Raw genomic sequence first — 128,516 nt, 5'->3', positions numbered from 1 at the left:
AATTATTGTTAACAGGTGAGGTTCCATGATTACTATAAATATAGGTAGCATAGGCACAAGGTTGTCATTCCTGAATGTAAGGGAGGAGAAAATGGCAAAATCCGCTCAGTTAAGTTTGTAATTACTTTAAGAAATGAAGGTCAATCTTTGACAAATTGCAAGAACTTTGCAAGTGTCTGTAACTGCTGTGGCCAAGACCATCAAACAATTTGAATAAATTGGCACGCATGAAAATGCTACTAGAAGTACAGATGTTTCAACATCAACTATTCAGAGGAGATTGCGTGAAGCTGGCCTAACTGGAAGAATTGCTGCAAAGAAACCATTGTTAAGAGTGCAGAATAAGAGGAAGAGACTTGCCTGGGCCAAAATACACAGAAACTGGACGTTTGAGGCATGGTAGTCGGTCTTATGGACCGATGATTCAGAATCTGAAATATTTGAAATAATTCTTCTTATCATTAAGCTTCTCTATTTGGCTGCAGGAGCTCCAACATTAGTCTTTCCTGCTCCATCCAGTTTCCAGCCCAGCAACATCACCTTTCAAAGCGCAGCTTCATTACTCAACTTTCTCCCATCTTCATTAGAAAGACTGGCCCTCCGCTAAACTTTCAAAGCTTTGCCAACATTCCCTAGTCAGTGATTGCCTTGCCTTAGCTGTATTTAAATCCACCACAAAGCTTTGTCTGTTGAATCTGTCTTTACTCCTGGCCTGCAATCAGGCACCCACTCCCACAGAGCCACCATAATTTACCGTTCAATCAGAAGATCCTGTCCAGGACCTCCATCAGATATGTTCAGCATTTTAAAGACCTATCCAGTTCATTACAAATGCTATTTAACCAGTGGCAGCTTGTGACTTTGATGGGTCTCATAACATACTGTAACGACACTGCTCTGTCACCGGTGCCTTACAGACCATGGTTCACACCACAATGCCCTCATCGAGTGTCTATAGGGAATGGTACTTGCCATGGTGACCAGGAAGCTTCGTCATGCAATGCGAGCCTGTGCCTGAGTACTGCAATCTTCTGACTCCTGCTGCTGTGCTTTTGCAACTTGAGAGCGAGTTCGACGAATTGTGAGGCTCGTCACAATAACCAAATATATTCTACCCTGCTTCACTGAAGCCAATAGTTTCAATTCCAACCAGAACCTTTAGATGGCAGCATAACACCACATGCTCTACATAATTTAAGCTGGTTTGCTATCACTGTGAATCTCGCATACTCCAACCTTTCTATCCATTCCTGCAGTTCGTCATCACTCCGAGGGATTCTTAACCTTTTGCCTACCTATATTACCTGAAATTCTTCAATTTCTACCTATATTACCTGAAATTCTTCAATTCTAACAAACTTTGATAGAGACAGGAGCTCCTGTATACTGCAGAGAAACAGACCTTAATGGAGTTAGAGCCAACAGTTAATCAGAACAATTGAAGCATCTTGCCATGTTGAGTGGGTGCCTTCTTGGATGCCCTTGTTGGTCATGTAACAGACTGTGAACAGTGCCGTGGTGCTTTTTGGAAGGAACCAGATTCATCCTATTCCTTCAATCAAAATCCGATCCTGGCATCCACGTTAGGAATTCTCTCCATCTCGCCTCAGTATGTATTAAATCTAACATTTCCATGATCCAATATCATGTCTATGCCTTCTCTCTCCATTCTCTGCATACTGGCAGTTCATCTGCACCTCCGTGGTATTCTTAACAGCCTTCCCTATGCCTCACTCTGCCACTGTCTATATCAACAGATATTCTCCATTTGCTCATTTCTACTCTTCAGAAAGGCTGCTTCTCCCCTTTAAGGATCTTCTTCTGGAGATCTGTCCCTCTACCTTCTTCGATCCTCTACGAAGCTAGCTTCCCCGTGGCAGGTATTTGTTTCTGTAACCTTCCATTACAGACGCCGTCATCATTTGGTTACGTACCTCCAATAAGGATTAACTTCGTCATGGTCAGTTCATTCAGCCGCTAAGTATCAAGTTCCCTGTCACCTTTCTTTTCAATGGCAAAGTATCTCTCCACCGTCATGTCCAGAGCAGGCCTCCCTCCTCGGCTTTACACCCCCATTCATTTTGTATAGGGCCAGAATCAATCATAGCCTGATCAAGAGTATGGGGCGCTGGTCCTCTTCTGTGGTGGATTCTTACAGTCATTCATCCTCCTCCGATATAGTTGCAGCACATTCTAAAATTGTTAGTATGCCCAGAGTGGGGGCTTCCTGTCTGCCGGGACCACCAGAGGTTTTCCCCTAATCAGACTAAAGGGGTTTTTCCTCTCCACTGAGCGGCAAGTATTCACAGTCACACCTACTAATAATTCCTAACCACCTTTATTCATCCTGTTTGTCCTTCTTGTCTTTTGTATATGTTATGCATCGGCATGTGTTCTTTGTTATTGTCTCACGGTGCAGGTGTTTCGTGGAGAGCCGGGGGTCCATACTTTGGGGTGCAAGTGAATCTCACTGCTCTGTGCTAGCCATCCCTCTCTTCGGGATGTGGCCACTTTACGCTTCCAGTGCTCGAGTCCCATACTAACCTACATGTTTTCTCTTTACTTCAGGTCCCAGGCAGCATGGAGTCTCAGCTGGTCAATCACAGGGTTTAACGAGCACCCCTTTACAGAAGCCTAATATGCTGGGTACTCTTCCCTCATAGTTCTATTTCGCGTCCTGGCGACCAGGACCGATTTTCTCTCCCAAGGTTTCAAGTATTTAACCCTTGTATATGTTTTGCCCCTGGGATGCGTTGGCTACGCCACTCTTAATCAGCAACCACCTTTCTATTCTAATTTCCAACCAGGGCCATCGGCCCGCTACTAAATCTGGGCTTTGCCCGCTCCCCTGTCCTAAGTCTGTTCCTTCAGCGGCACTCTCTCCTACTAACTGCTCTTTCTGCTTCCTCTGCTCTATTCTATATATACCCAGCTCACGCCCCTGTGAAATGCATGTTAAAGTTATGTGTGTAAAAGTATGTATGTTTAATGAAAGTGTCATTCATATCAACTCAATTTTTTCACATTAAAAATGAGTTTGTTACAGATAAATAAAATACATTTACTTTAAGTTTGCAAAATAAACCATGTGTGGGAATCAAACCCAAGACATGGGTCCAATGTAGTTTGCAATGCAGACACCCTAGCTTTCACACCACAAAGATTGCCCTTTCAATTTCTAACATTTGCAAATAGGACAGCTACAGTTACAGTTTTTAACACGTAAGATGAACAAGATTTTATAAATAATGATTATGTTTTATCTGGACGGTATTGAAAGCTTTCATCTGATTTTGCAAACTATAATTATAAGGTTGATCTGTTCATTTGGTATAGTGTAACATTTTCATGTTTAGGAAGTAGTACTCAGGTAGATGGTGTTGAATTCTCAAAATATTAGTTTTATTTGAAACTACAGAGAATTCCTGTCAGGGGCCGGAATTCACGGCACCAAAATAATAAGCCTACGTTTTAGACTTGGCACTTTCACTGCATATTCTCTCTGGTCACAGCTCACACACTCACTCAATCGCACTGACAGTTTCTTATTCAATCTCAGCTCTGGACTGTCTCCAGTCCCCAGGCTCATGCACTCCCTTATTATATAACCTCCCGTCATTTCCTGCCTCTGTCCAGCTCATCAACCAGTCACATCCATGCTCTGCAACCCCCGAAAACAGCAACATACATTCTCCCCATTCATTCACTGACTCCCCCTTCCCATGCTAAGTAATGGCATGACCCGTTCCACTTACAATACATGTAACATAAAAAACAGACAAGACAAACTGAACAGACAACAAGTCCTGCAACAAAGCATTTGTCCGGGTCACTACAATATATTTTTTAATTTTAAAGTATGACGACCTTTATGTACAAAAATCTTTACTAATATACAATTGAACAAGAACTGTTGAGTATTTATTTTCATCTCATACAGTATTAAATGGCAGTGTTTATATCACATAGTGAACAATAAATAAATAAATTTCTATGTATTGAGTTATGTATTAATTTATTTCTATATTTATTAATGTATTTATTTTTTATTTATGTTTCACTTTTACGAAATATGTAGGCTATCCTTCAGCGTAGCTAATTCACAGAAATTAACGTTGCTTTTTTGTCCAGTGGGGACCACAAATAGTGTTACTCTCACCAACCAGTAACAAGAGGAAACCTTACTTACTTGGGCCAATAGGGACCACAATGACTGTTACAATGACAGGAAACCAAAATCAAAATCAGAATCAGCTGAGAATAAAAACCTCCAAAAAAATCAGCAGAATGTAGGCCTGAGTATTCTCAGTTGGCTGACTTCATCTTTCAAAATACTGCTTTTTGAGTAAGTCCCTCTTACTCTTAATAGTGGGGGGGCAGTACATTTATTTGCCCCTCGATCACTACCACACACGCGCACACACACTTTTACGACCCCTTAACAATATTTTTAAACTGTTTTATCATTCAGAATGGTTAACTTGTTTTGTTGGGACTGGAACCCACCAGATTATCCAGCCCTCCTTATTTTACACAATGACCTAGTCCGAGCCTGTGAACCTGACACGCATTATTGCACACGTGTCATTCATGAAGTTCATGCATATAATAATGTTTTTGATTTTAGAAATGGAAATTCATTTCAAGGTAATCGCTGAGACTAATGTAATTTCGACCTGATACACAATTTCTTTCCAATTTGTATTATCTAGCTAGCTACAACACATATGAAACCAATGCAGAGATAGTGCTGATAAACTGTTTAACATGTAAAGCAAGAGACAGAGTAGATGTATTTATTTTAATACAGGGTCGGCTATATCGACTTCTTAGAAACCTGCTGCTGATAGATGCAAGTAATGAATTCGTTTGTAGCAAAGGGAATTTAAGCATCACTTTGCTGCAAAATCTAAAACAGCCTGTGCTATTTACAAGTATTCTACCGATTTTTAGCAATACAACAGTGTTTTCAAGCCGACAGTTTTCACAGGTTATCTCTGGTTACACTGGGAGGAGTCAATTAAGGGAGTACAGTACTGTGCTTTTTCTGTGCAAAGGCATGATAAATTAAACTAATATACAGTATACTGTAGCTGTCGTTTAACATTATGTACATTAAGAACATTTGTTATCGCTACCGTTTCAATACTCACCATCTGTGTGTAGAAGAATTTGTCGTGACGTCACACCTTATTTTCCTAAATTGCCACAGGTTTCGTCCCCCCCACCTTACAGTAGAGATCGGCGCAGTGGCGCAGGAACTATTTTTGTGGTGGGGGTGCTGAAAGTCCTCCAGTAGCCATGTGTACAGTATATGAGGGATGCATCCTATCGGTTAAAAAAGTGCGAAAATAAGCTAATAAATTACATTTTTGACTACAATGCATTGTTTATAACATCCTTACCATAACTGTTAAGAAACATAGCATATTATTATCCTGTTAAATACATTGAACATAGAAAATGTCTTGTTTACTTAACACAAAAAAAGATGGTAGCACTGTATTAACTTACTGTAGCCGGCACTCTAGACAGTTAAAAGGCTCCAAAGGTGGACTTGCGCTCCAGTGTCATGGTGACATATTTTTTCATCAAAGAATTGACATCTAGTGCATCGAGAATGTCATTGTGTACATGCATTAGGACCGCTCTGATCCTGCAACTGACACCGGTAAACACAAGCAGAGTTTTATTAAGTTTTCAGCATCTTTAAAGAGTCCCCTTGTTTGTGGCTGTAGAGTTATGAAAAATCCAGCGATCTCTTGAACAGTGTTGAATGATTTTTCTTTGGTGAGATCACCCAGCATTGTTAATTGCTTTGAAGTTTGGAGTTATCAAATTGTTGTGGAAGGTGAAATTGAGAGTTTTCCTCGAAATCTGAATGGTTTATCTTTCCCCGTGCTGTATCAATGAGAATTTGCTCCCTATGTTCTGCAGTTTTCATTCCATCCTGGTTGAAACGTCGTTGTAGTTCAGAATTTACCAGATCCACGACTTTGAAAAATTCCTGTTTCCATAGCATTTTGTTTGTTCTTTGGCAACAAGATCTGGCAGAAGAACATTAATGGATGTACAACCCAGCAATCTTTTGTAAGACGTCGGTGTGAAAGTGTGATCTTTCATGCTCTCCAAATTTTTTTCGGATGCTTTCCTCCAGTTGGAAAACCCATCCTTGATAAAAATAAACTCATGCCTTACACTGCCACTAATAAGTCTTTTCTCAGTCGCTTTCAAACAGGTAAAACAAACAACACGCTCACTCTCCTTTAGATAATGTAGCCACGGCCATTTTACAAGCCGACTTGCCTTATATGACCGGACGAATTTTTTGGTGCCCAAGTGCCGTCCAGGAAAATTGTAGTCTGTTGTCAATTGAAAAGGCTGATCCAGTGGGCTCAGTGTGGCTACTGCGGCCCCCGATTGAGGGCCGGGCAAACTGCTGCAAGCAGGATTCTCGGCCTACTTGACATCAGGAGTCGAAGGGATTGTGCTGCCACTGCTCGATTTGTTGCTCAAACCAACACCCTCAGTAAGAAGAATCAGCTGAAGAATTAAAAAAAAAATTCTGAAATTCTTTTTTGGGACATTTTCAACTTTAATATTCACACAGCCAAGTTCAACAGCTGTCTCGCAAGATTGCAACGCGTCATCTTTATAATGTCCAGCCCTGTTGTGACAGAGAGCATTGATTGGTCTATAAGAATATAAGAAAATAAGAAAGTTTACAAACGAGAGGAGGCCATTCAGCCAATCTTGTTCATTTGGTTGTTAGTAGCTTATTGATCCCAGAATCTCATCAAGCAGCTTCACCATCTATGTCTGTTCTAGTGTGTAAAAAACAAACAGTATGAAAAAGCGCTCACACCACATTTCTGCCTACTGTAGAGTTCAGCTTTGTGATTTTCAACCATTTAAAAACAAGTGGAATTTATCACAATGTCGGCTCATTCTGACACAGCAGCACCAGCAACCTTTCTTAGTTCCTGTGCCTATCAGTCGGCGCCCTTGGAAAAATGACATATTTATTTTACTGAATGAAAATAAAATGGTAAACAAAAACAAATCTTGCACACAAAAACCATGCTTCCTATAGGCATGTGTGGCAATGTTGCTCGCCCCTGTGTGTATTTCAGTGTTATATGTTGCGTGTTGTGTGTTAATGTTGGTGTATAGTCATTGGTACACAGGATATAAATGGGTCTGTGGAACACGAGTTGTTTAAAATGCATTTAGGCATGAGGATTGCACAGCATTTCACGTGCAGGTAAAATGTAATAATATGTGGGCACGGGGAATTGCACTTTATTAATTCACGTGCAGTTGTTCTGTGACTCCAATTGAATGATTGATTAGCAATCGAGTCTCGGTACAGCTGCATAAAAGCAGTACGTTTTCATTCACTTGGGGTTGTGTGTTCGGTGAGTGGAGAACGAGATTGCAGACTGAGGTAATAATCATAGTAATAGTTAAAATATCAGCTCACCGTGTTTGTCTGTGTAGTCCATTTTGTTTGTGTCTTTATTTTGGCGAAAGTACCATGTCCTGTGTTTTGTTTGTCTTTGCAACCTTTTATTTTCTGTCTGTTAATTATTAAATGCTGAGCGAAACCAATCCCTCAGCTCCACCCAACTTCACCTCTCTGTTGTTTATTTCCTGGTTCCTGTTTCTGGTCTGATGTCACCCACTACAGCCGTCTTTGTGACACGTGGTGTCATCATGGGATTACTAGCGCCTCCTAGACGCAGACCAGATTAGGAACCGCAGTTTTTGGGAAAATAAATAAATAAATAATTGGATTACAAAAAAATAAAAAAATAAATAAAATGGGATGGAAGGAGGATTATGTCAGAGCAGAGCTCTGCCCTTTATAGATTGGCAGGGATGGGGTTAAATTCCCCTACCTGCCTGGGTTTATTGTGTTCAAGTGGCTGGGGTTGATTGGAGTAATTAACAATCAATCAGCACCCAGCCATCTGACATAAAAGGAGGACTCATCTTCCCATTAGGGAGAGAAGGGAGCTGAGGAAGCAAGCAAATGGTTGTGCTTGCTGTTTTTTTGGTTTGCTGTTTTGTGTTTTTTGAATTTCTGATCCAGTGAAGGCATCGTCTAGCCTGTTTTTGTAAGTTTTGCTTGGTGTTTGGTGTTTTTGTGTATAAATACCTTTGTTTTGGCCCATGTGCCCTTTTATTTTGTGCTTACTTGTTAATAAAAGTATTATTTTTTTGAACTGCAGTCTGTCTCTGGGCCTCTATCCACTCGCCAGCCTGTCACAAGGATAAAGAGGTGAAGGACAGGGAGGAGGAGTGTCGTCTAATGGCCAGACATCCATGGCGATATAACAAGCCATCGCCGGGGTGCCTCCACTGTGACCAGGACCATCTGTTTGCCAACTGTCCCTTCCGCTACTATGAGGAGGAGGAGGAACCAAGGAATAGAGGAAGGTGGGGAGAAGGAGAAGGGGGAGAGGAAAGCTGCAACAGCAAGAGGAGGTCGGGGACGATGGCTTGAAAGCCTTTTTCCGGTACCTCGCGGCGGAGTTGTGCCCCGGCTGTGGGGTATATGGGCATACGTTGGCCCTATGCCCCAAGCAATATGCAGTGGGGGAACTAATGCCTAAGTGGGAGGAGCCCATGCGTCCAGCGCCCAGATGGGGGGACTGTGAGCGTCCAGTGCCCAGACTGGGGGACTGAGGGAATCCAAAGGCCGAGGGCCTGCTGTCCCCATCTCCACCAGCAGGGGAAGAATGCCTGCTGGTTTCGCCCCAAGAGTGAGAGGGAGAGCCACACCAGTCCCCTGCAAGAGAGGGAGAGCCACACCTGTCCTCTGCAAATGAGAGAGAGCTGCACCAGTCCCCGAAACAAGGGTAGACTACACGCCGCTCCCACCTCCGTTGCCAGGAGACTACACGCCGCTCCCACCTCCGTCACCAGGAGACTACACGCAGGGGCGACTACACATGCTGCCTCTGCCACCTCCACCGGCAGGAGCAGAGCAGCTGGAGCTGCCTCTGCCTCCACCACCTCCACCGGCAGGAGCAGAGTAGCGTCTCCGTCCACCACCCTCCACCGGCAGGATGCAAGGTGCTGTAGTTGCTGCCTCTACGTCCACCACATCAACCCCAGTGAGACTGGAGGTGGTGGGAGCTCACTCTGTCCACCAACTCCACCCAGGAGTCAGCAGGATCTGCCTCTGCCACCTCCACCGGCAGGAGCAGAGCAGCTGGAGCTGCCTCTGCCTCCACCACCTCCACCGGCAGGAGCAGAGCACCTGTTGGGTCCCTTTCCACCAGCAGAGGATGAATGTCTGCTCATATCACTTCCCCCACCATCATGAGGAGAGGAGCTGGAGCTGCCTCTGCCTCCATCACCGTCAGGGCATTGGCTGCTGAGGGAAGCATGGGGAAGAACCGCCCGGCTGCAGTGGCCGAGAAGAGAGCCAAAACCCGCAACCTAGCTTGTCCTGACTCCCCCACATCATCGCTCAGGGATGCCTGCATGACACCACCCAAGGATGCCTGCCTGGCATCGCCTGAGGTTGCCTGCCGCTCCGCATCACCTGGGGTTGCCTGTCGCTCCACATTGCCTGGGGTTGCAGCCGCTCCACATCGCCTGGTGCTGCCTGTTGCTCCGCATCGCCTGGGGCTGCCGGCTCTGCTTCACCTGGGGTCGCCGGAACTGCTTCGCCAGGGGTCGCCGTCAGCTCTGCTTGGCCGTAGGGGTCAGTGTGGCCGGATCCCCACCAGAGGGAGCTGCCAGCTATGAAGAAGGGGGGGGAGAGGTCAGGAGACCACCTTCCACCGCAGCAATTTCGCTGCAGGAGTTCTTGTGGCTGGAATCCCATAGGAGGGAGCTGCCGGCTGAGAAGGCGGGAAAGGTCAGGAGACCACCTTCCTCAGCAGCCTTTCCGCTGCTGGAATTGCCTGGCTGAAGAAGTCAGTCTGGGAACTGTCAGCACGCTTGCTGACAGCCTCACTATTGGCAGCATTTCTGTTGCCAGTGGTACAGCGGGAGGAGAGACTCGCCCCACTGTCAGCACGTCTGCTGACAGCATGGCCAGTAGCAGCCTGGCTACTGGCAACATTGCCGCCCATGAGCCCCTTAAAGTCCCCGTTCTTGGCCTGGGACTTTGAGCGAGACTTTTGGGATTTTAAGGGTGGATGTGGCCATTGAGGCCATGTGTGCTAAGCACAAGGGGGGGGATATCTGGCAATGTCGCCCCTGTGTGTATTTCAGTGTTATATGTTGCATGTTGTGTGTTAATGTTGGTGTATAGTCATTAGTCTATATGGGTCTGTGGAACACAAGTTGTTTAAAATGTATATTTGTATTTAGGCACGAGGATTGCACAGCACTTCACGTGCAGGTAAAATGTAATAATATGCGAACACGGGGAATTGCACTTTATTAATTCACGTGTACCGAAAGTACCGTGTCCTGTGTTTAGTTTGTCTTTACAACCTTTTATTTTCTGTCTTTTCATTATTAAATGCTGAGCGAAACCAATCGCTCAGCTCCACCCAACTCCACCTCGCTGATGTTTATTTCCTGGTTCCTGTTTCTGGTCTTCGTGACAGCATGGCAATTGTTTTTAGTTTTATTTTCATTTCTTTTTTACTCCCATCTCTCATGTTCGCTCCTCTTAAACACCCACCCCAAACAAAGAGAGCTGCAACCTTTATACATTCTGCACGAGTTTTAGTGATGTGTTTCTAATCCCATCCACGCTGCCATACACAATAACAAACTGTTGTGTTTTTAAATTAACCCACAATGCATTTAAATATACACCAATAACAAAACATACTTGTTTTCAATAAACACAACCCCATACATTTGTACATTGTAATACATTGTGTTTTACCTAAACACAAAATACTTTTTAAACACCACATAATACAAACACTCATTTTAGAAATAAACCATATGTTTTCCCATCACCAAACAATATATTTATTTACACGCAGGGCTTTGCCACGCCCCCCTTTAATTACTTGCAGGGCTTTTCTCCTGCCGTGCTGCACAGGTATTGACTTTCTTTCTACAGAGTTAGGAACTACAAATTAAAAGTGAAATAGTACTTTTGGCCGATTTACTTTTGCTGCGGGAAAACCCTGAAAACACGTAAACTATCCTTGCTGTAGAGTCTGGCAGTTCTCACTGATAACTTTGCCCGAAGAACTACCTGTCCTCTCAATTTTGTACTTTAAAGGGAACGGTCCAGGTCATAGAATGTATTGTGTGTGTCAGGTGTACCCTATTTTATAAAAGCTAAATTATGGTAATACTGTGTTTAAATATTTCTTCTAATTGAATTTTATACACTTTTAAAATTTACCTCATACATGGATTAAAACAAGCTTGGCATATTTCATAAAATTCTAGTCTATCATGATGATGGATTAAAACAGAGGCAAATCTGCTGAACACTTTTCAAATATTAAAAGCTGCTGTTTTGAGTTACGGGCCTGTAATAAATCAGTCTGTGCTGAGGGTGAGTCAATACACATTGTTCTAACTGGCCAAACCTTGGATAAACGTATTTCTGCAGACACATATGAGGTGAAATTCTTTATTCGCCTCCTTTATGTTTAGATAACCTTACTGATTTGAGAAGTACAATGAAACAGCTTCTAGTTTAATCTATAAAGAAGTTCACAAAGCATTGCTTTCCTGTCTGTAAACAGAAAATGGTTTCCAGTATTGTAATCGCCATCAATATAAATTCAATTTGACAAAGGGAGGAAAAGTGTCACATCCTCCAAAACTGTTGAAACTGTTCACTAAATGCACAGGGTTCACTGAAAACTGATTTTATACAGAATTGTGAAAGTTTCCCATGACAAATATTTGCCATAAAAACACAATCAAACATGTACATTCATAGGTCACCTTGTGGTAATTAATATCAGGAAGGGAAGCATATGTTTACGTCGTATTCCCAGAGGCCTCCATTGAGCTTGCAACCTTGAGCATTTCCAAAGAAGGAAATAAGATTATAAAGAAGTGTGTGTTCATGTAACATTTATTTACATCAATAGAAAGATAATGATCACATCTATAATGGGAAGGTATAAAAAAATGTTTTTTTTCTTAAGAATAATAATTAAGAATAGAGGGTCTAGTATAGAGTGTTGGTTATGCTAAGTAAATTAATAAAACATAGAGACTGTCTAACAGTGTAACTTGACACTGAACACTAGGACACGTTACTGTGAAATGAAAAATATTATTTTTAAAATATGCTTGCTCTTGAATGCACAGTACTTGAGACACATGTTAAAACAATATTGAGTTTCCTGATTACTCTGAGCCTCTGCTATCCCTTTAGACACCGCAATAGAAACATCTCCTGTGCAATGTGAGGGGGTATGGCAAAGTGCCCGCCCCTGTGTGTATTTTGTGTTGTATGTTGTGTCGTGGAACTTTTCAGGTCCGCAACTAAAAGAGCCAACTGCACCAGGTGTTCAGAGATATAAAGCTTTATTAGTTTGCACAAACGAGAACAGCTCAGCACATCAGTGTTAGGAAACCTGAGCAGTGTTCTGCCATACAGAGTTAGCATACATTTATTATACCTTTACAGAGAGACAGGGTTGTTTCCCTTTCAACCAATAAGCTAAAGCCAACTCAGTAGGGGTAGCAAAAGTAAGGGAGACAGGTATTTACGAGGTAGTATAATACAGATAAACCGATAAGCTGGAGTCAGCTCAGTTGGGGTAATTAACAACAGGGGGGACAGGTATTTACAAGGTAGTGAGAAGTCAACTCAGTAGGTGGTAATGCAATAAAAGTTTAGGTGGAATGTCATGTTCCTTTTGTCCCACCACCTACAGTTTGGTTGCCAGCAACATGTATCTCCAGTTTAATACATTTATTTTTTTTCTATAAACTTAATAGATCACAAACTCAGAATATTTTAAAACATATAACTCAGTGAATAAATGTAGTACAGGGTGGCAACAAACAGGTACAGGAATGGTTCTGTGCAATTATTCCCCTACATTTGTGTGTTAATGTTGGTGTATAGTCATTGGTACACGGGATATAAACGGGTCTGTGTAACACGAGTGTTTAAAATGTATATTTGTATTTAGGCATGAGGATTGCACAGCACTTCATGTGCAAGTAAAATGTAATAATATGTGAGCACGGGGAATTGCACTTTATTAATCCACGTGCAGTTGTACCGCGACTCCAATACAATGATTGATCAGCAATCGAGTCTCGATACAACTGCATAAAAGCAACGTGTTTTCACTCACTCGGTGTTGTGTGTTCACTGAATGGAGAACGGGATTGGAGATGGAGGTAATAATAATAATAATAGTTAAAATATCAGCTCACCATGTTTGTCTGTGTAGCCCATTTTGTTTTTCTCTTTATTTCGGCGAAAGTGCCGTGTCCTGTGTTGTTGTTTGTTGCAACCTTTTTATTTACTGTTCTGTTCATTCATTCATTCATTAAATGCTGAGCGAAACCAATCGCTCAGCTCCACCCATCTCCACCTCTATGTTGTTTATTTCCATCTTCCAGTTTCTGGTCTGACGTCACCCACTACAGCCGTCTTTGTGACAGGGGGTCACAGTTCCACTGCCCATTCACTGTACCGCTGAATCTATAATATTCAAGATGAATTGTGTTTATTTACAATGCCAAGTCCTTTTCCTATAAAATCAATCAATGACGAAACATTTGGGTGGCTCCCCTTTAATGGAATCATTGCACTGAATGTTGTAGTCTAACTTTTCAGCAAGGTGCTAGAGATACTGGGGACACACAGAAAAAATGTAACGCAGTGGTTTAAAGCTACACAAGATACTGCTGATTATATTTAGTAGTTTTGCTAATACTGACACGGGATTGCATGTATAGCATGGTAAACAAGTAAACAGGGAGTCTTCAATTGCATCCGCTGTACCTGTGCTTTGTTCAAGAGAACCTTCTTACATTTGTTCTAAACAAGTTGGGTTTTAGACCAAACATAGGGCTCTATGAAATCTGTTTTATTATTTTGAATTTTCAGATACATATTTTTCCTGATTTTGGATTTTTTCGGTTTTAAAAATCAATAATTTGTTAGTTTGTTTTTCATAACCACAAGTGTCTGATACATTGACAGCAATGATGAAGCTGAAAATGCATGAAAAAATATGACCAAAAAAACCCCCAAAAACTTTCAAAATAGTTTAAATCAAAGTACTTTCAGAAACAATGTAATAGAAACAAACTAGGAAAATTTATATATATATATATATATATATATATATATATATATATATATATATATATATATATATATATATATATTTAAATGTAGGCTTTTTTAGTAGTTTTCTTTTTCAACACAAGCTGAACTATAGCATTTCAAAATAGATTTAATATTTTCATTAATAATTAATGACAATGTAAATAAAAGCCCAGATATTTTGATTTATTCTAATGTAATAAAAAGGCACTTAGAAATATCTCCATGCAGCAACTAGACACTACATTCTGCAGTAGTCATTACAGTACTATCTGCTCAGAACAGCTTATAGGTAATCATTTTCCCGCAAGCGATAATGGTAGCTAGCAGTGAAGTGGCACGAGAGGCAGTGCTTTTTTTACAGTTAAAATTATGGTCGTGTATGGTGGCTAAGAAGTGCAAAAACTGTTTTTTCATGCGTTGCCATGACGTGTGTTTCTTGAAGCCTATGTGCATTTTATTTGATTCCAAAAATCCACAGTCCAATCTCTTGAGATCCAACATTATTTGCCTTTAATGGACAGATCAAATCTAGTGCACACAGTCATTGTTCTTGTCTGGTCATATCATTATCTCAATGCAAAACCCAATAAGAAATTTGACTCCTTATATTGCAGTTTTACTATACTATCTTTATTCCATGAGTGTACAAAGTTTAAATGGGGTTAGACCAGGGGTATCAAACTCAAGGCCCGCAGGCCCAATACGGCCTTTGCATTACAGTGTAATTTGGCCTGACCCAGTTTGAGTCTATTGGGTTATTACATGTAAGAACTCCAAATCCCATCAGTCATCAGAGCAAGAAGCTCAGGGCTAAAGAAACAGAAGATAGCGAGCAATCATATCTCGTGCTTGGAGCTTAAGGCGTATTTTACGACATTGTAGCCTACCTATTGGCCGTCAAAAACGATAATATAACCCTCAAAATGTCCAAGAAAAGAAAGATCGATAAGAAAGGCAGATTGTTTCAGGAAAGGTGGGAGTTTGAATATTTATTTGTAGAACAGCAAGAAAACCCCATTTGCTTGGTACGTAAGGGAAGTATTGCGGTGATGAAATAATTCAATTTAAGGTGCCACTATGAAACGAAACATAAAGAAAAATATGGCATGCTTGAAGGAAAGCAAAGGCAAGAAAAGCTGGACAAATTAAATTGATTTGATTTTTGATTTTCAGCAGAACGTGTTTAAAAAGGCAAAAAGTGAAAGTGATGCGGCAGTAAAAGCAAGTTACCTTGTGTCAGAGCTAATCGCAAAGTTGTCAAATCACTTTTCTGAGGGTGCTTTTGTAAAAGACTGCATGCTTAAAGTCATAGAAATAGTCGTTTCTGAGAAAAAGTGTGTGTTTTCCAATGTCAGTCTTTCAAGAAATATTGTGGCTGAAAGAGTGGATGACCTGGCTACCGATCTTCAAGAGAGCTCACTGAAAAAACAAGCTATTTCGTAGTCTTTTCTCTTGCTGTTGACGAGAGCACAGATATTACAGATAACGCTGCGTTATGTATTTTTATCCGTCGTGTTGATGCAGACTTCACTATTAGCTTTTGGATGTTGCAGCTATGCATCTCACTACCACAGCAAATTATATATTTCAACAGCTTGAAGTGTGCGCGCAACATGAAATTACAGTGGGAGAAATTAGTTGGATTGACAACAACAGACGGATCACCGCCCATGTGTGGTGAAAAAAATGGGCTTGTAGCTAAGTTTGACTCCCTTTCAAGTCGAAAATAACCATCTAGGTATGGGATATTGCCGTCAGGCAGTAGAATTGGCTGAGCTTTATAGCAAAGCTGCCGATAGGCCTCTACGTGAGCTGCTGTGTAAGCCTGTCCCCGTGGGAGCTTACAATACACAGTGTGCAGAGACTCTTCCTCTTTTGCCTTCAGCCTTTGTAGGACATTGAGCTGGTAAGTTCTCTCTGTGAGATTTACTTCCACTGGTTGTACTCGACAGCCTTGAGCTTGAGAAGCTGGCTACCGCCCCTTCTCTGAGTTTATTTCAGTGTTCGCTCTTTTGAGCATTATATATATTTATATATATATATATATATATATATATATATATATTAGAGAAAGTGAAAGTCTCTATACTTTAATAGATAAATTTCTCTTTGAACTTTAATTGAATTCTTTCCGCACTTCTGCATTGCATTCTTTCCGCGTTAATATTTTATATATATATATATATATATATATATATATATATATATATATATATATATATATATATATATATATATAAAATTTATATTTGGGTTTTTGTATTGTATATTCTTCACCCAGGTATAGAATAGTTTAGAGGACACGTTGCGCGCCTGTAAGGCCAAGCAATTTTTTGCAGCCTCGGTCTCACCTCCGCCAGACCCAGAGTTCAGTCTGCTACTAGCAGCCTCTCCTATAATACCACACGCGGATTGTAACTTCACACCGCGTGGTTGCTGTTTTCTGCAGCTACGCTACGAATATCTGCACTTTAGTGCAGCTGCAGTTCCTCTAAAACAACAAAAAAGGATTTCTTTTCCTATACAATATACTAGGAAGAACGACACTTTCATTGCCCCTTATTAAACAGGTAAGTATAGCACAACACCATCTTTTTAGACTAAGAGACTGTACTAGCACTTAGCGTCTCTGCTCTGTGGGTCAGCTGACATTTCGGCGTCTAGTGCATAGCGTCTTCACGCTCAGTACACGCACTCTGGCGCACAGCACTTTGGCGCATGCACCTCGACGCTTGATGCTTGACGCTTCGTCGCTCGATGCTCGGCGCATCGACGCCTCGACCCTCGGTGCACACACCTCGACGCTTCAGCGCTCGACGCTTGGTGGACGCACCTCGATGCTCGACGCTTTCAATGCTCGGTGCATCAACGCCTCGACCCTTGGTGCACGCACCTCGACGCTTCGGTGCTCGATGCTTGGCGCACGCACCTCGATGCTCGACGCTTTCGACGCTCGGCGCTTCAACGTCTCGACGCCCGGAGCACACACCTCGACGCTCGATGCTTTGGTGCTTGATGCTCGGTGCATCTACGCCTCGAATCTCGACACTTTTGCGCTCTACGCTCAGTACATTGACGACTCGACGCTCAGTGCATGCACCTCGACGCTCAGCGCCTCGATGCTCGGTGCATGCAACTCGATGCTTGACGCTTTGGCGCTAGATGCTCGGTGCATCGACGCCTCGTCCCTCGGTGCACGCACCTTGGCACTTCGGCACTTGACGCTCAGTGCAGGCACCTCGATGCTCGACGCTTTCGACACTCGGCGCACACACCTCGACGCTCAACGCTTTACGAATGGCCGGCAGGGTGCCTATATGCGTTTCCACCGATTCCGATGCTCCCAGTCTTCTTAGAGAAGGTCAGGGTAGAGCAAGCGACAGTGATCCTGGCCGCTCCTCGGTGGCCTCGGAGGATATGGTTTCGAGCTTGGTGCAGTTGCTCCATGGTCAACCGTGGGAGCTTCCCCTGTGAGCAGACCTATTTTCCCAGGCTGAAGGATGGCTTTGGCACCCGAACCCCAAGCTCATGCAGCTATGGGCTTGGCCCCTGAGCGGGAGCGCCTGTCAGCCTTAGGGCTCTCGACGGCGGTGATTTCAACCATTCAGAGCGCTTGAGTGCCCACTACTAGGTCGCAGTACACGTACAAGTGGCAGTTGTTCCAAGATTGGTGTCTGGCGGGAGGCCATGACCCAATATCTTGTCCTATGACAGTGATATTACAGTTTCTACAAAAACTGTTAGATGAAGGGAAATCTCTCTCTACACTTAAAGTGTATTTAGCCACCATATCAGCTTGCCATTTACGCATTGACGGGTTATCACCAGGTTGCCATTTTCTGGCATCACAGTTCCTTGAGTGCACAAGACCTTTGGGACGTCCAAGAACGACCAGTTTACCGTCATGGAGCCTTGACGTGGTGCTAGAAGCACTTACCAAGGCATCATTTGAGCCTCTCCACACTGTGGATATGAAGCCGTGTCTATTAAAACTGTGTTTCTGCTGCCAGTGGTGTCAGCTAAACGTGTCAGCGAGTTACATGCACTGTCAGTGCATCCATCATGTACTCGTTTCGCAAGAGACGGTTCTAAGGTCTCCATGCGCCCAAATCCAGCCTTTTTACCAAAGGTCATATCCCCGTTTCACATGAACCAGCCAGTCGAGTTGATGGAGGTCCATCCTCCTCCTTTTTCTTCCCCAGAGGAAGAACGGTTACACATGCTCTGCCCCGTGCCGGCATTGAGGTGCAATATTGACCGTACAATGACCGTGAGGCAAACAGAACAATTGTTCATATGCCATGGTTCTAAGACCTTGGGTCAGCCGTTGTCTAAACAACGCCTTTCCCATTGGATAGTGGATGCTATTAAATTAGCTTATGAATCTGCAGGCCTTCCACCACCAGGGCAGTTGAAGGTGCATTCCACTAAGGGTATGGCGACATCCTGGGCCCTCTTTAGAGGGGTGCCGGTGTCTGACATTTACGCGGCAGCCAGTTGGGCTACACCGCATACGTTTATGAGGTTTTACCGGTTAAACGTACTGGATTCCTCTGCTCCACTATTTGGAGCATCGGTATTACACTATATGGCACCTCAGGATGCCAATATGGTGTTCACTATTCCACCATAGGACAGGTGTCATTGTGAGCATAGACGCTGAGGCGCAGCTACATATGCCTAGATGTATTGCCTACGCAGTTGCGTTATGACGTAAGTCTGTCCTACTGCCGAGAATCTTCCCTCACGACGGCTTGGGTACACTGTTCCCATACGTTGATGGTTATTTTCAAATTGAAAGGGAACGATAGGTTGCGGATGCAACCCTGGTTCCCTGAAAGAGAAAATAACCATCAAGCCTTGAGGTCGCTCCGGAAGCCTTCACGGCCTGAAGAGCAAAAGAAGAAGAGAGTCTCCACACGCTGCGTGAAGTAAGCTCCCAGGGGGGGGCGGGCTTACACAGCAGCTCGCACAGAGGCCTATTGGTAGCTTTGCTATAAAGCGCACCCATTCCTACTGCCTGACGGCAATATCCCATACCTTGATGGTTATTTTCTTTTTTCAGGGAACTGGGGTTCTGTCTCGGCTGAGCAGTTTTACCCATTCCTTCCAGCCACATTCCCACAGCTCTGCATTCAAGCTTCACGCGTCATGTCAATGTTTGGCAGTACGTACTTCTGCGACAAGCTATTTTCACTGATGAAGATTAATAAAATCCGCTCAAAGACCTTGCCTGAATGACAGGCATCTGCACTCCGTGATAAAGATCGCTTCAGCACAAAACATGAATCCCGATACTGACAAGCTTGGCTCACGAGAAATGTGCCAGACTCTTCAGTAAATGAGAACGCAGAGGGCAGCAACTAGGTAAGACAGATAACGTGTTTTAAATTAATAAGTCATATATAAAATACATGTGTATGTATTAAAAACTGTGAATATAAACATGCGTTTTCTAAGTCATCTATTAAAATGCATGTGCATATGTAAAAGGTGTGCATTTATTGGCCCGCGAAACAAACGTTAAATAACTTGGTAAAACTGAGTTTGACTCCCCTGGGTTAGACCAACAGAACACAACGTGAATTCACTTCCATTGAACTGTCGACTGCAGAGTTTGCTGAATATTTCCGGCCCCCGGTATGTTTAAAAAGTTTAGAATTGTCAAATAAAATTCATAACAAAACAGCACATGTAATCATGTATAATATCTTTAGTATCTCAAAGGATAAGTGTCAATCTGTATCTTACACCCTATTCATACTACCTAAACAATTATCAGTGGCGAAATTTCCATTTGTTTCATTCACCATCACGTTGATCATGATGCTACAGGTAGTGTGAATAGTATATTGACAAGTGACCACGAAATTGGATATAAATAGACTTGTTGGGTACCAATGCAATCTCATCTAGGCGTCACATTCCTGTCAATATTATTGATTTCGTAACATCAGTACTTCCAGTCCAGGTCTTTATTCCAACCATGTCCTTAAGTATTAAAACAAACCAATGAAGCCCCTAATAAAATCCCAATGCATGTAATCATTTAACTATACATAACAGACAAAGAGAAGGAGAAGTGATACCTTTTATTGGACTAACTAAATAATAATTATTCACAAGTTTTCAAGACCTCAAAGGTCTCTTCTTCAGGTGAAAATAGGAAAGAGAGATTGATGTTTACATTCAAAGGTTGCATCAGAACTTTAACAAAAATAACCCATTTTGAATCACTACAATTCTAATATAAGGAAAAAAAGCTGCATATCGACGTACAGTATATGTGTGTATATTCTTATAATATATATATATATATATATATATATATATATATATATATATATATATATATATATATATATATATATACAGTGCCTTGCAAAAGTATTCAGACCCCTGACCAATTCTCTCATATTACTGAATTACAAATGGTACATTGAAATTTCGTTCTGTTCGATATTTTATTTTAAAACACTTAAACTCAAAATCAATTATTGTAAGGTGACATTGGTTTTATGTTGGGAAATATTTTTTAAGAAAAATAAAAAAACTGAAATATCTTGCTTGCATAAGTATTCAACCCCCACACATTAATATTTGGTAGAGCCACCTTTTGCTGCAATAACAGCTTTAAGTCTTTTGGGGTAAGTATGTACCAGCTTTGCACACAGTGTCGGAGTGATTTTGGCCCATTCTTCTTGGCAGATTTGCTCCAGGTTGTTCAGGTTGGTTGGACGACGCTTGTGGACCGCAATTTTCAAATAGTGCCACAGATTCTCAATGGGATTGAGATCAGGACTTTGACTGGGCCACTGTAGGACATTCAATTTTTTGTTCTTGAGCCACTCCAATGTTGCTTTGGCCTTGTGCTTGGGATTATTGTCCTGCTGAAAGGTGAATTTCCTCCCAAGCTTCAGTTTTTTAGTGGACTGAAGCAGATTCTCTTGCAGTATTTTCCTGTATTTTGCTCCATCCATTCTTCCTTCAATTGTAACAAGATGCCCAGTCCCTGCTGATGAGAAGCATCCCCACAGCATGATGCTGCCACCACCATACTTCACTGTAGGGATGGTGTGTCTTGAGGCATGGGCAGTGTTAGGTTTGCGCCACACATAGCGCTTTGAGTTTTGGCCAAAAAGCTCTATCTTGGTCTCATCTGACCACAAAACCTTTTCCCACATTGCAGCTGGGTCACTCTCATGCTTTCTGGCAAACTCCAGACGTGCTTTCAGATGGTACTTTTTGAGTAACGGCTTCTTTCTTGCCACCCTCCTATACAGGCCAGTGTTATGCAGAGCTCTTGATATGGTTGACTGGTGCACCATTACTCCACTCCCAGTCACTGAACCCTGTAGCTCCTTCAGAGTGATTGTTGGCCTCTCTGTGGCTTCTCTCACAAGTCCTTCTTGTTTGAGCACTGAGTTTTGAGGGGCAGCCTTTTGTTGGCAGTGCCTGGGTGATGTGATGCAGCTTCCACTTCCTGATTATTGATCCAACTGTGCTCACTGGGATATCCAAACACTTGGACATTATTTTGTACCCTTACCCTAATCTATGCATTTGTATTACTTTATCTCTAATTTCTGTAGAATGCTCTTTGGTCTTCATTTTCCTTCAGATTCACAGCCTTACCAATGATCCTTCAACAGTGGGGTTTTTATCCAGAAAATGTGACAGCAACTTTAATGGTTCACAGGTGGAGGCCAATGGTAAGGTAATTGTGTCCTTGTTAGGGCAATTTCTTTCATCGGTACAAACTGGGAGCTTCCACAGCACAGGGGTTGAATACTTATGCAAGCAAGATATTTCAGTTTTTTATTTTTCTTAAAAATATTTCCCAACATAAAACTAATGTCACCTTACAATAACTGATTCTGAGTTTCAATGTTTAAAAATAAAATATCAAACAGAACAAAATTTTAATGTACCATTTGTAATTCGGTAATTAATTAATATGAGAGAATTGGTCAGGGGTCTGAATACTTTGGTTAACAATCAGGCCTGATTTGGGAGTGAAGTTGTCACACACAGGTTCTAGAGGCACATCATGCCACCATCAAAAGAAATTCCTGAAGACCTCCGGAAAAAAAGTTGTTGATGCCTATCAGTCTGGAAAGGGTTACAAAGCCATTTCTAAGGCTCTGGGTCTCCACCAAACCAGTCAGAGCCATATTGTCCAAATGGAGAAAGTTTGCGACAGTAGTGAATCTTCCCAGGAGTGGCTGTCCTGCCAAAATCATTCTGCAGACCTCTCTTGCCTCGGCTAAGGTCAGTGCTCATGACTCCACCATCAGAAAGACACTGGGCAAAAATGGGATTCATGGCAGACTAGCAACTCGGAAACCACTGCTCAGTAAGAAGAACATGAATGCTCGTCTCAAGTTTGCCAAAAACCACATGGATGATCCTCAAGAATTCTGGAACAATGTTCTATGGACAGATGAGTCAAAAGTGGAACTTTTTGGCCAACATGAGCCTTGTTATGTCTGGCAAAAACCAAACACTGCATTCCAAAGCAAGAACCTCATACCAACGGTCAAGCATGGTGGTGATAGTGTCATGATTTGGGGATGCGTTGCTGCATCAGGACCCGGACGACTTGCCATCATTGAAGGAACCATGAATTCTGCTCTGTATCAGAGAATTCTACAGGAGAATGTCAGGCCAGCCGTCCGTGAGCTTAAGTTGAAGCAGTTGGGTCATGCAGCAAGACAATGACCCAAAACACACAAGCAAGTCTACATCAGAATGGTTGAACAAGAAGAGGTTTAAAGTTTTGGAATGGCCTAATCAAAGTCCAGCCCTAAACCCCATTGAGATGTTGTGGCAGGACCTGAAATTAGCAGTTTATGCTGGAAAACCCGCAAATGTCACTGAGCTGAAGCAGTTCTGCATGAAGGAGTGGGCCAAAATTCCTCTACAGCGGTGTGAGAGACTGATCAATAACTACAGGAAGTGTTTAGTTGCAATTACTGATGCTAAAGGTGGCGTAACCAGTTATTGAATCTAAGGGGGTGATTACTTTTTCACACGGGGGCCTTGGGTGTTGCGTAACTTTAATAAATAAATGAAATAAATTTCAAAATTTTGTATTATATGTTCACTCAGGGTCTCTTATCTAATATTAGATTTTGGTTGAAGATCTGATAATATTCAGTGTCAAAAATATGCAAAAATGCAGAAACTATAGACACACACACACACACACACACAAAGTATTTAGAAAGGATGAAAATTAGTTGAACACATTCCATTTTTGGTATGCTGGATTTAGCCTCAATTAGCGCACAAATAGAATCATAGGAGTAGTTATTTACTACTTAAAAAAGAGTACTAGCTTTGATCCCACAGGATTGTTTCGACATGATACAGTACAAATCAGATGTGGAGTTACCATTGTTGGACATAGTGTAGCTATTGTGCTGTCTATTTGAAAAAAATCTATTTATTAAATAAAAAGATATTATATGACAGTGAACTCTCTCTGGCATTCACTTTCACTGGGATTCCAAGTGATAATACATAAGAACATAAGAAGAACATAAGAAAGTTTAAACGAGAGGAAGCCATTCGGCCCATCTTGCTCGTTTGGTTGTTAGTAGCTTATTGGTCCCAGAATCTCATCAAGCAGCTTCTTGAAGGATCCCAGGGTGTCAGCTTCAACAACATTACTGGGGAGTTGATTCCAGACCCTCACAATTCTCTGTGTAAAAAAAGTGCCTCCTATTTTCTGTTCTGAATGCCCCTTTGTCTAATCTCCATTTGTGACCCCTGGTCCTTGTTTCTTTTTTCAGGTCAAAAAAGTCCCTTGGGTCGACATTGTCAATACCTTTTAGAATTTTGAATGCTTGAATTAGGTCGTCGCGTAGTCTTCTTTGTTCAAGACTGAACAGATTCAATTATTTTAGCCTGTCCGCATATGACATGCCTTTTAAGCCCGGAATAATTCTGGTCGCTCTTCTTTGCACTCTTTCTAGAGCAGCAATATCTTTTTTTATAGCGAGGTGACCAGAACTGAACACAATATTCAAGATGAGGTCTTACTAGTGCAGTGTACAGTTTTAACATTACTTCCCTTGATTTAAATTCAACTTTTCACAATGTATCCGAGCATCTTGTTAGCCTTTTTTATAGCTTCCCCACATTGTTTAGATGAAGACATTTCTGAGTCAACAAAAACTCCTAGGTCTTTTTCATAGATTCCTTCTCCAATTTCAGTATCTCCCATATGATATTTATAATGTACATTTTTATTTCTTGCGTGCAGTACCTTACACTTTTCTCTATTAAATGTCATTTGCCATGTGTCTGCCCAGTTTTGAATCTTGTCTATATCATTTTGAATGACCTTTGCTGCTGCAACAGTGTTTGCCACGCCTCCTATTTTTGTGTCGTCTGCAAATTTAACAAGTTTGCTTATTATACCAGAATCTAAATCATTAATGTTGATTAGGAATAGCAGAGGACCTAATACTGATCCCTGTGGTACACCACTGGTTACCACACTCCATTCTGAGGTTTTTCCTCTAATCAGTACTTTCTATTTTCTACATGTTAACCACTCCCTAATCCATGTACATGCGTTTCCTTGAATCCCAACTGCGTTCAGTTTGAGAATTCATCTTTTGTGAGGGACTTTGTCAAAAGCTTTCTGGAAATCTAAATAAACCATGTCATATGCTTTGCAATTATCCATTATCAATGTTGCATCCTCAAAAAAATCAAGCTAGTTAGACACGATTCCTAAAACCATGTTGACTGTCTCATAGGACCCTGTTACCATATAGGTAATTTTCCATTTTGGATCTTATTATAGTTTCCATAAGTTTGCATATAATAGAAGTCAGGCTTACTGGTCTGTAGTTACCTGGTTCAGTTTTGTTTCCCTTTTTGTGGATCGGTATTACGTTTGCAATTTTCCAGTCTGTCGGTACCACCTGTGTCAAGAGACTGCTGCATGATCTTCGTTAGCGGTTTGTAAAGTAAGTACTATTGGGAGGATCTCATCCAGCCCAGGGGATTTGTTTACTTTAAGAGCTCCTAGTCCCTTTAACACTTCTGCCTCAGTTATGCTAAAGTTATTTAAAACTGGATAGGAACTGGATGACATGTGGGGCATGTTGTCCGTATCTTCCTTTGTAAAAACTTGTGAAAAGTAATCATTTAATATATTTGCTATTTTTTTTTCTTCATCTACCTGTGATAACACAGGTAGATAAACACATAAATAGTTCATATTGACAACAGCCAGCTGGCAAGCTAAATAACCAATTGGGTTGAAGTCAAACATAGTGCAGAAACAACATAAATTAAGTTTAGTTAGTCTGGGAGGGACTGACCCCTGCACACATCACATCATCAACAGCTGGTTTATCTGAGCAATATAAATACTCGTAAGTTACTCCTCTATTGCGTTTGATTCAGTCACATGCCTCTGCCTCCTCCAACTCAACCCTTGCCACCCCTTGGTACTATCATTTAGGCCAGGTGATGGACCTTCAAACCAAGCAGGTGTAAGGCAATTGATAACACCGTGTAACAATTTTTTTTTTTTTTTTTTTTTTTTGTTCCTGGGTAGTAAGTGTTATTTCCTAATTGCTTATGCCTCAAAAGTATAGAACATGGCTATTATTCCCCACAAACTCTGCTTTTGTGACCAGGACAGTGATATTTCAAAATATCACCATTTCCAATGGGAAAACGGGCAAATGTGTGTCTTTTCGTTCACATAAAGTCAGAAAAAAACAACATATGAATCCAAATTAACATGTATTTATACTAAAGTAATACAAAAATGACTACAAAAGATTTAGAAGTGAGTAGTTTTTCAAGATTTACGATTCAGGCTGTATTTACACTATAATCGTAAATCTCGAAAAACTACTCACTTGGATCACATTACTGAGGAGTTTGGTGATCAGGAGATGATTTATCAGTATGCAAGACTATGAAAAGGTATGTGATAAACAAAGCGAACAAGGGGTGGGGCGGGGCTGGAGATGCATTACTGAGTGTCCTGTTGATATGCAGTGCCATTTAAACCTTTTTTACTGTGAAAGAAATAAACAGCGCATGTGAAAATAAATTGGACCTGGCATGCCTCACAGGTGCTGAATAAATGGACTGCAAAGGGTTAAGGGGAAATGTAACTTTAGATTGTCTTAGGCAAATGGTTCACAGGACCTTAAAAGAAATGCCAAAACTTGTCATTTAATAGTGTACATGGAGACAAAAGTCACCCCTGCAAGTGTAAAATCCTCAACGACTATCTGCTCAGACTTCCCGTACAGTTGATGCATTCTGTAGTTATCTTTTACATACATGCTTAACAAGATTTTAGAAAAGATGTATTAAGAATTAGTGTGGGTTCTTCCAAGTACACATGGGAAAACTGTGTCCTACTCTTTTAGCAAGATGATTTATAATGTCACGATTCATAATATCAGTAACATACTTTACACGCCATATAAGTTCTTGTATGCAGTGGACAAAGTCTATTTTCTTGCTTGAGCTATGTAATAAAGCATACACTTTATTACAATACATTAATGGCACTGTAGAGCATCCCTACCCTTAATGTCAAACAATGACAACCCAAAGGTGAAGGTAAATGATTGTGTTATTTATTTAAAGTATCTAATAAAAAAAAAAAAAAAAAAAGCTACTTTACTGCAAGATTTTCTTTATCTATTCATTTAACTGAAAATGTATGGCTGACAAGATGGCTGGCACCCTCAGTATGTGGATCTAAGGAGAGCATTTACAAGACATTGAGTACACATGCTTAGACAAAAAATCAAAATACAATAAAATGAAGAAAATTGCTTTTATTAACTTACCAGGTTTCTTACAAATCAAATTTTGTATACTGCATTTTAAAATAAATAGTATGTTCAAAACAGAATCTAATAAAAGTGAATGCCAAAGCCTCAAAAATCTAAACAGTGTACGTGTTTAAAGTTACAAAAAAAATACATACATTTATTATATAAATAGGGAGTTGAATTGATTTGCTCCAATCTGATAGTTGCAGAGAAATAAGTATCAGCTCATAGATCAGGGCTTCTTCACATTTTAATTGTACAGAACATAGTGTACTGAATCTTATGAAGTAAGAGCCAGTAGGCCAATATCAATACAGTCAATACCATCTCACATATATGAAGAATGCATCCTGCCGTGGTAACAAGCAAAGCCAAACCTGATGCCTGTATCACCTACAGGGAAACATAATCATTGGAATTAAGGAACACAGGAACTTGCTTTAATTATCTTGGTCCCCATTTGATATCACCAATACCTTGAAACTGCTTTTTTAAAGAATGCTTGTCAGCCCATTCAGAGTCAAGGTAAGAGTCATCGTCAGCTTTTTGCAGCTTCTGTAAACCAAAAGAGTTGTATTTAGATCATGAGCTTTAACCTTAATTAAACAGCTAATGGATCAGGTTCCGAGTACAGCAGTCACTGTCACACCTGTAAATGCCCTCTAAAGCCAACAAGTTAGGAACTTGCTTAAAAAACTGACGAATTTAAACAGCCATAAGCGATTCAGTCCAAAATATAACCATAAAACACATTTATATATATATATATATATATATATATATATATATATATATATATATATATATATATATATATATAATATACATTTTCTAATAGCATTCATTTCCTGCAGCTCAGGACTCAAGAGACACCACAGTCAATGATCTAGCAGGTAATGAATACTGTGTTGGACATTATACAAATAATAAGTAGCAGTCTTTGACAATATATTGAAAAAGTGCAAAAGCAGGTTAACTATACAAATAAACAGTGTGTCATCACCAAGGGTTGCCCCTTTTTTTTGGAGAGATAGAGATGTACCTTAAGTTCCTCCTGACGCCTGGAGTAATACATCATCATCTGCTTCTGTTCCTCGGGGCTGATTACTGGCTCACGAGCTGGTGCCCCTTGTCCTCGCTTGGTTACGAGAAACATGTATAATTATATTTGTAATTGTAACAAGCAATGACATTATATTTCTTTTTTTTTTTTAAAGCAGGTTTTGCAGATGAAAAAACTACTTTGCATAAATACAACCATGGATAACTATAGAATACTACTAGAGCAGTCTGTAGTTTTGAGAAAAGATGCCCTCAATTTACAAGTAAATCAAATGTTTTTTCTGGGTGTGTGTGACAGGGATGGCTTTGTGGTGATGTCAGGCCAGAAGCAGAAAGAAAAACCAAAAGATGCGGCATGCACGGTTTATTTAAATAACAAAAATAAAATAAACATTTAAACAAAAACACACTGATCACAGAGCAAATAAAACAGATATACAAAAACATTAACACAAAACACCAAGCGCACAGGTCAGGTTGGGCAGATCGCTTTCACTGATCCTATGTTTGTGTTTTTATTTTCCTTTTCCTCCTCGTCTCTCTCATTCACTCCTCCGAACACCCACTCAGACTGCAGAGCGCTGCAAGCTTTTATGCAGGTGACCATTTCCCAATTAGCAACAAATTAATCACTTAATTCGGGATATGGCCACCTTCTACACAAGGTTTTTAATTACCACTGCCAGAGGACAAGCTGCCGACCTCACCTCTGCCAGAATACATTTAAATAAAAAACAATAACAAAACAAATACGCACGGCTACACCATCATATAAAAATAGATAAATAAACCATAATAATAATACTACAACAAAACAAACACAAAATATTAAATTGCGACGGTGCGGAAGCATACCCCATTCTAAAATAAAAAAAAAAAAAAAAAAACATTTATGGCAGGGCTTTGCCATGCCCCCTTTTTACTTATAATCACTTAGGATCATATACTGAGAGAAATAATATGAATTTTATAAAACTCATGACAACTACAACTGCACAACCAAGATCACAACCTTCCAACTAACCCTTAACCCTGTGAGTAGCGAGTTCTAAAATGCACTGCCGGTCCTATGGGAGTGAAGTTTTTCCTCTGTCTTCTGCAACTGCTTGATTATTACGAGTACAGCGTACAAACAAGCTGAAAGCTGACTAATGCTTCAGCGTATGATTCTCCCTGAAGCATGGAGCAATGCATGGAGCTTGGCACCGCCTCTTTGCTGTCACTTGATGTTGATGGTAAACATTCTTTGCTTATGTCTTCAATGACACACTCGCTGACATCTGATTCAGTGGAAGAATTGTATGTATTTGAATTTAAATTGGATTCTGAATTCAATATTATTACTAATACTTCTTTCTCACTGAGCGATCTTCACTGGTTTACAAACACTGTTGACATTTTTGTGACTGGGATAATTATATGTAATTCAGTCAATATTTGGCAGAGGGTGCAAGGGACCACAAAAAGGTGTTACAGAAACCTTGTGTTACAATATCATGTGATCAGTGGTTTTGTAGCTTCAGTAACTCAAGTTTAAAGTTGCAGAATGTACCAGTATGTTCGCACCACTCAAAGGGTTAAACAGAGCACTACATTTTACTACCCACCTTTTGTATCTTTACAATAATTTTAGTTTTCTCATTTTTGCCCACATATTCTGTTAGTTTCTTCCCTCGATGCAACTCCTTTGCTGCCCACCACAACTGAGCCTCTGAATCTGCAATCAAATGCAAAGCTGCCTGCAATGTAAGAAATACACAAAATAAATACGTGCTTCAAATTGAAACCCAAAGGTCAATATCACCTTCAACGATTGTATAGACAATGAAAAAAAGAAATTTGGAGGAAATCAACATTTAACCTTATCTGTTGAACCATACATGTTTGGAGGGAGGGTTAATGCATATTCTGCAAGATCCTCCACTTCAATAAATAAACTGGTGTATTTGGTCAGAAATATCTTTGTAGTGGTGTTTGACTAACACCACCAGTCAGCAATCACTTTGCTGTGAGGCATGCTTTGATTTTAAACTAAACTTTTTTTTTTTTTTTTTTTTTTTTAATGAAATTAATACAGTAATTCAGGTGTGACTGATTCCAAGTATAAACATATTTATTTATTTTTTTAAATAGATCACATTGACCAATTCCCACTAAGCAAAAGACGTGTGATAAATGGACAATCCCAACTAAGCGAAATGCAAACGCAGCGTTTAATATGGGGGGAGAATAAAAGGGGCTTGCTAGTTTTGTAGCAGGACAGTTTCCTTTCAGATATGTTCCTTTTACTCATGTACATGTCTTTTGTATCTTATACAATACAAGCAATGCATTAAAATACTGGAAATTTAGTATTTTGCTTCCTGGATCTAGAAAAACTGGTCTGCTCACAGATGAACTGAGGAACAATTAAAATGCCAACCTAGAATCCTGGGACTTCACTGATTAGCAAAAGACTGGCAACTGTAAATAAATAAATATAAAGAAATACAAAGAAATAATTCAAATGCCTTTGAAAACAGTCAAGGTTACTGTACCTGCGTCCCCGACAGATCTTCTCGATCTTCAAACTCCAGCCTGATTGGGTCATGAGGCGGCAGTCCCATGGGATAGACAATCATAACAGCTCCACGCAGCTGGTCAAGCGCTTCTTTCACCATCCCCAGTGTAACACACACATTAGCCTGAACTTGTTTCTGAAGGAACAAGAAGCAAAGTCTGACGTCTTAACTTTTATAACTGAGTATGCTGCTGCCCACTTGTGGCCACAGACATTGATGAAGTACATGTCTGAATGTTATGCTTAAGCATCAAAAACATACCTTGGAAATTAATGACTTAGCTTCTTCGATTGTTTTTAGTAAAACTTGTTTCATTTTTTCATTTGGAGCTGTTGAAAAAGAAAAAAAGAATGTTATATTTGTTTCCAACATCAGTACTGTCATAAAGTAGATGGGCATGCGACCAAGGGAGATCATAGGAATGACGCAGATGACCAAGATGTGAAGTTTTATTAAAAGGACACTCAAAAGTTCCAGAGCCTGGACAGTGTAAACAGTTCAGTTTTAGCAAAACAGCACTCGCAGAACAATGCCAAGCTCAGTCCGCTTTCACAGTCATTAACTGAAGCACTTTACATACTCACAACAGCAAAACATAAATGAAGAAAATAAATAAGCAGCTCACATGACCGAGTTAAACTCTTAATAAGAGTACAGAGATCAGCAATAAGCGACCGAAAGGCTTAAACTCCCTCCCCAGACTGAACACAGGATTGTTTTTTAAAGTCGTCACCCTCATTAAACTCCACCTTTCAGGAGAAACCACCACTAGGTATAACAGGTAGGTATAGAAAAATAAACAATACAATACAATACATGGCCATAAAAACATTCTTGTTTCTTATTTAAGAGAGAGCTCTCATACAATATAATGTAGTAACATTTTAAAGAACAATTACGCAATGTTAAAAACTCCCCCACTGACTATCAACACTTCAGTGTAACAGGCCACCAGCATGAGTACATGCTGGAGAAAAAGCGCTCTGCTCTCCCACAGGTAAATATTAAATACAGATTAACAACAATAGAACTAAAGGGAAAATACAGTTACTGTTTATATAGCTGAACAAACTCTCTTTCAAAAATAAGATGTGTGTGTGTATTGTTTTAATTATTATTTTTTTACAACTTGACCATTTTTTTTCACTTTTAAATTGCAGTGCACTCTGGATGTTTCTATTATAGCTCCAAGATGGCCTCATGTATTTTTCAGAACTACATTTCCCATCATCCTCCTGCTCACTGGTTAAATCATCTCAGTTACATATGTGAGCAGGAGGATGATGGGAAATGTAGTTTGAGTGGTCCATGTAGGTTCATGTGAGCCATCTTGGAAGCAGCGGAATGCAATTTAAAAAAAAGTGGTCAAAATCTAAATAATAATAATAACAATACTAATAATACACAGCCCTTAAAACATTTGTAGCAACACGTAGGAACATGCAACACAATACAATTTTAAAAAGCCCTTACATAGACTTTAAAGCAAGACTAAATGGCTGTGAAAAAGACATTGTTAGATTGTTCTTCTGCTGGAAAATAAGGGAAGTTTTTATTGTATGACCAAGTTTTTGTACAGTACTTCAAAGCAACATTAGTTAAAATGTAAGGCTGTAGTTTCTGCATACCCCAAATAGTGAACTTGTGCGGCATTGTTTTGTTATAATTTTAAATTTTGTCTGCCGTTTGTTAGTGTTCGTTTACTGTTTTATCGTTTTGTTTGTCTGTTTTGTTTTGTTTTGTGCCATGTGCTGTTTTGTTAAAATCTATTTTATTTTGTTTATTAAATGCTAAGCACAGCTCGGCTTCACCAAACATCCACATCTCTGTCTTTCCTGTTACTGTTCCGGGTCCGACGTCACCCACTACAGCAAACCAACAACAAAAATGGAAGGCTGGAGAGATGGCTGCACTAGGCTGGAGGAGCTCCTCAGTAATCTTGAGGAACAAGGCTGCGGGCTTTATGGGCACGTGATGGCTGTCTGCCCCTTCCAAAGGAGGAGGAGGAACTGGCCCAGGAGAGGAAGGTGAGGAGGAGGAGTGGCAGGAAAAAGCTGCAGCAGCAACCGTCGTAACAGCAGGAGGAGATCGGGGATGACAGTTGGGAGGTTTTTTTTAATGAACCTCATGGCGGAGTTGTGCCCCGGCTGTGGGGAATATGGGCACAAGTTGGCCATCTGCCCCATGCAATATACAGAGGCGGAAGAAATGGCTGAGTGGGAGGAGCCCGTACGTCCAGTGAGCTTCCTGTGCCCAGAAGGGGAGACCGCGGGAATCCAAAGCCCGAGGAACTGCTGTTTCCACCTCCACCAGCAGAGGAAGAATTCCTGCTGTTCCCACCTCCGCCAGCAGAGGAAGAATGCCTGCTGGTTTCACCTCCATAGCCTGCGTGGAAGGAGGTCGAACGTCCACAGCCCAAGAAGGATGAGTCAGTGCGTCCACATCCCGCAAAAGGGGGAGTCGGAGCTTCCACAGCCCAATTCTCCATCAGCAAAGGGAGCGTGCATGCTGGCTCCGTCTCCAGCGTCGGTGGGAGAAGCCCTGTTTGCTCGAGGGCCACCATCGAGGGAGATCTGGGACTGGCTGATGGACGCTGACGATGGCCTGAAAAGAGACCTCCCGAAGGGGATTAACTTGCTGTGGGCCCGAGATGGGGAGCGTTGGGAAAATTGGGAACACCATCACCACCCAGTGTCCCTCCGAGACATTGCAGCCATGGTGTTCAACTACTTGGCTGCCGATATGGGAGGGGTCCCTCCTCTCGTGTCATCAGGAGAAGCCCCGACGCTGTCTCCAGGACCAGAGGGAAAGGAGCCATTGCTGCTGTCCCCTGCCAGTGAGGGAGAGCCGCACCAGTCCCTGGCGAGTGAGGGAGAGCCTCCGCCACCTCCACCGCCAGGAGCAGACCAGCAGGAGCTGCCTCTGCCTCCGACACCTCCACCACCAGGAGCAGAGCAGCAGGAGCTGCCTCTGCCACCTCCACCAGCAGAGGGTGAATGCCTGCTGGGTCCCCATCCACCAGCAGAGGGTGAATGCTTGCTGGGTCCCTTTCTACCAGCAGAGGGTGAATGCCTGCTGGGTCCCTTTCCACCAGCAGAGGAGAGGAACTGGAGTTGCCTCTGCCTCCATAACAATCAGGGGTATAGGAGCAGCAGCTGCCTCACCTTTCACCAGACGGATCAGGACTAGATACTGGCAGTCCTCAGCAGCCCGTGCATAGGCTGCTGAGGGAAGCACTGGGAAGAACCGCCCAGTCGCAGTGGCCGAGAAGAGGGCCAAAACCTGCATCCCAGCTTGTCTTGACTCTCCACACATCTTTGCCGAAGGATGCCAGCCGCGCTGCTTTGCCCAAGGATGCCTGCCTGGCATCGCCTGGGGCTGCCAGCCGCTCCGCATCGCCTGGGGCTGCCAGCTCTGCTTCGCCAGGGGTCGCCGTCATCTCTGCTTGGCCGCAGGGGTCAGTGTGGCTAGAGCCCCACCATAGGGAGCTGCAGGCTATGAAGAGGGTGCGAGAAGTCAGGAGACAACCTTCCTCGGGCAGCTTTTCCGCTACTGGAATTGCCCCGGCTGAAGGAGTCAGTCTGGGAGCTGTCAGCACACCTGTTGACAGCCTCGCCACTGGCAGCATTTCCGCTGCCAGTCGTACAGCGGGAGGAGAGACTCGCCCCACTGCCAACACGTCTGCTGACAGTACGTCCAGTAGCAGCCTGGCTACTGACAACATTGCCGCCCATGAACCCCCTAAAGTCCCTGTTCTTGGCCCAGGACTTTGAGCAAGACTTTTGGGATTTTAAGGGGGGAGGTGGCCATTGAGGCCATGTGTGCTACACTCAAGGGGGTGGGGGGTGGGGGGGAATATGTGGCAATGTTTCCCCGTCCCTGTGTGTATTTCAGTTTTGTATGTTGCATGTTGTTTGTTAATGTTGGTGTATAGTCATTGGTACATGGGAAATAAATGGGTCAGTGGAAAATTGTTGTTTAAAATGTATATTTGTATTTAGGCACAAGGATTGCACAGCACTTCACGTGCAAGTAAAATGTAATAATATGCAAGCACGGGGAATTGCACTTCACTAATTCACGTGCAGTTGTACCGCGACTCCAACTGAATGACTGATTAGCAATCAAGTCTTGGTACAGCTGCATAAAAGCAGCATGTTTTCACTCACTCGGAGTTGTGTGTTCGGTGACTGGAGAACGGGTGTGGAGAGGAGAAAGCAAAAAGCATTAAGTAAAGTAGATCTTAATTTCATTCACTGCGTTTGTCTGCCATTTGTTAGTGTGTTTCGTTTACTGTTTTGTTTGTCTGTTTTGTTTGGCGTCAAGTGCTGTGTGCTGTTTTGTTTAAAACTCTTTATTTTGTTTATTAAATGCTGAGCACAGCTCAGCTTCACCAAACATCCATGTCTCTGTCTGTCCTGTGTTATAGTTCCGGGTCTGACATCACCCACTACAGCTGTCTTTGTGACAGTGCCCCATCAAGTCACCGGAGAAATATATATTGAAACTTCTGAAGAATCCACCAGCATCTATCTTTATCCATGAACCGGAAGCTCACTGGCAACATTGTTACAGTATAATGGAGGGCTATATTTTCTAGAACGATTATTTTAGAGTGCTTATGTGGAAGGATACATAACAACCTGAACTAAATGATGTATTTATTTTAACTATATTTAATTAATTGTGCTGTAACACTGAAGTATAAAAGCAATAAGACCCCCCACACTGGGCAATATTGGCCATTTATACAGTGCCTATAAAGTCTACACCGCCTTTTTTTTTCATTTATCTACACATCCTACCCCACAACGTCCAAGTGAAAAAAATATTCTAGAAATCTGTAGAAAATTAAAAATAAAAACTGAAAAGCTTGGATGGATAATTGTCCACCCCCCTTGTAATAGCAACCCTAAATTAGCTCAGGTGTTACCAATTGCCTTCAAAATCACAAACCAAGTTAAGTGGCCTCCACCTGTGTTAAATTGGAGTGATTCACATGATTTCAGGATAAATTCAGCAGTTCCTGTAGGTTCCCTCTGCTGAGTAGTGCATTTCAAAGAAAAGACTTGACCATGAGCACCAAGGCGCTTTCAAAAGAACTCAGGGACAAAGTTGTTGCAAGGCACAGATCAAGGGGATGGGTATAAAAAAATATCAAAGACCTTGAATAAAAGACGATTACTAAGAAGTGGAAGGTGTATGGCACCACCAAGACCCTGCCTAGATCAAGCCCCCTCCAAACTGGATGACCGAGCAAGAATGAAACTGATCAGAGAGGCTACCAGGAGGCCAATGGCAACTTTCCAAGAGCTACAGGCTTTTATGGCTACGACTGGTCAAAGTGTACATGTGACAACAATATCCCAAGGACTCACAAACCTGGCCTGTATGGTAGGGTGGCAAGAAGGAAGCCATTACTCAAGAATGTCCATCTTTAATCCTGTTTGAAGTATGCAAAAAAACACTCAGGAGATTCTGTAGCCATGTGGCAAAAAGTTTTGTGGTCTGATGAACCTAAAATGGAACTTTTTGGCCTAAATGCAAAGCGTTATGTTTGGCGCAAACCCAACACAGCACATCACCCATAGGAATACCATCCCTACTGTGAAGCATGGTGATGCAGCATCATGTTATGGGGATGTTTCTCAGCTGCAGGGACTGGGGCACTTGTCAGGATAGAAGGGAAAATGAATAGAGCAAAATACAGAGAAGTCCTTGTGGAATACCTGCTGCCCTCTGCAAGAAAGCGGAAAATGGGACGGAAGTTCATTTTTCAGCATGACAATGACCCAAAGCACACAGCCAAAGATACACTGGAGTGGCTAAGGAACAAAAAGGTAAATGTCCTTGAGTGACCCAGTCAGAGCCCCGACCTAATCCAATTGAAAATTTGTGGCATGACTTGAAGATTGCTGTCCATCAACGCTCCCCAAGGAACACGACAGAGCTTGAACAGTTTTGTAAAGAAGAATGGTCAAATATGGCCAAATCTAAGTGTGCAAAGTTGGTAGAGACCTATCCCAACAGACTCACAGCTGTAATTGCTGCCAAAGGTGCTTCCACCAAGTATGAACTCAGGGGGGTAGGGACTTATCCAATTATGATCTTTCAGTTTTGTATTTTTAATATATAATTTTTTTTCCCAATAAAAACTTTTTCCCCTTAACAGTGTGGAGTATGGTGTGTAGATAAGTGGGGAAAAAAAAAAAAAATCCTCATTTAAATGCTTGAAACTCTGAGGCACCGCTACAACAAAATGTGAAAAAGTTCAAGGGGTTGTGTGTGTTTGTGTACATAAATTTAAGTTCAATCAGTGGTTTATGCCTTTGGTTTCTTTGAAAATTTAATATATAATATATATATATAATATATATATATAGATATATATAGATATATATATTAGGATAATATATACCCCGGGTGTCCTATCCTAAAATGGGGCCCACAGTCCTCAACTGAAACTGTTTTGTTTGGGTGGCAGTTATAGATTAAGTCAGTTGTGTTGGAACAGATCCTGAAAACATCACTCTATTTCTTACCATGACCATTCCTTCTTCCAATCTCATCCTTTTTAAACTCAGCTCCTCCAGAGGGCACACACTTCACTGCCCAATCATCCCGTAACTTCAGCTCCGTAATCTGCTCATCCGTCAGTCCTTGCATGTTCGGAGGGAGGGTTACTCCATGTTCTGCCAGCTCCTTCATTTCTAAGACATTCAAAAAGTTGCAAAAAAACACCTTTGTGGCATTACATCATTTTCAAACACACACAAATTATTATCATTTTCAGGTTTTGTCCCCCCAGATAGTGTACGTGCATTATTTTGCAGAGCAGTAGTGCAGCGTCAACATGCATTTGCTTGTGATGATGCTGATAAAGTCTGCACTGAAACCAAAAAACAATGGCCCTGGATATCATAAGTGTCTTCCGACAGCCCGAAACGCGCTGTCTCCGTCTGTTATAACCCGACTCTTATCGCGAAAGCTGTTTCCTATTGATTGACATGCATACACTTCACCACTTATAACGCTGCACTGAAGCAGAAGCCCACCGACAACTACAAGATGATTCCTGGTCAATGCCGTTAGAGGAATTGGAATTGCATTGATCTAGTATATGCCCGTGGAGCATTTGGTGCCAGAAGCCTTGGTTACAGTTGATGTCTGTGTCAACAGTTACCCAGGCTTACTGTGCTAAGAGTGTGCAGTAAGTACAACGCATATACTGAAAAGTGCAGGATCTGTGTGTTTTGTGCAGCACTTAGACTTTGCAAACAATTGGAAATGAAGCCCATTCTGTTCAAATGTCTGTTTATTTATAATGTTTTGGTTGTGTAGATGCTTTGTATGACATTTCTGAATAAACCTATGACATATTCAATTGTTTGTCCTTTCATTATAATATTTATGTAAGGCTCGGGTGATGCCAATTTTTTCACTATCAATATATTGTTCTACAAAAAGGCTGATGCATCGATGTTATGAAAGGGTAAAAAACAACAACACAGTAATACATGTGCAGCTGTGGATTTCTGTGTAACATTGCAAGTAACGCTTTAAATACTATTATGCACAGCGTTCCCGCTAGGGCTAAAATGTGTGCATTTTTTGCAGTAACTGGCAACAACCTTTGCACTCAGTTTACTAACTTTCGTAAGTTATTATCATAAATATCAACCTCAATCGAGACTCCAGCCTCTTGAGGTAAACCTATTATTTTGAGACCATTCTTACAAAGCATTAAAATAAGCATATTTGTGTCTGTCTCTCTGATTTCCCTCTATAAAAATGCACGTCATATTAGTGCAGTGCTCGCTCGGGCACCAGCGAATCTACTGGTACAGGGTGGGCAAAGTAGGCGTCTGGCGATTCTGCCTCTATAGAGAGTGCTGCTCGGTGCTGCCCATTAACTTTACAGTTTTTAAATCGTCACATAATTGAATACTAAAATCAGTGAAGCACAATCTTCCTGCATTATTTAGAAGCATAAATATCTGGTAAACATAAATAAAAATCACAATACTCACACTTTGACGCTTTTTGTTTTATTTCTCTTTTAAAAAACAACCATTACAGAACTCATCTCAAGCGTCAAATGTAAAAAATGTAATCAGAACATTAGTCGAAAATACACATTTAAGTGTATAGTAACTGAAGAAGACATAACATATCCAATTACCTACCCCCCCCTCCCCATGTGAAGTCATCATGTGACTTCACGCCATGACTCTGCTGAAACTCAACATGACAGCTGCACCAGCGAAGAAAAAAAAAAAAAAGCAATGTTTCAGTAAGACAGAGCTAAAAGAAATCTGACTATCTATGAGGATGGGGCGATAGTATTCTTAGTTTTGCTGTATTTGGCGTGATCACGTACGGGTCAACATCAAACATAATGCCAGTAGAGAAATATAAGACGGCAACAAAGGTAAAGCACTGCATTCTATGCTGAAAAACAAAGACGTAAGGACTGAGCTAAAGGCGAAGCTTTCCCGAAGTAAATAAGCTAACTTAATTGCATATGTCATTACTTTCATCATCTTTTCATGCTACCTGCCTTTAAAGAAGCTATAAATTGGTAGTTAAAAAAAGTAAATTTCAAATGCAATATTTAATTATTAACATGTTAATAAAAAGTGGGATCAAATGGAATTGGCTATTTTTGAAAAATTTAATTTGGTATTCCCAAGAATGGAACAATTAGTAGCCCTAAAGACGGTTACAATTGAAGGCAGTGCAGATGCCAGTGTTTTATGCAGTAGTATAACACAATTTTAAGCAGGGCACCAGTTAAGCATGCAGTCTATATCTATGATAACAACTGACAGGGTTTCATAGGATAAGAGGATGATTCAATATCAGAGGCAGAGCCACAACAAATGTCTTTTTTAAATTTAAAGTTAATTGTAAAATCTTTGAGATACTTGTGTTGGAATACTGTATAATGCAACAAAAATTAAAAGTATTATAAAATATTAAAAGGGTTAATACATGGCCGAAGGTTTCTCACTAATTGACCCTTTCTCAGTCAAAATGGCAAGTTTCTCAGTATCTAAAAAGCTGAGGGAACGCTGATTATGCACATTAAATTGATTACATCAATTTATGCACAATAGCAATAATTTTTTTATTTTTTTTTAACCTTATTCGTGTTGATTTGTACCAGTTGGGGGTCAAAGCAAAATCCCCCAAAAAAGTTGTTTAAATCCAACAACAAATCAAGAGAAAAACTATGCAGGCCAATAATAAAACGAAAAATAACAGCAGTACATTTATAAAACACAGATGTAAAAAACAACACTTCCCCTTTTCAACCCTATCCAATATTACAGTAGTTCTATGCAATGCAACGTGTAAAAATGGTTCCACTGCTCCCTGCATTCTCTTTACAAAAAAAAAAAAAAAAAAAAAAAAAAAAAATAGCCAGAGGTCTCAGTATCCCATGTAGCATAGCGCATGTCCTTGACAGTGACTTGGACTCGGACTCAAGACTCCAATTCAAGGACTCGTGACTCGGACTTGAATGATAGTGACTGGGACTCAACTACAAGTCTGAGATAAATTATTCATACAAGTTTGATATAATACATGCTATATTTATCACACACAAACAAACACACACTGCAGAGCAAGTCTAACACATTTTGCATGTTCTACTCTATTGCATTATGAGCATCAACAATTTACTCCACTAGTGTTTTCTATCATTATAACAACTTTGACTGTTATTAATACAGCTTAGTTTGGGCAAGAATAGCTCAATTTTCAAGGTGTGGCATCCGAAGCATAAACAAGTACAGATAAACAGCACTGGAAGACCCAAAAAGCTGTCTAACAAATGAGCAATACCTGAAGATAATATCCTTAACAAATATATTGAATACGACATTGAATTGACAACAGAACTGGCAGAAGGCTCTGGTGTCGCTGTCCATCCATCAACAGCACGGTCACTCTTGAAATCAAGGCTTAAATGATGTGTAATGTCTCTGTTCTTGTGCATATTTTAGTCTTGTTCCCCTTTAAGAAGTTTTCTTAACAAATCTTTAAGTCCTGATTTCAAGAGTGACCATCGTACTGATTTTTTAATTTTTTTATAACTGTATATCATGTATTATGCATTTCTCTGTATTTTAAATATTATGGATTTTCTTGTTGTTGCTGCATCTTGTAAATCATGTTTTGATAATGGTTCACTATGAAAGGCACTATATAAAATAAAGATTGATTTATAATTGGTCTGATTAAGTAATTGGTGTACAGTTGTAACAAAAACAGTCAGAGAGAAGCTTTGATATTCAGGGCCAGAGACTGTTGAAATTGTCATGGCAACACCCTCCAAGTTTGGTCCAGTATATAAAATACTGGGAGTAGTTTTAATCCAGTTTAAAACTGCATTTGCAGTGTGTCTTCTTTCATATACAGAACAAAAAATGCTTTTTATATGCAAGTTTTGTTTTTTGACTTGGTAGAAAATTTCTTTTAAATAAAATTCCAGTGATAAGCTTTTTTTTTTTTTTTTTTTTTTTTTTTTTTTTTAATAATATAAAATGACTAAACTGTGTTCTGATTTGGTTAAAAATAGCCAATCAACAGGCGTCAATAATGCAGTATTACATAAACATTTGAGCATTTGAACTTTATATATATATATATATATATATATATATATATATATATATATATATATATATTAAACTAACTTACCTGAGCAAATCCTGTCCACCTTTAGCCTCCCATTATAAATAGCTGTAACTTGCTTGGTCAGCTCTTCCACTGGACCATCCACTGTTGTAGTGAAGAGAAACTGGCTCTCGTCCCCACGCTTTACATGTAGTTGCACCATAGCGGTACTGGAGCCTAGCAAGTCAAAATTAAAACATTTTCCCATTGGATAATATTTTTTAATACAAAAATATGATCCCTTGGACTATCTACTACAACAGTTCATTATTCCACAGTTCAGAAAAGCAAACTGCCCAGTTTGTTTAAACTTCCACAGGCAGTTACATTAAATTACCCCCCACTGAAACTAGTGTGCAGCTGTTACATTTCTGTTTTGGAGAATTTAATTAAGTAAACAAATACAGCAATTAGATAATAATTTTACTAAACCACATTAAACATGTTACAAGTCGGGTCTCCAACGCTCCAGAAAAATCGGTTGCCATGGTGATAAAACACAACTTTGGTGCACTTCTTAATACGTATAAAAATATATAGCTAACCTAGCAACTTTAATCAGAATGACGGTAATTTATACATATAATGTCTTGAAATACAAATAAATTCTCAAAGAAACCAAAATTATTTCATTGTACAGCACCTTTTAAAGTACTTTCAACAAACGATGCTTTCAACTGACTTCACCGATGCCCACAGAACCAATGCTGCGCCAGCAAGCAGAGAATGAACTCCTACAAACCCGGATGAGATTGTCCTTTCCTGTCCACTGCACCAATCAAAAAAGAGAATATCTTTGCCATTGTAGATTGTGTTTCATGACGGCTTTTCTGCAATGCTGCCATCTAGGGTGGCTGATTAGAATGGCAGGAACATTGTATTCGAATTATTACTGAAACACAAACCCATTAATTATCAGCTACTTTCGCTTATTGTATGAATTAAAGTATGTTATCTTAGAACTAGACCAAACACTCATTTGGTCATTTAGATTTGAATGCTCCATTTGTTATTTAAAAAAAAAAAAAAAAAAAAAAAAAATAAGTGTTGGTATAAAAAGCCATAAACTTTCAAGTGCAAACTCTGACTTGGACTTTATGAAAACGTGAAAAAACTGAAAAATTAAATATATTTGTATGGGTGTAGATCTATGCAGAATAGACTATGGACCTGGACTGGTTTCTAACTCATCTGGGATTCAGTAAGCAGATACATAGTAATAGCTGCAATGTACAACAAGTGGTGGCTCCAGTAATTCTCCTCTCTGGGTCAGAACTCTGGCAATGCCCCAGGATAGTGTTAGGAAGGGCTGTTGTTCCTACCTTGCTTTCTGTTTTTGAAATAATATTTTATTGTCAACAGGTAATCAGTTCATCTGCTAGAGAAAATAAACAAATCGCAAATATCATCAACAGATGCAAGAGAATCTGTGGTGACATCAAGTGGCCAAAATAAAAGTTTAAATAAATAAATACAAATATAAAACTTTGGTGAATTCTGATAATTTTATTAAATAATTTATTCAAAATGAATTATTTCTAGAACAGATTTTTTTTTTTTTTTAAAGTGCTAATATTGTGGCTTCAGCGTCCTTACAGGAAAGTTACTGCCTTTCAGTGCTAGATTCTGTCTGCTTGGGGAAAATTCAAGATTGCAGGACTCTGCTTGCAGCAATAGCAACATCCAGTCTAACACAGGTTGATGAATTTCCCAGACCCAAATACATTTACATTATACTATTCTTTTTCCCCCCCCCCACTAGAAATGTGCATCACAGGACATGCAGTGCGCCGCCTTGCAGGACATCTAAAACACATTGACATGTGAGGTAAGTCAACCAGCAAGGTGTGCAAGGCAAGCTAATGGCTGTTTTGCAGTTTTGACCTTACTGTGCAGTATTTACAAAAATACTAGTGAAAAGAACATCCTACTTTTGACAACTACAACCATAAGACTACTACTACTACTACTACTACTACTATACATTTACATGAAAAGTCAAATGTTAGTTAATGTAGCGTGCTAAGAAAAAACAATTCATTCATAATGATTTCCATTACACGAGAGTAGATGTTAAAACTTCATGCTGATTTGAACTCGGCTCGCGCCAAGATAAGCACCAACTAAGACGTAGCTTTACAGTAAACTAATGTGATCCATATGTGTCTCCATCCATTTGCATTTCCTTCCATATAATGATGTAGATATCCTTCTGTCTGGTGTTAATGGCTGAAGTGTAATGCTGGCTACAGGGATCAGCTTATTTGCCTCCCTGGCGCATCAGCACACACAACGGCTGTGATGCTGGCTCCGGGGATCAACCACAGTGCGGCCTCCCCAGCGCTTGAAACTTAATATGTCGATTCCAACATAAATTGTCAATTTGGGTCTTTGGGCAATCAAACCTTTTGAAATAATAATAGTTTCTAATACATACAATATACATTCCTCCTATAAAAATCATTATAAAAAACTTGGCACAAACAGTTCCATATTGTTCACATAAGTTTATTACTGCATAAAGACAACATCAAATACCTCACATACAGTACATACAATTACTATGCACACCAGTGCAGTTTATAGTGGGACTTTAAACCAATACCATAACATGAATCACATTTGCGACAGATATATAGATAGATACGACAGAACACGTCCACAACATTACAAGTGTTACTTTTTTTTTTCATTAGTAAAGGGGCACCAATTTCACAAAAAGGTAAAAACTGAGGGATTTAACTATAAAAATACTTTTGGTAACATTTCAACACACAAATCTGTAGTCATTGCTTAGCTTCTGAATACACTGATTCTACAATCAAGTGCCCCTCTATCTTGGCAGCATAAACAATACGTCGAATCAATAAAGCAGATGTGCTTTGCTGCTAGTGTGATTGCATACCACTGCATTTCAGAAACTTTATATTGCAAAAATTCAATGTTTTATTATTGAATAACAGACATGGAAAACTAAAATTGTGTTTATTTTTATCATTATATTTATTTGAACACATCTTTGTCAGTTGCTTACATTTAGGAATGCCACTCAGGAAACAGTAAACGCTCTGTTTTGTAAACGTTGTTAAAATGATGCATTCTGCTTTGAATATCTGAGTTTCGTTTCTTGTAGTAATAAACCCAGGGACATTAACATACCACAGAACAGTACTTTCAACAACAGCTTAGTACATGCCATATGTCCAGTGGACACAATCTTAAAATAATCACAACATTGCATGGTATACAATTACAAGTTTAAAGCAAGATTATTTGAACAGCACAGAGAACACCTTCCTGCTCAGTCTGTATGCATGCCATAGCACAGGATTTGCACTTGACATTGTTAGAATAAGCAGCAGTGTTACATTGCTTTGAGAATAGCTGTTCATTTCACCCAGCTGTACAATAGGCAGATTCACAGGTCAAAATGCCACTTGAAACATCGATTTAAAAAAACTACTGAACTGAATTTTCAATTCTGCTTAAACACATATGAAGCAGCCTTTCCAATGATTCAAGGTTTCAGTGCAAAGATTTTTTTGGAATATCATACAGCGTACATTGATTATCTCCTATACTCATTTAAACACACAGAGAGACTGACAATCTGAAAAGCACTCTGGTATTTTTAATAATGATGAAATGCAGTACAATGCTCTTTTAAATAACAACAAGAAGCACAAAATAAAAAAATAAAAATAAAACTTAAACATTCATAGTATTTAAACAAATATAAATAGGCTGACATAACCTCATGAATATTAAGCAGCGGTAGAGAAACAGTACATCCAAGTAAGTATTTGAGTGTGGTTACAAACATGAAAATATTGCACAAGTTTTTTTTTTTTTACTTTTTTTCTTTTTTAATAACAACATCTAGTTTTCAGTAGGTAAATAAACAAAATCACTCATTTCTATTTTTTTGTAAAATCCTTTTGGAATGGACAATTTGCTTTATTCACCACCTGTGGGTCTACGTCATCAGGTCGTGGGGGAGACACAAGTGGTCTATGTGCAGGGAGGGTAGCAGTGTAGCTTGTGTTCCAGTCATTGCTATGGCTGAAACCTGTATCAGGGAACAGCTTCTGTGCGTCTATAGGACTTGTATTCGAGCTCCCATGACACTCAGGTGCCAAAGTTGTACGTACTCTACTCAAACTGATGCCACAGTCATCATCAAATGTGACCCAGGGCTTTGTTTGTGTTGTCTCAAATGTGACATCCTTTGGATCAGGATCTATGGAAAATACAGCCCAGTTTTGGTTAAACCCAGACATTGTTGACGTGGTCGTGGTAATAAAGGGGTTGCAGCCCTGGGCAGTAGGAAACTCTTGAGTAGCAGACCTAAAAGGGTTCAAAGATGTTTTATCTGTGAAAGGGTTTATGCTTGAGGGCTGGTTATCTGACACAACAACAAAAGGATTCGGAGAGATTTGCAGGCTTCCCTGGGATTTACTACAAGGAAGAATGGATGGTAAAAGTGGGGCAGAACATGCAGCTTCCTTGCCACTAACAAAGCCTTGTGTTACTGAAGTGAACTGTTTGGAATTCAGAGTGCATACATTTGGTAACATTGATGGTTGAGTAATTGCTGGCTGGAGTAAAGCGCTACTTGCAGATGAGTGGGTTTTTGACCAGGGACCAGAAAGCAGGTCAATTTTTGATTTTGCTTCGTTTTTGATGCCATTTACTCCATTGGTCATTGCCTGTAAAATAAAGTTGTAAAATGAAGAGCAAAAAATGTCCATTGTATTGATTTTTTTTTACATTTAAAAAAAATCACATAATAAAAAGGGACTACTAATGTCGCTTACAACATTATTCATTGGTGAATCATTCAATGAGACCATTACAAAAATATAAAGCTAGTCAAGGTTCTAAAGGACATACCGTTTAAGAATATACAGTACTTGTACTTTAAATATAGGTTACATAGATTTACAGAATCAATTAATAATGTACAGTATAATCATGAAACAGTGTGTTAAGACTGAAAGGTGATTTAGAATTCAATATGGACAGACTTCTACATGAAAACAGGACACAAATGATTCTACTGTGTTTTGTTTCTAGTACTGGTCAAAGTTGACATTTGTTTGTTAATATTTAAGGCAAAGATTTAATAAAGAGCTGAACTGTAAAGGCCAAGGTTACTTTATAGATATACAATGACCGGAAGAGGAGTAAAAAGGGCACTTAAATCTAATGCAATGCCAACACACCTCCTATTAGTGCACATACTTCAAGGGCAGGTGTTTTCCTTTACATTTATGTTTACATTGAATAAAGCGATTTGTTTAAAATGTTGGTCAACTTGACTATGGCTTGATTTGACACACCTCTGGGATTGCCACAGCTGGATTTTATTGGAGTATTTTACAGCACCAGGTATTCCAGAGTGCGAAAAATGCAGTAAAAAAATTATAATAATCAAACCAACCCTTTGGTTTCTTACAAATTCAAATTTTAAGTACAAAAACCACACAGGCTCCACTGTACTGAGCATTTCTTATTTCAGTTTTAAAATAAGAACTTTTGCATAGAAAAAAAGAAAGCGGAAGTTTGTGTCACTGAATCCCTATTTTTTTAGTGCAGTTCTGTATGTAGCAGATACAAACATTTCAGACTTCATGTTATTCTGAGCCTTGTTTAACACTTAAATACATTTCTAAATCAATAATAAAAGTGCAAATTCATATTCAAACTGCCCCTAAAAATCCACACAAAATATTAAATGTTTGCACCCAACTTTGGCAACTCTTCATAAGCTCTTGTTCATCTATCACAAAATATACCCTTTTGAAAGCGCCACATGTGGGTTTAAAAGATGAACAGTCCAGTAGGAATTATTATTAAACTGTGTAATTCATACATATGAGGGACAGAGAGCACATGGAGAGATCAGGGCTGAAATCATCAGGGTGGAGAGCACATGGAGAGATCAGGGCTGAAATCATCAGGGTGGAGAGCACATGGAGAGATCAGGGCTGAGAGCACAGTGAAGTGTTTGCCAAGTTCCTGTACATCACATCCTGTGTACAGGTGTCATCCTTTGCACAGAACACCTCACCTAATTCCACTTAAAAAAACCATTGTGATTAAAACCAGTAGAAAATCTACTTTTTGGGGTTTCCTATTACCAGTACAAAGTCTACTGCCTGTAAGCCGCTCCCAAAAGACTGCTGCCAGTAGTTTAACAACAGACTGAAGAAAAAATAGATACTTGTATTTAATTTACTAAGTTTAGAGAAAGAGAAATGAGTGGTTATAGTTATAACTTGTTTTGCGCAGCTTCTGGCAGCAGCAGAATCAGCTGCCTTAGTGCCGGCAAAAATCATGGTAGTAACAGTTTATTTAGATGCAAGCTAAAGTTAGTTTTTGTTTTGGTCCTTTTCCATTTTTTTCAGGACAGAGTTAGTTTGTGTTCACAATACAGTTTGCAAGTGCACTCGGCTCATTTATATGGTCTGTGAACCGGATGTTTACAATTTCCTGCAAGGTATCTTGAAAGATGGCAGCTATTGAAGTATTGCTTTAGTTTTTAATAGCATGTTTTAGATTCTTACATATTCCTGTGGAAGAAAGCACTGGGAATGGGGGGAGCACTTCGCTAATTTAATTAATACATTTGTTGAATGTCTACAGTAGCAGAATAGTGCAGTACTCAGTTATGCAATACTGCACTGTTTTCCTACTGTGGACAGCAAACAAAGTAATTTGAAAAGACTAAATATATTTTACTATTTTTGTAAGTTTTGTCCAGTTTGGCTTGGATTTTAGCGATTGGCCACACTTCTCGCTCTGTCTATGTAGTTTATAGTTATCAGATCTCCAGAGCGAAAAATAGGACATTTTTGACTCTTTTAGCAACTCTGAAGCAATAATAGTTTAAAAAAAAAAAAAAAAAAATCATTGTGTATTTATTGCAGATCATAACAACTCATTATTATCTTTCTATTGCCATCTAGTCAAAACATGTTCAATATAAAAAGTCAAATTAAAAAATAGATCATTCTATTCTCATCTAGTCAAAACATCTTAAATGTTAAAAATCAGATTAAAAAATAGATCAGCTATTACCATTTAAACGTGATATACACATCATCAAAATGATTAAACACATAATCTAAGCAATTTTCTATTTTACTTTTGAATGGCGCTCACACAACCTAATAAATTACACTGCTATTAACTTGCTGAGCACACGGATACAGTTTTGTACTTAAAAATAAATCAAAAATACAACAGCAAAATGGGGGCGATTTAAAATGAAGGCTGAAAACTGACCCAAACCCAGCTTTCCCAGGATGTCTGGTAACCCTAATGAAGTTCCCAGGGACATATTTAGTTTTTTGCTCTACTTGTTTCCTCAGAATATGTATTAAATAAACTACATGCAAAATGTTTACTTCCTAGTCAGTTTGCCTGTATAGTTTGTTTCCTATGTGCAAAAGGATCGAGTCCGGTATTATTAGAATGCTTGGATTTGATCCGCCACCCCAGGTTGAGAACCGCTGCACTAGGAACAACATTATACTGCAAGACAGAATGAACACGTTCACATTTATTTAAAAGTGATGGAAAAGTGAAAGAACAAAAAGTATGAAAGAGATGTCAATGTATGAAGAAAAACATTTCATACATCAAAATTACTTCCACAGTATACTTAATATGAAGATCAAATACCTGTCAACCTGACGGTTGCTCCTGCTTGTGAGAGACAGAAATCAGGACAAAGGAAAGAGATCAATAGGAAGGTTAAAAAAGAAGCAAAAATCTGCAGGATCTCATAAACAATTCATCACAACAAATACAGTAGAAACATACTAGGGACTTCTAATAAGTCAAACACATTTGGTAAAGCCTCAAAAAAAAGGACATTGTGTTGCAATAGGAAGTGGTTTGGTTCTATGTATGTTGGGTTACTGTTTAAAATACACTTGTGCAGTTTGTTAGTACAACCCTGTTTAGCCAAGCACCTTTGTATATGCTACTCCAATAATCTGTGCCAGGGGGTATGCCCTATGAATAACGAATAAACAGAGTCATGTTCTGGCAAAGGGCACAATTCAATTAACTTCAAGCTAGGATGCTACAATTTAGAAAATATAAATACCTGTATATGGAATAAACAGAGGAAATGTGCATCAGTATGGACCCTTGTCTATTGAAATTTACTTATATACTATGTTGCACTATAATCCTAAATTCCCTAAAAAAAGTTGAGCAGAACTCTTATAAACTTTATTGGGCAGTTTCTTGTGTACCAGTCCCTCTACGTTAAGTGTTTTCTCGAATACAATGCCAACAGTTTTAACATAGTTAATCATTCACTCATAGCACTGGCTACGGTCCTCGTTACAATATAGGAACCATGGGCTAAAGAACAATTTGATTGTATTTGTATTATAATACCACAAGAACAAGAATACTACAAGGTCTACCAGTATGATGTTTTAACAACACTCAAGAACTACTTACATCTTGCACAGAGCCAGGCTGTGGGATGGCATGGGCTGACCTGCTGCGAGGAGGAGCCATTGGGGGGGGCTCTAGGATCTGTGCTGGGGCCCCCTGAGCAGCAGGGTGGGACATCACAGGTACCATGGGCTCTGGGAGGGTTCTTGAAGAAGGTGGGGGTTGCATGGGTTGCAGAGGAGAAGCCATTTGAGGCTTCATTGGCTCAGGTAGCAGAGGAGGGCCTAAATAAAAAGATATATATATATATATATTCATAATGTTTTTTCTCCAAAAATCAGTTAACTGTTGTATAGCTCATTAGTGTATGAACATTTATTTATAATGCTTGTGAGATTTAGAACATTGAAATAATAAATGTATAATTGAATTAAACCATTAATAGTAGGATTTAACAAAAATTTAGTTAAACTCCAATACAGATTACTAAATATCAGGGTAGAAACTGCATTTCATTCCAAAGTTGCCTGACGTATTTTGTGAATTCTAAAAAGTATTCACATCTATTGTAATGGTTTTATTTTGCTAAATATTTTGCTAGTTTTAGCTTATTCTTCTCTCTAACTACAGGAAAAAATGTGGAATCTGTTGAATTTTCAACACCTATAGCTTTTATAAAGCAGCTTGCACAGACAGCTTTTGACAATGCGTTGACTTTAATGTACATACATCATACAAACTGAAACAATTAAATCTCAATGTCATCTACTGTACTATTCACAACTCTCTTTGTAGGTCATACATAAACTGCTGTTTGGTATATTACCTGGTTTAACGTTATACCACCATACTCCTGAAATAGTTTCATATATACACTGTAGCTCTAATTAAGGATATACTGTACATAAATAAAACACAAATAAAACGTTTCAGATAAAATGAAGGCAGGCAGCTTGTTTTACATTAAACAAAGTTAGAAAATGTAACATTTAACAATCTGTGACCTGTGCAATACAATGAAAAAAGAACACAGTGCTGTACAGCCTGTTATGTAACACACAGTGCTAGCAGTACAGTTCATCTCGTGTACATGTGTACCTAATGGAAGCTCTGCAGGTTTGCTTTGGATTTCTGGTGTCAGTCTAAGCCCGTGTGGTCTGGGATGTGGTGGTACACTAATAACACCGGCGCGAGGAGGCAGAGTCTGTAAAAGAAACAACATAGTAGAGAAACATTTTGTGCATTCTGTAAAGCCAAAAATATTTGCGATCAAAATATTTGGTAAATCACACCCATAAAACCTATTCTGTTCCAGAAATGTTGGCGGCCTGTTGCAAAATACCAGGTAAGTATTGTTAGTGGAATTTGATATTTCTGCCAAAAATGTTTGAGATTTTTTTCATATGCGAAAAACTCATAATAGGCTTGCAAATATTTATGGCTTTACAGTATTATAAATAGTATAATAGAATATATTGTCACACAATAATATATGTCTTGAGTTGGTTTAGGGCAGCATGTATTTGTTTAATACATGCTATGATTCTTAAGGCATAGAAAAGTGAATATGACATTTCGATATTGTCAGTTTTCCACCTGTTTCAAGTCTTACAGATTAACAATAAATAGTTTTTGTCCTTTCTTGTTCTTTTATAATGTCTCTTTAAATGCTTCTGTTATTTGTCTGACCTTCACTGTTTCTGAGTTCTCGCCATTGTTTGGTTAACCGTTCACATCTTTATGTTAGATGTATTATTTCTTCTCTGTTGTGCTGTGCTTGTGGGGAGAGTGATAATGGCGGTGGTTTGTTAAATGTAGCTGCCCAGCAGGGAGTGTCATGATGTAGGAACATGTATATTACAGGAATGTATTTTTTACACAAACATACATATGTACATGAAGATTACAAGGATTTTTTTTTTCCAATATACATGTAGCTTTCAGTTGCTATGGCAACATAGAATATATTTAATTTAATTAAACTTAATTTAATTTAAACGTTTATATCCAAGGAATAATAAAAAAAAGAACCCTGTTACTTCTCAAATGCATAACTAAATACTATCCTCACTCTCGGGCTGATTTGATTAACCTATCCCCCACCGAAATAAGACAGCTGGATTTTTAATAATTTTATAATACCAGGGAATCCACTTGGACTACATTTACCATGGGTAGGAAGCTAATGCAATCCAGGATGATTAGCCAATGCTGTAGAATGCTCTAAAAATATACATCTGTGGCTCAACCCCCTTGATTCGTACAAAGCCCATTTTTCCTGCCAAGGCAAGTTTGCTTTCTGTGTTACATGCAATAGTACCACACTGGAGTTTTAAGGTTGGTTCACACTGGGGATACGGTTCAGACAGACGCTACGAATGCGCCATCTTGCGTTCAAATCGTAGATGCTGCGGAAGAGTTGGCGACGTCACTTGCTCAATCAATCACACGCCTTTCTCTTTCCTTTAGAATTTTAGAAGTAAAATACAATTTACCGTTTATTATTTGAAGTAAATCACACTTGTATAGATGTAGCGGAACATGTCTAAACAACTAATAATGAAGCATGTACGGTACCATAAATAAACAGATAAATAATCAGAATGAAAACTAACAACTCAGGAATTTAAATTTTTTTGATGTGTGTCTCCAAGCAGTGACTACTGAAAACAGGATGGTTAAATTGATGGAGCCAGCTCAAAAAATTCTGAGCGAATGTCAGTGATTTTATACAATAATTTTTAAAAAATTTTTTGGATCAGCTGTTTATAAAAACAGGCACTGCTGTTATACAGTGTAGAAGTTAAATGCGGCCGTGTGCATGACTCCCCCAACCTCCAGAAGAGTGTTGTCTTTTTTAAACCAATCAGAATGAACTAACTCAGTGTGAACTACAGCCTGTGTCCGTTCGTAGCGTCCCTCTGAATCATATGCCGAGTGTGAACCTACATTTACACTCACTTTCCATGCTATCCATAGGAAACTAGGCAGTACAATGAAATGGAGAGAAAACCCGGTACTTCCAAACTTATAATGTTATTATAAATGGGCGGGATAAATTTGTCCTCCAAAATGATTACATTAAAACACTAAATTATACTGAACTTAAAAATACTAAAGAAACTAACATGACTTGACTCTCCAGTGTCTTCCACGACTTGACTCTTAGTATTTCTAAAAATGGGCTTTAACTGATTTAAAAGAGAAAATAAAGTCTGGAAAAATAAAATATCAACAGCACTGGACTTGTGGGAATGTTATAATGTTAAAAGATAGGTAGAAAATATTTTTAAGGTTATTGCACCTTCAGCCAAAAAAATGTATTCAAGTAACACACACACACACACACACACACACACATGCACACACGCAATACCCTAACAGTTTTTCCACTATACCCGTCACAAGATACTTACTGGTTTTAGTGCTCCCGCGGCTCCTTGTCCAGCTAGAGAAAGTGTTTGACCTCGACCTGAAATGTAAAACAATATACTTTTGTATATTTCTTTCTAAAACACTGCCCTGCTTAAACTAACTTTCATTATAAACAAACCATTTTACAAGTGAAATAAATAATGGCAATACATTATGTAAGTAAAAAAAGCAGATGCAATTTGATTCTACATTCATAAAGTATAGCCTAGAAAGAAGTGTGCTGCAATTAACATATGAATATATCCCTAAAGCTGTATTTCAAAATAAATTCTAACAAAAGAAATAAACGTGTATTTCACTCTTGAGAATTATTTAACCTTAAAACCGACCAACTTGACTTACCTCCAACATCCTTTCTCGCTAATCCTGGGCTTTTGGGTGCTTTGCAGCATTAACAGAAGAATTAGGCACAGTTACATTCCATTTATTTTAAAATGCTAAGTGCTTTTAAAGAAATGTACCTTGTAAAATAGAGTTACACATCCCCACGTTTAAATAATATACCTGTACCCGGCTGCTTACTCTTTAATATAGCAATGAATGCAAACTCTCTTTGTAATACAGTTTATAGGTCCTACTTCAGGGATTTTTATATATTTTTTTTCTAGTCATAAAACTGCTGTTTGACATCATGATAACCAAGGCTTTACAATCCACTGTCTTGCTTCTTAATCACGTGATAACTGAATTCAAAGTGATTACAAAATCTTTTGGTTCTTTGTTTTTTAACTTTAAAATTGAGATACACAGAATTTTCCAGATTTTCACACATCTGCATTTGCCTAATTACACATGGTTTAAAAAAATCTATTTTGCTCCAACATTATGTACAAACCCATGTACAGGTGATACTGCAAACCCTTGCATGAGAAATATGGGTACAGAAGATAAGGCATTGCATAAGCAGAATTCAAAAACAATTGATTTTCACTAGTGTTTTTTACTACCACAAGATCTAGTACATTTGTACATATCTACCGGAACTAAAGACTATTGCTATTTGTAAAGCAGTATTTCAACAGGATGTGACAGTAAAACAGAGAGACACAATCCAATCTACTAGCATAAACATGTGCACAGTAATGAGCTGTTACACTATTGACAAGATCAGCCATCACGTCATTTTGTATGGGGAAACGTACACTTGACTACCGTAGTATGTGTCAAACAGGTTTAAAATATACTGCTTATGTCCCCAAAATGCAAACAAAAATAATGTATTGCCTAACAATTTCAATTAATTAGCTACTGCAGTTATTATTTAAAACTAATTAGCAACTTAACTACCCATTAAAAATATGTTGCTATTTGTCCAGTTCCAAGTAACTGCTTGAGTCAATAATTAGACATGTCAGACAGCAAATAATCAAAACACAGGTCTAAATGATAGTGACTCTGAGGACCTCACATACCCCAAAGCACTTGCAAGAAAGATCCCAAATATTACCTCTAGCTAATCCAGGACTGGGTGGAGCTCCCAAGCCTTAGAGCAAAAAGAAAAAAGAATTGTGATTGGCAAGAAAAGAAAACCAGTAAAGCTAACACCAGAAAAATGTCACAGCCCTTTTTTTCTCCACAAGATTGATAGATGTAACCTTCATGACAAACAGTACATCAATTTTCACTGTGTTCTTTCAAGAATATCTACTCTGATTAAAATATAATATAATTATAACCTAAGGGGTAAATCTGCCCCTTGCATGTTTATATATACACTGAGAGTACAAAACATTAGGAACACAACACATGCTCTTTCCATGAAATAGACTGACGAGATGAATCTAGGTGAAAGCTTTGATCCCTTATTGATGTAACCTGTTAAATCCATTTCAATCATTGTAGACGAAGGGGAGACAGGTTATAGAAGGATTTTTAAGTCTTGACAACATTGAGACATGGATTATGTATGTGTGCCATTCAGAGGGTAAATGGTCAAGACAAAAGATTTAAGTGCCTTTGAACGGGGTATGGTAGTAGCTGCCAGGCGCGCCAGTTTGAGCGTGTCATGAACTGCAACATTGCAGTGTTTTTCACTCTCAACAGTTTCGCGTGTGTATCCAGGATGGTCCACCACCCAAAGGACATCCAGCCAACGGCAGGACAGTGGTCGAAAATGGCGCATTGATGAAAGAGGCCAAAGGAGGCTGACATGAATTGTGCAGAGCAACAGACTACAGTTAGTCAACTGACAGTCCAGTACAACATTAGTGCCGAAAGACCCATAAAAGAATAAACAACTTGTGGTATCTTGACACGAATGGGGTATGGCAGCCGACGACCTAACAGAGTTCCACTTCTTTCAGCAAAACACAAGAAACCACTGTTGCAGTGGGCTAAGGAACGAAAACACTGAACACTGGAGGATTGGAAAAACATTGCCCCGTCTGATGAATCCCGGTTCATGCTGTTTCACGCTGATGGGAGGACTAGGGTATGGAAAAAACCGCATGTACATGCATCCATCATGCCACATGTCAACATTGCAGGCTGGTGGTGATGGTGTGATGGTGTGGGGTGTGTTTTCATGGCACACATTGGGCCCCTTGATAAAAGTGGAGCAACGTTTGAATGCCACAGGATATCTGAACATCATTGCCAATCAGGTGCATCCCTTCATGGCAGCAGTGTATCCATCTGCTAATGGATTTTTTCAGCAGGATAATGCCACATGCCACAAGGCTAAGATTGTCCATGAATGGTTCCACAAACATGACAGTGAATTCAGTTTATACATACACAGAGCCTATAGAAAGTCAACACCCCCTTGAACTTTTTTCACATTTTGTTTTGTCAGTGCCTCAGTTTCACGCTTAAATGAGGATTTTTTTTCCACACACCATCTACACACCATACACATACTCCACACTGTAAAGGGGAAAAAAGTTTTTATTGAGAAAAAAAAAATATATATTAAAAATACAAAACTGAAAGATCATAATTGGATAAGTCTCCACCTCCCTGAGTTAATACTTGGTGGAAGCACCTTTGGCAGCAATTACAGCTGTGAGTCTGTTGGGATAGGTCTCTACCAACTTTGCACCCCTAGATTTGGCATTTTTTGACCATTCTTCCTTACAAAACTGTTCAAGCTCTGTCAAGTTCCTAGGGGAGCGTTGATGGACTGCAATCTTCAAGTCATGCCACAAATTTTTGATTGGATTTAGGTCGGGCTCTGACTGGGCCACTCAAGGACATTTACCTTTTTGTTCCTTAGCCACTCCAGTGTAGCTTTGGCTGTGGGCTTTGGGTCGTTGTCATGCTGAAAGGTGAACTTCGGTCCCAGTTTCAGCTTTCTTGCAGAGGGCACCAGGTTTTCCTCAAGGACTTCTCTGTACGCTGCTCCATTCATTTTCCCTTCTGTCCTGACAAATGCCCCAGATCTTGTCAATGAGAAACATCCCCATAACATAATGCTGCCACCACCATGCTTCACATTAGGGATGGTGTTCTTTGGGTGATGCGCTGTGTTGTGTTTGCGCCAGACATAACGCTTTGCATTTAGGCCAAATAGTTCAATTTCTGTTTCATCGGACCACAGAATCTTTTGCCACATCTTTTTTCAACGTCTCCCACATGCCTTTTTGCAAATTTTACATGGGCTTTTTTCAAAAATAGCTTCCTTCTTGCCACTCTTCCATACAGACCAGATTTGTGGAGTATCTGAGGGTTTGTTGACACATGGACAGTTTCTCCTATCTCAGCCATAGAATGCTGTAGGTCTTTCACAGTTGTCATTGGCCTCTTGGTCGCTTCTCTGACCAATGCCCTTCTTACCTGGCTGCTCAGATTCTGGGTGGTGCCGTATACCTTCCACTTCTTAATGATTGACTTGACTGTGCTCCAAGGGATATTCACTACCTTTGAAATCTTTTTATACCCCTCCCCTGATCTGTGCCTTTCCACAACTTTATCTCAGAGTTGTTTTGAAGGCTCCTTGGTCTTCATGGTAGTATCTTTGTTTTGAATGCACTACCCAACTATGGGACCTTACAGAGACAGGTGTATTTTTTCTGAAATCATGGGAACCACTTTTGTTGTGCACAGATGGACTCCATTTAACTTATTGTGTGAATTCTGAAGGCAAATGGTAACACCTGAGCTTATTTAGGAGTGTCACAACAAAGGGGGTGAATACTTACCTAATGAAGACTTTTCAGGTTTTTATTTTTAATTTATTTGTTTTTTCACCCCCCCCCCCCCCAGTTTTTCACACATTGAAAGTGTTGAGTAGGTTGTGTAAAACAAAGGGGGAAAAAAATAATTTAAATGCATCGATTTCAGGTTGTAACACAACAAACTGACCAGTTTTCACATTTTTTTGGCACTTAAGTGTACTCCACTAAATATTGCTTCAGCTATTTTAAACAAATGGTCATTAAGCACTGCGTTTAACACGCTGCCAATATCTGCAACTGTGCACTCCATCATATAAACAAATTGTACAAAAAGACAGTAAAACACAAAGCTTTCTCAACTGGTGCATTGAAACGTCACTGCTACACACAGCTGACTGACACACGCACACAGCCCACCTCTCTGAGGGGAACGCACCAAAAGGCTGATTGCTATAACGCTTTCATTCTGTTTCCATCTCGTAAGCTGCATTTGCTGCCAATGCCATTACTCCCGAAGCCTACTTTTAATATTTATTTAGTGAGGCTGTTAATTGATCAGGGTGGTTATGTATCAGTTGAATATACAACGTTCCATTGTGGATGGATAGATAGATAGATACAATATGATAGATCGATACAATATACATGCACACTACACAGCATTGATATTTTTATATATCTATTCCTCAGTGTACATTCAGAATGCAAGTAAAGACAAAGATCAAGACATTCACTGGGCAACACTGGCACCTACAAGCATGAAGAAAATGTTATTTAAATAAAAAATGAAGCACATACAACCCCACCACCATCACCACTCATCTAGCTCACTGGAGCATTTTAAGCAAACATGGAGAGCACTAGAAATGTTTCTGTTTAAACAAATCTGTCTTGTTTATAGTGGAAATAAACTACTATGGGCCAAATACTCAAATGCCTTGAGAGTGTTACTCTGTCACTCTTATCACACCAGATTTCACCAAAAGATTCATCTTCCACATTGATGCATCAGATGTAGGTTTGGGTGCTGTCTTGTCTCAAAAGGTAGATGGCGTAGAACACCCAATACTGTACATCAGGAGTGCAACTACTCCATAGTCGAAAAGGAGTGCTTGGCCATTAAATGGGCTACTTACTCTTTACGATACCATCTGCTGGGGCATTCGTTTGATCTTGTCACAGACCATGCCCCACTCAAGTGGTTAAGCACAATGAAGGACAGCAATGCCCGGATAAGTCTGTGGTATCTGGCGTTGCAACCTTTCATGTACCACGTGGTACACCATGCTGGGAAAGACCATTAAAATGTGGATTATTTTTCCTGGGAGGGGGGAGTAATGGGAAAGATAGATTCAGCCTTTGGCTCCACTCTGAGCGTGGGATATGTGACAGAAATATGAGTTCTGGTTGCAAATCTCCCTCCCGACCTGTGAAGGCGCTAAGTAGCGAAAGGGGAAGTCTTTGGACGAGCTGGCACAAATCTTTTCCTTTGCTTGGTTTGTGTTATAAACTGGAAAGAGCGTGTGAGACGCAGAGAAAAGCGTACTACAAATAAACATGAGTGTTTTTGTTTGTTTGTTTGATTCTGTTTAAGTAACTGTCTGTGTTTGTGTATCACTAGATGGCTAAACACGAATCCGAAGCTGTCGCCTTGGGCCAGCACAAAGCCGGATCAACATTGCACTAACCTGTCACGAAAAACAATAAACTGTTATCACCAACCACGAGTGCTACTGCACACAGCAGGATGGGTGACCGTGGCAAGTATTACTGTGGAGCAGATAACTTGTCTTTTCTATTTAAAGCTACAATCCCTGTTACTGTTCTCCATGTTTAACACATTGCTGTGTATTACCGGAGCTTATTTGGTTGCCAGACCAGGATTACAAATAAAGTGTCCTTTTTCCAAACCGGATTACAACTGTCGGTCTGTAATTATTCCTGCACTGCATCACCTCTGCACCTGTTCATTATCAGCAGCCACTTTGTCACAGGGACTTACCATTTTAATATTCAAACCGGGACAACCGGGACCATAGTAAAAAGGAAATCTGAAAACGTAGGCCTTGATATCCTTTAACAAAAGACGTATGCTTGAGAAAACATTACTGTTTTTTTAAGGACAGTAACACGAAGCTAAGCTCAGAGGAAGAGCCACCTACTATACACCATTCATGCAGCAAATGGGTTCATTGAGGTGTCCAAACTAAGTTCTAATCAGGTCTAAACTTATGTACTTAGATTTGCTGGAGACAGATACACTGTTACATATTTAAAAGATGTTCAATTCCTAAAATGCATGACTAATGGGAAACTGATTATTTTTCAGCAAACCCCTTGTGTGTGCAGAAACAGATTTTAGGCATGTCAAGTAAAAAAAAAAAAAAAATGCTTAGAAACAACAACATCCACCCTCAGATTGTTTGCAAATGCTCCAGTGGGGAACTACAATGAAATAATGTGCTAGCGATGAAACAGTATCTGGGAAAAATTATGAGCTTTAATGCTGTAAAACTACCGCATCTGAAACACAGGCACACCAGCTTGTACAACAGATAAAATGTACCTCCAAATTCTTTTCTAGGTGCTGCAGGACTCCTAGCTCCTTTACACACATACAAGTAGCAAGAAAAGTGAAAGCAAACAGAATTCAAAGTTAATAGTTTTGTTGAGGCAGATTATTCAATTTTCATACAGCTGACTCCACTGGTTTCATTAATCAAAAGTGAGGTAGCAGTAGAGATTTTTCATACACATTTTGAATTAGTGAATATGAAAAAACACATGATACGGGGAAATAACCTTTTTGAGTGCATTACAATATACACAAAATCAAGAAAATCAAACCCATTCAATGTATTGATGTATTCTCAAACTACAATGCTACATGCCATTTCTTGCTGGGGACTGTAGCATCCCAGTTTCACTGGTAGGTAGATGCAACTAGGAGATGAGCAGTCAAGTGGCTTCTTCAATGCCATGCAAAACACATTTTCTAAATGATTTTGTGAAGTCAGAATTTTCTTAAAAATTCTTTCTGATTGCCGTTGTAAAACAGTTTGGTTGTCCATAAGACAAGAGGAGCAGGCAGTAAGACATGCAAAATGAAAGGGACAACAGCTGGACAAAATGATGGGAAACAGGACAAGACATTTGACCTGTTTGCAGTTGCATGTTTTTCTAATGTGAGCTCACTGGAAAAACACACTGTTTTAAAACACACAAGTCTTTAATTAAAATAATGAATTAAAATTGTTTTCTAATAGAGGTAGTGCCCTCTTGATGAAGGTGCCACCATGTGGTAGTTGGCCTTGACTTGGGATGCATGACACCAGTCGTGGTTGGACTACCACATAGTATAGCCTAGGGTTATATCTAAACTATAACAGATATAACTCTGACTTGGTAGGAACGCAAACGCAACACTTATCAATGCTTACTTGCTAGGACAGAACTTGTGGTTGTTTCTTCTTCACTAGATTTGATAACATCATCTTTTTGCGATTTTAGAATTATGACAGTAGTTCTACTCAGTGTTGCTGTTTTTGGTTATATTTAATAGCCAGGCTACATTAGATTTGTTTTCTCTTTACCTGATGGAGGAGGCGGTCTTTGCGGGGGTGCGGGGCGTGCAGGTGGAGCGGTAGGTCGTGGGGGAGGGGGGCGTTTGGGCTCAAGTCCTTGAGATGATTCTCTCTGAAATTCCACTGGAGACCCTAACAGAAGAAGAACACAAACCATTATAAATATTTCATATTGCAAGAATACTCTTTCTAAACAGAAATTAGTATATACTTTGTAGTTATGACTTCTGGTACTGGCAACCAGGAAACAAGCAGTTGTTCTTTGTAGGCTACAATTATGACTCCCAATCCAAACAAGGAAGTTATTATGACCATGCTACTATAAGGAGGTACTGTACCTTCAGGTGGACCAGCAGTCCGTGGAGGGGCACGACTTGGTCTGATAGGGAGGCTGGGAGGAGCCATGTCTGGCATTGTAGGGGAGGAGCAGGGGCTTGTCCGTGGGGAAGAACCCGGTGAGGCACCAGGGCCTGCACTCGAGCCTGGCTGCAGGTGCTGAGTAAGAATCTCTTCTTCTTCAGCGGTGTAGTCATCCACCTCTCCTGTAACAAGGTTTTCATGATGCAATTTTAACATGGCTTATAGCTTTAAAGGGATACTTTATACTAAGTTTCAGTTCTGCCTGCTAGCCATTGTTCTTGCAGATTTGAATTCATCCCATAGACTCACAATAAAAGCCCCCAGATTCAGCTGGTTGTTTTGGTACTTCAACATCAGCATTATTGTACAAGCCTCTCAACGGCTCTAAAACTAGCCATTTCATCATTACGGGGCACTGCTGTGTTTGTTACTTTGCATTATTTACAAGCTAAACCATTAGTCTGACACCCTGCAGTAACTACAGAAATGTAAAACAGTAGTTCAGAGACAAAGGACAGATTTTAACCAGTAAAGAAAAACAAAACACTGATGTACAGCAGCAGAAAAAAAAAAAACTGAATTACATAAAAATGAGTAGGGAGAGTATACTTAGGACAGGAAAGACCTAAACGCATCCAGGTGTTGCAACTGGAGCATTAAACTGCAAATACACCGAATAAGAAACCTTTTACATTTGCTTCAAAATACATACTGTTGAAGCATAAGATGGTGTAATAGGACCAGGAGCCCAGTACATAAAAGGGGGCAGGGCAAAGCCCCACTGTAAAATGTATTTGTTATGTATTATGATTTATTTATTGCATATTGTAGCCGTGTTGTTTTGTTACTGTTTTGACGGCGTAGCTGAATGTTCTGTTTTTGTACAGCTTGGTATAAAAAAAAAAAAAAAATAATAACTTTTGCAGAAGGTGGCCTTCTCACTATTAATTAATTGTTTATTGCCAATCGGGAAATGGTCACCTTCATAAAAGCCGGGTGGGTATTTGGAGGAGGAACGAGAATGAGACTGAAAGTGAAACTAAACGAAAAGAAAATAATAGAATAGAATAGGAATAGTGACAGCAATTTGCAGAGCCTGACCTATTCGGTTTTGTGTTTGTGTTTTTATTTAAAACCTTTATTTTGCTCTGTGAGCAGTGTGTTTTTTGTAAAAACTTTTTATTTCATTTTTGTTTGAATAAACGGCGCCGCAGCGCCTTTTGCCCTGCAGCACTTGTGTCTTTGTTTTTGTTCCTGCTTCTGGCCTGACATCACCACTCGGCTACCCTGTCACACGTGGTGGTAGTGATGGGACTGCAGCGCCTCCAGGACCCAGGCCAGACTAAGTAGCAAAATAAAACAATAACAAAACATGGCTACACCATCAATACAATAAATAAATCATAATACAAAACAAACACATTTTACAGCAGGGCTATCCCCTGCCCCCTTTTATGTACAGGACTCCTGACTCTGTTACAGATGGTAATATGTTACGCTAAACTCTCAGAAGAGTCACTCACAGAATGCTACAGTAAGTGTACTGTACATGTATTGTAATTGATAAAAAAAGTGTTTTACTAGGGTGGACAAACAAAGGGTCTGGTTCTGCTATGTGCTGCTAATGAACTTTGCAGTTTTTTGGTTGTCGTAATATAACTGAATACTAAATCAATGAAGCACAATCTTTCTGCACTTTTTTTTAAGTATAAATGCTCCTGTAAACATAAATAACAATCACAATACTCATATTTTGACATTTCTTGTGGTATTTCCCTTTAACAACTGTTATTTTAGAAAATATCATCATCTGAAGCAGTTTGGAAGTGGTAAAAATTGACAACAAATATTAAATTTAGGAGTAAAAAAATATTGGTGGTCTTCAGACCTTCTCCCCCTTCTTTGTGGCCGGCAGCTCCCCTTGGTGGGGTTGTGGCCACAGTAATTCCTGCTGCGATGCGGAGCAACAGGCAGCCCCCGGCGATGCGTTGCGGCGGGCAAACCCAGGCGATGCGGATAGGCGGGCAACCCCAGGCAATGCAGAGGCATCCTTGGGCGAAGCGTGGCAGGCATCCTTGGGCGAAGCGTGGCAGGCATCCTTGGGCGAAGCGAGGCAGGCATCCTTGGGCGAAGCGTGGCAGGCATCCTTGGGCGAAGCGTGGCAGGCATCCTTGGGCGAAGCGTGGCAGGCATCCTTGGGCGAAGCGAGGCAGGCATCCTTGGGCGAAGCGAGGCAGGCATCCTTGGGCGAAGCGTGGCAGGCATCCTTGGGCGAAGCGAGGCAGGCATCCTTGGGCGAAGCGAGGCAGGCATCCTTGGGCAAAGCGAGGCAGGCATCCTTGGGCAAAGCGAGGCAGGCATCCTTGGGCAAAGCGAGGCAGGCATCCTTGGGCAAAGCGAGGCAGGCATCCTTGGGCAAAGCGAGGCAGGCATCCTTGGGCAAAGCGAGGCAGGCATCCTTGGGCAAAGCGAGGCAGGCATCCTTGGGCAAAGCGAGGCAGGCATCCTTGGGCAAAGCGAGGCAGGCATCCTTGGGCAAAGCGAGGCAGGCATCCTTGGGCAAAGCGAGGCAGGCATCCTTGGGCAAAGGGCAGGACAAGCTGGGGTGCGGGTGTTGGCCCTCTTCTCGGCCACTCAGGCCTGGGGGCGGGGTTCTCTTCTCCCACTGCGGCCGGTGCTTCCCTCAGCAGCCTATACAAGGGCTGCTGAGGACTGCCAGCATCTAGTCCTGGTCCTTCTGGTGCAGGGAGAGGCAGCTTCTGCTCCTCTCCCCCTGATGGAGGTGGAGGCAGAGGCAGCTCCAGCTCCTCTCCTTGTGATGGTGGGGGAAGTGATACCAGCAGGCATTCACCCTCTGCTGGTGGACGGGGACCCAGCAGGCATTCACCGTCTGCTGCTGGACGGGGACCCAGCAGGCATTCACCCTCTGCTGCTGGACGGGGACCCAGCAGGCATTTACCCTCTGCTGGTGGACGGGGACCCAGCAGGCATTCACCCTCTGCTGGTGGACAGGGACCCAGCAGGCATTCACCCTCTGCTGGTAGACAGGGACCCAGCAGGCATTCACCCTCTGCTGGTGGAGGAGGCAGAGGCAGCTCCTGCTGCTCTGCTCCTGCCGATGGAGGTGGCGGAGGCGTGTAGTCTCCTGCCAGTGAAGGTGGTGGAGGCAGAGGCAGCTCCTGCTGCTCTGCTCCTGCCGGTGGAGGTGGCAGAGGAAGAGGCAGCTCCTGCTGCTCTGCACCTGCCCATGGAGGTGGTTGGAGGCAGAGGCAGCTCCTGCTGCTCTGCGCCTGCCGGTGGAGGTGACGGAGGCAGAGGAAGCTCCTGCTGCTCTGCGCCTGCCGGTGGAGGTGACAGAGGCAGAGGAAGCTCCTGCTGCTCTGCGCCTGCCGGTGGAGGTGGCGGAGGCGTGTAGTCTCCTGGCGGTGGAGATGGGAGTGGCATGTAGTCTCCTGGCGGGGCTCCCTCACTTGCAGGGGATTGGCGCGGCTCTCTGTCACTTGCAGACAGCTCTGGAGACAGCGGTGGGATCTCTGCGTTCCTCTTCCCCTTTCCCCTTCTCTGCCACCTCCTCACCTTCCTCTCCTACGCCAGTTCCTCCTCTCCTTCCTGGTAGGGGCAGCGCACCACCGGGTGCCCGAACTCCCCACAGGCAAGGAACCAGCCCTGGTCCTCCAGACCACTGAGGAACTCCTCCAGGTCCTGGCAGCCATCTCTCCAGTCCCAGCCTTCCATGTTTTATTTATTTATTTATTTATTTTTGTTGCTGTTGTGTTTTTTTTTTTTTTTTTTTTTTGACAAAACACCTCTCCTGGTCTGACGCTTGAAGGTGCTGTTATCCCACGCAGGACACCACGTGTCACAGAGATGGCCGAAGTGGGCGGCATCAGAACCAGGAAATGAATACACAAAACAGGACGGATAAAATGAAATGATGATGGCGCTTGCCTGCGCCGGTTTATTACAAAATAAAAGGTTTATACAAACAGAAAACAACAGGAAACGACACTTTACGCCAAAATAAACAGACAAACAAAAACGGACTATACTTAACAAAAACACGGTGCACGGATAGACACACTAACAAACACGGTGAGCAGATAAATAAACAAGTATCGTGCTGGTCCCACCAGCACGTAATAGCAATTGATATTTTAACTCTCCTACTCTCTCTCTTGTTCTCCACTCACCGAACACCCAACTGCGAGTATGTGAAAACGTGCATCTATATATACTGTTGTGCTGGGATTCAATTACTAATTAATTATTCCCTTGAATCCCAGCACGTGAATTAATTATGTGCAACCTCGTGCTCACATATTAACTACTTTAAATGTACGTGAAGTGATGTACAATCCCGTGCCTAAATACAAATATACATTTTAAACACTCATGTTACAGGCCCCTTTATATCCCCTGTACCAATGACTATACACCAACATTTAACAAACCACACGCAACATAACAGATAATATACACAGGGGGGGGCACTTTGTCACAAGGGCATAACTCAAATCCAAGATGGACATCTGGTAGAAAAAGTAGCTGAATCTGGTGCGTTAACATTTTATATGATTAAAACAAATCTTTTTGGCATTTTGATTTCAGATATGTTTAAGTTAGCTAAAAACTAAATGTAATAGTCTATTTTGGATTGTGTTGGTTGAAATCTAAAAGTCGGTTTCATCACCCCAGCTTTACAAGTAATCGAAGGCTTTAGGTGATAACTGAACAACAGAATTAACTCTCTAAAAACAAAAAGCACAACATACCCTCCATGTCATAGTCTGCAGCAACCTCTGCATCTTCTCCCAGGAGAGTGGAGCTAGCTGAGGCCGGTACTCCTACAGCGATTCTCTCCAGGTGCAGCTCTTCCTCTAAACTGGTAGCCCAGTCAGGGCTTTTCAAGGTAACGTTGATGGTTCTCCCAAGTATCTGCACAAACCAACATCTAAATTAAAAACTTTTGCAGGTTGCGTTTAGTTTTAATCTGCAGTTTGGGATAACAACTATAGTTCTTAAATTAAAGATGTCTAAAAGTACTAAACAGTACCATAGCAATAAACACTACTATAATCAAACAAACAACATATTCTGGTATCATTCATTTTGACACTGACATTTTAACTAAACTTGTTATGTTACGATAAACGTAATACTTACATTGATTCCACTTAAGCTTAGTGCTTCTAGTGCAGAACTGCCTTCTAAAAATGTCAACCACATTTTTTCATCTACAAACCTAAATGAAAACACAAACAAATGTATTTTTTATGACAACATAATGTAAATCCTGACTGTGTCCCTAGTATGAGTATGCTCAATAAATGACTCTTACAGTAACTATCCATGACTTTCTATAAATCTTTTCCAAAAACTGCTATATTCTAGAACTTCTAGAAGCCAAGAAGAAAAAACCCCTTTACACTACTTGAGTTTAAAACAGTTTATCAGGTTAGGATTTTAGTACTTTGCTGTTGCAACTAAAAGCTCAGTGCTGATGAGATAAAACCCATTATTGGCTGGCAGGCTTCTTTTTATTCCTGAAGAAAATATTTATTCCTTCCAGAAAAGAACTTACAGAAGAGCCAGTTTCAAAATCTTTATCACAAAATTGTCAGAAAAGGTGCATTATTTATTATACGGTCGCATTACTGAAAACAACAAATCATCAAAAAAAAGTAACCCTTTTACCTTATAAGTATTACTTCACCATATGCAGCAAACTGTTGAAGGAGATGGTCAATTAAATCATCATCAAAGCAAAGCTCTTCAGGGGTAGAACAGCTCAGTGAAACCAATACAGTGCCATCTGGTGGTCCCTGCACTGCAAAGACCTCTTTGTATACTCTTTGACGAGCCTCTGGGTCAACTTCAAGGACATCTATATCTATAACTGCAACCACTGGTCTGAAATCAAGCCAAAAATGGTATCAAATACTGAAGTTATCAAAATGATTACCAATTACATTGTTATTCATACTTTGGGTATGACTGAATTAACCTTACAACACCTTGTAGAACTAAAAGTATTACATTCATTGTAGCCAACAAAATAATTCCATACAACTGGTGAAGTAGGGCATGCTGTTCTCCACAATAGAGGATCATGCAATATGCAGTTCAGTTAACATGTCCTGCATCTTCTGCATGATGGATGGTGTTCGACTAGAAACGGGTTGGTTACAGATTACTACTGAAACACAAAATGTTTCCTCAACAAGTGTCACACGCTGAAGATCAGGTCACTATAGAAGGCCATCTTCTAAAACGAAATACTACATGCTATAATTTGATCCAACAGGAAATTAAACTAAACCAATGAAGTACAGTACAGTAGGTGTGGACCAATGGACAGAAAGTTTAATGTTAAATTTTCAAAATCCTGACCTTATCAAAAACATACAAATAACCTCATATTTCAAACTGCTCATGACGAACAAGAAAATGTTCAATATACTGTCGCTTAATGTAATTTCAAGTTATTACCACCTACTTCTGTACATGATTTCAACACGTGTGATTGTCGAAATTTGATATAGTGATCTACTTAATTGGCGTTGCAGTTCACATCAGCTCTCTCAGTTTCTTGGGTTATCTGTTTGCAGATGCACTTCCTGGGTCATTTCACCTCAGAAGTGCCTTCTCGGGCAAAACACGTTACGGGCTTAAAGTGTGTCAGTGAATAGGGGAAGCAGTTGTTTAGTTCTTGCCAGGGAAGAAGCCAGTGAGTGCCAGGGATAATCTCATAGATTTCTTTAACCTTGTGTTATACGAGATATCATGGTAGCAAACACTGTTGCAGCAGCAAAGGTCATTCAAAATGATCTAGACAAGATTCAGAACTGGGCAGACACATGGCAAATGACATTTAATAGAGAAAAGTGTAAGGTACTGCACGCAGGAAATAAAAATGTACATTATAAATATCATATGGGAGACATTGAAATTGGAGAAGGAATCTATGAAAAAGACCTAGGAGTTTTTGTTGACTCAGAAATGTCTTCATCTAGGCAATGTGGGGAAGCTATAAAAAAGGCTAACAAGATGCTCGGATACATTGTGAAAAGTGTTGAATTTAAATCAAGGGAAGTAATGTTAAAACTGTACAATGCACTTGTAAGACCTCATCTTGAATATTGTGTGCAGTTCTGGTCACCTCGCTATGAAAAAGATATTGCTGCTCTAGAAAGAGTGCAAAGTAGAGCGACCAGAATTATTCCGGGCTTAAAAGGCATGTCATATGCAGACAGGCTAAAAGAATTGAATCTGTTCAGTCTTGAACAAAGAAGACTACGTGGCGACCTAATTCAAGCATTCAAAATTCTAAAAGGTATTGACAGTGTCGACCCAAGGGACTTTTTCAGCCTGAAAAAAGAAACAAGGGCCAGGGGTCACAAATGGAGTTTAGAAAAAGGGGCATTCAGAACAGAAAATAGGAGACACTTTTTTACACAGAGAATTGTGAGGGTCTGGAATCAATTCCCCAGTAATGTTGTTGAAGCTGACACCCTGGGATCCTTCAAGAAGCTGCTTGATGAGATTTTGGGATCAATAAGCTACTAACAACCAAACGAGCAAGATGGGCCGAATGGCCTCCTCTCGTTTGTAAACTTTCTTATGTTCTTATGTTCTAAATGAAAATGCATGCTTGCTATAACGTGTGTTTCTTTAAAAACAGCACATTTGAAATAATGAATTGAAGACAGTTTATAGAACTATTTTGTTAGCTACAATTACTTTAAGTCTGTACAATCTATAATAAATCCAAAGTTTTTCAAATGTTTTGGTCACAACATGTATTCTTTATAAACTAACTTTGTGCTCATTCTGTTTATGTGCAAACAAAATTACCATACCTGTGATCAGATGTTTTTAATTCTGCTCTTCCATAATATAACAGTCTTCCAGGTGTCCATGTATAGCTTAACTTGTCCTCTTCATCAAAACTTGCATTGAGTAGATTCAAGTCCTCAGCTGGTGAGATAGTAAAACAAAAATAGAGACACTTGACAGGAAGAAATATTGACCCACACAAATTGGGATTCTTTATATTCATTCTTTATATTCAAGTTAAGAACAGATGCCCTACAACATATTTACTTTTTTCTCGGTTTCGATTCCAAGAGCTTTTCTTACCAGATTTATCAAAAGGCCATTTTCTTCTTTTCCAAAGAATGCGGTCTGTCCAGGCAGGAGTTCGGCACTTTTCACTTGTGTCGTAGTCATCAGAGAAAAGGTCATATTTGTATGTCGGGGGGAAATCTATTTTGCCTTCCAGAAATCCTTTAAAAATCTGGAGAAAGGTATCAAATTAAGGTTTTAACAATCCTTTCCAAGAACTTCCTGTTTACTTTGTCCAAAAATTTTAATTATACACATTATTCTGTCAGCAGCAGATGCATTATAAAGAAAGCTGCATTTAAAATGTTTATTCTACGTTAGTACAGAATACGATTTGAAACACTACAAATATGAAACACAGCTAACGTGCTATAACTGCCACTCCGTCTCTGGCTCAAGTGTTTCATTTCTACTTGTATTCGTTTATAATGAGTAAGCACTGTTGCGGCAGTAGTTCTACAGGGATATACAATGTACAGCAGGCTACCTGCCCAGCATTCTTTTGATTAACCAGTTGGTCTCCTGTAGTAAGAGTATCCCAGTTCTGCTGGCGGATGAGCTCCTTCACCTCTTCATTTGGAAGGTCGATACGATAATTAAAATCTCCACACCAAAATATATAATCATGGGAATACAGCAGCCTCCCCTGAACAGAAAAAAATAACAAATAAACACAGGTGCCTCCCAAATGGAAAGAGGTAGGCCTTTCATACAATATTACACAGTTCATTGATGCGGATATGTACATCATTTCCACACATATTTCTAAGAGACTTTTATTGTAATGCGACTCTCTGCTATGTACAATGAAAATGCTTTGTGTTATTGTCAAAGCAATACAAACCATTGGAAAGCTCAGCTTCCGTGAAATTTCGTTGTAATCCTCATTCCTCTCTTTGACCTGAGACTGCCCAGCAGCAAAGTGTGAACATAGAAAGCATATGCTGGTTGAATGGAACAACATGCGGATAGCTACAGCTCCCTTATTGCCAGTGGCTCCTCCCATACCTGTCTTTACAGTATCTACGGCAACATCCCTGAAACAGAAGACATACAAATAAACAAGTTACTAAGCATCCATCAACTTATTTTTCTGTCTGTTTAATGAACATCACCAGGGAGATTACACATGGTTTTAAAACTTGTGCAAGTGGTATAGTGGGAAAGGATTCAGCCTAAATACCATTGGTGAAATGTAAACAAATTGGACCGCCCCCTTCTATTTTCAGAGTGCAGGAAAGGCTAAGAAAACTGAGGCAGAATGTATTAAAGTGACTGAAGAAGTTATATTTTAGTGTAAAACAGAATTTGATTGTCCTGTTGAAATCCCAAAACATGTAAAAAATATTCATGTTTTCCTGATAAACTGGTGGTTGTTATCACTAGACAGACCTGCAAACACCAGCGGATGCACTGACCTGATATATGGAGCGTGCTGGGGTCTGATAAAGACAAACAGACAAACGCCCACGAGCTGCTCGGAGGCCAGCAGCACATACTTGTTGTCCCTGGAAATAGTCTTCTGCAGTTCAGCTGCCCAGAGCTTCTGGTTGGTAGTGCTGAAAAACACTGACTTCTTAAATACTGTTTAAAAGAATGAACCATTCAGCGAGAACACCTAAAAAACTAGAATACTACAGCAGGTAGTGCCCGACATAACCTGTCTTATTGTCTGTTCACATTAATCTTTTTCTGCCTTTTAAAAATTGCAAAATAAAATAAATACATAAAAAGGGTTGCTCTAACATAGATCTTATTAACACCTCTGTTATCATAATTAACATCCAAGTAAAATGATCTAAATAGTTGTTTTTACACGCTGCTGATGTAAAAGTGTTAATGTTACCCAGTGATTTAAATAAACACAACACAGTGGAATTGTCACTGTCATTGGACTGAGTTAACCTCCCAGATTACAATTCAAATGATCATCTGAGCACAGTGGAGGGCTAACCCTATTTCCATTCTTATAAAATGAAGCAGAGTTAAACAGGAATAGTCTATTGCTTAACTGTGGTACCTTAATGAGAAAAGTTTGCCATTTTTATAAGACTTCAATGACATCTTATGTTGCTTAAAATATTCATCGATCCCAACAAACAACATTAAAAAAGGGGAAACATTTACTTACCTTGCATTGACAATATTGCCAGCATTCAGCTCCACCATTTCTTCAAAACCAATAGCAAATATGTCAATGGGATCTTTTCGTGCATCTTAAAAAACAAAAACAATACGCTAACAACAACACTTATTACGTACAATATCTCTTCTTTAAAAATTACAACCTGTCAAAACTTAAATCACAGAACAAGTAAAACTAAATAAACTGTTTAGTACCTACAGTACAACCGTGGTTTGGAGGTTTCACCTGCAAATTAGCTCTCTCCTATTTAATCACGTGTGAATAGCTTCTGTAGCTCTGGGATATGTTATATTTTGTAGAGATTATAATAAGGATTATAATAAACACACTCCTTTTTACCTTGAAAATCCGGAACGCCTGCTATTTCTGGTGCATCCAGTAACCAGTCAGTAAGGGTCTGGTTCCTAAAAGCAATGCTTCGGAACTGCTTCCCTCCATTCACGTTCCACGTGCCTACACAGACCCGAATGCGCTTGGGCTTTGTGTACTTATTATAATTCTGGCACATACCACGGAGGACTCTTGGTGATGCTGTTGGGAACAATAAGTTTTTTTTTTTTAATGTCAACACCAAAGCTGACTTGTAAAATAGAAACTAAACGCCACATGAAAGCTAGTATGTGATGTCTTAAACAAAATGCTGCTAAATGACTGTGATACAAACCACCTCGTAAAATACAGTGGTTTTAACTACAAGGAAAGGAAAGGCTAGGCACATTTAAAACATCCATTTACTATACCTGATTGCAAGGTTAGTTCTGATACTACAGCCGCAGCACAGGGGAAGAAGGACAAGAACAGTTAGTCAAAGAAGACTGTGAGTTGAAACAATAAAGGAAACTATTTGTTTTTTATTTGCTTTGAAAATCATTAAAAAATATATTGTAGTTTGTGGATGGCTGCCTGGGGTACCAAAAGAATATCTGTCCAATGTAACCCTCAGATGAAAATATATCAAGCGCAGTAAGAAGACAAACACATACACTGTGAGCTGAACTTTACTTCCGATTATGCATGGGTAACACCATAAGATTTAAACTATTTCAATTTTTGTATCTGTTTGTTGTAATTTATCTGAACTCTTAAACTTGATTTAAAGGTATGTCCTTTACTGGAGAAAATGTTGAGACTATGTTTGTGTATTACATTGGGCTTACTTTTTGAGCAGCTCTAGAGTATGGCATAACCCATATACAGTACTTTGATACCGTACCCCAAGCTAATAATCTGATATATCCGCAATGATGAACTATATGGGCTTGGTAACACTTATTGGGACCATTATGGGTGTACTGTTTGAATTTAGTTTTTCTGAGCTCATTTGAACTGTGCTGTTGCACATATTGCTTATGGGTATACTGTTCTTACAAAAAACAAAACAAAACAATATTATGAAGTTTCAAGGTGTTGGTGTGTTTTGACTCAAATTGGACACTTTCAGTGCATGGTTTATAAACTGGCCTACAGAAGTCCAAAATGAGAGCTAACTGTACATTACTAATAACAACATGTTAAAAATATATATTTCAAAAAATATATTACGTGGGACTGTTGTTCTATTTCAAATTCAGTAACTATCTGTTAAATTCCTTGCAAACACAAAATATAAATGAATGCTTACATTCAATTGTGTCTCTTAACTCCAAAATCCCCCCCCCCCCCCAACAACATATTTATTAAAATGGTCTTCAAAAGATGCCTGTGTCGACTGAAATAGAGAACATGTGAAATTTAGAACCTTTCTGAACGTTTTAATTTTGGTAAGGATACTTTACCCTTTATCACCACCTACTGGTTTGAAATCCTGGCAGTAGCAAGGAAGGCAGTGAGCTTTGTAAACAAGCACATGGGTAAACTAGTCGGCTAGATAAAAGTTATAGAATGGGACCGTGAAACGAGGCTGCATGGTCTGAAGCATTTGAGTACTAAAATAAATGCGCTCTGCGCTTGTACCCAATCTGAACTATACTGGCTTTGACTAACATCAAACCAACCTGCCTACTGTTGCAAGTGTGTCCCCATTAGTTATCTCCATTAATGCGAATAAGCCCTCTCAGAAGATTGTGACACTTTAATGTTTTACACAGTGCTTAGTATTATAGTTCTCTAAATATCCATTTCATAATTTAGAATGGTATTTTCTGTATTATTTAAGATTAATTGAAATCACTAACAGGTATGTACCTAAAAATAGCCAAATGAGTTTTAAAGAATGCTATTTTTGTTTACTTTTTTTGTTTTTTAAATAATGCTCCAAGAAAATTAAAACCAGAAGTGGTAATCAGAATGGACCACTGTAGGAACAAAATTCAGACGTGAAATCACAAGCTTGTAATCTTTTAGATAAGTTTAATGTAAAAGGATTAAGTAAAGAAACAAGCTCATAGGGCACAAGGTGCAGGGCAGCACAGACTGTATTGAAGTTTTCTTCTTTTGTTCTCACATGGCTGAGTTTACTCACAGCAGGAATACAGCACTCTCCACCCTTTGTGTACATGCTTCCCTATTAAATCGAGCTTAGTTAAAAAAGAAACGACTTAACAATAAACTAAATTGCTGCTAACTGTAGTCATTTTCATAAGGTTGCCTACTGTGCCTAAATGTGACAAAGGTAAAACTCACATCACTGCACTATCCACTGTAAACACAAAATTTAAAATGGAAAGAAAACCGTTAATCTTGAAACTAAGTCTGACTTCAGCGATTGTGATGCATTCTCTGAACAGCTGAAAGACTTGGCATATAAAAGTGTGGTATCACAGTGTACAGATCACATAGCTGAGCAGTGATCACACAGCTGACCAGTGATCGCACAGCTGACCAGTGGCCTGCCGATACCAGTCACGCAATGAAAGACAACGGTGAGCTGTGTACTATCAGGATACCACAAGCTTGCTCATTTGCTTGTAGCACAGTTGAAGATGCCCTTTAAAAGTTATCATCAAAACATCAAGCTAACTTTGTTTTCCACTAAAATCTTCAGTTGAGATAGTTTATTCTAAAGTTACTGTGATAATACTTCCAAATTGTTCAATTTCGTAAAATCTGTATACAGGAATACAATTTCCTAAGGTTTCTTAGTGTCTTCCTTTTAAATTCATATTTGGGTTTTATGTAGTTAGTTAAATTACATAAAATGTTTTCTTCCAATTGCGTCTCCGGTGACTTCAATATGCAAGATCTTTCGACTGAAATTAAATGAAAAACTGAATTTGAATTGGGAAAATACCAGCAATGCAAGGCAATATTAATTAGTGTGACATTGTCAAGTTGAAAGGGCTCTTTGCACCTGTCTAATGCAGTACCCAGTGGTTCCCGTGCACAAAAAACAAGTACACTGTTTGGTTCACAAAAAGAAAAGGTCAGGTTTCATTCAAAAACCTAATAAACAAAAGACTGTCTCAAAGGCATTAAAGTAAACCATACATGTTAAAAATGAAGTTAACAGAAAGTCTAACCATTTGGAGAATTTCACTCCACAAATACTTAAAGAGTAAGTAGCGGGGTTTGAAAAATATAGAGTTATATGCCCCCAAGTGTTGCTACAACTGTTTAAATAAGGTACCTGTAAACTTTTTTCATTCATTACTTTAGTTATTACAGTCTGTTTCAAAGCTCTTTTCAAAATGGTCAGCAGTAGTGCAGCGGGGTTACAGATCTGTCCTTTAAATCACTGCAGGAAGAGCGATTAAAAAAAAAAGGATAACATTGTTGTGCCTTTTATATCATGTGGCCAGGGGTTGATTGACAATTAATTATTCAATCAATCACCATCTGGCCACATTATACATCTTCTCTCATTCACTAACACAATCACACAATTGAACAAAATCGATCAGTCACTCCTACATTTACACAATCAAATAATGCCATCACCATGTGGCTGTGCAAACGGTGGCCATCTTCCAGACTGTCCCTTCACTTAGATTGCCAACGGCCACCAAACTCACACCCCCATTTGCAGTGCCTGTGCTCTCACATTAGATACAAAATACGTATAGTACTAACTCGACAGTACTTGCACACTTAAGTTGCATCTTCTTTCCTTTGCTTTCCTTCCACAACGAAATACCTATGGTCACAGGCACATTCTTCTGGGGTTTTTGTATGTAGGCATTTTTGTACATTTCTCCACAATTTATGTTTTAAATCCTCCGTATTTTAACTGTAATACAGCTTTAAATTCCACTAACAAGCCTCCACCCTGCTTGTAATCTCATTTTAAATCTTGCAAGAGGAGTCTCCAATAGAAATGTAGGACTGTGCTGTCACTCGGTAGTTGGGGAGGGTTTAAAGTATTCAGAACAAATCAATGATAGATACAAGTCAGGAAGGCAGGACATTGCCCAGCACCACTTGTAAATGTATTTATTATTATTTTTGTAGTAGTTTTTTTTTTTTTTTTTTTTTTTAATGGGAAAAGGGTAAAGTCAATATGAATAGATTAACCACTGCCACAGTTTTTCTGGTGTTTTCTGGCTATCCACCAATTTTATTATTATTTTTTTTTTGTATCGGGGGCGTTTTATTGGGTTTTATCAGTTAAAACTGAAACTCAGAAGCCCTAAATATACAGTAGAAATGTAAACGAAAAACATTTTTTAACTTTGACAAAGACATCAGGAAGCAAATGAGAATTCACAGCAATGACTTGTTATTCATCCTTATAAGGGTTTTATTCAGATTAGGAGACCAGCTAGTCAAACCCCTTACATTTAGGGACTTTGCAAAAACTTTCTTTACTTACCATGAAGGCTGCCAGAGGTCAGCAAAGCACGGGCTTTATCTGCCAAGTCACTGTTTAAAGTGCTGCCCAGTCTCAAGATGTCAATCGCTTCCTGTTTGGAGCTGTCAAAGAAATTGTTCTGAATAGTTCTTGTGACAGAACGTGCCCCATCCTTCAGCTTTCCCTGCAGACAAAAGGGTTCTTAATAATATTTCCATGCTGGGTAAAGACACGAACTCTTTGCAATGGTTTGAAAAATTGTCTGTATAATAAACTGAATAATGTAAAAACTGAATATACTGAAAATAAAACAGGGAAGGGTAAAAGGCAACTTATTCATTGTATTAACATCTATTAACTAAAATGAAAATGAACAAAGCATTATTATTACTTTGCAACATTACTTAGCTCACTTATTTCATGATTCTTTTTCAAAATGACTAATATTATAATGGGCTAATGTTTTGTACTGCAATTTACAAACAGTGCAGTGAACAAAATGGCCTACTATTACTATAATTGAATTGATTACAGAGTTAGAAATATAAAAATACAGTCATGTACTGCCTCTTGATAGCATTTCTTCCTCAAAGTGTCCTCAGGGTTAGGGTCATGGTTACGGTTAGCTGAAAAAACTTCTCCATCAGAAATGATCTGGCAATGGGTTTTGAGTAATGTAATGGCATTCAGATGAAACAACTAGCAACAGTCAAACGATTTGTTATATCTCTGTCAACAAATACACCAACTCACCATGTAGAAAGTGCATGTAAAACGATCCAGAGAAAGCAGAAGAAAGGAAGTGTCAGTAAGTTGTTAGTAAGCTTTAACTACAACAAAGAATGCATTTATCTACTGCTATAACAGTCTCTGACTGCAACAGCGTGGATAAAATAGTAATGTATGTTCAAACATTTACCGGACGCAAACTAAACCAGCTGCCACGGTGCTAAAGCAGTGTAACAGGTAGTGCTTCAATAAGGTAAACGTTTGCTGTATTTGTTTTTCAGTGATAAAAATATGTATATTTACACTACTCTTTCAGAAATGGTACTTTTCACAGAGAACTACATATTACACGGCAATGGGTACATTTCACGGAAATCGTGAAATTGTGATAACCGTGAAAAAAAAAAACACAGCCTTAAGCTTGACTCCACAACATGTAAGAGCTGCATAGTAGGCAAAACACCTTCCTGTAACAAATGCATCTGTTTCAAAGCTTCTTGAAATTCAGGCAAAAGGTTCTCAAGATATAGCCTTCAAAAGCATGGACAAGTCTATCCTATAAAAATAGGTTTACATTTACAGTAACAAATGCTTACAGGAGTACGCTAAAGAGAGACAGTTAGTTCAGCTCTGTCAGTAACCATACAATTCAATTAATATTTCATTTATTTCAGTACCTTCGCTTTCCCTTCAAGGGCTCCTGTGCCAGCATAGATTTTACTTATTGAGTCTCCATTCATTGACCACATGGAACGAAAAACTTCTTGAAAGCGAGTGACCAGCTGTGGTTTCTCAGTCAAGCCCATAACCGCCAGCTGCTTCAACAGCATCTTTAGAGAAAGCATATACCAGAAGGTTTGAATACATTTTAATTAAATCCACTTCAATTTTTCTTACTGACTTTAGTACCTTTCTGCAATACTTACTGTTGTCCAGATTGCCTTTTAAGTTTGAATGCTTCTTTTGTGTCTGATGCAGTTTAATTTATTATAATAAACCCCACTGCATGGAGAGACACCATCCCTCCCAGTTACCAGTATTGCAGGTAAAATAACATCAACATGGAAAGAATCCACAGAACCCTCAGAGTGATTGAATTCACACCCATGCACCTTTTAAAAAAATGAAGTAGCTTCAAGTGACATTTTGAAAGGATTACTGTCCCAGTAATACAATCGAAATGGTTCTTATTGCAATTACTGAAACACTGTCTTTTTTTACTTTTTGAGCATGTTTAAGGTGCTTTGAGGTTCAAAGTTCAAAGCTCTTTAGTTCCATTTCTAGTGAACGCCTACTTAATCCACTAAAAGGTGCTAGCGCTTACTAAAATATGCCCCATCTTATCTAGCCTATGTAATATAAAACTAGAACTGAAACACAACTCTGACCTCATGCCAAGAACCTGAAACACACACACACACACACACACACACACACACACACACACACACACACACACACACACACACACACACACAGACTTTAAAGCTTTGGTTATCACTTCTTTAAATTAATTTAGTTTGGTGGCTTAAATATTATAAAACATTTAACTCACATGTTAAAACTCATTTTCAAAAAGGAATATGGATGATTATGAATAGATTGTCTTGTAATTGCATTAGTTTGGATTACATTTGCTCTTTCATAGCTGAATATTTATAAAGGCTTATACACAGTGGAGTCTAAATCTACTTAAATGATTACATTCCTTGTAATGCAATCAATGGGAATTGCTGTTCAGCTGATCTGAAACATTCCCTCAAAAAGCCTCAAATACAGTAATTGCCTTTATAATTCATACCAGATATGAGCCAACCAAATGTAATTAATTTGCTGTCTGAGAACTGACCTTACTCTGATGGGTGATTCAAACTAACCACCGGTGACCTGCCTGCACTAAATTAAAAGACCCATTAGCTTAAAAAGTTAACAGTAGCTTCACATGCCATTTTAATTGTTTGAATTGAATTATTAAAGATGAACCTCCTTGATTATTTACTGTAATTGCGTTTCTGACAGTCATTTAAAGCGTAAAGGAGACGTGCCACTGCATTCGAGAGCTTTCGTCTTCCTTCCTGCAGACAACGGCCCATGAAGAGATACTGTAGGACAGGTGTTACGTGCCACCAAATTAAACTGGAAAATTAACTTAAAGTTCAGCCTCATTTCAGAACGAGAAAAATGGTACAGCTTTATTTTAATCAAGCCATAAAGACCAAAAAATATACATTATTTTTAATATGCCATTTATCTGACAGCACACATGGGAAATACAGTCACCTACAGCACCAACCTCACTAAAAATGATGACCTTAAACTTCCATACCTCAAGTCCAATATAAGCCTGGACACTGTTTGTTCTATCCAGGCAGTCAAGGCAATTCACTCTTACAGTACCAGACTGACACCTGTAAAAATCAAAAGAATTGTACTGTTCTATTTGCAATAGAATTTCCATTCATCTGTGCCAAAGTTCCTGCATAAGATATAGTACCAGTCAAAAGTTTGAAACCAGGTTTTTCAGGATTATCTATGCTTTTAACTGCATAGACTTGTCTATAAACACTTAATCATTATATGATATGTGTACTTCTATAAGCTGATAATCATAAGTGAATTACATTCAATGTAATTCAAATGTAAATATTGTCAATGTCAATGATATGGTCACCCAAAGCAAGGGGATTTCAGTCTGAAGCCCAAGTCAGTTAAAAGTCTGAAATGTGTATAACACGGTGTTAGAACACTGGCCTAAGTATAAAAGCATGTTACCTGATTAACCTTTTGTTACCAATTATTGTTAACAGGTAAGGTCCATGATTACTATAAATATAGGTAGCATAGGCACAAGTTTGTCATTCTTGAATGTAAGGGAGCAGAAAATGGCAAAATACGCTCAGTTAAGCAAAGAAAAAAGAAGTCTGTAATTACTTTAAGAAATGAAGGTCAATCTTTAAGACAAATTGCAAGAACTTTGCAAGTGTCTGTAACTGCTGTGGCCAAGACCATCAAAAGATTTGAAGAAACTGGCACTCATCAGGACTGAACAAGGTCAGGCAGGCCAAGGTGACCTCAGAATCAGAGAACAAGTTCATTTGAGTCACAAGTCTGCGAAACCAGTGATTAACTGCCCCTGAAATACAAGCTCAGCTAAATGCTACAGAAGTACAGATGTTTCACCATCAACTGTTCAGAGGAGATTGCGTGAAGCTGGCCTAACTAGAAGAATTGCTGCAAAGAAACCATTGTTAAGAGTGCAGAATAAGAGGAAGAGACTTGCCTGGGCCAAAAAACACAGAAACAAAAAACAAAGAAAGTTTGAGGAGTGGAAGTCGGTCTTATGGACCAATGAGTCAAAATTTGAAATATTTTGGTCCAACTGTTGAGTATTTGTAAGATGCAGAGAGGGTGAGCGCATGAGTTCTCTGTTCAGCATGGAGGAGGCAGTGTCATGGTCTGGGGTTGCTTTGATGGTGACAGAGTTGGTGATCTTTACCAAGTTTATGGCAAGCTCAGCCAGCATGGCTATCATAAGATACTTCAGAGGCATGCCATTCCATCAGAATTACGGCTAGTTGGGCAGTCCTTCATTCTTTAGCAAGATAATGACCCGAAACACACCTCAAAGTTGTGCAAAAACTGTCTGGCGAAGAAGGAAAGTGAAGGACAACTCAATCTAATGACCTGGCCTGCCCAGTCTTCAGACCTCAATCCCATAGAACTTGTATGGGACAAACTGGACAGGAGAGTCAAAGCAAAGCTACCCACAAGTGCCCTACATCTCTGGGAATTGCTGCAGAAGAGCTGGGAAGACACGTCGGGTGATTTCCTGCTGAAACTTGTTAACCGAATGCCTCGTGTTTGTGAGGCTGTTATTAAGGCAAAGGGTGGCTATTTTGAAGAATCCAAGATTTAGAGACAATTTTCAATTTTCTTGAACATTGCTTTGATACTCCTTATGTTTTGTTTTGTACATTGTAACATGTGTTTTCATTTTCAAGTATTTACAGAAACATATACGACGTTAAACTTTGTCAATTATGAAAAAAACCTAGTTTCCAGCAAGTGTACTCAAACTTTTGACTGGTCCTGTATATATTATATATATATATAGTGCCTATAGATAGTCTACACCCCCTTTAACTTTTTTCACATTTTGTTGTGTCAGTGCCTCAGAGTTTCATGCATTTAAATGAGGATTTTTTTCCCACTTATCTACACACCATACTCCACACTGTTAAGGGGAAACTTTTTTTTGTTAATTAAAAAAAAAACAAAAAAAAACAAAAAAAAAAACTTTATCTTAACAATACAAAACTGAAAGATCATAATTGGATAAGTCTCCACCTCCCTGAGTTAATACTTGGTGGAAGCACCTTTGGTAGCAATTACAGCTGTGAGTCTGTTGGGATAGGTCTCTACCAACTGTGCACAACTAGATTTGGCAATATGTGACCATTCTTCTTTACAAAACTGTTCAAGCTCTGTCAAGTTCCTTGGGGAGCGTTGATGGACAGCAATCTTCAAGTCATGCCACAAATTGTCGATTTGGTTTCTGTCGGGGCTGTGGCTGGGCCAGTCAAGGACATTTACCTTTTTGTTCCTTAGCCACAGTGTAGCTTTGGCTGTGGGCTTTGGGTCATTGACATGCTGAAAGGTGAACTTCTGTCCCAGTTTCAACTTGCAGAGGGCAGCAGGTTTTACTCAAGGACTTCTCTGTACTTTGCTCTATTCATTTTTCCTTCTTCCTGCCGATGAGAAACATCCCCATAACATGATGCTGCCATCACCATGCTTCACAGTAGGGATGGTGTTCCCTATGGGTGACACGCTGTGTTGGGTTTGCGCCAAACACAACGCTTTGCATTTAGGCCAAAAAGTTCAATTTTAGTTTCGTCAGACCACAACATTTTTTGTCACATAGCTACAGAATATTGGATATATTTATATTGGATTAATACAGGATATTGTTGTCACATGCACACTTTGACCAGTCTTGGCCATAAAAGCCTGTAGTTCTTGCAAAGTTGCCATTGGCCTCTTGGTAGCCTCTGTGATCAGTCTCCTTCTTTCTCGGTCATCCAGTTTGGAGGGACGGCCTCAGCCAGACATGGTCTTGGTGGTGCCATACACTTTTCACCTCTTAATAATGGTCTTGACCGTAGTCCAAGGGATATTCAAGACCTTTGATATTTTTTTACACCCATCCTCTGATCTGTGTCTTTCAACAACTTTGTCCAAGAGTTCTTTTGAAAGCGCCTTGGTGCTCATGGTTGAGTCTTTCCTTTGAAATGCACTACACAGCAGAGGGAACCTACAGGAACTGCTGAATTTATCCTGAAATGATGTGAATCACTACAATTTAACACAGGTGGAGGCCACTTCACTTGGTGTGTGATTTTGAAGGCGATTGTTACACCTGAGCTAATTTATGATTGCTATTACACTTATCCAACCAAGCTATTTCAGTTTTTATTTTTAATTAATTTTCTACAAATTTCTAGAATATTTTTTTCACTTGGAAATTGTGTGGTAGGATGTGTAGATAAATGGGGGGAAAAAAATTAATGCATTTTAATTCCAGGCTTAATCAAAACCAGTCTTCTCTTAAATATCCAACAGGGTTTACATTAACCAATTCCATGTCTTTTGAAACAAAATGATGTATGAATTAGACAAACAATGAGTAATTAAGATTCAGGGTATGAATAAGTAAGTGAACCCCTGGTTTTATTTTAATTAGAATCAGGTGTTTAAATAATTAGGTAGATCTTCAGGGGTGAGTTTGGGAGGCCTCACCATATATATAGATCAGAAACTTTGTGAGTTTGGTTTTCACAATACAGGTGTGTGGAAACACGTCATGCCACGATCAAAAGAAATCTCTGAGCATCTCAGAAAAACACTTCGTGATGCTCATCAGTCTAGAAAGGGTTACAAAACCATTTCTAAGGATTTGGGGCTCTACCAATCCACTGTCAGACAAATGGAGAAAGTTCAAGACCACATTTACTCTATCCAAGAGTGGTCGTCCTACCAAAATCTCTCCGAGAACAAACCAGAAAATCATCAAGGAAGTCACAAAGAACTCCAGAGTAATATCCAAGGATCTGCAGGCCACTCTCGCCTTGGCGAGAGTGTTCATGACTCAACTATCACAAAAAGACTAAACAAGAATGGTATTCATAGAAGGATAGCCAGGAGGAAACCGATGCTCTCGAAAAAGAACACTGCTGCATGTCTGAAGTTTGCCAAAGAGCACACAGATGATCCACAAGACTTCTGGAACAATGTTCTCTGGACAGATGAGTCAAAAGGTAGAACCTTTTGGCCTCAATGAGAAACGTTATGTTTGGTGAAAACAAAACACTGCGTTCAAACAGAAGTCAACCCAAAAGTCAAGCATGGTGGTGGGAGTGTGATGGTTCTTATGCAAGGAAGCCCTCAAATGTCACCGAGTTGAAGCAGTTCTGTAAGGAGGAATGGGCCAAAATTCCTCAAAACCAACGTGAGAGACTGACCAACAGTTACAGGAAACGCTTTGTTTATCACTGCTGCTCAAGAGGGTGCCACCAGTTACTGAATCTAAAGGTTCACATACTTTTTCACACATGGATATTGAAGGCCGAGTCATTTGTGGATTAATAAATGTTGAAAAAGTATCATGTTTTTGTGTCATGTGTTTAATCAGGTTATATTTATCTATTATTAGGTCTTAGATTAAGATTTAATAACATTTTAGGTTTACTCTAAGCATTTATTTTGGTGTTTGAAGAGATATCTGCATATCAGACCTAGGGTCAATTACAAGTGTAATTGTGCAATTCATAATTAATTCATTGTAACTGAACACAGCTGCATACTTGTAATTAGATCATATAATTGATCAATTACAGTTCAATTACAAATGTATTCTTTGTTATTCATTACTCTTGTACTTTCAACCCATTTTGGTGACCCCATTTATTTGAAAAAAATAAGTTATATTGTATATTTCTGTATCTGTACCTGTGATGATTGCCTGTTTACTTAGAATAAATAGAGCAAACCTTTTATTATTAGTCAGTCACTTTGTAAGTCACTTTGGATAAAAGCAGCTGCTTCAGAGTCACTTACAGTAGGACTTACAGTTGGTTTAACACTTACAGTTGGTTTGACATCTCATCCGAAGGATGTTAATGTGTGTAACTGTTTGTTACTTTATGAGCACAACACTGCAATGTAATATCATTTATTTAAAGTTTCCAGATTTGTTTTGAGACCTACACTGTGTTGCTACAGTACTAATTGCATTCTCTTTATAGTTTTTATTCAAGTATATGGGTATAACAGTTCCCAGTTACAGGAAAATGCAGTGCAACAAAACAAAAATGTTTCTTTACCTCTCAATGCCATTTTCCCCAAGGTAGAAGAAACTGCACTCATCTAAGAATTTCTGAATCTGCGGTCTGAGCACACTGTTAAGTTTTTCTGCCTTCCCACCCTTAACCATTTGATGATAGTCAAAGTTAACCATTTTGACTGAAGTAACGTGCTCAGAGGCCTTCAAATGACTCTACAAAACAAAAACAGAAATTGTGGTTAAAAAAATATCAAATAGTGATAGATTTATAAAAAGCAGACACACTACCTTTGAGAAGCAGTAAAAAAAAAAACTAACCATCTTGCTGTAAAAAGACACACGCACACACACTTTTCAGGTTATAATATTTTTTATGTTATTACATCTACAGTCGGATAGAAATGTTGAAACATGAACGAACAGTCACTCACCATGAACGCTTTACTAAGCATGTTTTCTCCTTCTTTAACTCCAAGAAGGTTAATGATTACTTGTTTGCCATACAGTCTTCCAAGGGTGCTAAAATGCCTGTAATAATAATAATACAGCATTTAACAAAAACAGTATATAATTCCACTGTGGGGTGAATAATCTATCCTTATTTAGCCTATTAACTGGACACTTAACAGCATGTGCACCTCAGATTTTCTGTAAAAATGGAATCCAGTTATCTTTTCTTTCAGCATCACATTGCCCATTAAAACTCCCTCCATTCATTCCTGAGGTTAGAACTGTTGGTTATTTCAAGCATTTAAGCTTGTTATCATAATCACTTTGTTTAATCAGCTGAAATGTTTCCATTAGGCAAAAGAGAATTATTATATTATTATATTATATCACGCTATGCATGATTCAGTACGCATGAGGATGGACTAACAATTCATAATAATTTAATGAGACATGGAGAAACGTTTTCATGCCAACAATAAATTACAAATGTATATTTTAAGAAACATTTCGGCACACTGCTTTTGGTTCTGTGTCATGTATGAAAGTATCACAATTAATCAAAAACAAGTAGTGTCACCAATATACCTCACACATACTGTACTTATTCAGCAATTTTTAAATACCTGTCGAAAGCTGGTGCATTTGCTTCAAATCCCCTGGACATTCTCACACGATGTGATCCAACCTAGAGAATATCATCAAAAAAAATAACTGTTAAATATAAAAATGTAACACAAACACAACTTCTGTAAATTTACTAATATATACAGTGCCTTGCAAAAGTATTCAGACCCCTGACCAATTCTCTCATATTACCGAATTACAAATGGTACATTGAAATTTCGTTCTGTTTGATATTTTATTTTTAACCACTGTAACTCAGAATCAATTATTGTAAGGTAACAATGGTTTTATGTTGGGAAATATTTTCAAGAAAAATAAAAAACTGAAATATCTTGCCTGCATAAATATTCAACCCCTATGCTGTGGAAGCTCCCAGTTTGCACTGATGAAAGAAATTGCCCTAACGAGGACACAATTACCTTACCATTGGCCTCCACCTGTGAACCATTAAAGTTGTTGTCACATTTTCTGGATAAAAAACCCACTGCTGAAGGATCATTGGTAAGCCTGTGAATCTGAGGAAAATGAAGACCAAAGAGCATTCTACAGAAATTAGAGATAAAGTAATACAAATGCATAGATTAGGGAAAGGGTACAAAATAATATCCAAGTGTTTGGATATCCCAATGAGCACAGTTGGATCAATAATCAGGAAGTGGAAGCTGCATCACATCACCCAGGCACTGCCAACAAAAGGCTGTCCCTCAAAACTCAGCGCTCAAACAAGAAGGAGACTTGTGAGAGAAGCCACAGAGAGGCCAACAATCACTTTGAAGGAGCTACAGAGTTCAGTGGCTGGGAGTGGAGTAATGGTGCACCAGTCAACCATATCAAGAGCTCTGCATAACACTGGCCTGTATGGGAGGGCGGCAAGAAAGAAGTCGCTACTCAAAAAGTACCACCTGAAAGCACGTCTGGAGTTTGCCAGAAAGCATGAGAGTGACCCAGCTGCGATGTGGGAAAAGGTTTTGTGGTCAGATGAGACCAAGATAGAGCTTTTTGGCCAAAACTCAAAGCGCTATATGTGGTGCAAACCTAACACTGCCCATGCCTCAAGACACACCATCCCTACAGTGAAGTATGGTGGTGGCAGCATCATGCTGTGGGGATGCTTCTCATCAGCAGGGACTGAGCATCTTGTTACAATTGAAGGAAGAATGAATGGAGCAAAATACAGGAAAATACTGCAAGAGAATCTGCTTCAGTCTGCTAAAAAACTGAAGCTTGGGAGGAAATCCACCTTTCAGAAGGACAATGATCCCAAGCACAAGGCCAAAGCAACATTGGAGTGGCTCAATGTGGCAGAGCAAAGCTCTGCCCTTTTTAAATTGGCAGGGACAGGGTTAATTTCCCCTACCTGCCTGGGTTTATTATGTTCAGGTGACTGGGGTTGATTAGTTGACTAGGTTAATTAACAATCAATCAGCACCCAGCCACCTGACATAAAAGGAGGCCTCCGCTTCTCATTTGGGAGAAGGGAGCTGAGGAAGCAGGTTGGTGTTTGTTGGTTGTGATTTTTCAATTTTCTAAATCCAGTGAAGGCATTGCCCAGCCTGGAAACCTTTATTTTGTACATTTTGCTTTTTGTCTTTCTTTTTGTGTTTCAATCCCTTTGTTTTGGCCCTTGTGCCTTTTTATTTTTGTATCTATTTATAATAAAAGTATATTTTTTTGAACTGCAGTCTGTCTCTGAGCCTCTATCCACTCGCTAGCCTGCCACATTTGGTATCAGAAGCGGGATAGCGCCAACTAGAGGCTCAGAGCAGTATTTTTTTTTTTTTTTTGGAAATTTTGGGAGAATTATTATTTATTTATTTTTTTTGGATTATGGGAAAGAGCAGACAGCGGCAAAGGCTGGAAAAGCAGCAGCTGAAGAAATGTAAGCTGCTGCAGCCACCGCTGGAGAACCCAGCCAGCCTCTTCCCCTGGTGTTCCTGGTGCGGGAAGGAGGACCATCGTTGGCGGTCCTGCCTAGATGTGCCACAGGCAAACTGGTGTGGCCGGTGTGGAGGATGGCCACAACTGGGCAGGATGCCCCTACAACCAGGCCCAGGAAGAGGTGCAGTGTTCACCCCGGGCATCAGGGGCCACCCCACTACCTCCAGCACCACCATCCCAGGAGATCTGGGACTGGTTGATGCACCCTGAGGCAGACCTCGTCCACGATCTCCCCATAGTTAACACGCTGTGGCGTCGAGATGGGGAGAGGTGGGAACAGTGGGAGGAACAACTCCACCCAGCGTCCTTCCCAGAGGTTGCCCTCATGGTGGTTAATTACCTGGCGGTAGACATGGGAGATGCCCCAGTCACTCCAATAAAGAGGGTGGAGATGCCTTCCCGGGAGCCAGAGAGGGGTGAGCCACCTTCCCGAGAGCCAGAGCCGGAGAGGGAGGAGCCGCCGCACCCAGAGCCCAGAGAGGAGGAGCCGCCGCTCCCAGAGCCAGAGAGGGAGGAGCCGTTGCTCTCAGAGCCCAGAGGGGAGGAGCTATGGCCCAAGGATGCCTGCCTTGCACCGCCCAAGGATGCCTGCCTTGCACCGCCCAAGGATGCCTCATTGGCATCGCCTGGGGTTGCCTGCTGCTCCGCATCGCTTGGGACTGCTGGTGTCTCCTTTTTGTATTCTAGGGTTGCCGAGGGAGCCGGGCCGCCGTCGCCGTACTACCTCGGAGATCCGGGGCCCCCTCAACCAAAGAAGGCTTGGGGGCTCTGACATCAACCCCGCCCACCACCACCCACCATAACAGCCCACCCAAGGGACATAATTGGACTCTTGGGGGGAGGGGGGAGTTGGCCGATTGCGGCAGTTGTATGTTGTAGATGGGGGTAGGTGTGTGGCAGAGCAAAGCTCTGCCCTTTTTAATTTGGCAGGGATGGGGTTAATTTCCCCTACCTGCCTGGGTTTATTATGTTCAGGTGACTGGGGTTGATTAGGTTAATTAACAATCAATCAGCGCCCAGCCACCTGACATAAAAGGAGGCCTCTGCTTCTCATTTGGGAGGAGGGAGCTGAGGAAGCAGGTTGGCGTTTGTTGGTTGTGATTTTTTCAATTTTCTAAATTCAGTGAAGACATTGCCCAGCCTGGAAACCTTTATTTTGTACATTTTGCTTTTTGTCTTTCTTTTTGTGTTTCAATCCCTTTGTTTTGGCCCTTGTGCCTTTTTTTTTGTATCTATTTATAATAAAAGTATATATTTTTTGAACTGCAGTCTGTCTCTGGGCCTCTATCCACTCGCCAGCCTGCCACACTCAAGAACAAAAAGGTGAATGTCCTACAGTGGCCCAGTCAAAGTCCTGATCTCAATCTGTGACAAAGTGGTTGGTAAGGGGAACAGGTGTAGCGGTGATGCAATTCAGGAGTGACAGGCAGACAACGGTAATTTAGTGAATAAGTGTTTATTGTGCCGTTTCCAGGTCTGGCGACCGTCAAATAATAAATCCCTGGCAGTACACAACAATGTGTAAAGCACGGTGGGAGCGTGAATAACACAACACAGTCCCGAACAGAAAACAAAGGCACGGTCACCAGTCCTGGGTGAATCTAAACGTGCAGGTGCTCTGTGCAGTGGTGCTCCGGACAGTGCTTTCGTGGCGACAGCTCCGGAGGTGTGCGTTAACCGTCTAGTGGTGCGATAAAGACAGACAGAAATAACATACAACACGTAACAAACACTTATTTCTCGTATTTTCTGAGAGCGCCTCTCGCAGTCCTTCTCTCCTAGCGTTAACCCAAACGAAGGAAAAGATCAGCGTTACCCTGGCCCCTATATGTAATCTCGCATGATATCTAGGTAAACGGTTGCATCTGCTTTATTGCTTGCAGCTGCCTCTCGTTTACCTTTCAAATCAATATGGTCTTACCACAGAGTCTCGCTTCCATCCAGGCTGACCCACTTCCCTGTCCCGGAAACAAACTGTCAGGCCAGCCCTTCCAGATACCTCTCCTCTCGTACTTTAGCGCCCTCACAGGTCAGGAGAAAGATTTATCACCAGAACTCATATTTCTGTCACACAATCCCATTGAGAATCTCTGGCACCATTTGAAAATTGCGGTCCACAAGCGTCATCCAACCAACCTAAACAACCTGGAGCAAATCTGCCAAGAAGAATGGGCCAAAATCACTCCAACACTGTGTGCAAAGCTGGTACATACTTACCCCAAAAGACTTAAAGCTGTTATTGCAGCAAAAGGTGGCTCTACCAAATATTAATGTAAGGGGGTTGAATACTTATGCAAGCAAGATATTTCATTTTTTTATTTTTCTTAAAAATATTTCCCAACATAAAACCAGTGTCACTTTATAATAATCGATTTTGAGTTTAAGTGTTTTAAAATAAAATATCGAACAGAACAAAATTGGTCAGGGGTCTGAATACTTTTGCAAGGCACTGTGTGTGTGTGTGTGCATTAAAGGCACACACAACTTGATATAACATTGAAATAATAACAAGTATTTTATATTTTTCTTATGTTGTTATACAGGCAATATTCATCTTTATTAAATCAAACACTACTAGAATAAGAAAATTGTGAAGTGTTTAGAATGTTCCTTATACCAATACAATCTGTTGTGGAACACTACGGCAGGGCAGAAAAGCCCTGCTGATAGAGGTATTATTATTTAAACACACTGGCTTTGATTTAAAATGTATTGTTTGGGATTATTTAAAAATTGGTGTGTGTCAAGATTTGAAGTCCTAAGGCCTAAAAACTACACATCCCAGAAACCTTTAGGAATGAAATGCAAACATTGGGGTGCAATTAATGGGAGTGTTAAACTGAATTATTGTTTAAGGGGTTTGTAATTAGTGTGAGGTGCACATATATGTACGCTTGTGGTTTTCTGTGTTCAGGGTTGGGTGTTCAGAGGTGGAACAAGACAGCGAGAAAGTAAGAACTGAGAAATAGAAAAATATAACAATTCCTACTTGTGCTGGCTTTAAACCAGCACGATACTTGTTTCGTTTAGTGTTCACTATGTTTTGTGTTTTGTCTTTTTGTTTTGGCCATTGTGCCTTTTTATTTCTGAAAAGGTTTTTGCTTTGTTTAAATCAGTGGTGCACAACTCAGGTCATGGAGGGCAGGGGTTCCCCTGGTTTTTGTACTAACCATACCCTAAATTAGTTAATTGGACCAATTAAGCTTGTAATAAGGTCCAATAAAAAGTACTTTAGGGTGCAGTTGGAATAAAAACCTGCAGGGACACCGACCCTCCAGGACCAAGTTGTGCACCACTGGTTTAAATATTTCATTTACAATAAATACGCAAATCAGCGCTTCATACCCTGTAGTAATAAGTCTATCTCTTCCTGTCTGATGTTACCACAAGGCATCCTTGTCACATATGATGTCCAGTGTGGGATTATAGTGCCTCCACGGACCCAGGCCAGGTACTGAGAGTGTCCGTGGAGGTCCGTGTGTGTTTGTGTTTTGAAAAAGAAAGACTGGGGAAAAAGACTGCAGCAATGGTACTAATGTGAATATGTGGCAAGGATGCCTTGTGGACAGACAGACTCAGAACTGAGGAGACACTCAGTACTGCGGAGGCAGACTCAGTACTGCGGGGTATGAAGCACTGATGCGTGTATTTATTGTAAATGAAATATTTAAACAACACACAATACTTTTCAAAAATAAAAAAAAGACATGATGGCCAAAACAAAAAGGACACTAAACAAAACAAGCACCATGCTGGTTAAAAGCCAGTACGAGTAGCAATTGTTATATTTTTCTATTTCACAGTTACTTACTTTCTCGCTCTCACTTTCCACCACTGAACACCCAAACCTGAACACAGAAAACCACAAGCTTATATACACATGCAACTCTTAAGAGTAATTCAATGTAACACTCTCATTATAAATGCACCCTGGTGGCATCATTTTATTTCTTACCCGTATTCCTTAAGAGACATGCCCCAATGAAGCTGGGGTTGTGATGAGGGTGTGGTTTCAACAGAGATTGCTGTGATTGGATACAAACTGAGATGCTGCGGTTGCAGTGATAGGTGCAGCGTTTTGAAGCAGGGAGGGAGAGGAGGTGAGAGAAGAGGGAGAATATATAAATACAGTTAATTTTTACCTCAGAATCTAATAAGTTGGATTTTTATGGTGACATTGTTTTACTTTCTTTTATAATAGTCTGATAGATAGATCTAATATATGTATGTTATTGTAGTTTTCGATATTGTACAATATTCTTTCTCAAGACAGTATTTTAGGACACACATTGCATAAATACCAATCAGTTTTTGTTACTTAAAATGTTTAACATTTAAATTAAAAAAAAAATAAAACACCTCCTCAATTTATATTAGGGAATGCTATTTTCTTTTAACACAGTTTACACTTTGATGGTCTCTGTCCAGTGGTTAAAGAAACAGGCTTGTAACCAGAAGGTACTCGGTTCAAATCGCAGCTCAGCCACTGACTCATTGTGTGACCCTGAGCAAGTCATTTAACCTCTTTGTGCTCTGTCTTTCAGGTGAGACGTTCTTGGAAGTGACTTTGCAGCTGATGCATAGTTCAAATGCCGTAGCCTCATATCTTGTAAAGCACTTTGTGATGGTGGTCCACTATTAAAGGCGCTATATAAAAATAAAGATTATTATTATTATTATTATTATTATTATTATAAAAGTATGGAAACTGAACCAAGTCAGGGTAAATCCTTCCATCTGTGATCATCGGTTATGTTGAACTGGCCTTGTGTAAACTGCCTTGTCAACAATAAACTAGTCTGCGAAACATGATGATGATGATGATGGTTATTATATAGAAGATGTAAAATAAGGTACTGCATATAAACATCTTAAGTATACAAAAAACGATTGATATTTCTGTAATATGTGTCCTAAAATATTCTCTTGAGAAGGAATATTGTATAATACTGAAAACTACAATAATATACATATCAGATTTATCTATGACTATTATAAAACAAAATAAATAATATAATGTCACCATAGCAATTCAACTTATTAGGTTCTGAGGTAGAGATAAACTAGTATTTGTATAATTAGATATTCTCCCTGTCTTGCTAAATGCTGTCTACTCTCTCACCTTTAAAATCACGGCACCGAATCACGGCAGCTGTAGGCTCTCCATTTGTATCCAATCACAGCAGCTATAGCCTCTCCGTTTGTATCCAATCACAGCAGCTGTAGCCTCTCAGTCTGTATCAATTGCATTTAAATAACACTATGTAACACAATTTTTGTTCCTGGGTAGTAAGTGTTATTTCCTAATTGCTTATGCCTCAACAGTATAGAAAATGGCTATTATTCCCCACAGACTTTGCTTTTGTGACCAGGACATTGATATTTCAAAATATCACTATTTCCAATGGGAAAATGGGCAAATGTGTGTCTTTTCGTTCACATAAAGTCAGAAAAAAACAACATACACATCCAAATTAACATGTATTTATACTAAAGTAATACAAAGATGACTACAAAAGATTTAGAAGCGAGTAGTTTTTCGAGATCTACAATTATACTGTATTTACTGTACTTCTAAATCTTTTGTAGTCATCTTTGTATTACTTTAGTATAAATACATGTTAATTTGGATTCATATGTTGTTTTTTTCTGACTTTATTTGAACGAAAAGACGCACATTTGTCCATTTTCCCATTGGAAATAGTGATATTTTGAAATATCAATGTCCTGGTCACAAAAGCAAAGTTTGTGGGGAATAATAGCCATTTTCTATACTTTTGAGGCATAAGCAATTAGGAAATAACACTTACTACCCAGGAACCAAAAAACATTTTTTTTTTGTTACACAGTGTAATAATACCTCTATCAGCAGGGCTTTTCTGCCCTGCCACAAACACCAATGCTCACATTTGCTTTGTGTGTCATTTGTGTCAATGAATCACAAAGTCCTACTGCCATTTCTTAAAGGGAAATAGAAAAAATGTTATCTTCATGTTTTATGCAGAATAACTCCCAATGGGTATATACACTTTACAGGGTTTACAGCAGAACTGGTATGGCAGTATTCTATGCACATTACTCCTTCTTATGGTTATTGTTCTTCATTTTTTATTATTTGTCTATTTCAACTTATTTAAACAATTGTGTGTTACAAATAATAATTTGTATTACCTGAATACCTGGTTGTTCCCAGAACAATGGAACTGACCCACGGACTTGTATGAAAGAGGACACACAGTCATCCAGGAAAATCACCTGTGAAGAGACAGTGACGCTTCGTGTATGAAAGCCTTCAGTCAATCAACAGTCGGTGAAAAATAATTCAACAATAGACCATGAAACACATTAAAACAGTTATTTGATTGTTTTCCTATCTTTCCAGTCTGAACACAACAATGCAATTAGACAAGAAGGTGCTTTATTTAATTTAAAATGTAAAAATGAGCCGACTGTTTTTTATTTTTCCCCAGTGTCTAACAGATACTGTAATAAAGCATGCATGTCCTTATAACACTGTAGGTGTAGCCTGTCAAAAGCATGTGTATTGTATAGATAACACAACTCTGATTCAGGCAATTTAGTCTGAAGTAAAGCATCATATAACAAGGAAACATGTAAATTAGTCATAATAAGTTAACAGAACAACAATCAGGAAGGGGACATACTGTAACGATGTCTTTGTTATTTACACAGCTCTTTAATGTTGTGGTTGCTTAGTTGTAGATTGTTGATACAGTTGTGTGCCTAGCCTTAGTTTGTTTTGCATTATCCTCTTCAAGTACTGTATTGTGAAGACATTGTTCTTTACATAAATTTGATGTTGAATGAGTCCAGTTTTACTTGTCCTTTTGAAATATGAATATTACATCCAGTCATAACTGCAATTCTTCTTTTCACCTTTGCCTCTGTTGGTGTGCTACTGTACATCATATAAGGTTGAACTGGCCTATACTTATCATAAAGTCACAGTGAAAGTAATGAAAATACTGTACCTGCTCTGTTTCTACAAAATTAGCAACTTGGCCATCATCATTGGTCCCACGGACATTAAACCTGGTCCCCGCTCTTTCACAGCTCAGACGGGAGATCACACAGGCTTTGGCCTGTTTGTGCCCTGCATAGATTGTTCTGACCTCCACTCCCCCACACATGAGGCGCAGCAACCAGTCATCGCACTTCACCCCATAGTGCTTCAGATGCAGGTGCAGGGACTGGGTCCTGTCAAACAGAGACAAATACCACTCATATTTCTGACTGTCTATGACAGTACACTAATATACACAATCTCTTTAAAAAAGCAAAGATGAAGGTTTGCACACACCTGTGCTACCAAGCACTAATAATACAGTGCAACTGTCTTTCAATGTTCAATCTCTACTCAAATTAATTAAACACAATTAAGCTTACTATCACAAATCAGGCAGATGATAGTTTGCTTGGACTGAAACAAGTTAATTTGTATTTATCTCTCTTAAATCCAAATCTTCAGAATGAACTGCAATGAATATATACAGGGTTAGTCATAATTCACACAACACTGCTATTTTGCATTGTTTTCAGTTCTGCTTAAATGCTGACATTATTGAACAACCATCTGGTTGTCAAACAGAGCAGTCTCTGCATCCTCCACGTATCCTCCAGTTTGCATGATGCTCCAACAATGGTGTGTGAATTATGAATTACCTTTAAAAAAAAATAAAAATAAACTGACATGAATGTTTTTTGGTACCCAGCAAAAGTGAAAAACAACATGCCACTGTATTGAGTCAAGCTTGCTTGACTGAAATGTACTTGTCTGTATTTTCATTTTGAAATTTAAAAGGCTGTTCATCAAAACTGAGGGCCTGAGACAATACAAACCATGGCCTTGCAAATCAAATGATTATTGAATATTTCCTTTATTGAATCATAATAAAGACATTAGCAGCAGTACAGCAGCTATGGGTTGTGCAGGACAAATTACTTATTTAAAAAACATACAGTATCAGTGTACTTGTCAATACCTTGTCAATGCTTGCAAGACCCACTTCTGATTACCGGAATGCAGTGATATTTGAATTTCTTAAATAAACCTATCTATACAGTAAATGCATCCTAATCAGAACACTTTAATCATGCCCATGGTCTTCTTCCTGCTCTCCACCTAATGGAATGCTCTTTATCTACAATGGATTAAGTCACAGTTTAAAAGTACACACTACATACACTCAAGAACAGGATAATCCTGGGCATTTTGTGCAGCACTAGGTTATGTGAAGATGAATGTCACAGACAAACACTGTCTATTCTTGGAATTAGTATTTTGTTTAGGTTTACTACAACATTTTAAAAGGGCAAGCCTATGACTTACAAGAAATAACCAACTATTTTCCTGGATAAAAATAAAAACAGGTAATTGGATTTAAAGTTACTGTGAAGGCAATTAAGTACAAAGCTGCTCACAACTTAGCTTAGCCAACACGTTTCAACAGGTAGGTGCTAATAAAATGACACTCCCGTCATACCTTCATTCTTGCGCTCATTCATATGCAAGCTACATAATGTATTGTGCAGTCTGACTTGAGAACCACCATTTTGAGACTCAGCTGACGTGTAATCACATTTTAAAATATCTGGCCTTTCCTAATGCAGAGGGGCCACATATCGATAACTATTGGCATTGGGGCTTGTTCTATCTGCATTGCATCCACTCCTGTCTATGACACTCCTTTTAAATCTTTCAGCTCTTATCAGTTGTAATACTTGTATTATTTTTTTATTTCACTTAGAGATGATCAACATGAATGGTGCTCTCCACCCATATCTTAGATATACTGTCCTAATATCTATGTGATGGTGTTGAATAGGTGTGTGCTGATACTATCAATACCATGACCTCTGTATCGGTACACTGCGATCCTTTACTATATTTGGTAGCCTAAAAACAGTTATGTTCATGCTTAGATTTAGTGCCTGTATTGACAATCCAAGAATAAAATGTATTAGTATATACTCAAGCAGCCTCGCCCCAGATTTTCAATCCCTGTGCGTAAAGAATGTTTTTATCAAGCAAATAGGATAGCTAAGCAATAGCAGATTATATTGCTGATCATCGACCTGTGGACAAGCATGTATAAAATGAACAGTGCGGCCTTACTGGATATATTTTGCATCAAGGACTAACCCGAAGTTCTTGCTAAGTCATGTTTTTCTAAACTATGAGGCAAGAATCAAGTACTGGTGCTCAAGAAATACAACAAATCTCATTTTAAACGACTCTACCAGACTGATGGTACATTAGTTTAGGATCATCACTGTCGTCACCATGGCTGAAGATGGCAACAGTACTACTCACTATGTATAACCTACACTGGAATGTAGTAACCTACACTGACAATTAGCTGCTCTTTTTATTTATATGTTACGGTAAAAGTTAGAATCTGGTAAATATTAGGTTTTACCGGTAACTGTCAACATTTACCAAGTAAGGTAGTAAACAACCAGAATTATTCAGCTTTAGGACATTTAGTGAAAGCTTATTGGCAAAGGCACTTGACTATTCTTGAGATTTACAGGTAAATCTCCACAGTAAAGCGTTACCATGTTTATTTCGGACACTGACAACTTTACCTGGTAAGGTTGACATTTACCAGTAAATCTTCAGATTTGCCAATATTAAAATTTTTACCATAACAAATACATTGATTCTAGAATTGGTTTGTCAATGATGTAGGAAATGTGTGAGGTGTAGGAGGTTGAAATCTGGGGAATCGTTTCATGGGAAAGAATACCGCAACACTGGATAGAGATTTTGGGGAAAAAGGAAAAGCCATTGTCCCATTGTGGCTCATCCCTTGTCTAATACAGGGGTTCTCAAACTTTGTGATAGTGGGCCTCCCTTAGATAACTGAAAAACAATGGAATAGGTAAAAGATGCTACACTTCTGCATACACGACACACTGACCATTATACAAGTTCCCCATAGTAAATGCATAGCAAAGTGTATTAAAAGCACAGTCAAAGCATGGGATCATAAGTACACTAAAATATTACATAATCTCTGTTGACATATTACCAGAACTAACATAAGGAACTAGTAATAACAGACCACCTATATTAATTCTGATAATACAATATTCCATTTTAAAATGCTTAAGTGTTTTTAATAATTATTTTATTGCTTCTTTTTTGGTTGAGAGGAAATAAAAGTATGGGAGACATATTGAAGCAGGTACTTAAGGAAGGCGTAAGCACAGAAAATTGCATTTTTATTGTTTTATTGTTTTCTGAGATTACACGTCTATGATATATGTTGTATTGTAAATTAATAAAAAAAACTTTAACATATGTTTAACAAAACTGAAGACTTATTTATTAGTTTTTTTGGTTTGTTTGTTTGTTTGTTTGTTTGTTTTAAATTTGGAATCACCAATTGTTTACCCCATTTTCTCCCCAATTTAAAATGTCCAATTTTAAGCCCGGCTGCAACCCGAGGGTCTGCAGGAGATCGTGTGGCCGGAGCCCCAAAAAATGGAACTGCAGGCCATGAAGAAGGGGGCGGGGGGGTTCAGGAGACCAGCTCCCCCTGCAGCAGTTTCACTGTGGCAGATCGTTTGGCTGAAGCCCAGGAAGAGGGAGCTGCCAGCCATGAAGAAGTGGAGGGTGAAGGACCTCCCACCATGGCCGCCCCAATGGACACCTTGCTTTCCTTCTTCCGGGATGTTGAGACTGATGCCCCCACTCCCCACAGATGCAGCAACAGCAGGTCTCATCCATGCTGTGGAGGAGGGCTCCCAGCCAATCTCCTCCTGTGGCTGTAGCCCCGATTCCACACCCTCTTCTTGTGGTGGGGAGCAGCAGTAGTCGGGCGACAAGTGTCCGACCTTGCTAACTTCAAGACACCACTCCTCCCCCTTAAGCAGGTTAGGCAGACATCCACCGGGGCAGAGATGCGATGGGGATTGCGACCAGCGCCGCTGCTGCTGTTTCTGCCACTGCTTGCAGCTCTTCCTCCCCATCCTCTTCTTCCTCACTCCACAAGTAATAAAAAAACAAAAAACTGCAGTACCTTTTCTCTGGCCTGAGTCTAGGAGGCGCTGGTGAATCCCATAATGGACAACAGTGTGACAGGGTAGCCGTGTTGTGTCATCAGGCCAGAATGCAGCAACCAAAAGCAAACAACGAGACACTGCAGGTATGGTGCAATGAGCTTGCGCCATTTTATTTTTAAATAACAAAAAAAAAAATACAATATTTTAACAAAAAAGACACTGCTCACCGACAAAAAGAAAACAGGTACACACAACAAAATCACAAAAACAAAAAACTAAGCACACAGGTTAGGCTGGGCTGATCGCTTTCGCTGATATAGACAGATAGATAGGTAGATAGATAGATAGATAGATAGATAGATAGATAGATAGATAGATAGATAGATAGATAGATAGATAGAATCATAATAAAACACAAAATACTAAACTGCACAGGTGCGGAGGGGTACCATGTTCTAAACTAAACAAATAAATGTACAGGGCTCCTCACCCTGTTACACTCACAGCTTGAGAACACATGGTCAAATGCAATCTAACTGTTTTGTTATAGTAATGTTCTTGGTGTTTTAGATGTTACAACTTCACATGGTCAAGTATTCCATTCAATTACAGTGCCTATAGAAAGTGTACACCCCCTTTCAAAATGTTCACATTCTGTTGCCTTATGGCCTGGAATTAATATGTATTACATTTTTTTTTCATTTATCTATACATCCTACCCCACAACTTCCAAGTGAAAAAAAATATCCTAGAAATTTGTAGAAAATTAATTAAAAATAAAAACTAAAATAGCTTGGTTGGATAAGCGTCCACCCCTAAATCCTAAATTAGCTCAGGTGTAACCAATCGCCTTCAAAAATCACACTAAAGTGGTCTTCACCTGTATTAAATTGTAGTGATTCACACGATTTCAGGATAAATTCAGCAATTCCTGTAGGTTCCCTCTACTGGGTAGTGCATTTGAAAGCAAAGACTCAACCATGAGTTCCAAGGAGCTTTCAAAAGAACTCTGGGACAAACCTGTTGAAAGACACAGATCAGGGGATGGGTACAAAAAAATATCAAAAGCCTTGAATATCCCTTGGAGCATGGTCAAGACAATTATTAAGAAATGGAAGTATTATGGCATCACCAAGCCCATGCCTAGATCAGGACATCCCTCCAAACTGGATGACCGAGAAAGAAGGAAACTGATCAGAGAGGCTACCAAGAGGCCAATGGCAACTTTGCAAGAGCTACAGACTTTTATGGCCAAGACTAGTCAAAGTGTGCATGTGACAACAATGTCCCAAGCACTCCACAAATATGGCCTATATTTTACACAAGAAAGTCCACCCTGAATCCCATTTGAAGTATGCAAAAAAACACTCAGGCGATTCTGTAGCCATGTGGCAAAAGGTTTTGTGGTCTGACGAAACTAAACTGGAACTTTTTGGCCTAAATGCAAAGCGTTATGTTTGGCGCAAACCCAACATAGTGCTTCACCCAAAGAACACCAGTCCTACTGTGAAGCATGGTGGTGGCAGCATCATGTTATGGGGCTGTTTCTCATCAGCGGGAATTGGGGCATTTGTCAGGATAGGTGAGAAAATGAATGGAGCAAAGTACAGAAAAGTCCTTGAGGAAAACCTGCTGCCTGCAAGAAAGCTGAAACCGGGATGGAAGTTTACCTTTTAGCATTACAACGACCCAAAGCACACAGCCAAATCTACACTGGAGTGGCTAAGGAACAAAAACGTAAATGTCTTTGAGTGGCCCAGTCAGAGCCCTGACCTAAATCCAATCGAAAATTTGTGGCATTACTTCAAGAATGCTGTCAATTAACGCTCCCTAAGGACCTTGTCAGAGTTTGAACAGCTTTGTAAATAAGAATGGTCAAATATTGCCAAATCTAGGTGTGCAAAGTGGGTAGAGACCTATCCCAACAGACTCACAGCTGCAATTGCTGCAAAAGGTAGTTCCACCAAGTATTAACTCAGGGAGTGGAGACTTATCCAATCATGATCTTTCAGTTTTGTATTTTTAATATATAATATCTTTTTCTCAATAAAAACCTGTTTCCCCTTAACAGTGTGGATTATGAGTATGGTGTGTAGATAAGTGGGAAAAAAAATCCTCATTTAAATGCATGAAACTCTGAGGCACTGACACAACAAAATGTGAAAAAAGTTCAAGGGGGTGTAGATTTTCTATAGTCACTGTATGTATGTGTTGTATATATATATATATATATATCTATTATATATATATTATAGAATATATATATATATATATATATCATATAATATACATATACACATTTTATATATATATTAATATATATATATATATATATATATATACATATATATATATATATATATATATATATATATATATATATATATATATATATATATATATTTACTCTAAGCATTTATTTTGGTGTTTTAAGAAATATCTGCATATCAGATCTAGGGTCAATTACAAGTGTAACTGTGCAATTCATAATTAAATTCATTGTAGCTGAACCTTGGCACAGCTCATTTAAATGCATGCAACTCTGAGGCACTGACACAACAATTGTGAAAAAAGTTCAAGGGATATAGACTTTCTATAGGCACTGTATATCTAAAAAACAAAGTGTTCCAATCTGTACCTTTCATCCTAAAGAAACTTACATTTATTCCTTTTCACCCAATTCAGTGCCAAATATGATGCAAGAACTTGACTTCGCTGTATATCTATTATTTAGGATTTTATAAACTGCAATGTATTAAATCCCGTATCTAGGACATGTCCAGGCACAAAGAGCTAAGACTGTAACACATTTAGACACGAGGAGCAGAGATTATTAGCCTTTGTTCTCCTGTTTTATGAGAACACAAGTATGGAGAGACTGTTCTGAGTGCATATTGATACAACAACCTCTGTCAAGTGTAGGCCTTGAGCTATTACTTCAACAAACAGTACATCATGTTTTCAAAGTGTTTATACTAGTCTTTAATTACTCCTATTTTTTTAAAACTTTTTTTAAAGGAGAAAAAAAGGGGAGAGTTTTGCCACTTTAGTCACCCAGTTTGAAATAAATAACAAGGGAACTAGTCTACTCGGAGAAAAGATCCTCGAGCAGGTTCGGAAGCATTTAAACTAGAAAGGAAGGGGGGAGAAATCAACAAAAAAACAGAAGGGAGACCGCATCAAAACAAGAACAACAACTCAGGTAAGACAACCATTAAATGTATTTATCTAAATGCTAGAAGTATCAGAAACAAAATTCTAGAACTTGAAGCTACTGCACTAACAGGTAACTATGATGTGATAGGTGTTACAGAAACGTGGTTATCTGAGAGTGATGGGGACGAATATAATATTTGTGGGTATACACTGTATAGGAAAGACAGGCAGGACAGAAGAGGAGGAGGGGTAGCGCTATACATAAGAAACAGTCTTGAAGCCCAGGTGTTAAACCTGGACAAAGAAAATAAAACCGAATCAATATGGGTCAGAATAACAGACAAAAATTCAAAGGGCATAATAATAGGAGCATGCTATAGACCGCCAGATTCAGACGGTGAGCACAATAATCTGTTATACAATGATATTAGAAATGCGTGTAGCAAAGGAGAAGCCATACTAATGGGGGATTTCAACTTCCCCCAAATAAAATGGGAAAACCCGGTGGGTAGCGCGAAGGATGAAATAGAAATGGTGGAAATGACAAATGACTGCTTCCTAACACAATTTGTGAAGGCACCCACTAGAGGGGAGGCATGCCTTGATTTAGTCTTTTCAAATAACGAAGATAGAATAACTAAAACAGAGGTCAGAGAACCACTGGCAAACTCAGACCACAACATGGTCTCATTTGAAGTGTTTTTTAAAATCCCCAAAAGTAAAGACTAAAGCTAAGGTTTACAATTTTAGAAAAGCAAACTATGAAGGTATGAAACAGAGACTAACAGAAGTAGATTGGAGTAAAATAGAGAAAACACCCACAGAAGAAGGATGGTTGTTCTTCAAAAATGTAGTACTAGAGGCACAAAACAATTATATCCCTAAAGTAGACAAATCTAAATGTAAAACTAAATTGCCAAAATGGTTTAATAGATCAATTAAAAAAAATATTCAGCGAAAAAAGGCACTTTACAGAGCATTAAAAAAGGACCAAAAAGAAAGTACGCAGAAAGAGTACACAGAACTGCAAACGCAAGTCAAAAAGGAAGTTAGAAAGGCCAAGAGAGAAATAGAAATGAACATTGCTAAGGGAGCTAAAACCAATTCCAAAATGTTTTTCCAATATTACAACAGCAAGAGAACATTCAAAGAGGAGATTAAATGTTTAAGAGATACAAATGGCAAAATCGTAGAGGAAGAAAAAAAAATAGCAAATATGTTAAATGATTACTTTTCACAAGTTTTTACAAAGGAAGATACTGACAACATGCCCCACATGTCATCCAGTTCCTATCCAGTTTTAAATAACTTTAGCATAACTGAGGCAGAAGTGTTAAAGGGACTAGGAGCTCTTAAAATAAACAAATCCCCTGGGCCGGATGAGATCCTCCCAGTAGTACTCAAAGAAATGAAAGAAGTAATTTACAAACCGCTAACCAAGATCATGCAGCAGTCTCTTGACACAGGGGTGGTACCGACAGACTGGAAAATTGCAAACGTAATACCGATCCACAAAAAGGGAAACAAAACTGAACCAGGTAACTACAGACCAGTAAGCCTGACTTCTATTATATGCAAACTTATGGAAACTATAATAAGATCCAAAATGGAAAATTACCTATATGGTAACAGGGTACTGGGAGACAGTCAACATGGTTTTAGGAAAGGGAGATCGTGTCTAACTAACTTGCTTGATTTTTTTGAGGATGCAACATCCATAATGGATAATTGCAAAGCATATGACATGGTTTATTTAGATTTCCAGAAAGCTTTTGACAAAGTCCCGCACAAAAGATTAATTCTCAAACTGAACGCAGTTGGGATTCAAGGAAACACATGTACATGGATTAGGGAGTGGTTAACATGTAGAAAACAGAAAGTACTGATTAGAGAAAAAACCTCAGAATGGAGTGTGGTAACCAGCGGTGTACCACAGGGATCAGTATTAGGTCCTCTGCTATTCCTAATCTACATTAATGATTTAGATTCTGGTATAGTAAGCAAACTTGTTAAATTTGCAGACGACACAAAAGTAGGAGGAGTGGCAAACACTGTTGCAGCAGCAAAGGTCATTCAAAATGATCTAGACAAGATTCAGAACTGGGCAGACACATGGCAAATGACATTTAATAGAGAAAAGTGTAAGGTACTGCACGCAGGAAATAAAAATGTACATTATAAATATCATATGGGAGATATTGAAATTGGAGAAGGAATCTATGAAAAAGACCTAGGAGTTTTTGTTGACTCAGAAATGTCTTCATCTAGACAATGTGGGGAAGCTGTAAAAAAGGCTAACAAGATGCTCGGATACATTGTGAAAAGTGTTGAATTTAAATCAAGGGAAGTAATGTTAAAACTGTACAATGCACTAGTAAGACCTCATCTTGAATATTGTGTTCAGTTCTGGTCACCTCGCTATAAAAAAGATATTGCTGCTCTAGAAAGAGTGCAAAGAAGAGCGACCAGAATTATTCCGGGCTTAAAAGGCATGTCATATGCAGACAGGCTAAAAGAATTGAATCTGTTCAGTCTTGAACAAAGAAGACTACGTGGCGACCTAATTCAAGCATTCAAAATTCTAAAAGGTATTGACAGTGTCGACCCAAGGGACTTTTTCAGCCTGAAAAAAGAAACAAGGACCAGGGGTCACAAATGGAGTTTAGAAAAAGGGGCATTCAGAACAGAAAATAGGAGACACTTTTTTACACAGAGAATTGTGAGGGTCTGGAATCAACTCCCCAGTAATGTTGTTGAAGCTGACACCCTGGGATCCTTCAAGAAGCTGCTTGATGAGATTTTGGGATCAATAAGCTACTAACAACCAAACGAGCAAGATGGGCCGAATGGCCTCCTCTCGTTTGTAAACTTTCTTATGTTCTTATGTTCTTATGAAATACTATATTTCCGCAGGTGTCCAGCTCCATTCTCTCAGACCTTTTCCCACATCATTGGCCAATACTGGCCAAGCAACATTTTTACTCACCAAAAAAATCTATTGTCAGTGGTGTCCTCCTTGATCCTGCGATGCGCGTTAAGGCTTAGATCCAGACTGACTCCAGAAGACGACCAGGCAAAGTAGAAGTTTCCAGAATTCAAAACCTTACGGACGTCAGAGATTCGATCTTCATCTGAAGGATCATTTCTTAGAGAGACAAAGTCAGTAGAAGTGACCCGAAACACTTCTGAGTCTTGGAGCTTTCCTACAGACATGCACCCTGTAACCAGTACTAGACAATGTAACATTGTGTCTCCTGTAAAAAAAAAAAATACAAATATTAGGTTTTAAATTATTTATACACAAACACAATAGAACAGAACAAGGCAGTGTTATTTGAAAGCTCAACTTGATTAATTACTGGCATATCAAAAGTGAATTGTTGCAAATGACAAGCACTATGCTGTGCAGTGAACTCAGCTCGGTTAACGTCTCCACAGTGACTCAGCAGACCGCAGTCAAAGTTAAGCCGAGGCACCATTTTTACAAGGGGCACGTGAGTGAATCTCAAAAGCAATAGTCTGGGAGCGCTGGAAATCCTAGTCGGGGAAACCTACAGCCTCATTCCCAGACACTCAGATGTCGCATTAACTAGAATAGGTGACATGTCTTGAGTGAAAATAAAAATGAAAAAATAATAAAAATTGTAGTTCCACCACTTGACATTTTGAAGCAAATCAAATAATTTGTTGACTGGTGTAATTTTATTTCTGTGTCGAAATGTTGGTGACATGTTTTTTATGTATTAAATATATTTTGGAGCGCAATTGAGTGTGTGGTTATCTGTTTCGCTATATTGATTTAGGTGTAGTGCTGAAAACACAAATGTACTGGTGAGCAGTTACTCATCTGAGGGAAATGTGTTGCTCATCTGGTCAAGACAAATGAGACAATACAAGGCTTATCCTTGATGAAAGTATACAGCTTTCTTTCTATCAACTGAGAACAGGGCTGCTTTATAAGTTGAATACTTTGGTCAGGTCATGACTTCGAGCTGCAAGGTCTCCTCAATGCAATAGAGAAATGTGTGTGCCTGTGAGTGTGTTCAACAGATATCATGCTGTGCTAAGTGTATAGAAAAAAATAACTTCCCTTGTTTAGAAAAAGGTTACATGTACCTTAGGATGCGGGCCAAAAATGTCTGTGAAGATATAATGCATTGTTATTCAAAACAGCTGACGCATCGATGTCCTTAAAGAAATCCCCAAAACTAACAGAAGTAATATATTTAGAGCTCCTGACAACACAACAGAACCTGATTTAATTGGTTCCTGACACATACATACATACATACATACATACATACATATACATATATATATATATATATATATATATATATATATATATATATATATATACATACACACACACACACACACACACACACACACATATATATATATATATATATATATATATATATATATATATATATATATATATATATATATATATATATATGTATTACACACACACACACAACTACATTGTAGTTGCTTCATTATATGCGCTGTGTAGGACATATTCCCTGAATATGATAATACATCAACATGTATTAGAATTGTAACTGGATTCATTCATGAAACTGTGTGTCTTGAGAAGGGGGCCTCTGGTTTCCAGACTGAACTATGTGACCTACTGTTAAAACGAACTGGTGGCTATCCTCATCCGAATCATCATTCTCGTTGCCTAAAGAAGTTAGAAACAATAACGGCTCATACAGGTACCATTGTACTGTGCTGGAATTATTCTCTTCATCATGATATTTGTACGTCTGTGTGCAAACTCTTTGCTTCATGTGTATGGATAGCCGACAATTGCAGAAATCAACACTGTCACGTCACATCACCTGCCATGTTTACAACGCAGTGCACTGAAGCTTGTCGTGGTTTGAACACTTTGTGTATCAAAATAGCCCATCACAACAATAGGAGGGGCTGTAAAATATGATAAAAGTATTTGTAAATATATGTTCTATTAAAATAAGTCTATATTCACTTTCAGTTCACCACAGGTACCCTCTAAGAAATGTATGTTAGCGAATAATACAAAATAATATATGAACTATTTGTTTGTGAAATTCATGTAGTAAAAATGTTTTAAAAGTTTCAGAACATTTTCTATTTCTTTAAGTATACATGTTATGTTGTTTTTAGCAATAATGAAATACAATAGTTTCAGGTCTCCATTTAATTTCTTTAAAAAACTACATTGACAGTTGAGTACTGTATATGATACAAATAGTTTAAAATAATTACAAAAAAAGAATCAGGTCCTCATTTCATTTTGCCTTCTTTAAAAAAAATGTCTAAATAAGCTGCCTTAGAGGCAGGATACATCTCTTTTTAATTTGGTGGCCCCTTTTTTATTTCTGTGTTAAATGTATCCTAGAAGAAGTTATCAAATTTAGACTGTCAGAAGATGCTTTCTCATGCTAATTGATTGGTATCGAAAAATTGAATGGGCAGGAAATGTCATCATGCAATTATCACGTTTTTAACAGGTTCCTTTCCGTTTTAAGTGAGGCCCATCAGCTTACAGCACGTTATGGGGGGAAATGGAAATACAGTAGTCTCCACATACAAGAACACCTCCTAAGAGAACACTTCACCTAAGGGAACACCGCATAACTTCGCTTACAAGAAAACCTTCTTTGCACCGATAGCGATTCAAAAGCGACTTGTCATCTCGAGGGTGTCTTGAGACACACTGATTGGTTTATTAAAATCTTTCCAGAACTGCCATCATATCATTGCTCATATCATGGCTCACCAAACTTTCTCCAAACGTAACGACTATCAGTGTGACCAAATAGCTAAATTTTTGTTTTTTCACTCCACAAAAGCTTTGACTACAACTCACATCCATCATTCAAGTGTAGTTTTGCAAACTAAGCGATTGTCCTTGTGGTGTGTTCCTAAGAGTGGCTTTTTCCTTGGTCTGCAACCATTGAGATCGCCTTTGAAAATAACCCCCTATGAGTTTACCAAGATGCAACAAACTGGATCTTGTTAGCTTGAATGTGTGGATACTCTACGGTGGTATGCAATTATAAACTGGCCTCCCTGTGTACATAACCTTCATTACATAAATACATTTATGATCACAAAATTAATCACATGGGACAATAATTTATACAAAAAAAAAAAAAAAAACACAACTCACCTAGATTAAGTCTTAATACTCCCAGGATCCCGTAGGCATCCAGCATTTTTGAGTATGCGTTTTTAATAGCCTCCTTCTCTGCTGTAGCTGTTAAATAAAAGTGAGCGGGCATATTAGAAAGATGCATTTAATATACTTCATTTCCTTTCCATCAAAAGCAACTTCAAAAGCTTCTCTGGGAGTTTGTATGGCAGAATGGAAGGTTGTAACAGTGTTGTGCTTTCTACTGGGGGGGGGGGGGGGGGGGGGGGACAATGTGCATACATACATACATTTAACATGTCATTTTTTGTCCACATTTGTGGATCCAGGGCCCGAATGGAATTTCAAGAATGTCTTAAGTAACCACACAATTGTACACTGCAACCAATTCTCTAGAGACTGTGTACTGTATTCCAAATATTATGTGTGACATCTCTACATTGGATACAAACGTAGTAATACTCAAAGAAATGTAATTTTATGGCAAACGTTTCAACTAAAAGTATTTCCAAACATCCTCAATTTGATACAAACTTAAGTTACAAGAAATGTTGTCTGAACACCCAAGCTTAAATATTGTTGATACACTAAATTCAAAATGGTTTGATCACTTTAACTGTTTAAGACTACATAGACTAAAGTGGCAACACTTCAACAAACCCTGTTTGGGACACGTGATACAATGTAGTTGGGTGTTTTCACAATATATATATATCAAATTCTGATGTATATATATATATATAGATATATATATATATATATATATATATATATATATATATATATATATATATATATATATATATATATATATATATATATATATATTTATTTATTTATTTTCAGGGCTTGAATTTCATTTTTGTGTGCTGGGGGGATTTTTTTAAAATTCCCTATGCTGCAGCCAATGGGGGGGGGGATTGGCAAATAAAGGCACTTTTGCATATAAAACACAATTATATATTATTTACTGCAACACTGGTGTTGCTTTAAAATAAGCTGCTTTCAGGAGACCAGCTGTTCATCACTGCCAGACAGAGCACCCTCCACTGCTTTGGACATTGCCTGATGTGAAGTTTTTGCTGCAGCAGAAGAAAAAGGTGCTTTTCTTTTTAACCAGCGCTCCATTTCTTTTTTAACTCTTTTCACTCAGCCCTATTTCCGCCTGTTTTTCACTGTTTTCATTTATGTATGTTTAACTACTGGATAGTTTGTACTGCATGCATGTAACATACCAAATGAAAGGCCACAACATTTCCTTTCATATTATGTAAGTTGCAACAGGATCAGGCATACTGTATGTGGTAGAGATGAGATGTCAAAATAAAAATAAAATAAAAAAACGCTTTTCCAAGAAAATCATGTTTGGTCACTGCTATATATACATTGTAAATCACAGATGGGGGGAGCTGAGCTTCTAAGCTTTCCAGCAATACTGCCCTTTTCAGTCTAGCTGCTTCACGGAGCAATAGACTCAAAATGAAACCTAAGCTGTGAACTCTGTCACATGACGAGAGGCTTAACTTCAGGCAGTCCTAGTTCTGGCTAGGAGTACCGCATACACACACTGAATACGTCTTTGGAAAGCCCCGAGTCTGTACTTTTAAACAAGTCACAGCCAGTTAGGTGGCTTTAACAGTGCCTGAGTAATATGTGTGTAACATTCGGTGCGCTGACACAACAAAATGAATGGGGTTGAGTTTTAAGCGTTTTCAAAACTATTTACTTATACTGCAGTGTACCGAGTTTCTAAAATGTTTAAAGATAACGTCCAAGAATCACGTACAAGAGAATAAAGTCTCACGGCACTTAAAATATCCAGCGCTACTTTTTTTTTAAATTTATGATTTTTAACAAGAACTACTCAGAATGTGGCTCACAGTGCTTTTGTCACTGTCTTAAACTATCTCTGTGGGACTTTCCCACACTGAAAGTTGTAGATATGCGGGAGCAACTTGGAAAATGCGCGATTCCTGCGCTGAAATTCAAGTCCTGATATTAGATTGAAAAAAAGAAAGAGAAATAGGATATGTGATGAGATATGGTATTTCTGTTATGGCTGGACCTAGTGATAACACACAAGAACTTGGGAGAGTTTGTTATCCTTGCGCCGTTTACCACCCGTGACAAATGCCGTAATTCATGTTTCTTCACGTCGTATCTTGTTTATACCACCAATGTTTACACCAACACATGACCATAATGTATATGCATATTTAATTTTGTTTTAAACACACATCGTTGCACTTGTCACTATTATAGTATATCCCCATGGGTCGGCACTTCTTTTCAAAAAGGGGCAAATGACTAGTAGATACCCATCTATATGCTAATAGAATTAAAAAAAAAAAAAAGATCACAATAAACATGGCTGACAAGATTTATCTAAATTTTGACGTTTTGGATAATCAAACTGTGGAGGAGATTTTTGACAAGTATGAATCAGACACCAATTCAAGTGTTGAAAGAAAACAGAAAAAAAAAATATATAAAGTAGGCATCTTGAACTTACTGAAGCACAGTTTCCAGACATTCAAAAAAAGAAAAGAAAAACAAAATACTGAAAAAGGAACCCTGCCTGGGCATCCTGTTTCACTGGTTAAAATTAAAATCGTTACACATTGATTTAAAAAGTATTCTGCTATGGAAATGCATGCCAGTGTCTGTAGTTTCAAGGGACGGGAGTATTGAGTTTCAAGCTTTGTGAACCTACGAGCTGGTCTAAACTGTTTTTTTTTTAGTCCAGCCGTAGACCGAAAAGTCAGTTTGATTAGTGACCGGTACTGCAAATCCAGTATGGAGAACGCCTGACACTACCCTGGGATCACAGAGAATGATTTTAAAAAAATGTTAATGTCCCCAGCACTGCCACAGCTCTGGTGAGGAATGATTTAAAGGTAGACTCGTTTAAGGACCACAAGAAGCATAATGTTCATTATGGGGGTTGATTTACTCCATCCCTAGCAGTCCTTTCTGTCCCGTACTAACTTTGAAAAAGTTCATTATTTAAAATCCCTGAAGGTGTCTCAAGTTTTTATTTACATCCTAAACGTCAGGAACTAAGTTACCTGGACTCTGAAACAGTGTAGTATAAAGGGAGCCTATGGGAATAAATAATTTTTCCACCATGATGCCCAAAATAAGCAAACTAGCCGGACTGAGTCACTGATACACAAACCACAGCATTAGATGAACAGAGCTTTGCATCGTCTTACTGATGCAGGTCTCGAATAACGTCTGTCACTGGTCAACAGTGTTAAGCATGCCTTAAGAAATACTGGTAACAAGGGTCTGAGTGGCTCATCCAGTTAAAGCGCTGCCACTGGGAGTGCGGGATGAGTCACACAGCTTGGACAGGGCCAGTTAACGTCCCGGCTGTGCAAAGAGGCCGAACTTTGCCAGGGACTCCACGTTGGCTCCGACAGACACCGAGCACATTCAGAGTGGATAAAAAGCAGAGCTGATCTCTGTTCTCCAGGATCAGCAGCCTGTCCACTCTGGATTGCTCAGCGTAAAAGCGGCTCGCTGCAGTGAGGACAAAAAAAAATTGTTTTTCCAAATTGGGGGAGGGAATAAATACAAATAATAATTGGTCACTCTAAATTAAAAAAAAAAAAAAAAACTGGAAACCGTAATAGAAAACAATGGAGCCACATCCTTTCTAGCGCTTCCTCACACGAGAATGAGGAAAGCGATGAAAGTCTGCTCCAATTTGCTTGTTGCAGCTCAGATTGACATCTAGATAAAATGCCTATACATCTTCAAAACTGAACTTTCAATGACAATGTTCAATTCAACAGCTAGACACAGCTCTTCTAGTGTTTAACCAATGAAATGCCTATAAAAATGTGTTTTGCTTTTAATTATCTTTTTAATGCACTTCATTTTATTTAAATTCTAAAAGGGACAATCTTTTCTTAGGTCAGTCTTGGCGGAATGCTATTTAATAAAAATGTATTTTGTGGTAATCAAAAACATTTTTGACATTTTTTCTATTTATTTAATTAATCCATTTTATAACGCAATAAGGCACACTAGGGTGTGTGTTGTACTCTAATATCACCACTTCCCACGCAGCTGAAGCCACTCGGCTTCGCCTCGTGGTTTACAGCGCACCTGGGTCGTGGTGATATTAGAGTACAACACACAACCTGAAGTGCCTTATTACTTACTTATGACATCACTGCACTGAAGATGGTCATTTTGTCAATACACAGCAGAGGAACCTGATGGGGATTTACAACTGTTTTAATTACTAGTGATTGTATAGGCTTACTAATCAACAATTAACAAATACAATTAAACGGAATACATTGGTTATTTTATCTAGGTATTTATCCTATTTTATTTGAATGCTGTACATCATGGTTTTTCATAACTTCCTGGTATCTTGTTTATGCCACGGATGTTTACATTTTCTATAAATAGGATATCAGTGATAATGCTCAACTGATCTGAAGGTACTGCACGGTTATCTATTACTTTTCACGCAAGGCAGTAGTACAGAGTAGGCAGTACGGAGCTCCTGCCTTCCGACAGGTGTGCTGGGTGTAGAGAAGTACATTCTTCATACACAGAAGCTTCAGTAACATAATTACGCTTAGTTCAGTTCAGTGGTTTTTAATTAAAGTGTGAGCTCCTAATGGAGCCACAGACACAGTATACCCCTGCTGTTAAAATGCATTTCTAACCATATGCAGAATCACGTTTCATGCCACATAGACAGTTTTACACATGGGCATTCAACGACCTTGAATGAGATAATTACTGGAAAAATCCATGACACAAGCAGATAGAATACAGTATGTGCGTCAGTATTGATTGGTTTCTCTGAAGTGCTTGTTCCACAGATGGGTACCAACGGCCCGATTTGTGAAAATGGAAAGAGAAATAAAACATCTGTAAGGTGTACCAAAAAAACATTACAAGAGAAAATGTTAGTTGCAGGAAGGACCAGTTGAATTGTTGTTCCTTGTAGTTTCTTGCTAGTTTATATTATTACAAACAAAGTGGCATTCTACACTTCAAAATATAGCTCTGTGGTAGCCCCCCAGATCAAGGCTGGTCGATGCCTTTGAAGTAGTCAACCCACTCAGATACCGCAGTTTAAACACTATTCACACACTTTTACTTAAAACACAAATAAACAAAACACTGGAACAAAACAAAGGGTTAAACAAAAACACTAAAAACCCCAAACTATTTTTCAAAATAAACTCGCGCTACAGCTATCACCAGGGCCGGTGCTCTGCAACTTGCTACCCTGCATAAAGCCTAGCACAGCACTCTCATATTTATTTATTCAGTGTACTGATGAACAGGTGCAGAGGTCATGCAGTGCAGAAATAAAACAGACAGAGATTTGTAATCCGTTATGGAAAAGTGTATTTTATTGTTTGTAATCCTTGAAATTTTTGAAATTGTACAGATCATGTAGAGATTTTAAATTGGGTTTCCCACGGTATATGGGATTTTGAAAGGACCGTTTCATAACTTCAATAACGTCATCATTTTAAACCGATATGAAACGAAATGTACTGGTTGAAAATTAATGTTTTGGCAAAAGCACTAACGTTCCTTTGATATTGCAAGTTAGCTTCATTTTGCTTAACAACTATTCTACAGAAATACACAACACTATAGGGAAATATCCAACCATTTTAAAAGGGTAGGTTGTGGGGCAGATAACAAGCAGACTGAAAAGAACTTTAACATAATTACGGAGCACAATTTAACATGAATCTGTGCCATCAAATGATCTAACACTGGGAAACAAAAGTTTATCTAAGGTGAAAACTACTTACACTACAATATTAAAAAGAACAAACTTCCAATGTACCTTAAGTTTTGAAAATACAAACTTGTACAAAATTTAGCAGAGGGCCCCACAGACATCATGCCAACTACTACCCCCACTACTGTCAGTCTAATTATACTCAGCACTAGAATTAAACTAACCTCATGCAAGAATACCTGGACAAGTCCCAATGCATACCTTTTTTTTCCTTTAAGGGTTAGCATGTATTATTAAAACATGAAGACAGAAAACACTGTCTGTATGCGCAGCAAATACACAAACACAAAATACAGTACTTCACAAGTTTATCCTTATTATTAATACATTCCTCAGTTGTAACTGAGATACACACATGGCTTACCATGAATCAACTGAATAACCTACACACCTGTTTAAATGCACTGGTGATGACGGGAGTTTGTAAACCTGAACCGTCTCAGTCGGTCCCGTTGTTATGCCAAATAGCGTCTTCAGAAGAAAAGTGCTGCTTGGTCCCCCAAGTAATAACGACTTACAAAGGGCAAGTAGGAAGATTTGAATGGGATGACAGTAAGCTAGTCCCAAAAAAAACAACAAAAAACAGAACAGAAAAAACACATTTGTACTGCTGAGTTCCGCTCATGTCCGGGTCCCGTTGAAATAGTGTCCATTTACAGGTTAGTAATATTGCAGCGTCATGAGACAGACAAAATTTCGATTTGTATTTTTTTTATTGAATGATTCGGGACGTCAGAGATTGTAATTGAACATATTAGTAACATTAGTATTTACTGTCAAAAAATACCATAAATTCACAAAAGGTGAAATTATTAACGTAACAAATTTTTGTTCTGATGGCGAAAACTGATGCCTGTCTAGTGGCTTACACAATTTATGAGCACTCCATAACAAGTGAAAGAGCATGTTGGGATAGGATTCTTTAGTGCGATATCAGTTACCATGGTGCTAAATGTCACAGGAGCAGTGCTTCACACATTAATGCAGATTCCTTGCCTAGGCCTTGCTCTGGGCCTGGCTATCGCAGTGCAATTTCTCTCGCTTTCTCCATGCTTTGCAACAAATATTCATCCCTTTGTCCTTTTATATCAAGTGGCCAGGGGTTGACTGACAATTAAATCACTCAATCATCACCTGGCCACATTTCACACTCTTCCAATCACACAATTAAACTATTAGTTAACATGTGGCTGTGCAAAGGTGGCCATCTTAGCCCCAGGCTGTTCTGCTATGCCTGAGCCAAGACAGCTGCCAGCCACAAAACACACACTCACACATGCAGAGCCTCTGCTGTGCCACAGGCTCCTAGACTTTTGGTTGATGTACATGAAATACAATACATATACATACAATACAATACATGAAACCTTATCATGTTGTACTGCAACACTAATTCCATTTGCATTCCTCTCTCTTCACCTTTTGACTAAAATCAATTCAGGAGTATTTGAACACCTAATTCAGAGAACAAAAGCAACCAAATTTTGAAGAGCATTCAAACATGACAAATCTCTGCCCGTCCCAGCACTACTGTACAGCTGCTTTTTATAGTGTTAAGAGACCTTATTGGTCCGTGACACAATCATTAGCAAGAACTAGAGCATAATGTGTAAGGCAAACTACGGCAGGGTTCTCCCCAGGGATTCTGTACAGCCGGGCGGCAGAACATTATAGCCGGGAGCACTTTTTATGAAAAAATAAACTTGCCTTACCTTAAATGTATAATACAACAAATAATTAAAATAATGTGTTGTCTTTCGTTGACTGTATCTGGTTGCGCTTATTTGTGTTCTACATTTTCTTTTTCATGACTGTTTTTTATTCTGGTAAATTACTGTGTTTATTTAGACACTCTGCGATTTGACTGGGGAACGATAACGCAGGGTTATTGGAGTTCAAGGCATTTTCTTAATTCACGTCTATTTTAGCTTTTCGCTGTTCTACATTTTTTTTTAATGCAACTGTTCATTTTAACCATTTTTTTTTTTTTAACACAACAGTATTCACACACGTCTGGTTACCATTACACCTGTTGCTTGAAACCGCAGTGTAATAATTCAGCACCTCTGCATTTAAGCATTTGTATGTCAGCTGACAACAGCAGATATCCCATCACGCTATTCTTCTTAAAGGCGTACAGTCTCTATAAATGAACCCCCGATATCTCTCACAAGCACCTGGGTACATACCGTTACGATATCACAACAGAAGGAATACGCTTTTTATTTATTTTTTTGGTGCATATGTATAGCTATTATGTACTATACACAGTGCTGAGAAAGTTTGTGAACCCCTTAGGATTTTCACATATTTCAAACCTAAAATGTTATTAGACCTTAATCTAAATCCTAATAATAGATAAAGATAACCTGATTAAACAAATGAGACAAAAACATGATACTTTTTCAACATTTATTTATCCACTTGAGCAGCAATGACTTCAACTAAGTGTTTCCTGTAACTGTTGGTCAGTCTCTCACATTGGTTTTGAGGAATTTTGGTCCATTCCTCCTTACAGAACTCAACTCATGGCCTGACATCCTCCTCTAGAATCTTCTGAATTCATGATTGTCAATGATGGCAAATCCGTCCAGGTCCTGAGGCAGCAAAGCAGCCCCAAACCATCACAATCCTTCCACCATGCTTGACGATTTTTTTATGTTTGTTTTTTGCCAAAAAGTTCTTCCTTTGACTCGTCTGTCCAGCAAACATTGTTCCAGAAGTCTTGTGGATCATCTATGTGCTCTTTGTAGAACTTCAGCAATGTTCTTTTTTAGAGAGAAGTGGTTTCCTCCTGGCTATCCTTCCATATAGTGGCCTGCAGATCCTTGGATGTTACTCTGGGGTTCTTTGTGACTTCCTTGATGATTTTCTGGTTTGTTCTTGGAGAGATTTTGGTAGGACGACCGCTCTTGGATAGATTGACTGTGGTCTTGAACTTTTTCCATTTGTAGACTATCTGTCTGACACTGGATTGGTGGAGCCCCAAATCCTTAGAAACGTTTTGTAACCCTTTCTAGACTGATGAGCATCAAAAAGTGTTTTTCTGAGGTTCTCAGCGATTTCTTTTGATCGTGGCATGACATGTTTCCACACACCTGTACGGTGAAGACCAAACTCACAAAGTTTCTGATCTTTATATAGGCTGGGGCCTCCCAAACTCACCCCTGAAAATCTACCTAAACACTTAAACACCTGATTCTAATTATCCCATTAATTGAACTGAATCTTAATTACTCATTGTTTGTCTAATTCATACAACATTTTGTTTCAAAAGACATGGAATTGGTTAATATAAACCCTATTGGATATTTAAGAAAAGGTTTTGATTCAAGAAGGCTATCATGGTAAAACTATGGAATTCCATAATTATCATTGGGGTTCACAAACTTTTTCTCGGCACTGTATCACCTTACAGTACAATAATACGACAAAAAAATGGACTGAATGATAATACCTGAAAATAATATTTTTTTAATAAAAGTAGCCGGCGCAAATATAGTATTAGGCAGTGGATTTTGCCAATTGATGGTTTATTTTGACCCCCTGCATTCATTGTCACTATTTTTGCTTTGAAAATAATTGGTTATTTTTTTAGCAGTTATTTTGGTAATGTTTTAGCCTGTAGAAGTGCTTAACACAGAAAACCCACCCCTTCAACTCTCTGATTGGTTAAATGTTGTGTCAAGACGTAACACAGCTGTCATGTGGTTCCAAGATAAAAAAATTTACGCAGCAATGCGCACCTGATCTAGTCTGCTATAAGAACAATCAATCCTTATTGTTAAAGACACAATGGCATCTGCATGTCGGGAGGATCAGGTTTTTTCATCTGGGTGGCGACAGCCACTTTGCCGGGCGGCAGACATTTTGCTGCCAGTCAAATTGATAGGCGGCTTAAGTCTCTGCCCCTCAGCTAGCTTTTACAACCGTCTGTAACCAGTTAATGGAAACGCCGGTACTGTTTTCCTAGAAAAATCTGAACATTTCAGGGTAGCATACTATTGGTGAGGTGTCCTTAAAAACGTTTGCATATTTTGCAAGCTTTCTAGTAAGGAAGGGGTCTGAGTGAGGAAAAATGGACAATAAAATCCCCATCCCCAGCCGTTCTGTAAATCATTTGTTTCTATATTTTTCTTCCAATGCTAACGGTTATTAGACCTAACTCTGATACTGTAGGTTACCAATTTGTGATGTAAACTGTGTTTAGCCAGGAGATTATCATGGCACTTTAGAATAAGAAACGGTAATTCTACAGTTTGTTATTTTGCTTTAATTACTTTCTGATATTAAAACAAGCCCAACATTTTGTAGGAGCCTTCTATGAATAACTGCCATGGCAGATGGAGTTGGATTTTAATTCTAATTGATCCTGCTGGTTGCAGGGTACCCCTGGGATTAATCGAAATGCTAAACAGAATGATCAATGGTTCTTAATCAGAAACCATTATTTACATATTACGTATTTGAATACCTTTAGAAAGAATACACAGGCTTCATTGTATGCGCTGTATTTGTGTTTCAAATAGGTGTACAATAGCCCATACATAATGTACATTGAGCTTAGCGAAAAAAGGGGATGTGAGTTAACTTCCTCATCAAGATGAACACAATGCCGCTTCAATTTTAACATTGATTTTCATTTCACTAGAAATATTCACATATTTTCTGTCCCTGGGTTTTCCTTCAGTTCCCCATTTGGCTTTAAATATTATGGTTACATATGCATAAAGATTGCAACAGGCCCATGATGAAAATATTAGCTTTCAGGTGTGCCTTGTAAAAGGATATCAATACACATACAAAACATTTTAACAAAAAATAATGGGCATCTCCATGTTTGTTTGGGCTGAACCAGAGCGAACACTCAGCTCACAGCCTGGCAGAATGTGGAAGCAGGCCTGTGGGCCTGCAGCTAAATCTATACTGCCAATGTTAAACTGGTAAGCAAACACTGTGTGGTTTCTGTTGAAGCAGAGTTTACAGAAGGCTACACGATGGAATAATTTGGTAAACATTCCCCCCAGGAAATACATTTTAGTGTAAAAAAAAAAAGAACATGGACTCTGCAACACTGTAGCTTTTCTCCATCACCTGATAAAATAAAATTACATTTCCTATCATTACTGCTTATGCTTACAATAAATAAGCCATACAGCGTATTATTCTAGTTGCAGCTAGTCAGGTCTAATGATAGCAAATAAATAGACAAAAGTCCAGTGGAAACAAAACCTTGAACCTCAGTTAGACTATCCTGGTTAAATGATATTATTTTTTTTATTATTTTTTTTTTTTTAAGATAGACCATTCTTTACAAGAAATCATCACGTCAGCAGCTGCAATCTGTTAATCTGGCACAGATGCCACATGGAGACAGTGACAACCCTAGGAATTTGGTCATTTATAACCTCAAAAAAATCACTACCATATTTTCATTTATTTTATTTTTTTTTATATAGCGCCTTTCATAGTGGTGTGTGAACTATGCATCAGCTGCCGAGTCACAACAACGTCTCACCCGAAAGACGGAGCACAAGGAGGTGACTTGCTCAGGGTCACACAGTGAGTCAGTGGCTGAGCTGGGATTTGAACTGAATACCTCCTTTTTATAAGCCAGTTTCCTTAAACACTGGACCACACAGCCTCCTATTTAATGAGCTGTTTAGAACACTCTGATTTCATCAATTGCAACCACAACCATCCTGAATAATGCAATACTACTTTCTTTCACCATCTTTAAAATTTTCATTATTTGACCACCTTTAATGACGTAATAAGTAGGCTTTTCTTGTTATTGTTGTTTTTCACCACGAGTATGGGTTCTTGATAATAAATACATATGGAGAGACAACCTGTCCCAGCGAATATTAGTCTACAAAGAAAAAACACTGAATAATGTGGCACAGTTTTGCACCATTGGCTGTCTGCTTCAGAGACACACAGGACTGAACGGCAGAATTGTTCAAGTCAGGACTGTCAGGAATCTCTTCTGCCTCCTGCTGTTCTGTATCTAATGACATCATGCCTCAATGTTCTGTAGCTAATGACCTCATGCCTGAATGTTCTGTAGCTAATGACATCATGCCTCAATGTTCTGTAGCTAATGACATCATGCCTCAATGTTCTGTAGCTAATGACATCATGCCTCAATGTTCTGTAGCTAATGACATCATGCCTCAATGTTCTGTAGCTAATGACATCATGCCTCAATGTTCTGTAGCTAATGACATGCTGCCTCAATGTTCTGTAGCTAATAACATCATGCCTGAATGTTCTGTAGCTAATGACATCATGCCTCAATGTTCTGTTGCTAATGACAGCATGCCTGAATGTTCTGTAGCTAATAACATGCTGCCTCAATGTTCTGTAGCTAATAACATTATGCCTGAATGTTCTGTAGTTAATGACATCATGCCTGAATGTTCTGTAGCTAATGACATCATGCCTGAATGTTCTGTAACTAATGACATCATGCCCTAATGCACTGTAGCTAATATCATTGTCCCTCCTCCAGAGTATAAACATGCCAGTATGACATAAGGATGGACAGACAGACTGCTTCCTGTACACAACTTACAAAACAACGTCCTGACATGGTTTCTTTAAAATGGGATGTTTCTCAAAATATCTCTAAACATGTAAATGATAGAAGCTAGTTATAAACTGGAGGACAGGCATCATTACAACTCTAGATTCTGGTACTCTTAAAAACTTGCACTAAACCAAGATTGATCACTTCGCATGAAAGGTTTTCTAGATCAGTAAAACTGTGAAGAGTGCTGTAGGTACAAGCATCCCCACTGTGTCTCTGTGCAACCTAGTCAAAACTGATAGGGGACTGTGATAAATGTGTTTTTTAACAAAAAAAAAATAAATAAAAAAAAAATAAACACCACAGTGCTGGTCACCTAATCACAAACTGTCAGGTGATCACCAATACTGTCCATTAAAAACAGTACTTACAGAGAACAGCCACTGCTCCAGACTCAAACATCAGACATTCCTCTTTATTTCTGCTCTCCACCATCACACTGTAAGGAGGGTCCAGTTTATGATATATCCGATATCCCTTACTGAAGGCCATTCTAGCGGTTCTGTTTAGTTTATTCTGTCAGAACTGAAATAAGAAAAGGCACATTAACAACAATTTGCGACTGTAGAATTGAAATTAAAATAAAAACATTGCGTTTTTTAATAAATTTAGATTACGTACTATGTGTCTGAATAAAGCTCGTTAACTTTTACAACATCAGAAGAAGAAGAAGAAATATAACAGAAATACTATTTGCTGAAAGTAATTCTGTTGTACACTTTGCTTTACAACAATTCGTGGAAATGTTAGAAGTAACATAACACAACGTAGCAAGGAAAATGATTGTAACGGTTAATCTAAAATTAGTTTGCTAATGATTAGTAGCCTATAGTATGACATACTGTATTTACAATAAAAAAAATAAATAAAATAAAATAAGAATAACGTCCATATTTTACAATGCTATCAAATGCAGTATGGCATATCCAGATTATGTTCGATGGGCTATATCAAGTATTGCAAGAACATATTTTCAAACGATTCGTTTACTCGTTCGTTTGTAAATATTGTCATGTCTTCCGGATTCATCTTGTTAAGGTATTCGCTACTGCGGCGATCTGTCTCTGCACCTTGTCTCCTTCCTTCACTGTCAGATCGCTTTGAATAAATGACATCCGCCAGCTTAGATGTAACTGAAGCCACTTACCAATCAGAGACATGAACTGTTATTGTTAATAAGCTTTGTCATTTCCAATCAATTCAGCTTAGCCCTCTGCCTTACCTTTTTATTTTTATTTTTTTCTCCACTGGTTTTATCCGTCAGAGATCACGCCAATCCCAGAAATGTTTCGCTCCCACTGGTACGTGACGCAACGTCCGCATTGAGTGCTCCTTCCGTGTTATTAAGTCAGTGACGTTTAAGTGGTATTACCATTTTCCGCAAGAGGGCAGCAAATTAAAAAATACAGGTGGCATCCAATAATTTGACTCGTCAACTGCACGATTTCAGACTTCTACATAAGAGCAATTCTACAACCTAAAATAATTAGCAAGGAGACAGATGAGTTTAACCTGAATATATCAAAACGTCTTGCAAAAATATGCTAAAACACTGAAATCAAACAATAGGCCAAATGTATCATATGTATGTCACCACTCGAAAGTGCAATTTAGGCTATTCTTATTACAAAATTTAAAAAGGTTAAGTTAAGCACTTCAGACTATGCTTAAATTGTTTTTAACACTGTACTTTGGAATAAAAGAGCAATACAAAAGGTATTAAAATCGATTCTTACCAAATTAACACAGGAAACATTATCCTGAGTTGAAGATCTTTTACAATGCTAATGTAGATTAAAAGACTTCCCGATTATCACTTGTTGTAATTCCAATTTACAAATGACCATCAGACTAAAGGGAACCGGATTCAGCAGTGCATCAACAGAGAAGCATTTGGAGTATTTGTATAACCTGCATTGCATGCCGCTGCCTCCACTAGATAAGGGAACATGACGTGATGCTGACATTCCTCAACAGCCATTGTATAGGCTGCTGAGGGGAGCACGGCGGAGACCATCCCAGTGCAGCTTCTGCAAGGAGCGCCGGCCCTGCCGCAGCTATGACCACAGTGGCCAACTCCAACCCCTGCACCAGGCTTGTTCCTGATTCCTTCATTAGGGGGAGAAGTGGTGCCAGGGGCTCCCTACCTACTGTTGTATTTATGCACAGGGTGTTTTAGGTTGGCAGGGAAGGATTGATTGCCTTCCCTGCCAAAGCAGTTCATGTGCAGGCGTGCCTGCGCCTGATTGAATGAATAACAACTGCATAAAAGAGGCAAGGATCTCTCACTCTGAGTTAGGTGTTCAGAGGTTTTATTTGTAAAAATATAAAAACAATTGCTACCCGTGCTGTTTTTTACACAAGCACGATACTTGTTTGCTGTGTGCGTCTGTTTGTTTTTGCCATTACTCGACTTGAGCAGTTGTGCTGGTGAAAAAGTAAGCATCATAGAATAAAGAAAACTGGTAAGTGTCAACAGCAGAAGACTATGGGAGAGGAAACATCGTTATACAGGGGCAGCTCCTGCTTAGACCCCCAATCTTCCACTCTGAAGCCTGAAAGTCAGCTAACCTCACACCCTGGTCTGGAATAGTGGCATGCTCAGTCATGTCCAACACACTGGAAAGGGAAACATAATTAAATGCTTGCTTTTAGATCTACAGAGTTCATCTGAAGTATAATCCCTTATATATTCTAATCCCTACATACGGTTTCCTTAAAATGTTCATTCACTTACTGTTGTGCTTCTCAACAAGGTAAAAAACAAGAATAACTTTTGTTTGGTTTGGTTTGTGGCACAACACAAGATTATTTATATGCTGCAGATTAGCATCTAAACACAGTTTGTACTACTGGAAAGTGGACTTTTTGCACTGGGGCAGAGGTTCTTAAACTGTGTAATCATCAAACATCTGATCCAGTGTAAAGATTTGACCACTGTTAACAAATGGCTTTTCCATTTTCTTTTTATGAAGCACTATTTATTATTCTATTACAAAGTGAAGGTGGTGTAAACTTTAAACCGGACCAACAATAAAGAATGCTTATATCCCATACATACCACATAAAAAAAGAAATACCTTATTTTTGTGAAGAAACCCTTGGTTTGTTGATCTACTGCACACGCTTGTACTTTGGTTGAAAGGATGTGGTGGCGACCTTGATATAATGCTCCAATCTGTCACATCCCAGGCAATTCCGTGGCTTGTTTATAACAACATTCATCACAGAAAATGTGTTTCATGTAAGTATGTGCTTGAGAACATACAAAGTATTTTTAGGCTGAAAGATGCCAAACATTCTTGGTACCTGAAGCCAAAAGTTAGCACTCTTGTTGCTGGATTTGTGGCACTGTTGCAAAGAAAGATCAGTTTGAAACTGCAGCAACTCTAACTGCACAGCTGCTTGTCGGAATAAAACGGTTTAAGACTGGAAATCAATTCCCTCACATTGTGTCGGAAAAGAGCATCCAAAAATGTGAAAGCTGACTCAAACAGCAAAAAGTCTATGAAGCGTCTGGGTAGGATTTGCTTAGCTCTCTATACCAGAGCAAATATGTGTCCTTTTTTCACATAAAGTCAGAAAAAAACAACATATGAATCCAAATTAACATGTATTTATACTAAAGTGCCTTTCTGTCTTTCAACTGCCTCCTCGTTTGCGTGTTAGGCCGCTCTTTGTATCTGTCTATCGTGTGTGAGCGACTGCCTGTGCAGTCATTCGCAAGTGGTTGTTTATTCTTTCTGAGATTACACAGTTCCTCTATGGGGCTAGGATTCTTTCAGCCACGCTCTCCTCCACGGGGCTAGGCCTTGCCGCATCCCCGCAACAGTGTGCTCTCCCCTATACTATCTTTCTACCATGTTTTTGCTGTCTGCTTGAATTCGCCCAGGTGTGTGACCAGGTGTGTGTGACCGCACAGTTAGGGTAGACACAATTGCTTAGTGCCCCAGTGCTTCGGCACCGTGGTGCACTGTGACGGGAAGATGAGTTCTGGTGATGAATCTTCCTCCCGACCTGTGAGGGCGCTAAAGAACGGGAGGAGAAATATCTGGAAGGGCTGGCCTGACAGTTCGTTTCCGGGTCAGGGAAGTGGGTCAGCCTGGAGAGGAGCGCGACTCTGTTGTAAGAACGTATTGATTTGAAAGGTAAACGAGAGGCAGCTGCAAGTAATAAGGCAGCTGCAACCGTTTATCTCGATATCATGCGGGATTACATATAGGGGCCAGGGTAACGCTGATCTTCTCCTTCGTTTGGGTTAACGTTAGGAGAGAAGGACTGAGAGAGGAGCTCTCAGAGTATTTGTGAAGAGTGTTGTATGTGCTGTGTGTTATTTTCTGTCTGTCTGTAATTGTCTGTCTTTGTCGCACTAATAGACAGTTAACGCACATCTCCGGAGCTGTCGAAAGGAGAGCACTATCCGGAGCACCACTGCACTGAGCACCTCCACGTTTTCAATCACCCAGGACTGGTGACCGTACCGTTGTTTTTGTTCGGGACTGTGCCATTGTTTTCATTATCCCCGTGCTTTACACATTGTTGTGTATTGCCGGGGATTTATTATTTGACGGTCGCCAGACCTGGAAAAGAGCAATAAAGCACTTATTCACTGAATCCCTGTTGTCTGTTCATCACTCCTGCACCGCATCACCGCGACATCTGTTCCCCTTACCAACCACTTTGCCACACGTGGTGTCAGCAGTGGGATGGACCGCAACGCACTGGCGGAGCTGCTGCAGGCACTGGAGATCAGACGGGATGCAGAGGAGAGACGGAGGGAGGAGCGCTATACGGCGCTCATTGAACGGGTAGGGCTGATCGTTGCTGCAGGAGCGACCCCTACCGGAACATCATTGATGTCGGCCCCGAAGGCACGGGCCATGAAAATGACGGCGGAGGATGATCCGGAGGCATTTTTGGTGGCGTTCGAGCGGCTGGCAACCGCGGCGGGATGGCCTCGGGAGTTCTGGGCAAGCCAGCTGGGACCTTGCCTGGTCGGGGAAGCGCAGGCAGCATACCAAGCCCTGAGCGACCAGTACGCCACTGACTATGACCTAGTCAAGCAGGCTATCCTCCCGGACCCACCGGACGCGGTTCCGCGAATACCGGAGAGCCCCGGAGACACGCCCCAGGGTGGTGGCACAGCGGTTGTGCGACCACATGGTCCATTGGCTGACCCCAGAGAAGAAGACCGCTCAACAAATGGGGGAAGCCATTGTGGTGGAACAATTCTGCCATGTGGTCGGCGCCGAAACTCAGGCGTGGGTACGGCGCCACAACCCTGACACCCTGGAGGAGGCGGTCAAATTGGCCGAAGATTTTGAAGACTCTTTGACGTCAGCCCGGGTCGGGATCCTGTCAGCCCCTGCCCTGCTCAGGAACCAACCTCTCCCTCCCTCTCCTCCAACACCACCACCATCACCCTCGGTCCCGGCACCCAGACCTCCCAGACTGCCGACCCCGTTGGGCCCCCTTGCTTCCCCCCCATGGAGACCGAGGATGTTGCCCCTGCCCCGTTGCCCTACCAGGGACAGATATTTAACCTATGCCCCCTCTGTCCCTCCACTCTGTTTTAGGTCTAACCAGCCAGGACATAGGGCCAGGTCATGCCCCGCTGCTATGGAGTGTGACGTGGCTGCATGCAACTGGACACCTGGAACGGGTAAGCAGGGGGAAAACGGTTGGGAGGGGCCCTGTCTGATTGACGTGGTTTTAGGGAATGTGAAAACCCACGCGTTAGTGGACACAGGGTGTGAGCAAACCTTGATCAGGACAGCTCTCTTGGGCGGTATGTCGTGGCGGCCACAAGGTCAGGTGGCCATCTCCTGTATCCATGGAGACACGGCGGCATACCCCACCCTAAAAGTATATTTATCGGTAGGACCGATAAAACGTCACCTTGTAGTCGGGGTGGCGGAAAGGTTGCCGCACCCAGTTATTCTGGGCCGAGACTGGCCAAAATTCAAAGAATTGGTGCAAATAATGGCAGTCTCAGCCACACACGTAAACGTGGCAGAAAAAGGGAAAAAGGAACGGATTGGTGATGTGTTTCCTTTTCATACTGAAATGTTTTCCCCTCTGTTCCGTCCTAGAAAAACAAATAAGGAGAGACGGACCGCGAAATGGGAGGGAGCGTCTTTGAGACAAGGCTGGGGTCTGGTGGGAGAGTGCTGTAATGGTAACAAACGCCAGTCGAAGGGAGTGGGAACGCAGTGTGACCGAGAGAGCGAGGTTACTGGGCCGACTAGGGCAGAGGTTATTCCAGCCCCTCTCAATATACCGGACCCGTGGTACTCAAGCGCGGACCTAGTGTGGGGCCAAAAGAACGACCCGTCACTGGTGCACGCTTGGGGGCAGGTCCGGTCCATTGAAGGTAAGGATGTTGATGGCGCTGGGCCGCTAGTATATCCACATTTCAGTATAAAGGGGCAATTACTATATAGGGTAAACCTAGCCGCGGGCACAGGACAGCCTGTAACACAATTATTGGTTCCCCCGTCTTGTCGGACCGAGGTCATGAGGCTGGCGCATGATATCCCTTTTGCGGGGCACCTCGGAGCCGAGAAGACGAGGGAGCGAATATTGGCTCGATTCTATTGGCTCGGTCTTCATACTGATGTGTCGAAATATGTAGCCACATGCCCAGACTGCCAGCGAGTAGCGCCAGGTCGAGTGCGCCCCGCTCCTTTGATCCCACTGCCGATTATTTCCACTCCGTTCGAGCGCATTGCAATGGACATAATGGGCCCGTTGCTACCTTCTGACTCTGGGTATACGCATATATTAGTAGTGGTGGATTATGCAACGCGATACCCAGAGGCAGTTCCATTGAGGTCCACTAGTGCAGCTGCAATAGCCACCAAGTTAGCGCAGATTATGGCTAGAGTAGGGATCCCCAAGGAGATTTTGACTGATCACGGAACCAATTTTTTGTCCAATACGTTACAGCAGGTGTACAAAATATTAAAAATACGTCCCATCAGGACGTCCGTTTATCATCCACAATCGGACGGTTTGGTTGAACGTTTTAATCAGACCTTAAAGTCGATGCTGAGGCGATTTGTAACACAGGAGCAGAAACATTGGGCATCGCTTCTTCCCTACCTCCTTTTTGCGGTGAGAGAAGTGCCGCAGAGTTCAACGGGGTTCTCCCCCTTTGAGCTCCTGTACGGCCGGCAGCCTCGCGGCATTCTCGACCTGCTGAGAGAGGGGTGGGAGGAGCACAAAGGCTCGTCTAAAAATGTAGTGAAGTATGTGCTCCTACTACGAGATCGGCTGGATTTGGTCGGTCGTTTGGCCCAAGACAACCTCAGATCGGCTCAGCACCGACAACAGCAGCATTACAACAAAAATGCACGGATTCGAACCTTTCGACCAGGGGACAAGGTAATGCTGCTACTTCCCTCATCTGAATCGAAACTGTGTGCTAAATGGCAGGGGCCGTATGAGGTGATTCGGGCTATAGGGAAAGTAAATTATGAAATTAGACAGCCCGATCGCCGAAATGAACGTGAAATTTATCATGTCAATTTGTTAAAGCCCTGGCAGGCAAGGGAGGTCTTATTTATAGCCCCAGGCAATATGGAGGATGATTTAGGTCCCTGTCCAGAGACCCCGAGCACAAGAGCGATTTCTATGGGGGAACAATTGGTTCCAGATCAGCAAAGAGAGCTGCGTAAGCTTATTGAGGAGTTCAGCGATGTTTTTTCTGACGTGCCCGGCAGGACAAACTTAGTTGAATATGACATTATCTCTCCACCAGGTGTCACAGTGCGAGAGAGACCGTACCGGATCCCGGAAAGTCGGCGAAGTGGCGTTCGCAAAGAGGTATGGGATATGCTCGAGCTTGGGATAATTGAACCTTCCAGGAGCGAGTGGTGCGGTCCAATCGTCATAGTGGCTAAGAAAGACGGCACCAACCACTTCTGTGTGGATTTCAGAAAGGTGAACGCTATTGCTAAGTTCGATGCATATCCCATGCCTCGGGTCGACGAACTTTTAGACAGACTGGGAAAAGCAAGGTTTATTTCCACTCTGGACCTGACGAAGGGATACTGGCAAATCCCTTTAACCCGCAGCTCCAGAGAGAAAACTGCATTTTCAACACCAGAAGGGCTGTTCCACTTTAAAACCATGCCGTTTGGGCTACATGGTGCGCCCGCTGCCTTTCAGAGACTGATGGACCAGGTTTTATGCCCACATCATGAACATGCAGCAGTGTATATTGATGATGTGGTGATATACAGCTCCACCTGGCGAGAGCATTTGGCTAGGGTTAAAGCCGTTCTTCAGTCTCTAAGGGCAGCCCGGCTGACAGCTAACTTGAGGAAATGTGCGTTTGCCAAAACAGAGACTCAATATTTGGGATTTTTAATGGGGAATGGAAGGGTGAGACCTGTAGTCACCAAAATCCAGGC

At 39.7% G+C, this 128,516-nt stretch overlaps 2 protein-coding genes across 12 annotated transcripts; both read right to left on the bottom strand.

Annotated features, from left to right (window-relative positions):
• Positions 1 to 27,063: 27,063 nt before the first annotated feature.
• LOC121327607 (cilia- and flagella-associated protein 298-like) lies at positions 27,064 to 42,097 on the bottom strand. Of its 2 annotated transcripts, XM_041271717.1 has the most exons (9): positions 42,028 to 42,097; positions 41,409 to 41,561; positions 37,241 to 37,408; positions 30,960 to 31,027; positions 30,675 to 30,833; positions 29,745 to 29,876; positions 28,118 to 28,213; positions 27,552 to 27,630; positions 27,314 to 27,468 (listed from the first exon to the last, which is right to left on the bottom strand). In XM_041271717.1, exons 2-9 carry the CDS (start codon positions 41,545 to 41,547, stop codon positions 27,404 to 27,406), a joined length of 906 nt encoding a protein of 301 aa, XP_041127651.1. In that variant the 5' UTR covers positions 41,548 to 41,561; positions 42,028 to 42,097; the 3' UTR covers positions 27,314 to 27,403. The 2 variants fall into 2 exon arrangements, with proteins under 2 accessions (XP_041127650.1, XP_041127651.1); XM_041271716.1 differs by lacking the exon at positions 27,552 to 27,630 and having other exon boundaries at positions 27,064 to 27,468.
• Positions 42,098 to 43,679: 1,582 nt separating this feature from the next.
• Positions 43,680 to 121,427, bottom strand: LOC121327628 (synaptojanin-1-like). 10 transcript variants are annotated; one of them, XM_041271750.1, is made up of 33 exons: positions 121,322 to 121,427; positions 120,471 to 120,624; positions 107,732 to 107,818; positions 104,552 to 104,819; positions 94,371 to 94,596; positions 93,550 to 93,633; positions 85,440 to 85,501; positions 84,798 to 84,894; positions 84,407 to 84,579; positions 79,351 to 79,432; positions 77,702 to 77,854; positions 76,317 to 76,479; positions 72,310 to 72,333; positions 71,909 to 72,100; positions 71,555 to 71,639; positions 70,842 to 70,982; positions 70,268 to 70,460; positions 69,911 to 70,069; positions 69,439 to 69,595; positions 69,159 to 69,276; positions 66,994 to 67,209; positions 66,463 to 66,541; positions 66,072 to 66,234; positions 61,278 to 61,481; positions 60,949 to 61,071; positions 59,922 to 59,960; positions 54,688 to 54,723; positions 53,583 to 53,621; positions 53,222 to 53,277; positions 50,904 to 51,009; positions 49,869 to 50,089; positions 49,074 to 49,097; positions 46,007 to 46,093 (listed from the first exon to the last, which is right to left on the bottom strand). In XM_041271750.1, the coding sequence occupies exons 2-32, from the start codon at positions 120,589 to 120,591 to the stop codon at positions 49,077 to 49,079; spliced, it is 3,888 nt and encodes a 1,295-aa protein (XP_041127684.1). In that variant the 5' UTR covers positions 120,592 to 120,624; positions 121,322 to 121,427; the 3' UTR covers positions 46,007 to 46,093; positions 49,074 to 49,076. The 10 variants fall into 10 exon arrangements, with proteins under 10 accessions (XP_041127678.1, XP_041127676.1, XP_041127677.1 ...); XM_041271751.1 differs by having other exon boundaries at positions 49,074 to 49,094; XM_041271744.1 differs by lacking the exon at positions 49,074 to 49,097 and having other exon boundaries at positions 43,680 to 46,093; positions 76,317 to 76,473; positions 121,322 to 121,426.
• Positions 121,428 to 128,516: the final 7,089 nt, after the last annotated feature.

This window comes from Polyodon spathula, chromosome 15 (genome assembly GCF_017654505.1).
Source record: "Polyodon spathula isolate WHYD16114869_AA chromosome 15, ASM1765450v1, whole genome shotgun sequence".
NCBI classification, from domain to species: Eukaryota; Metazoa; Chordata; class Actinopteri; order Acipenseriformes; family Polyodontidae; genus Polyodon; species Polyodon spathula.
The sequence above is the reverse complement of the archived record's forward strand: the minus strand, read 5'-3'. Positions and strand labels throughout refer to the sequence as shown.

Excerpts from the sequence above, each read along its gene's own strand:
- LOC121327607 (XM_041271716.1), bottom strand. The coding sequence starts at position 41,547 with ATGGTGCAACTACATGTAAAGCGTGGGGACGAGAGCCAGTTTCTCTTC. Across the intron at positions 31,028-37,240 it reads TGGAAGAAGGAATGGTCATG|CTCCAAATGAAAAAATGAAA; the intron begins GTAAGAAATAGA and ends CTTTTTCAACAG. Across the intron at positions 27,469-28,117 it reads GGCGTCAGGAGGAACTTAAG|GTGATACAGGCATCAGGTTT; the intron begins GTACATCTCTAT and ends GTTTCCCTGTAG.
- LOC121327628 (XM_041271742.1), bottom strand. The coding sequence starts at position 120,591 with ATGGCCTTCAGTAAGGGATATCGGATATATCATAAACTGGACCCTCCT. Across the intron at positions 61,482-66,071 it reads TGCAGACTATGACATGGAGG|GAGAGGTGGATGACTACACC; the intron begins GTATGTTGTGCT and ends ACCTTGTTACAG. Across the intron at positions 50,090-50,903 it reads ACCTGCAGAGCTTCCATTAG|GCCCTCCTCTGCTACCTGAG; the intron begins GTACACATGTAC and ends CTTTTTATTTAG.